This window comes from Melospiza georgiana, chromosome 6 (genome assembly GCF_028018845.1).
Source record: "Melospiza georgiana isolate bMelGeo1 chromosome 6, bMelGeo1.pri, whole genome shotgun sequence".
NCBI lineage: Eukaryota > Metazoa > Chordata > Aves > Passeriformes > Passerellidae > Melospiza > Melospiza georgiana.
The window spans coordinates 54,114,755-54,245,639 of record NC_080435.1 but is presented as its reverse complement, the minus strand read 5'-3'; the positions used below and the strand labels follow the sequence as shown (position 1 = coordinate 54,245,639).

The window sequence follows — 130,885 nt, the reverse complement described above, 5'->3', positions numbered from 1 at the left end:
GACTGGTATTCCCTATTCTGCAAGACTGGGACAAAAAGAGCATATGCAATGAAATGGATCCTTGGGTTTTGGATCTTGAGGTGACCTTGACTCCACAAATCTCCTGAACAATTAAACTACAGAACAGTTGATTGCTTCTTTGTTTGTGTGGCAATAGATTATGGAATAAGATAAAAGGAGCCTTCAGAACCTACCCTTACTGGCTTTTTTTTTTTCTTTTTGTGGAGAACACCACCACGAAAATATGCCATAATGTAAGAAAATGGTTTTAGTATATTTCTGACTTACTACTTGTCTAGCCATGCATTATTTGCAATTTACACTATTCTGAAGCATAAGCATTGTGTGGAACTATTGGTGTGTAGGGGAAGACTTTGTGAGGTTAAAAGTGCAGAGGAGACCAAGAGAGAGGATTTGTTCTTTGATCCGGAAGCCGAGACCGGACTTGCACAGATGCTGAGCCCTTGGCTTCTCCTGGAGATCTGTATACTCAGCATCTCAGTCTACCAGACCTGGAATAACTCGGAAATCTGGATGGCAGCCAAACACAGCACATTTTTATTTGAAGCAGTCTAGGCTTTTTATTTTGCAATGATTCCCTCTATATGTATATTATTATTTTTAAGTCCTAACAGTAAAGTGCTTATGCTTCTTGTTGTTAGGGTGAGGGTACTGGTCATGGTGCTGAAAGGATTGTGATAGGGAAAGTTTCAGGTGATGTCTCCTGACATTCACAGCTCATGTCAAGGAAAGCAACTCTGGAACTCAGATCTGCACTCTCATGGATAAATACACTCTGTTTGGACAGGAGGATAAACATGGGTTCTGCTGTGAGAAACACGTCAGAGAAAGATAAAGATACTATTATGTAAAGGTGAAAGTCAAATCAAGATACTCATTCACATTGTTAACATATTGCAATTTCTGCAAACAGCAGGATTCTTAGCTGCATCTTTGCTTTGGGACAAACCTGCTCATTCCTACAAACACCAGTGGAAGTCACTATTTTCGTGAATTTCAGGTGAGCTTTAGATGGGTCAGATCCCAGAGTTCCTGTGCCTGTCTTTAGCAGGAAATCACCCTCTCTCCAATCAAAGCTGAAGAATTTTATTTTTTTTTTTTGGCACATCACAAGAGCAGAGGATTCACTGCGATTTACACCATCACCCTACTTCCTTTCGAATGAAGCTGTAAAACGAGCCCACGGTTTCGCAGGTGCTGGAGGCGAGGTGCAGGTCCTCCCTCTGCAGAGCCGGGCTGCCGGGGGCTGGGCGCCACATCCGCAGCCGCCTCAGCGCTTTCTGCCAGCTCGGGGCACCCACCCGGCTCACAGCACGGCCAGTCCGCACACCACATAACCCTTCCTTTGGGGTGATGCATTATCAGAGCCGCGTTTGAACTCCCGACCAAGGTGTTGGCAAAGGTGTGAAGCCTCCAACCAGCCAAGTTGGTGTGCGATGGCACGCCCCGGCCGGTGGCACACGAGATGGATTCCCGCCCTCACGCCGGTGGTAACGGGACAGTGCCGGGGCCGCCTCAGCGCCGCGGGAGCGGCCCGCAGGGTCCGGCACCCACCACCGACCTCCCCGACGCCGAGCAAAATGGCGGCGAGCGCGGGCCCGGCCGGCGGCGCAGCACCCGCCCCGCCCGCGGCTGCGCGGCCCAATGGAATGAATGGGCTATAAATAACGGCCAATGGGGCTGCGGGCTGGCACTCTATATAAAAGACGCGCGGCGGGGCTGCTGGAGCTTCACTCGGACTCGGGCGGTGTAGTACGCGGAGCCCTGCGGAGGTTCTTGCTGTAGCTGCGAAGCCCGCGGTAAGTCCCGGGGCAGCCGAGCCATTCTGCAGCCTTTAAACAAAGGATTTTATTTTTTCCTTTTTTTTTTTTTTTTTTTCCCCCTGTTTTCTTTCTTTTTTTTTTTTTTTTTTTCCCTCCCCCGCTGTGTGGGGTGGAGCCGGTCCGGCTGAGGAGGAGCGCGAGGGGCGGCGCGGGGCAGGGGCGCAGCCGGGGCGGGGGGCGCGGGGAGCGGCGCAGGTGCTCGCCGGGCTGGTTGGGCTCTAAAACCAGATTAACCCGGTATTTAGCAGGGTAGTTACATACGCTCGCCCCGTCCAGGTCCCCTGAGGGAGCCGTCTGTTGTGTAAGGGCTTGTTGGATACTGCCCTCCCCTCCCCGGTCGGGTCGCAGCCGCCTGTCCGCGGACGCGGAGGGCGCCGTCGCTCCTCCTGCTCCCCTTGCCCTTCAGCGGCGAGAGGAGGCGCGGCCGCGCACCGAGGGTGCGGCGGTGCCGCCCCGCTCACCTGCCGGCCGGCCTGGGGTCCCGGCGGGGCCGAGCACCCCCGGCTGGGGCGGCCCGGCCGAGCCCCGGGGCCGCGCGGGGTCCGCCCGATGTGCTACGGCTGCTCCTTGCGACCTTGGGCGCGTCCCCGCAGTCGGGCGGCGCCCCGGAGCCGGGAGAACCTGTGCCCCCGCGGCCGGGATGGTGGGCACGGGGCAAGGCTGCTGGAGGTGAAGAACTTTCTTTGCTCCTCCTCGGCGCCTGTGGAAGGTGGTGTAGCCGCAGAGGTGTGAAGGGCGCGGGTGGAACGTGAGCCAAGGTGACCTTTTGGGTGCCTGGCGTTCCCCCGGGCGGTCCGGAGGCTGCCAAACCCCCAGTGAAAGGCTTCCCGTCTTTCTCCCCTAGTGACTGCGGTAGGGTCAGCCATGCCCTTCTCAAACAGCCACAACCTCCTGAAGATGAAGTACAAGCCTGAGGAGGAGTACCCTGACCTGAAAGCTCACAACAATCACATGGCTAAGGTGCTGACCCCGGACCTGTACCTGAAATTGAGGGATAAACAGACTCCCAGTGGATTTACCCTGGATGATTGTATCCAGACTGGGGTTGACAACCCAGGTAATGGGATCGTTAGGTCTGCATAATGATCTGTTCTCCCTCCTGACTGGAAGTGCTTCTTGACAATGCTTGAGAACCCAAAGTTCTCAAGCTACTGAGGGACAAATCTAAAGCATTGAGAGACTGCTCTAAAGGCATGGCTCTGTTGGGAGGCCATGTTTCCATCAAGCTATGTTTCATGCTGTGATCTGACACACCAATTCCCAGACACTTCAATTATGTAACTGCTCTGCTAAATACTTTCAATCTGGAGAGAAAAAAAAAAAAGTCAAACCAAATGCGTTCTAATTATAACTCATCTGAGGGGGGGGAAAAAAAGATTACCTGGCAGTCTTGGTCTCTTCCTATTCCAAACTGGTTACATTATGTTTTCTAGCACTTCTATGAAAAAGGGGGAGCAGATGTGTTTACATGTTAACATTACAGTATTTATTTTTACTCTAGCAATATCAAAATGGCCCAACTAAATAATCAGAGACTGCCTCCTGATGAGGAGTATCCGGACCTGAGCAGCCACAACAACCACATGGCCAAAGTTCTAACCCTGGAATTATACGAGAAACTGAGAGACAGAGTCACGCCCAGTGGCTTCACCCTGGATGATGTCATTCAGACTGGGGTTGATAATCCTGGTAAAATGCATTGAGAATATTCCGTGTGAACCAGCTGAAGTAACTGGTGCTTTTGAATATGGTGACTTAAAAGTAATCTTGTGGAGGTGGCATTTATGAGCAGACTACAGAAATGTAGCTCTGTAGCAGAAGGAGCAAAAAGCAAAGCATGCTTGCTTGTAGCAAAGCATGATTGTTTAGCCATAAAGTTCTATGCAGTGATCTAAATTAGCTAGTCAAATTAGATGTGCTGTGCAAATTTGTCCTAAACCAAGCTTGACAAATGAGCCTGGTTTAATGACAATAGCTATGGGTTTCCATAGCACTGCATTTGACAAACTGGATGAAGTGTGAAATGTAGGGTCTCTCCAAATGTTTCTATGTAAGAATGAACTTCTAAGTGACTAGACTTGCCACTAAAGAACTTGCCTGGTTAGTGCTGCACTGGAGTACAGCCAAATGTCACCCAGACTTAGCTCTTCTGACTTTATTACCACTCCAGGCCATCCCTTCATAATGACAGTAGGATGTGTGGCTGGTGATGAAGAATCCTATGAAGTGTTCAAGGAGCTCTTTGATCCAGTTATTGAAGACAGGCATGGTGGCTACAAACCAAGTGATCAGCACAAGACTGACCTGAATGCTGATAACCTGCAGGTATAAAGTTTTGATCAATTACAGATTATTGGTCTGAGGACTGTGAAGGTGTTGGCAGCTGCCTAAGCTGGTTGCTCAGGCTCTGTCCCCGTGCTTCCACTGAGCAGGGGCACTTGGGCTGTGAGTCTGGTGCAAGCAGCCTGAAGAGCTTGCTGCTGTGGGATGTCAGTGGCTGGGCAGCTTGTGTGCAGCAGGAGCTTTTCTCAGGTGCTGCTGCAGTGTGGGTTGTGCCAAACACCTTCAGTGTGTGTTTCTGTGAGCTGTGGGCTCTAACAGTCAACCTAAATACTGCCCTAGAAATCAAGGACTATCATAAAATTCAAACACTTTCTTCTGTCTGATCTTGGATCTTAATTACCAGCTGATGGTGTCATGCCAGTGAATAAATATTTTTACAGCTAGGAGTAAGGATTCTTAATTTTACAGATTTTAAAGGTTGCTGTTAGCTAAACTCTGGGAGTTTGTAACTCCATATTGATTCGCTAGCCATAAATCATATTGAAAATAAAGAGACTTGAGAGAACAGTAAAGAAAGAACAATTCTCATACCTAAAGAAGGTTTTTGCCTCATGTTGCTGTCTCTAGATTGTAAATCTGTAAGGGATAACAGAAGTCCAGACCACAGTCTGAAACGGACATGGAACTGATGTTCTGGTCATATCCATGTCTTCTAGGACTACATAGTATCTGTAGCCTTGACCTCAGAGCAGGAGTTGTGTTACACAGGTGCTTGATGTGATGCTGAAGAGAATTGCCCTGAAGTGAGGCACTGGCTCACAGGCCAGGGAGCCACTGCCTCAGGTGTAAAGTGCATTCTTAAATGCACGGAGGCTACGTGTGTTTAGGTATCTTGGTGACAGGGTTGTGCTTGCTGGTTTGCTCCCCTTGCAGGGAGGGGATGACCTGGATCCCAATTACGTGCTGAGTTCCCGTGTCAGAACTGGCAGGAGCATCCGTGGCTTCTGCCTTCCCCCGCACTGCAGTCGAGGAGAGCGGCGCGCCATCGAGAAGCTCTCTGTTGAAGGTAAGGTGAGAGCTGGGTGCACCAGGGACACTGTCCTGTCCTTTGTGCAAGAGGTGCTCTTTGCAGTTTGAAATAGAGGCAATTAGCCAAAGGCACCTCCCTGGAGATTTAGTCTGAGCTTGGAGCTTTCCCTGGAAAAGGCTCATTGCTTTAGAGCTGCCTCAGCATTGCAGCTTGTAGCTGAGAGCGAGAGCACATGGCAGAGGGAAGTTGGACTGCGTTAAAGTTGACCTGTGCTGATCTCAAAAGCTTCTGTCTGTGTGTGTGTGGAAAGAGGTTGGTTCATCAGGGCTCAAACCTGAAATGTAATAGGTATGTAGCAACTACAGGGCTTGAGTCATGGGGTGCAGTGTTTTGTGGCTGCATTTAATTGACTTTCATTAATGTTCAGCTTGCTTAGAGATGTAGTCTTGTTCCAAATCTGCAGCTGACTAGAATAAGCACTGGTTTTCATTGAAACTCTTCAGCTGTTTTTTTTTTTTTCTATTGCCTCCCAGTGCTCAAGGTGCAGTTCTGGAGGCTGAGAGTGTAGTTGTTTCAAAACCTCTCAAGGGCAGGGTAACAGTCCTTGACTAGAATAATACTGCTTGTTATAGTCATAACCTTGGCTCTCCTTGTAAGAAAAAGCAGTCTCCGTTTGTAGAGTTCAGCCAGCAGTAATGATTCTATACTGCATGTAAGGGAACAAAGGCTACTTGTACAAGCCTGGAAGGTGCAGACAAATCATCTGATATTGCCTGAGGTTGTGCCACAAGGGCATTGCTATTGGAGATGAAAGCAAGGGAGGAACCAGACCCAGCAGATCAAACATTGCCATACTTTGTGTGTGGTCTCCAACGTACTGGGAAAGTGTAGAACCTTTAGTCCCATTCTAAAAGAGTCTCTCTCTTTCAGCTCTGGGTAGTCTGGACGGTGATCTCAAGGGGAAGTACTATGCTCTGAGGAACATGACTGATGCAGAGCAGCAGCAGCTGATTGATGACCACTTCTTGTTTGACAAGCCAGTTTCTCCTCTTCTCTTGGCATCTGGGATGGCACGAGACTGGCCTGATGCCAGGGGTATCTGGTGAGTATGTCTGTGAGGAAGCAGTCATAGAAGTTAAAATCTTGCTGCTTCAGTGGTGACTTGTACTATTGGGCAAAGTAGTAACTTCTCACCTTATATTACTGTATTTGATGAGAAACTTCTACAGAGAACTTGCAGTTAACCAGCAAAATTTGGACAAGTGTTCTTATGCTGGTAAGAACAGCCAGCTTGGCTAGCCCAGAACCAGGGCCTGCATGGGTTAGTGAGCTACCATGCAAAAACTGAATCAGCCTGTGGAAGTGGATCACTTGTGAAGGAACAGATGTGCCACTACAGTCGGTTTTTCCCACAAGAGTTGAGAGTAACTTGTGGTACAAACCATAGCATTGTCTTAGCTCAGGGGTGATCCTGGATGCATGGTTACTCCCCTGTAGTCTCTTCATTTCTGCTTGCAGAAGCTCACTGGTGCTGGGCCGGTATGGCTTTATCTGTGCTAGTGATGAGCTCTCCCCCTGTCCCCAGAGACTCAGTGACAGGAATGGTCTGATGCAGAGGTGTGGAATAGAAGGGTTCTGCTTGTTTTAAATGTAGGTCACCTACATAAAACTGCATCTCAGGAGCTACTGCAGCATAATTAACTTGCTCCCTTGTAAGCTAAGGGCTAGGTTTTTATCAACAGGAATGCTCCAATCTTATTACTGCAGCTGTTTCAGTACAACCCAGAGGAAGCACACTTTGTTTCTGTAGGTCACCTTTAAGATTGCATCATCTACCTGCAGATTGCCAGCACCAGATAGTGCTGTCATCTGAGCATGACTAATCTACAGACTTGAAGTGTGTAATATCTTAGTGTTGTCTGCATAAATAACTTTCCTCGGGTACTAGCTAATTTTTGATCATAATCACGTTCAGAAATTACTAGCAAGATAAACAAGGATGATACTACTTGCTGTCAGCTGCAAGCTGGGGCAGGAGGAGCCCATTGTTCAGAGGATTTTTATATAGCATCTCTGAAGAACCCGGATCTAAAATTCATAGTGAAAGTAAGGTACAAAGTGCAGTTTGACATAATCTGACAAAATACTGCTAAAAAGGCTTGTTACACATGGTGTCATTATGAACATTGTTGTACAGGACTCCCTCAAAGTCTATTGATCACCTTTCTGCAAATTGCTGAGCAGAAATACCTTAATTTGTAAACTGGAGCCACATTGAGCTAGGGGGATGAGGGGGTTTTAGGTTTGATACTGTAAGACTAGGTAATGCCATGTTATTACTCTGTAAAGGCCAATTCAAATTACCTCTTGAAAAGAGCAGTAACAACTGCCAGCTTAACTCAGGTCCTGTGTGGGCAAAAGAAGGAAGATCTATCTTGTTGAAGCAGCTAAGTGAGTATCTTGAACTAAAAACTGCAGTGCTGAGCAATTTGGGATCATCTTCAAAATGTGAGGTGGGCAAGACAGCAAACTGATTGCTTTGTCTCCTAGGCACAATGATAACAAGACTTTCCTTGTTTGGATCAATGAGGAGGATCACCTTAGAGTTATTTCCATGCAGAAAGGTGGCAACATGAAGGAAGTATTCAGCCGCTTCTGTACTGGACTAACAAAGGTAAATCACCACTGTCTGTGGGTTCAAATGGCACATGGCTCTCTGGTTAGAGATGAGAATGCAGCTTTCAAGCCCCCTCTGGAGTCCTCCATGGTTGTGTTTCATAGCCTGGATCTCTGAGAACACCCTGATGAGATCCAGAGCTATGAGGGCTCCAAAAGAGGTGTTTTGGCAAAAAGCTTTGTAGCTGTGTAATCTAGGATGTTTGCTTGATGTGGTGGCACCCTTATCCAAATGTCTCAACTGTATTTTAAAGAAATTCTACATAGTTCTCTAAAGCTTTGAGACACCTTGGGGAGGAGGAGAGGTTGCTTGAATGTGCATGGGCAAAGCTGGGCTCAAGTTCTCTATTTCTAGTCTTGATAGAAGCTTGAGCTTTACCAGCCCCTGTCCTGATCCTAAGAGATGTGCCAGCTTGACATGTATTAAATCCAGCTTCCCAACAGATAGTGACATAAGGAGTGTAGCTTTTAAATGTAGCCAGTCTCACTGCTAGGAGCAAGATGAAGGCCTGAAAAGCCCCTTGTTGGTGGCCATTTTTTCCATAGGGAGGAGGCTTATGTAGCTGAAATAGCTGTTCTGAGTGTTCTGAGTGTTGTGGCTGTTGCTGAGTGACTGAAGCTGCAAGTGAACACTAATGGATGTTCTACAATCTTAAGGTAGATTAACATCTTAATGGATGTTCTACAATCTTAAGGTAGAGAACAATCTCTAAACATTCATTCCTTCTATTTATAGATAGAAAGTCTCTTCAAGGCCAAAAACTACGAGTTCATGTGGAATCCACACTTGGGCTACATCCTGACCTGCCCATCCAACCTGGGAACAGGGCTCCGTGCTGGTGTGCACATCAAGCTCCCACACCTTGGGAAACATGAGAAATTTGGAGAAGTCCTCAAGAAACTTAGGCTGCAGAAACGAGGCACAGGTGAGAGTTCATAATAACACTGATGGGCTGAGTCAGCCTGCCCTAGGACAGCAGCAAATGCCTGGTTGTGGCCAGAACCATCTCTTGGTTCACACTGTCAGTGCCTGTCACATCACCCAAGGGAAACCCTTGTAAAGCACGTGGAGAGAAAAAAAGTTTCCAAATTGTACAGTGGAGGAGTTGAGGATGCCAGCTCTCTACTTAGTATGTCCTTTGTCTGGCTGTCTTGTTAATGTCTTGTGTGTCATTTTGAGTGCCAGATTAGGTGGACCTGGGGACAGCTGTTCCTGTTCATGAGCAAGGGTGGGAATCCTGGTTTAATCCTGGTTTAAGCCCACTGGAGATGGCTCCAGTGGGTTCTTGTGACCTCAGGTTAGATTGCTCATGGGTCAGAAGAATAAAGAGCTTGCCTAATTGCATGTTCTGTGGTTCATGTTGGCAGTCACACAGGGCTTTATCTTCCTGCATGTAGGATGAGGCACCAGTGGCAGCTTGTAGAGAATGGTCCTGCTGTGTCCCTGCCTCAAGCTGGTGAGGGAGGAAAGGCAGACTCCCCTGCTGTGGCTGAGGTCAATGTTGTAACTGCATCTCTTGCTGCCTGCAGGTGGTGTGGACACAGCTGCTGTTGGAGGAGTGTTTGATGTCTCCAATGCTGATCGTCTTGGCTTCTCTGAGGTGGAGCTGGTGCAGATGGTGGTGGATGGAGTGAAGCTCCTCATTGAAATGGAGAAACGCCTTGAAAAAGGCCAGTCCATTGATGACCTCATGCCAGCTCAGAAATAAAGCACTTTATTCTCATGCTTCCTAACTTATTGGATGAATAATAAAATGTCACTCCAATTCAAACCCTTGGGGTCAGAGCCCACTTAGTTACACTGTAGAGAAGTCTTCCATCCATCTGTGTTAGAGTTTATTTTTTTGATGGTTGAGATGTTGCTGAAAATCAAATGAAATAAACTATTGTTTGGCCTGAGATGTCTTAGATATGTTAACTGAATGTCTTTGAGATTTAAGTGACTTGGTTTTCATAGTTATGCTAGGTGGTTTGGTTTTGTGTGCAAGCACATCTTCCTAGGTGTGCTGCTGCAGACCAGCTGAGTTGAAATGTTGTTAAAGCAGTTTCAGAAGTTGAACCTCTTAACTTGATTGTAGTTGCTGTAAATTTGAGAACTAATGTTAAACATGAGTCACTGCAAACATGCCCTACCTCCAAGGCTTTGACTTGTGCATCTGCTCATGCCAACTGTAAACTCTCATTATGCTGAGTACTGCAAGCCAGGCTGGTTCCTGTGAGGGAGGGGAGGCAGGGCTGGGGACAGAGGGCTGCTGCTGTCTCAGATGGGCCCTCAGGGCTGCAGGGCAAGGCTCTGAGGTCAGACTCCAGCCCATGGTATTAGTGACCCTGAGCTGCTTGTGGGGAGGAGCTTGTCTTCAACACAGCTAGTGTAAACAACAACACTTTAAGGGGTGAGGTGAAGCCTAGATTAATTCAGCCCATGGTTCTCAAGTGATTTCAGCTCAGCCAGGACAGAGATAGGGGCTGGAAGCTGCCACTTACAGGAAAATACCAGCTAATGAGCTTTAGTCAGCTGACTCTTGTTGGCCCCTGCACCAGTTGCCCCATGAACCTAAAACTGAGCAGTACAGTCAATTAAAACATGCTAAATAGTTTTTCCCAAACTGGGCCTGGCTTGCAAGCTCAGGTGGTTGTCTGGATATGAGCTCAAGATTGCATCAAGTAGGTCTGTTCTCCAGAATGGCTGTACATGTGTGCTTGCTGTGTGGAAGCATCACATTATTAACATACAGGAGCAGCATTTCCCACAGGTATTGCTAACTGGGAGCATCAGACCCTTGGGAAGAGCAGCCTTTGCAGCTCATGCAGATGCACCTGCTCAGCAGCTCTACCCACTGCTAAAACACAGCTTTGATGGAGGGAGCGTGATGAGGGGTTGATGCAGAGCTCCTTGGCGTGCAGCTTTATATAGGTTTGTGTAGATAACTGAAGCTTTCTTTTGTAAAGGCTGTGATATTTCTAAGGCTGTGATTGCAGGCTGTCATGTAGCTGAAGAGATGATTCCAGCTGGGGTAAGCTAATTTAATTTTGGTGAGAAAAGGCTGAGTGAACATTTCAGATAAGATTTTTTTTTTCTTTTAATACAGCTTTGTATGTGAAACTTTGTATTCAAAGTTAATTGGGTGGGGGAGAGGAGATCATATGTAAGAGTTTTGTTCTGTGCTGGGTGTTCCTGTATTTGAGTTAATCAGCACAGTTTTTTGTGTGAAGATTCTGAGAGCAGGGAAAAGAAAATGGTGCAAGAGACAACCGGTTGGTTCTGTATATTCTTTAGATCCCCCATGCTGTGCTTCATGTCACTGTTCACTGACGCTTGGCAAATAGCTGGTTCTGCTTCTTGTAATCAGAGAGTGTTCATTTAGTGGTGCCTCTCCTCAACACAGCGTCGTTACTGCGCTCACAGCAATTACCTAATGAAGGAGTTGCCTGAAAACTTGTCTATTTTTTTCTAGCTATATCAGCTGGACTAATAAAAACATTTCTCTCTCTATGCATCTTGTTTCTCCTATGTTCTTAACCCCTCAGAGCTGTTACATTTGTCTGCTTTCAGCCCCTGAGTCCCTAGAGTCTGAGACAGCACGTGTAGCTGGCTAAACAATTGTGCTCAAAGCAGCAAACCAGTCTTTAATGCCTGCATCCAGCTAGAAAATACTTCTTTTTAATTGGTTTTCTTTCCCACCCACTACCTTTGCTGTGTTCCCTCGTGTTGCTGCCATGCGACCGTGCTTTTGTTTCAGCCTGTACAAAGCAAAGCAATTGCAAGTGTTTCAGGGAAAGAATGTGTCCTGGCAAAAGGTGGATACTGTGACCAACCCCAGGTGGGTCTTTCTAAAAAACCTCTGATCAAGAGAGAGATTAAAGCTCCTGCCGCCTCACCTTAAAAGCTTTGGTTTGGTCTTTGGCATTACTCACCCTTGTACCCTGGGTGCCCATTATGGATTGTATGGAGCAGCCTTGTTTGTGCTCTGGGCACTGAGAATGGTGCCAGGTGCTGGCAGGCTGCCATGGGGCAGGAGAGGAGAGGAAGGTTATCAGTCAGTGCTGTGCTTTATCCAGGGAGCCTGCATTAACCACCTGTGTCCCATAGCTTTTGGAAAGGAGCCGTGTGGCTCCTGCTCTCATCACCCCCACAGTGATGGCAGTGTCCTCATCAGGCCTGGAACGGGGACTGCTCTGTTGGTCCCAGCAGTGCTGGGGGAGGAGAGGGGCCAGGAGCCCTTTGGGCCATCTTTGGGCTTTCCTGTGATGTTTCAGCTGAGCTTTTCTTCCCTATAGACAGGGGAGCAGGGATGGTTGCTGTCATCCTGCTGCGGCAAGGCAGCCCCTTGTGTTGTCCTGTTTCACTGCCCCTGCTCCCCCAGGCTGGCATATTGTCCCCTTGGGTGCTGTGAGACATGCACCACTTTTATAATGTTCTAAAGAGAAATTTCTGTTTGTCATTACATTTTCCTCCTGTTTCTGCTTCCCTCAGGGAGCAGCTGCCCAGCCCTGGCTGGTGGGGTGCCAAGCCTTGCCTCTGGACACGTGTGGCACAGGCAGCGCGCTGCCTGCTGGCACCCCAGAGCCCTTGCTCAAGAAATGAATCTCTTTGGGAAACCATTTGCCTCTCATGTTACACTCACTGGCAGCTTAAATGCTCCTTATCCCACTTCCGTGCTATCTACTGGAAAGTGATTCATGGTGTCTGACCCTGCTGTGGGCTCAGCACCACAGCCCTGGTGGGGGAGGCTCCCAGCCCTCAGAGCAGGGCTCAGGCTCTCCGCGCGCTCCCTTGTGCCTCTGGTCAGCCCAGGGACAGGGTGGTCGCTTCCCGAGCAGCTCCAGCTGCTCCAGAGTGGCTCCTGCTTCCCAGGACAAGGTGGCCAAACCCTCCTCTCTCACAAAAATAAGGGATGGAGCAAGGTGGTTTTACCTGCTGGATGCCTGGTGAGTGCTCTGCCTGGGGCACAGGAGGCTCCTGCTCCAGTCCGGCTCTCTGCAGAGGATTCTTGCTCAGCTCCAACCACAGCCTAGGGCAGGGCAATGCTTTCCCCCAGCTTTCCATTTTGCTCAGCATCCATTGCTAGGCCAAGAAGGAAAAGGAAGGTGCTATTGCCTAATGTCTCCAGCACTCACCTGGGAGGGTTTAGGCTCCAGCCTGTCCTCAGATGAGCATTACCATATTTTTACGCAACATGGAATAACTTGAGCAGAAGACTTTGAGTGATCTTTGTTCTTTTCTCCACCCACACACCCACACACAAAAAATGTGGTAGTGTGGTAGGCAAGGCACTCTTCTGAGGATGGAGATGGCATCACAAGCTTTTCATCTCCTGTTTGCTTTGCTTTTCCCCTGGGGAAGCAGCAGGCCAGCAGGCTCCTTTGGCTGCTCCACATTCCTCTGGCTAGTCTGCCTTCCCTCCTCCTAAAAAACATAGTTACAAAGCTGGAAATAGCCTGGTGATATTTTCTCCAGCTCTCCCCTAGTGGGGCAGGGCACTTCCCCACCATCACGGGGTTTTGTTGGGCTTTATTTGTCTGCAGTGGAGGGGAGCCCAGCTCAGCAATGGAGAGCACCCCACAGCACAACTGGGCCTCTTGCATTGCTTGACCCTCTTGCCCTGGCTATGACATTTTAGATTTATTTTCTTACACAGAAATCACACAAGCCCCTGACCAGCTGCTGTTCAAGGCCCATGTGGGACACTTGCCCTGGACTCCCAGTCCCTGAGCACCTCACCAGCCACGAGCCACTGGCCAGAGGTGAGGGCTGCCCAAGGTGTCAGTCCTGAACCACTGGGCTTCCCCCACCTTTTGGAACACCATCTGGGCAGGGTTTTTTTGCTCAAATGCTGCACAGAGCCAGGCTGAGTGTGCCAGGTGAGAAGTAGTACCTGCTACACCCACAGTGTGAGTCTAGTGATCAAATTGGCAGCATGAGCTCAGCCTGGGATTGACAATTAGCAGGGAAATTTGCAGTATCAGACAGGGTAAAAATAAACTCAGACGCATCCAGACCTACCAAACATTTTTGTTTTTCTCCTTCAGCTAGTGAGTAAGACTCTGAGAAAACATTTATATATATATGCACATACATATATATATATGAATTAAACTTTTAAAAGGGCAGAATGCCTCATGTTCAACACCCAGGAAAATGGGTAGAAAAATGTTAATGTTGAAGTTTTTAATGAATGTGAAAAGTTCAGCTAAAAATACACAAGAATGGGCAACCCTGAACTTTCTTCAATGCAATTTCAGAATAAAACCAAAAGTGAAGTTTAATTTACCATATGCATGCAAGCTCCAGATCTTTGCAACGACCTCAGCTTTTCCCTGTGTTTTGTGCAGGTGGGTGTGAGGTTTGGCTGACAGCTGCAGTCTGGTTGCTTTTTCCACATCCATTATTGATGACCAGGGAGTGAAACTGAGAATAACCTGGAAGACCTTGGAAGTGTCAGCAGCAGTGCCTTATTGTGATGGTGTTTGATGGTAGCACTCAAGCACAGCAAAGCTTTCCTGGATGACATGGGAAAGAGTGACTGGAAAATTACTGAATTAACTCACCTGAAACCCCATGCCTGGTCCAGCAGAGCAGTGAGCACATTCAGCAAGGGCAGGTTTGCTGGGGTGTGAACAGTGTTTGTCTCTGCAGTTCAGATGTGCTGCACCAAGGGCAGGTTTGCTGGGGTGTGAATAGTGTCTGTCTGTCTGCAGTTCATATGTGCTGCACATCCAAACTGCAGCGAAGCTGGAGGGTTCTCTCTAGTGCCAGCTCTGCCCATGGGAGCTGATGAAGGTTGAGCACTGTCTTTGGCACAGAGGTGACTCGTCCTGCTGCGCTGTGCCAGCTGGCCAGGGACAGGCTGGAGGCAGTGAGGTGCAAACCAGGTGGCTTTGGGGCACAGTTGGTGAAGCCATTTCAGGCAGGGAAGCTGGTGTTTCACTGAGGCCCTCAGGTTTGCCCACAGAAACTGGCCCTTCTCCCTGCAGGCTGTGGTGAAATCCCCTGAATCATCACTAATCCCTGCTGGGGCTGCCAGCGCTCCCAGGCTGCCATTATTGGGAGCTGGCACTGCCATCCTGTGCTGGCACTGCTGACCCAGAGCCCCTGCTGGAGCCAGGGACTGCACCTGTCCAGGTGAGCAGGAGAGGAAAGGGGGAATGGACACAGGAGGGCCATGGAACCCCTCTGCTCCATGAGGGAGTGGGCTGGGCTCAGCAGAGGACAATGAGATAGCTTTGTCTTGGATTGTTGCTGTAACAGCCTCCAAGCTGGAACTTGTCTGGGAGAGATGGCTCCAGAAATACTTGTGGGAATATGCATGACAAGGGGATTGCAATGGATGGTCCCAGAGTTTCAGCTCCTCTCCATGGGAGAGTCATGGCTGCCTTTTTTTTTTTTTTTTTTTTTTTTTTTTTTTTTTTTTATAAGCCATTATTTTAAGGAAAAAAGGCATTGAGCATCTTGAGGATGCTCTGGAATGTGGCTGGAATGGGTACCTACCTCCTTCCCTCTGACTCTGGCACGCCCCCTCTCTGTCCTTGTCAGTGCCCCTTCACCTCCTCCATCTGGTGGGTGGCACAGGGTGGTCTCTGATCCTGCCAAGGCTGGTGGGCCCCCCAAACTTTGCACTTGCCTAAAGGGTGGGAAGGGCCATGAGAAATCAAACAGCTCAGCTGTTTCCTACTGCTGAGAGCTTCAGGAGAGGCTTGAAGGTTTCTTGCTGTCCTGGAGGCCAAGGAGAGCTGAGGAGGTCTCAGGAGTGCATGGCCACATGTGCAGGGGCTGCAGAGTGCCCAGCTGCCCCAGTGCTTGGCCTCTGTGCCCACCAGGTGCTTGGGCAGCTCCCAAATCTGCCTGTGGCTCTCCAGGGGCTGATCTCAGCTCAGAGTACTGCTCACAGCACCCCTCAGTGTCCCTGCTTCCCACCTCCCAACTCTTTTTGAAGCCCTATCCCAGCAGCAGTAGGTATGTGCTGGGGATGAATGGATGGAAGGATGGATGGATGGATGGATGGATGGATGGATGGATGGATGGATGGATGGATGGATGATGGATGGATGGATGGATGGATGGATGGATGGATGGATGGATGGATGGATGGATGGATGTACCTCCCCACAGCCCCAGAAGCCCTGGCCAGGGTCCCCAGCCAGTGGTGACTGTACAGACTGCTGCTCACTGCAGCCAGCTCCTGACTGCATTAGGTGGAAGAGAGCCAGGTGGATGATCATCAGCAGGGCTGCTCCAGCCAGCCCTGGGTAGGCTGTGTGAGGGACACCTAATGCAGCAGTGCTGGCAATCACACCTTGCACCTGAGCAGCATCACCTTGTGCAGCAGCTGAGCTGCCCAGTGCCAGGTACTGCTGTGCTTGCTCCAGCCCATTCCCTGGGCTGCTGCAGTGGGGCAGGGCTCACCTGGGCACCAGGCTGAGCCAGCAAGCAGGGACTGGCCAGCCCAGCGCCTCAGGGTCTGTGTTTTCTGTTACTTGGTGGTTTGGCCTTTTTTTCTGTGTGGTTTTTCTTTTTGCAATGAACCCTGTGCTTTGCAGAGACTTGTCAGCAGGACAGAGACCTTGCAGCTTAGCGTGGGGGAAGCCTCAGATTGCAGGCAGCAGCCTGGGTCACTGCTGGGCTGAAACAGAGCTGAGGACAACCTCAGCATGGCATGGAGACATCCATCTCTGCCAGGCCTGTCCCTTCCAGCAGGGCAGCACCCCTGGCACAGGCTGGATCCTGAGTGTGTCAGTGGGGAAGGGTCCCTGTGGCAGCACGGGGCTCTGCCCTGGCTCATGTGCATCACCTGGCAGTGACCCAAATTTTGGACAGAACCAGGCCCCAGTTCCAGTGGGAATCATCAGTCTGGCTGCACCCGTGGAGCATCCAGCCTCTCTCCCTGCAGCAGCCACAGGTGCTTGGCAGCATTTCATGCTAGTGGTCACCTGTGTCCTCACATCAGCAGCAGGACTGCATGTTTTGGGATGCAGCCCACAGCTGCTACCCACTGTCAGAAAGAGACAGTGTCCCTCTCCTCTCCTGGGGTACCAGGATGTTTCCAGGGGCAGAGTTCCCCTCTGCAGCCCCCTCCTGCTCCCTGGAGATGCCTTGGGATCAGATGGCCCTGCTGCTTGGGTGTGACACGCCAGAACATATGTCTGGGAAAACCCTTGCATGTGGTATAAGATGGAGCTTTAAAAGCAGACTGAAACTGTATTTTGTTTTTCCTCACAAGGAATGAACGATTGTCCCTGTAACAGTATTTATGAGAAATTATACCAAGCAGTGGGTCAGCTGAAGTGGCAGATGGCCAGTGTATCTTTTCCAAATACTTTTATATAAATCATTGCCAAAACCAGCAATGACATGTTTTTGTGGTTGGTGCATGGTCTCCATCACTCATCATGGACTTTCCTGGGGTATCTGTACAACCTTCTTCTCTTTTAAGATAACTTCCACTGCCATTGACATGGCCACACGGAGATTATTTTCATGCTACTTAGTTCAAGAGTGAAGCTTCCACCAAGAGCAACTTCCCTGGAGAGCCACCATCTTCTGTAGGAGTTATTTAAGAGCTCACCTGACTTGCCTTTCAGCTCAGTTTCTTCACTTCCAGTTAAGGCCAGCCCTGAGCAAGGACCACCAAAACCAGAGATTAGATTACCTAAAAGGGATTTGGAATAAATGCATCAAAAAGATACAGAGAAACAATGAAGTACATTTAGAAACCCAAGAGCTGTCTGAGACTGAATGGGAATGGGAATGCTTATTAAAAAGATTCAGAAAACTAGCAAGTGAGCTGAAACAATTTTTAAGATACTAAGAAACATCTACCAGCAAGGGGGAAAACATTTTGTTGTTTGGCAGCACTTCTAGTCCCATGACACTTCCAAACACCAACCTCCACCATTAAACTTTACTAATCCTCCCTTCAGACTTCTGTGTGGGTCATTTAGAATTACTCAATACTGAGCTCAGGGGAAAACCTAATAAGCCAACCACTAATCTTTGAACTTGGCATAACAATTCTCTCCTTGCTATTTCTCAGCATGTTCTGTCTTGTCCTGCCACCCCACTGAGAAAGCCCTGGAGTGCTGGCAGAGGTGGCCAGTCCAGGCTCACACTGGCACCCAGGGCACGGTGGCCATGGCCAAGGGGCTGCAGTTTCCAAAGGAACTGTTCTGCGAGACATTTTGGGACTTGGAAATGAACCTCTCAGAGAGGGCAACCTGTGGTGAGAGACTATTGAGAAGCCACATTGACACTGGGATCTTTGGAAAGTAACATAAGGAAATTAGAGATGTATGTATTTGTTTTAAGCAATGGCACTGTACTCAGCATGAAGCATGAGGCTAAAACATGTTTTAGATGCAGATGAAAGCTTGACAGCACTTTCACTCCTTTCCAAAAAAGCCTCCTGACACACCCCCAGGTGCTGACCCAGGTGAAGGAAATCCTAAAGTCTATCTTGGAAAAGAAAACAAGATTGCTCCTTCAGCTTATGCCAGGCTTAGTGCTAACAGTACTTTGTGCTTCTGCAATCTTGCATTTAGCAAAGCATCATTCAGGCTTTTTACCAGCCCTTGGAAGGTTTCTTAGCCCCATTTCACAGCAGGGAGAAAGCTGCCTTGCTGAGGCTGGGGACAGGATGACAAAGGTGGCTCTTGGACATGATCCTCTGCTGTGCTGCTCACCCTCTTCAGAGGTGAAGGTTAACCTCGTCACTCTCCTTCTCCTCCAGATGCAACACAGAGAAAGATAAAAAATCCTGGTCTGAGATGCAGAATCCTCCTTTGGCTGAGTGTCTCTCTCATGTACAAACTCACCCACAGTGCTGGGCAAGGATTTCAACCAAGTATTTTTGTCCCAACTAGCTGGATTTTATTTATGCCTCTTTTAGCCTGTTCCTTCCTCAAGATTAAAATAAAAACAACAACAAAAGTAAAAATAAAGTACAAAGGTCTCGGGAGAGATCAACCTTTCAGCTCCCTACTGCCTTTCCTGCAGAAATAGAAAATTCCTGCAGAATTTCTCTTGGGAATTGAAAAGACTGTAAAAAGCACATAATCAAAGGTGAAAAGCTTTGTGGTCCACTTGCAGCTGGACACCTTGGTCTGTCCCACAGGTTACCACCACCAGCATGAGGAGAGCAACATAGGGGCCCCATCCTAGCCCAGCTCAGGACAGATCCCTGTGCCAGCCCAGGAGCTGGCAGCAATGTTGCCCTGCTAGAGATGTGGCTGAACCCTTGTCTGCAGCCCCCAGCCTCACTGTTTCGGACAGGGGGCTTTATCCTCCAGGCTGTGCCCGTTTGGGGGTGGGACCCTTTGTGGGACTCCTGCCTTTGGGTGCTGGTGGGGGCAGGACGGGGCTTTGCTACCCCAGGAGGGCTCAGAGGCCTTGGGAGGCAGCGGGAGAGGCTGCAGAGAGCAGGCCCACAGCAAGGGCCCTCCCAAAGGAGCCCCGAGAAGGAAAGGGGAGAAAAGCAGGGAAAAGCTGGGGAGAAAGCGAGCGGGGTCAGAAAGGCAAGGCCAGGGCTGAGCTGCCGCGGCAGGCTGCGTTCCCCGTGTTCTCATGGAAACGGGAGCGGTGCCCTCCCGCCCGGCTGCTTCCTCAGGTTATTTTTGAAGGCAGCTCCTGTGTACGCAGAGCAGCCCCTTCCCGGGGAGGAGCAGGGAGAGCCGGGGCTCAGGAGGGAGAGCATTATCTAATCTGTTCGGCGGGGGAGCCCCATAAATGGCAGCACCAGCACACCCGGGAGGCTCCTGGGCCTGCTCCAGCTCCAAGTCACAGCCGGCAGAGCCCAGGAGCAGAGCTGGTGCCTTTCGGCTTCCCCTCTACACTGAGCAGGCCAAGCATCCTCTAAATAAAAAGCCTCCCTTGGCCTGTGCGTCGGAAACAGCCGCATTTCGAGCAGCTGGGTCGAGCAAGAGACTTCCAAATGAGGGCATGGCAGCCCCGCCGCGGCCCAGCGCTGCCTGAGGAGGCTCCGCCGCTCCCCGCGCTGCGAACGGCGCTGCCTGCTCCTATTAAAGGATATTGTTTACTCTCCAGCCGGGTGATGCTCACGCAGGCTGGAAACTGCAGCCCAGGAGAAACCCTTGGCAAGTGTCATTAGGGTGTCAGGTCTGTTTTGGGATGCCAAACGGGCTGGGTGCTGCTGCTACAGCCGAGGTGCTGAGCCCTCACTCCACTGCCTGTGTGGGGCTGCCCTGCCCTGCCCTGGGACAGACCCACACTGGTGTGGGACTGTGAGTGCTGCGGCTCTGAGGGATGCCCTGTGAGCCTGGATGTCACTCTGCAGGTGACAAGACCACGTGTCAGGAGAGGGGGACGTGGCCCCCTGAGGTCTGGCAGGACAAGCTCCACCATGGGGGTGACAGGTCAGGGGAGCAGCCACCAGACACAGTGTACACTGAGGGGTCACAGCACGCAGGTGCACCAGGAACCCCAGCACCTGCCTGGATTGGGGCTGGGCTCAGCCTGGGCTGGCAGGTGAAAGCTGCCTGCACAAACAGTGCCAGCAGGAAGGACACAGTCCTTCACTGACCAGGGTTTGTGACCTCCAATTTCAGTGCTCTCAGCCCAGGCTGACCCCACAGCAGCAGGTTGTGGACAGGATTCCACTTCCCTTTGAGGCTCTGTTTCCAGGCATTCACCTGCAGGCCACACACCTGAGGCTACCATGAGTTACTGCAATTTGTGACCCGTTTTAAACCACAAATGGTCCCTACTGTCAACTCAGAGTCCACTAAGGTGAGTGGGGCCAAACCTGACACAAAAGCAAAGCATTATGGTTTCTGCTGATGTCTTCACCTCACTGAGGTGTAGCGTGGCTCAGAGGTTCACAAATGCCACAGCTGATGCTGTCCAGGAGCAGTGAAAGGGGCAAAGAGCTCCCTTGCTTTTTCCTACTCACACACCAAGGCATCGAACTTTGCCTTTAGTCCAGGCACAGCCAGGTCTGTGTGCACTGAGCCACCTCCATCCCTCCTGTCTCCTCCTCCTCCCAGCTCCTCAAAGGCAGGGAGGGGTGCTCATCACAGGAGCAGATGACTTTTTCCACAGAAACAGATGCCTGCTGCAGCCAACACACTGTCTTTGCATTGAGCACAATCCCACCTATTCTGATTGTCACTGTTGTTATTATTTCCATAACTGTTTTTCCTCCAGACTTCTGGCTCCAGGAACAAATTACTTCAGCCCTGCCCACTCCCAGGGCTGTGAGGCTTCAAAAGATGTCTGAAAGACCTGTCCTTCCTGGTGACAAGTGCTCCTTCCTTTGTATTCTCCGGGGGCAATGTCTGCAGCATGTCACAGGTAGGGAGGAGCTGCCCGAGAGAGCAGAACCATGGCAGGAGGGAGGGAGTTCTGGCAGCCAGCTCAGGATGGGGTAGGAGGGGAAGGGGTGATGCTCCTGGCTAGCACCAAACCAGAGGTGGCTTCACTTCTTTGCCAAAGGAGAAAGCTTCTCTTGAATTCAAGCATAAGACAGTCTGAGCAGGTGCCTGTGCTCGAGATTTTTATGGATCACTGCAGGCTGAGAGGTTCACAAAACAGCCTGCTGCTTCCTTCAGCAGTGGAAGTGAGGCAGTCACAGTTAGCCATCCAGGGAGTCTTCAGCATGGATCCCCAGCTCCCTCCCTCCCTGGGACATGCACAGGATCCCCCAGGTCCAGCTGACACATCCAGCCACGCCTCAGCCACAGGCTGTCAATGAGATGCACAGTCCTTTTCAGCAGCTTCAAACACACCAGCTCTGTACAGTGAAGATCCAAGGGACTTTCTGACTCCCCAGAGACATCACTGGCTGATCCTCAGAGCTGACTGACTGTTTATGACCTCCAGGAAGGACAGCAGCAGCTTGAGCACAGGACAAGTAACCACAGGGCTGTGGTATTGTGCTTCCTCCTAGTTCTTTGCTGAGCCTTGTGACTATAAAACAAACCTGAAGGTCCTCCTTGCATACTGTGAATCCCTTCTCCAGGAGAGAAAATTCCAGAAAGGTTCTCACAGCCCTGTGAAAACATATCACCTCACTTTGCCAGGAAGAAAATTTGGGACCTTCTCAAACGACTCCACTTCCATTTACCAACAGAGTGCTTTTGTTGTCCCTCACGTCAGCGCGGCGGCCAGACAGAGATCTAACTTGAGCCTTGGGAAAGTCTGACTCCTACTCTTCCTGCCTTGTGACAGACACTTGTACGAGCTGCACCACTCCCTCTGAGTGAGAGAGCAGGACCTTCCCTTCCTCTTTCACACAGGCTCCAGTCTTGGCCATGTGGAAGGGTAGCAGAAAAGCTTCCAGCCAGCCAAAGAAGAAGTTGGTTTAGCAACTAGACAAGAAACCAGGGCTCAGAAGTGTCCTGGCCCCAACCCAGTGTGGATTCAGACCAGAACAGAGAAATGAAACCAGCTGAGACAGGAAGAGACTTTTTGCTACCATCAGGCAGAGTTTTGTCCTTCACCCCCCAGCTGCCACCCCTGCCAGCCAGAGCTCTGGGATAGAGAGTAACACAGCAGCAGACCAGGCTGCTCTGCTGAGGAAATCCCCACCTGGAGAGGGATGTGCCAGTGGGGCTCTTGTTTCTTGTGCTGCTCCCAGGACTGCCAGGCTGGACCCTTGCTGCAGGCAGGGGTGACCACTGTGACCACGCACTGGTAGTGGCTCCCTGTTATATACAAGCACTGGGAGGAGGAACAAGTGGCTGTCCCAAAAACTGACCCAATCCTCCAGCAATGCCTGGGAGAGGTGTGCCAAGGGAAGGAGCTGCTGCTACTCTCTTTTGAAACCCATAGATCTATTCCACCTGCTTGAAAATAGAAGCCAAGATTAGATCACCCTAACCTTTCCTCTTCTAGATTTGCCTCCATTCCTGCTCAGTCTCCTGCCTCAGGACATGGCCTATTTAGGGACCCCCATCACCCACAGAGACAGATTTTAGTACCTTTCCCTAAATCTCAGCACACTCCAGGATTTTCCTCACGGCAGCTGGTGAGTGGGATTGCTGGCAGCCCTTTTTGTCTCCGGTGGCATCAAGGCTGAGCAGGGCTGTGTTCTAGCTCCTACTGGGTTTAACACCTCATTTCCTTTGCTGTCTGCCCCAGAAACATGAGGAAAGGAGGCTCTGTGCCCTTCAGGCTCAACAGCAAGTTGTACAGCACCACACAAGCACCAGCAGCTATGGGCTGAAGAACTGGTCTGGGAGCCCGGGTTTGCTGGTGACTGCAGACTCTTTGCACATGCACTGATTTCTAAATGAGCACAAGCAGCTCATTGGGTCCTCCCAAGCTGCATAAATTGGGCCTATGAGCTAAATAAGCTGCTCATAGAGTCACAGAATGATTTGGGTTGGAAGGGACCTTAAAGACCATTGAGTTCCACCTCCCCTGCCATGGGCATGGATACCCCCCATTAGACCAGGCTGCTCAAAGCCTCGTCCAAGCTGTCCTTGAACTATTCCAGAGACAGGGCATCCACAACTGGAGATGGCAACCTTTTCCATGGGCAACCTGTTTTTATGCCCCTTGCAGCAGAAGCCAGGCTGGAGGGTGCTCTGCAGCCAGGGGGGGTTCAGTCCCCTTTGAGAAGAGACTGAGGCTCAGTTCTCAGCTTGAATGTTGTGCCAGCCTTGGTTAGTCACCATCAGGACTGGGGGTGCCTCCTCTTCTTCATTGCACTTCCACACCTACAGCCTGGCAGTGAGGCATCCAGAAAATCCTCCAGCATAGCCAGTGTAACAGGTGCAATCAGCATAACCACAAATTTCAGTGCAGCACCGTGTTGATCCAGAGCTTTCCTTCCAGGCTTTTGGTTTTTCCTTTAGCAGCATGTCTATCTTTGGTTCAGTCCCAATTTAGGACTTGTTTTCATCCCCTGCCTTCCCTGAACTCTGCTGCTAGATCAATGAAACTCAGCTTTGCAATGAAATGTGGAATGCTACTGCTCCCAAGACAGAAAACTGGGAAAAGGCATCATCTGAGTGACAAAAAAAGGCAAGGATGAAGCATTCTTTATTCTTACATGTTGTTGGAGGACAGAAGGGGAGGGTAAGGTAGAAGCAATAGTAAGTTAATGAGAAGTGCTGGATGCTGGTTAGATAAACAGCATGTGTCTGTCCCTATAAACCTTGGCTCTCATCCCTCTGCTTTATTTTTAGCCTTGATGAATGTCTTTGTCACTGCCTTTACTTCTACTGCTTTGCAAAGGTGGTTCCACAATTCCCCATTCCTTCAGCAGCATTAGCCAGACATAAGACCATTTTTTTCCCCTGACTATTTTGCATCATGCAACGCCCACCCTGGCAGACCCAGCTCATAATGTCAGCAGTAGACAGAAAATTGGAGAAGCATCTTTGATATTTTAAACTACCCAAGTTATTTGGTGCACAAAGCAGAGCTCAGCTCCCCTCTGCACCCAGCAGAACTCTCCCCTGTTCCATCAGGATTCACCCTGAGTGCAGCTCTGACCTAAAAAGTGACCTTTAAAGATGAGATGCCTCTTGGCCAGCAGCTCTGGTCCCTGCTGTGAACTGTCACAGTTTTTGGGCTGGTTTCCCAGAGAAACCAGCCTCATGTGGCCACACACTGTGTGTGAGAGCTTGGGCTCAGTCTGTGCCCCCTGGAGCTGTGGCACCTGCAAGTGAGCAGGCAGAAGGGTCAGAGAGAAACCTTCCTGCTTGTGCCCTGAGAGGAATGAGCCCCTCCATGCAGCTCCTGTGGGCTTCAGCTTCACTCCAGGAGCTGTTTGTTCCAGCAGACTGTGAGACAATATGGGAAACAGTGCACTGAGCTCCAGACTCAAATCCACACAAGCAGGGGCCCTTTGAAGTGGTGCTCACTGAGCTCCTCTTCTGTCATAGTAAGCGCCCACCATGTCTCCCTTTTCACCCTGCAGTATTCATTCCCATGTCTGAGTGGAGCTGAAGGGCAACCAGGAAGAGAAATGGATGTGGTTTTCCACAGCAACATGGCCAGGACAAGCTTTTGCTCCTGCTCACGGCAGCCTTGCAGTGAGAGCAAGCTCCCTGGCAGCCCCAAGAGCAGGACAGCCCTGCCCTGTCCATGAGCACCCAGAGCCTCCCAGCCCCTCTGGGGTGCTCTGTGCTCCCTGCCCATCTCTGCCCCCTGCATTACAGAATACACCCAATAAGGAGTGTTCTGGTGAGGTGGCTGATTCCCTCATGAGAGGCCTGGAAAACACCCAGGAACTGAAGCCATCCAGAACTGATGTCCCTCTTTTCCCCTCTCCTAGGGACTGCTCTAAATGCTAGATTCATTACAGCCTTGACTTTAATTGAGCTAAGCCATGCTGCAGGTCTGGATTCACTTCACTGAGCACTGAGGAGATCCCATTGCTCTCGCCATGCTCTGCACCACGGGCCAGCAGGGAGATGCTTCAGGGACCCCAGAGCACTTGGACTCTTTCTCCAGCCAGAAAAGCACTCACAGATCTGGTCTGTAGAGACTCATGGAGCTCTGACACCACAGGAAACCTTAAAAAGGGACTGTCCCTTGAAGCAAGACTGAGCTCAGAAGGGTTCAGCCAAGGCTTGTCTCTGGAGATAAGGAGTAAGCAACAAGTTTTGAAAGCCAAGGATAAAGAGGTTCATCAAGGGGTCAGTTAGATAAAACCACTAAAATATATTTGACCTAACAAAGTTACTCTGGTGCTGCTCCCAGATCAGTGATGAGGAACAGAACTTCCAACAGCAGAACTCTGCTTTTGCTGCCCCCACTGCAGTCACACGCAGCGGGGTGAACCCTGTGCACGTCTCTCACCACAACCAACACTCCAGGAATTGCCTTGGGAGGCTCAGAAAAGGGCTCAGCTGCAACCCCTGGTTCTGGGACTGCAGGAAGGACGGGATGAGACACAGGACTCCTTCACAGAACAAGCACCAAGGAGCCTGAAATAAACAGCTTCTCCATTCCCACTTGCCAAGTCCAAACACCCCAGTGATAAATATTAGTACCAGTCTCTATTAATCCCACAACAGCAAAACTTGGATTACAGTACAAGTGAAAGCTGGAGCAAAATATGCAATTTGAAAAAAGGTCCTGAGCAAATAAGGAAGTTTCACTTCTTGCCTACTTGAAGCACATGTGACATGATTTGTTTGAAGAATAAAATAGACTGCAGGCATGGAAAATGCCAGGCATAAAGCTTTAGAGAGTTACTAATACTGTGGAATATAAATGGAAGCGATCCCAGATTATTTTAGAAAAGGCTGGCTGCAATTTACAGCCTTGATTAGACTGATTACTAAAGGATGAACAGTAAAATAACTTCAGTAATTAAATTTCCGAAGAGGAAACCGAAGGTTCTTACTCATAAAATGAGCTGGAAATGAATTTAAATATTCAATATGACTTTTGCCCTTCTCAGCAGAAGAGCATGCTGCCTGACATGGTCATTTTCTAGGAAAGGAGACTGAGCAAGGCTTAACAAAGAAATGAAAAAGGGATTTGTAGCCCTATAGGTTTTCCATGGGAAAGGTAAAGCCCATTGGAACCACACTTCAGCTCAGAAAGCAATACAACTTAATGGAAAAATAAACATGTAATTAGGGTGCATTTCAAGGTGAAAAATACAGTTCCCATCAATATCTTGTGGTCAGTTTCCCTCTGTAATTAAGTGAAAGGTGTCTGAGCAGATGGTAACACCGCTAACCGATGTGAAATTGCAGGGAGGGAGTGATCCATGTTCTTTTCTTAAAAAATTTCCAGGAGAGCCCCAACCAGAGCTGTTTCTGCGTTTGGGAGACATCCTGTGGCCACTGCAGACACTGCACGTCCCTCTGCAGCTCGCCTTGCCCTGCAGAGGGGACCCGCCATCCATCCATCCATCCATCCATCCATCCATCCATCCATCCATCCATCCATCCATCCATCCATCCATCCATCCATCCATCCATCCCTGACATTTCAGCAGGCACGTCCCACCACCAGCCCCTGCTCCTCTGGGCACCACAGACACAGGACCATTGTGACAATGCCTCCCAGCTCCTATCAGTGTGTTTTTCCCATCCATGTAGGAACACATGTGAAAACATTTCATTTCATGCCTTTTCACTGTGTGAGCCAGGGGAGGAAATTATCCCATGCTCAGAGACTTTGCTGTTTGTGGTGCTCAAGCTGAGGTCTTGGTAAGAGGCACCTCCAAGCAAACTGGATTTTACCTCAAGACAGGCAAAGGATTGAAAACCATATGATTGAAATGCCAGTAGAATTTTGCTTTCTGATTTTGCATCCCCATATGTTTTAACAGAATTATTTTCGTGGTGAGCTATTTTGTTATCTGATTTTATTCACCTAATACATTCAATGTGATCAGCAACTACAAGGAAACATGAACTGTACAAGTATGTTGGTTTTATGCCCTGAATTTTTAAAGGATGTTAAATGATAACATAAGGGTATAAATGGAATGACAACTGCAACATATCTATGCCTTGAAACTCCATGCTGTGGTTCCCACAGCAACCATAACCATGGCCACTGCTCATGGATTTTACATCCCAGTCTGATGCTGTTCCAAGTGCTCAGCACACATAAGGAAAAACCAAGCAAAAGCATTTTTTCCCCCTGCAATAAACATCTTACCTGCTAAGTCACAACCACTCCTAGGTGAAGGTGAACTCCCAACAGCTGACAATTAATGCCCTGAATGTGGCTTCTGTGCAGAGATACTTGCAGGATTCATAGCGTTGGTATTGACACCCTTCTGTTTTCTGTTAGTGCTGGAACAAGAGCCTGCTGTTTGTACCAAAGGTTAAAGCATTCTTAGAAGGCTAAAAGAGAACAGTTAAGGGTCTTTCAAATTCCTTTGTTTTGAATACCAAACTGTTCCAACTTCAGAAGCACTGAGTGGTTAAGAATCTGTTCCTCCATGGTTTTGCTCATTTTATCCAGCCCCTTTGCTGGTAGGCAGTACTTGGTAGTGCACTAAAAAGAGACTGGCAGAAACAGGAACATAAAAACCAGCAAGTTATCCAAGTTTACTGGTTTGCCTTTTTCTTAAAGACAGACATTTTTAAAATTTTAAAAATTAAACTTTTTCTTGCTCTTAAGTTTGCCAGAAGTAAGGAGCACGCACAGAGACAGCAATTCCAACATCCCCCTTGTTCTTGGTATTCTTTAAGCACTTACTGCTGTTGCAGTGCAGGACTCTGATTGGTCTTGGGTATGAAAAAGTTGAACTTCTAACAAATTATTCATTTCTCTGTATTGAGCTTTATCCAAAGCTCACGCCCCTTCCTGCTGGATAACAGTTTATTCTATGAAGTGATAGAGTAATTGTCAGTGTGAAATCAATGAAATGATTCACTGCTACTGGAGGGGAAAAACTCCAGTCAAAGGTGCAATTTTCAAAACTCCTCTTCTTCAGAATGTCAAATCAGGGGTTTAATTGGCAGCACCAGTGACCTGTAATAACATGAGCCTGTCTTTACTGGAAAGCTCCAGGACTTTTCTGTGAAAACTTACAGAAATGAGATAGTATAGACAGTTACATGCCTACATATTTAAAATTAAATGTTAATCCACAGTGGTACCAGCTTTCCAAAACTGTATTTATTCCTAAACATCTGCTGTAAATCAGAAACCAAAATGTTACATTAGTATGACCCCCCCACCCCCAGCCCAGATGGCAGAAATACCATCAACTACTGAAATTCTCTAAATATTTAACACTTTAGGTTACTAAGAAAAGATGTGGTCTTGGATAGCACAGCAAGAAACAGCCAACCAGCCCCTCCCTGAGATGCAGAGAGTGACACTGGCTTAAGGGGCCTCTGCCACACCCAGGGGTACCTGAGCCCTCTGGGGACAGTGGCCACTGTGACTGAGCAGGCTCCAGCCCAGGGGGCACACACTGCTGCTCCAAGGGAGAACAGCCCTCTGGGCCGGCTGCAGGCCTAATTAAATTGCAATCCACAACATGGTCTGTGACACAGCAGCTGTGGGAAATACTGATTAAAAGCATCTACACATTATCCCAACGGGCTCATGTATAGCTGAGCTTTTAACTGAATTGGAGACAGCTCTTATTTAAATTCCAGATATGCCACAGTCTTTCCATATGACTGGGAGGACTACTGAACCCTGCACTTCATTCCTACAACATAAACGTGTGGATATGAATTCCATATTTTTATAAATAATCTAATTTATCTTGGCAGAAACTTCTGTAATTAAAAAAAAAAATAGGATACAGTATCTTGCTATATTTGATCTTGAAGCCTCAGTGTAATGCAAGAAAAAAAGCTCAACCTTGCCCAAATCTGTACTATACATCTTTAAATCCCCAAAGATTGGATCAGAACAAAAGTAGTGTGCAAAACGTTTAGCCCAGCAGGACTAGCTGTTCCTCCAGCCTACCTCCCTCTACTTCTCAATATGGTCAAGGACCTCAGGTCCTGTAAAGAGGTCAAATAAACTGCTGAAGTGTTTTAAAAATTCTAAGTACAGGGAAGGTTTGCGTAAGAAAAAGTGTATGTGAATTTGTTCCTGCTCAGTGTTCATTGTTTTGTTTTATGTATGTATCTTTAAATGCTTTTAATTGGTAAAGTAAAACCCCACAACCCAAACTCTTAATACATTTTTCTCTGCCAGATCCAGCAATCAATAGACATTGTCAGTGCAGGCTGACACAGGTTTCAGTGATGCAAACCTTCAGCCATGAGCCCATTACAATCAGCCCCTAACACAGCACTTGGACCACACATTCCAGGACTCAGTCATGTCATGAAATAAAAACACTTCTTGGTTGCTGTTCAGGTGTCTCAAAACACAGAGACCTGCTGCTGATGCCTCCTCACCACACACTGACCTCTGATTATTTTTAAAACTTGCCCCTTAAGGTGAGAAAAACCAGGTGTGGTTCTGCGGAGTCCCATCAGCAGTGCTGCCTGCAAACCTACAGAGATTCCCAAGAAATATGAACAGGTAAAAAGCCTGTGCTGGGGAAGCAGTTCATCTTTGGTTTATGAGAGCTGAAGAAAGAATTTTCCTTCCCAGGCAGCTCCCAGAGGCTTGAACACCAAGCATGCAGGGTGCTAAATATTCTCACGCAAGGTAATTTTACAAGGCATTTGGGAAGGAAGCTGTTAAAAATATTTTTCTGATTATAATAAGTGATTTTTTTTTAATACCTCAAATAAAGATTTACTGAAAGAACCTTTTGAGAACACTTTAAGAAAAATACCAAAGTACAAACTTTAAATATCCAAAGTATGATACTGGTGCACTTTTTAGAAACACTTACATACTTAACAGGTGAAGTAGGAAGAGAGTATTTCAGAAAACATTTAATATGAAACCTTTTGGAACTTCCATCGAATACAGATTTACATAATTTATCAGAACACTTTTTCAGTTCAGACAACAAAGTGCACTGCCAGGTGAAAAAAAATACATTTGGAGGAGTGCTTAAAATGTAGGGAGTGAAAGGATAGGTGACCATTCACCTGAGAAAGTACAATGACTGCCCTGAAATGTCTTATTGCTATTACAAAATGGAGTTTTCATGGAAAAAACCCATACTGAGCAGCACAGGCATGGGCAGAGCACTGAAAGCCAACTGAACTCCGGTAGCACCTGGAGTTCTCAAGCCATGGCATGATACAGAATATACAGAGAATAAAATGCAAATTCAGGAATATTTACTACATTTAACAACTATGGTTACCCTTTAAACTAGCATAATCAATACCAATGCTTAGGGGGGAAAGAGAGGGGAAGTCTGCTGCCTTCACAGACTACAGATCACAAGAACTAACTTGCAAAATATTAAGGACTTTGCATTTTCACCTCGGGTCAAATCTGAACTGTGTACTATGAGTAACTATTAGCTCACTGCAAATTTAAAATGCAAATTTAGGCTCCAGTTTAAAGCACATGTTAAGTACATGCGTAAGTGCTTCACTGAAATATAACCACAAAACATTAATACAAAAAGTCAAGTAGATAATGCAGGGTATTATCTACACAAGTCCTCGATGAAATAAACCGAGTATCAGTAGGAAACAACACGTGAAGAAATCTCCTCGTGCTAGGTTGCAAAATCAAATCCCTTTCACCGCTGGGATGGTTAAAAAGTGGGGGCTGTCCCAGAGCAGCTCCACGTCCTACCCAAAGCCAGTTGGCCATCAGAGTTCATCGGGGCAGGTGCCACACTGCACGGGGACAGGGACAGGGGACTCCCTTGGCAGCATGGGGACACAGACACGCTGGCACAGAGCCATCCACAGCAGCACAGCCCCAGCCAAGGGCAGCACGCTGGGAGAGCTGCAAGGAAAAGCTTCCACTGCTCCTCCTATGGCTGTAGTTTGGCAAGCTGGAATTTGGACAGAGCAGATCAGGAGCCAATGTGATTCCCACTTTTGGGTTTCAATGCTGAGGGTGCCTGGAAGGCAAGGGACAGCACTGCCCCATGTGCAGCAAGGCCTCGGAGCTGGCAGAGAATGGCCATGATTTGGGAGTCCCTTTGTGCTTTGTATCTGACCTAGTCTAACGTGGCAAACTCGCTCTGAAAGAAAACCACTACTCAGCAATTAGCACCTCCTTTTACACCGCCTCGTTCCCTAGAGGAACAACAGAGAAACGTTCGTAGCTGCGATCAATACTCGTAAGCCAAAAGGACAAAGATACAGTTTTAGTAGTTTAGCAGAAGCAGAAGAATGGAAGCGTTTACCCAAATATTAAATGCACAAATTAACTACATTATTAAAATTTGCTTCAGACTTAAATAATAAATAGGTGGGCAAAATATAATGCAAGACTTACTCAGTAGAAGTGAATTTTTAATCATCTTATGAGATCTACTTAGAAAACAGGACTAATAATGTTCACAACCATAAATCCAAACCCTTCACACACTTTTTTCTTAACACAGCAGTGAACTGTAAACCTGCGTTTACTGGTTAATGCTTCAGTCATTTTAAATATTAACTCAAGTGTTTCCTCCTTGGCCATTTCAATTTTTAGCACCAAAATTAGCCCAAAAAGAGGTACTGGTACAGCTCGATGTTGTAAATGAATCGTTTACATATAATACTTTATATATTATACACACATACTGTACATTCACACATCCACACAAACAGGAGGCATATTTAAATGAATATATTCTGTGTTTCAATTTGTTGTCAAAGACTTAGGAGCAATGGAAATAAAGCAGAAGGGGTAATATTTTACATAGTAGGCAACTTTAATGCTGTAGTGCACTTATAAAAAAGTCCAACTCTCCCTCCCAGCTCAGCAGCTTTTTTTTTAATATCACTATTCAGAAGGATGCAGAAGTTATTGCCTAAATGTTATTCTATACATTTCCATCGGAATTCTCAAAAACACTTTAAATTGCTAACTAATTTACAACTTAACTATGTTTCTCTTGTTACAGCTTTAACTCATTGGCAATTTTGGAAGCAATGTTTTTGAAAGCTATGGATGTTCCCGATATCCGCTTAAAGCGAACTCCGTTCAGGGACAGTCTTGGCAGTTTACACACCTCCATCTCCCACTGGACGAGGTTTTCTGCGTGCCCATCTCCATGGACACAGAAAAGTAAGAAACGCTCTCTTTGTTCATAGTCACAATTATTGGCATCCAGGACCTTTCGGATTTCCCTCATCATGTCATTGGGATCCATGGAGCTGGTGGTTTTCATGCTCCAGGTAAAACGCAGCGACCGAGGCTTGGCTTCCTTGTTCTCGTCCTTCTGATCCACGGCTACATTGCGGCTGAAAGACAGGAATTCTGCAGTGAGCAGGGCCAGCCACCCTCCCCAGGGCCACCTCAGTGAAGCCACCACTCAACCCACACCAGAGCAGCACTGGAGGCTCTGGCTGTGGCCAAGCCCAGCTCCCCCAGCTGCTGTACACACACACAGGGAAAGCTGTAGCTGCTGGGGCTGGAACGAAGGAATGGCACTCACTGGGACACAACTGGCACTCACTGGGACACAACTGGCACTCACTGGATTCAGGAGCACGGGGGCAATGACCTTCTGGAGGCAGAACTACATGCAGCACCTACAACGCGATTTTAAGGCAGGTTCTGCTCAAAACTCTACTCTCGGGCCATGTGGACAGCTGAAACACCAGCTCCCTGCTAGAAGTTTCTGGAACATTGAAATAACAGCTCCCTGTGGCAGGATGTGCTCAGCCCAGGCCCTGGGAGGTGCCCACTTGCACAGAATGGGGTGAGCCCATGCACAAAGGTGCTGGTGTTCCTCTGCACCTCCTCCTGGGCAGCAGCCAGGAGACAGCCCTGGGAGGGCCCCTGGAGCCCCACAGCAGCTGAATGCAAGCAGAGGGAAGGACAGCAGGACCAGGGTCACCCTCCTGCTGCCCAGGGTCACCCTGAGCCCCAGACCTGGGCTGGCTCAGTTCCACTCTGGCCATCCTGATGGGGCGAGTTTGAGAGGATCCCTGGGGACACACCCTGGGGGCTGCCCAGAGAGGAGATGCCTCCTCCTGAGCTGGTCAGTAATTCATTAAATACCAACCACTGAGCTAAAGTGATGAAATCCTCTGCAGCTACAAGCTCTGCAGTTAAGTGCCTCTGATGGGGATGTGTATAGAGAGAGCTGGAAGTCACTATTAGACACCTCTTCAACACAGTTTGTAAAGATGGTGAGAGGGTACCATTATTGTCACACTTTTAAGAGATGAAGCACAAAATATCTAGGGTGTGTTCCCAAATCTGCAACTTTTTTTTTTTCTTTTGGTATGGGTAAGTGAAGTTAAACAGGACAAAGGAAAGAAATGTTCCAGAAATTTCTAGTTTGCAATCATTCTTCTACTTAAATTAAAATCAGTAGTCATGCAGCTAAAGAATAAGGAACTACATTTGGACCTCCAGGGACAAAACACAGATTTGTTTTATGAATATTTGTACACTGCCAGTCACCTCTTTAAATTTAATTAAATATATTGACTGTCATACTTAACTATTAGCTAACCTGACTGGCCCCCAACCATGCAGTTTAGGTCTCATGTTGAGCCTCCATATTAAGCCAAGCTGCTCTTTGAAATAGATGGCAATGGTTACACCACATTTTATTTCTACTATCATTAAGCAGGCAGTTATGAAAAAGTTAAATAAAAAGTGATAGCAAGGCCACAACTAAATAAATATATTTCTCAAATATAACCTATTTCATAATTCTTCTATTAAAAGATTTCTTGTGACTGTGAGAATCATAAGACTACGCAATGTGATTTGCCAGATGTTACAAAATTCATCACACAAATTAAACAGTGTTTTGTTTTAAGGTTTTAATTTAATAGGGCTGTAAAGGGCCAGGGAAAACCCCAATTTTTATTCAATACTCATTTTATTTTTGGAAGCTTTTTCTACTTGAAAACAGTCAGCAAGCCCAGCAGTTTAATAATTTCTAGTAGATTTTTTATATGCTGATTTTGCAAGAAGTATAACATGAAAAATATTTAACTACCTGTGATTTTGGAGATGAGAAATATCTTATCACCTTTCAGTGGTTATTCCACACATTTACAGCCTCACTAGAGACCACTCATCTACACATCTACACGACAACAGCAAATTACAATGACTAAAATGCAAAAAAAAAAAAGAAAAACCACACAAGGAAAAAGGCAACAGGAAAGATGAAAGTTTAGAACCAAGTCAGTCAGTGCTTTAATAGCTGTTTTGCAGACAGAAATGCTTCTTTGTTTAGTTCCAATGACTTACATGAAAAAAAAAAAGCTGCTGCCTGAAGCCACTATGCCACATAGTCAAGGGAAGAAAGGTTCAAACTCACCTAAGCAACGTTTTAAACAAAAATTTTACCCTCACCTTGAGCCCTCAAATCTCCCGTTCCTCTCATATTCAGTCGGGAGCCTCAATGAAAAGAATGCAGAAGCAAAAGGAAGTGGGAAAGAGAAGACAAATCTTACACTACAATATATAATATCTGAGTAGTTGCTAAAAGATACTGCAATCATACCAAAGGTGTGTTAAAATGCAAAACAACAAAGATGTAAAGAACTTGGTAGGTCAGGACAAACACAGAAAGTAACATATTGTCAAACCAAATGGAAGTCTATAAACTTCCATTTTTTAAGTTTTTAAACTGACCATAACTAATTTTAACAGTATTTTAACAGTATATGTTTATATATTAAATCTGCAGAACTCATGGAATAAATCTGAAGTTCTAAAAGCAGAAAATGTGAAAGTAAAGTTACAAAGCATATTGAAGTGACTGTATTATTTACTAAGTACCTCATAAAAGAGAAATAACTCCCAAATATTTTTAGGCTAATGTTATTTAGAAGTTTTATCTGGAATAAAGTATATATTTGAAAAAATCCCCATAACTATTTGCAGACAAGTCTGATCACCTTGTGTATTTGCATGTTCATCAGATCTGCATGTTCAAACAATACCAAAATACCTTAATGCAAAAGAAGAAGATGCATATACATTTTAACAGAACTTTAAGAGCCAAATCCAAGATTTCTCAAGCTGTGGTAACTCCATCCCAGTAATTCCACACTGTTGCATCTTCCCCACCCAAGAACAAGCTTAAGCTTTCTGTCTTCTTGCAGTGCTTAAGGCTACATTGCTGGTCACTACCATCTATTGAAAGCCCAGGGTCAAGAAGAATTAAGGGGAAATTATCTTTCTCTACCTTCCCACCATTGAAGGAGGATGGTTTACATATCAGCATTAACTCTACTCAGGGGGATGCTCCTGTACTCTGATTTCATCCAGACCAAGGCAGTACATGGCTTCCCTGAGTACCACAAACACTGCAGTTTGGGTGGCAGGTGTCTAGGGACAGCAATGTAAGACAGTAACCTGATTTCTGATGCAGAGAGATATTTATATCAGGGTGTGTGGGGTGTTACAAGGCGTGATTTCCTCCTTTCCTTCCTTTTGAGAGCTCTGCTGAGGGATCAGCCTTGCAAGGTGACTCTGGCAGTTTGTGTCACAGGGGACCAGGAGCAGTGCTGGCACTGTGAGGGGCAGGGTGGCAGCACTGGCTGCACAGAATCAGCTCAAATTCAGCTCAGGGGCTACTGCAAAGCAACTGCACTCAACAGGGTGCAAAATTGCTCAGCTGAGAGGTGCTGGTCATGGCAGCATCCAAGCAGGACCCTGCTCTCTGAGGTACCACACAGCTCGTGGTACAACAGGGACAATGCCACTGGCAAATGCACAGCTGTAAACAAAAAAGATACAGAAAAAATGAGAAGATGATAATTGGAAGTCCCAGAGCAAAGTGAGCAGTTATTGAATTTATTTTCATGAGATCTCGTGTTGCTAATCTATGGTGGGTATAAGAGAAGGTGGAAAAAGATTTTTCATGCCTGTATATACCAAAAGCATGAAGTCATCCCCTAGGAGAGCTCTACAGGACCAAAAAAGGGGTAGGTAGGAACTACCACATGGACCAGCTGAACAGATCTTCCCTTTTCAGATGATTATTTTACTGGGCAAAGCAACCAAAAAGTTAGAAAATACTCCTCAACTGAAATATTAAGAGTACTTAAACTTCAGAGATCCTTCTGTATTCCTAGGAAGTGGAAGATGGCAGCTTTAAGAGCCGCAAACATTTACAGATTTTTGTTGGGTTTTTGGTGTTTTGTTTTGAAGCCAAAGGTTGAAGAAAATGGGAGCACAAGCAGTTTCCCCAACAATGAACAGTCTTACTGTTGCTGGAATCTGTCCAGAAAAGTCTGTAAGGAAAAATCCCTAGTGATGGTCTCACACACTTTTCAGCTTGAAATTAAGCCAAAGTGTTCAGTTTGTAAACCACAGTACTCTAAATCTAAGAAAGGTCATTATTTAGAATATACCTGCCACTTTGAAATAATAAACATTCTCATGGAAGCCTCTCAGAAAACCCTCACTTTGCTCAGTTTTTCCATGATCAATGTTCCATTCATCGAGCAGGAGGAGCTGCATGAAGTGACACAGAACCTCAAGTGTGAGCCATCATGCCAAGCTTAGGAGAGCAGTGCCAGTGTCTCAAGGTGCTCCTTCCCTCATGGCAGACATGGTTGTGGTCCAGCCCTCTGCTCTGGGAACAGGCACTGCCTGTACTGCCAGGATTGCTCTGCTTGGGCTTTGTGAGTCAGAGGCAGCCCTGAGGCCTCCTCAATTGCCAATGCAATCTTCACTTCTGTGCTAGTTTATGCTCTAAATTTTCTGCTTTTGCTTGTGTTTTACATAAACTGATTTTATGGACCAAGATGCTTCTTGGTCTTGAGAATGGAACAAATACATAGACAAGTTCTGTTCTCATTTGTCATGCCTTGCTTACACATTATCTACCTTATGGTTTATGAAGGGCTTTCACAAATCTGATTGTTTCCACACATCTGTCCCAGATTATGCTGTGTTTCCTGTTCTTTACATCTTTGTATGCTGTTTTAAATATCCAAATAAACACAAAGAAAACTGTCTAAAAAGATACTGAAAATCAACAAAAAGTGCAAGATGATAAAATAAGATCAATTTATGGAAACAGAGAAATGATGCTGCAATAAAATCCAGAACATTGAGTCATTTTTGCTGTCAGAGAAAAAAAAAAAAAAGTTAAGACTTCCACAATATGCAGATTGGCAAAGACAGTGCATAGTACAAGATATATATATATATATATATATAGTCACACATATATATATATTTGATACCTCTGTGTACTGAGCACAGTATTAAAACTCAGCAGTTTAACAAGGAGTGACTGATCATCAACTTTCATTCAGCTCCCTAGCACTGATGTTGTGGCACTAGGTATACATGCCACTGGGCTACTGTAGTTCTTTCAGAACCACAAAGATAGTGAGCTCTGGTAGGATTCACAGCAAATATAGCCAGGAGAAACTGCCAAAAGTCCCAGCATTTTCAGTTTTTGTACTTACATACAGATCAGGTATGGAGGGACACATTCTTAAAATAGAATTTAAAAAGCACACTGCTCCTGTGCAGGTTGTGTAAGATTTAAAAAATTCTTATTCAAAAAGACACATTCATGGAAGCTGTAGCAGACATTTTCAACATGGTCTAAGACTCCTGGCCTCAAGTCAAAGGTAATTTTTTAAAAATTACCTAAAAATTACCTGAAATCTCAAGTTTAAACAATAACCTTTTAGCTTAAAACTGCACCCATATTAGGATTTTCCATCTTTCTTCAGAACAAATGTAGATGCACCCAGCTGTGGAGGGTTGCACAGATCAAAGTGCTTTGTTGTAGAAGTGGGCTGCAGCCCACAGCTGATGATGCACACTGGGTTAAAGCCACTGTCCCTGCTCAGTTCCAGCTCTAGGCTGAGTTGCATGGTTTCTTTCCTTTTCTCAAGTCAGCTGTGACAATGCCAGCCAAGCCAAGCAACACCAGTTCCAAACATGGACATGTTTGGAAGAGCACTGATTATCATCACCATGGCATGGGATTTACTCAGTTCACCAGGTAGGGTACTTTCAGCCTTGCACTGTACATAATAAATCCACATTCAGGCAGCAATTTACATATGTCAGGACTCCCTAATCTTTGTATTCAGCCTTGTATTCTGAAGGTTAAAGCAGATGCCTGGTTTCTGGCCCTATCTCCCTGGTTTTGATCAGTAGCAGGAAACTGGAAGTACCACCCTTTAAGAAGTTTCAAGATGTGGTACAACTAAACAGGCTATTACAAAACTCTACTGGAAAATTGACCTGCACATCAAAACTGTATAAGCCATTTTCATGAATCATAATGGATTAATGAGAAATATAGCAGCTTGATTCATTCCCAAATTGCAAAACTAAATTCATTCCTTTGGCTTGAAATGTGAATCAGACTTTTGAGCTTTTCCCTTTTGTTGATAAATTTGCATAAATGTTGTACTTTTTGTTTAGAACTAAAGAGCTCTATTTGCACTTCAGCTGCAACTCACTCCAACAAATGCACCCCATTTTAAAACAAATATACAGCTATTGAATCTTCATTCAATCTTCCACACAAAACTTCATCTCACAGCTATGCTCAGCTGCAGGCAATGTTTCAAACCTTTTATTCTCTTCAATATCATAAAACAGAGAGATAACATAAATTTAACAACACTTACCTTTATTTGCTTGTAACTTTATGTTTTGTTTATACTTTCATCATTGTTATCAAACACCTCATTCTTCAAACATAAGCATGCTAAGTGTATTAGTACAGAGAACAGAATTACTTTGGCACTACCAACTCTATCAAAGAAAGAAGAATTCACAAGGCATGCTTAGCATCTTGTTATACAACACAGATGGTGCCACAGATTCTTAGGTATCATCATGAGTTAATGGATTTATTCTATGCTTTCCTCTGAAGAAAGAAAGTATTTAGTTCTCAGCAGGAAGTTTAGTTTTCAGAAAACCAAGGCTAGAAAAGCCAAATCTTTTGTTAATTGCAGGAGCCACTTTTTTTTAAATATAAATAAATCCTACCTTTTGATAAACCTGAATGACATGTTTCTAAAAGAAATTAAGCCAAAATAATAATTAACAAAAAATTTTGTACAAAATAAATTGAAAAAGGCATTTAAAGCGAAACATGCAAAAATATCTCATTTTAAATGCACAATTAAATTACACTTCAATACATTCTCAGATTAGGCAGATGATTTAGGGGCTGAAGAGTCAAACTCCTGGCACTGTTACTTTCAATTTTTTCTGGGAAATATGTAACCAGTATTTATTATGAATTAAAACACATACTGGTATCAAAATACTTGAAAACTCAAAATCTGCAAGGTCAGGTAAAAATATGTTTGGATTTTCTTCATATATTTCCTATGGAAAGCAAAAATCAGTAACACTACCATAATTCTATCTTGAGTATCTTCAGAGTTAGGTTGCTTCCTTTCTTCATAACATCAGCCATGTTGTGCTAAAAACTGCCTTAAATATTTAGCTATTTTAGTGGCAGAAGCTGTAATAATTGTCTACACCAGAACATAAGTAGCTCATAACCAAAAGAATTCTGATTCCCCATAGAGAATGCTACAATAAATTAATGAGCAATAAGGTTTAAAAAAAATCAATTTAACAGGAAGAAGCATAACCATGTCCTTCAGTGGCACTATCCACCTCCTCAGTAGTTTGTACAGCACTGAATATAACAGCCCCAGCTGCAAGAGATCCTCCAAGAGCAAACTAATCATCTGTAACTGTGCTATTGTGTTACAACTGCATGTTATTTAATCAAGTCCAGATGGAATTTAAACTACTGTCAAAAGTCGTGGGGAAAGACTTCTTCAAGAAAACCACACTGCACTGCAAAAGATGAAACTCTGAGGTAATGATAGAAGTTTGAATGCTGCCTAAACAACTGAGTGAAAAGTTTGCATGTTCACAGTTTGACTGTCCACATTTGGAACGTCAAATGGAAAGTTAAGAAAGGATATTACAAACAAAAGTACAGAAAGAAAGACCTGCCAAAAGGATGTGGCTGATTAAGACTTCACTTGACATAAAGCAGATGGCTTAACACTTAAAAAATATTCAAATTAAACTTCTCTCTCTCTCAACATAAAAAGAAGGGGAAAAACCCAAACCAAATTTCCTACAGCACAGTTTTTCCCAGAGAAGTGTTACCTGGCAGAGAACTGAGCAAATTAAAACATTTATAAAAAGCTAGACTCTCATGTTCTTGTTTTGCAAAGAAGCAACTTCTAAATTTTTAAAGAAATTCACACTCTAAACTGAAATCAGCCATTTGTGAAAAACTGGAGTGTGGCTTAGCATTATTTTGTAGGAATGGGAGACTGCAAAGGTGATACTGAGAGGGAGGCATCCATAGCCATAATGCAGACAGGAAGGAAATGGCTTGCTGCTGACGTGGTATAAGCTTAAAACAAAAGCTAGCAGCCCAAGATCAGAATGATCTTGTCCAAAACACTTCACCTGATAAGGAGTGTACAAAAGCTTGATGATTATCTTACAGCAAAGACAAACAAGCCCTCAATTCTGCAAATGCAAGTTGTGGAGATCAATGTTCTGAAGTATGTGGTGTGGCAACTGACAGGTTTTAAATACAGAAGGAAAAATAAATCAATTTTAGGGTTTGTAATAACTAATCTAAATAATACATGGATTTGAAACTAGAAGTTCAGTTAGAATAAAATTGTTAGTGCAGGAGCAAGACCTGCTGAAGCTTGGCCTTGGCTGGACCACCACACCTTCACACCTAACACAGAATCTGCACATCAACTAAAGGCCAAAGTAGGAATAAATTTTTTTATGTTTGACCAGACTCCTGCCTAGACTGAAACACTAATCCTGCCATTATTTTAAGACGGCCTGTGTCAGCACTACTGCCAACAGAAGCTTTTGTCTCCTGCCCCTACCCTTTCACTTGGGATATTTCTGTGTTGCCAGCAATGTGATGCTGGAAACACTGATGGGAAACACAACCTGAGCTGTCAATGCTACATCAAATATCTAGACTGGACTCCTAGTTTATGCTGTCTACTGATGGACTATGAGCAGCTCTTCAACTGAGCTGAAATGTTTCATCTCTGCAGACATGAGGCTGAAGAGCACAAAAGAAACAGCACAGACCAAACTGTCTCCCATTTAATCCCATTTGACTCAACACCCAAAAACAAATGGGTGAAAAGTAGACCTATGAAAAAATCCCATGCAACTGCATTTTAAGCTGCAGAACTTCAGCCATTAATCAGCGAAGTATTCCTACTACAAAAAGGAGACAAAAGACACGCTGCAGCGGCACTTGCAGAGGCTTACCTTCTGGTCAGTTTGGAAGTGAGCTTGCTGAAGAGGTTGGTGGAGCCGCGGGCGCGGGTCTGCGAGAGCGGCGTGGCCTCGTGGGACAGGCTGGGCGAGGCGGGCGGGCCGTTGTAGGTGGCGGTGCGGCGCTCGCGCAGCTGCCCGTGGAACGTGCTGCGGCTGGCCGTCCCTCTGGGGAAACGAACACGGTCAGGGGTGCTCGCACTGCTAATGCTGTGGGTGGAAGCAACGGGAGTTCTCTGATCGGGAATAGCGCTAGGGCAGAAAACAAAACAAAGAAACCAACGCTAGAACGCCTTCGCACGGGCACTGCGGCTCAGCAGGAAACACAAAACGCTACGTTCTACGGTCAAGCATAAGCACACACTTTGGTATAGGCCCGGGTTGGAAATACCAACGTTATTACAGCGCCGTATGGAATCAAAACTCGTAAGAAGTTAGGAGTAAGAGGCTGCCGAAACAGAAACCTACATAGGCAGAAAAGTGCAACAGGAGTATCCTGGAAGAGACCAGATAAACCAGGCCTACAGTGTTTTGCTGAGAAGATTGATAAAAGAATAGATCGGTAAAGTTTCCTCCCAGGAAAGAGAATAGGTAACTTTAATGTCTCTCCCTCCACGTTCTGTACATACAACTTTGAAAGTCTTGCTAATTTGAAAGTATCCTACACAAAATTAATTTGAAAGTATCCTACAAAAAATTCTCTACAAGCAAACCGCTCCAAGTAGTGAAGTCCTTCGGGATACACAGTTAAAGTCTCCCACAAACTTTGACAATAGGGAATGTCCAATACTCCTAACAATAGGAAAAAATTAAGGTTCGCTATTGCAGGATTATGTCACAGACAGCCTGACACACCACAAGACAAATGTAAACGAGACTAAAAAAATGAGGAAACACACATCTTGTGGGCAAAATATACTAGAACAATCTAGGACTAAAATTCCACAGCACAAAGTTAAGAAGCAGTGGGTATAAGTTAGTGTCACAACGATTTCTGGTTCTTACATAGGCCTGAAGTTATCTGCGCCATTGTCTATTGGAGGCAACATCATCTTCGTGTGCACAGAGGCTGACATGGACATCGACTTCTGATGTCGCAGCCGAACACTGGAGAAGGATGTGGTACAAACTGAAGCAGGGCTAGCTGCGTAAGCGAACATTTCTGTCAGGCTGCGAGGGGGTTTGGGTTCAGGCAGAGGCAGAAAGAAGAGCATGATGGACCAACAACAAACTACTGCATAGAAAAAAAAAGCAAACTTTTCCTTCTATTAACTGGTTTATCAAAGAACACGAACTCTAACAGCCCTCCTCTTCTATGTAACAGCAGTAACTGCCCTACACTCCCCTTAAAAAGCATCCTTACTTGCATGGTACTGCACATCTCTAAAAGATCCCCTTAAAAAGCATCCTTACTTACATGGTACTGCACATCTCTAAAAGATCCCCTTAAAAAGCATCCTTACTTGCATGGTACTGCACATCTCTAAAAGATCCCCTTAAAAAGCATCCTTACTTACATGGTACTGCACATCTCTAAAAGATCCCCTTAAAAAGCATCCTTACTTGCATGGCACTGCATAACTGTAAGTGCCCATGCTCTTACCATTAGCATTAGTTTGCAGTGATTCCCTCCTCGATGTACAGAACCTGAGTAACTCAGAATTCTATGCCAAAGCTCTGTGATAAAGCACTGATATAACTTGTATTGCTCTTAACAGTAAACAATGCATTAAAACCCCCACCAAAGGCACTTTCTAAAGGACTCATGATAGCCAGCAAAATCCTTTGTTTTCAGAGTGTTAAAAGAAATCAGCGAAAGCTGGGCAAGCTGTTAAATCTGTATCAGATAACTGAGAGACTTCACAGGTACAATCAAAATCAAAAATACCATGATCTTTAACAACTCCAGAGAGGCCAAAAGAGAAAGGCTGCTAATAATCAACCTGTATGTGTAGCAGGCACTGAACATGCTTGCTGCTCCCTGAAGAAAGAAGAATGACTGTTGAAGAGTATCTCGTATTGCTTTGACCATGAACATTAAATTTTCCAAATTACCATTCAGGCTTTGAAGGAAAGTATAGAGCACTGTCTTAGCAGAACGGCCACTAAGCTGCCAGCTGCATGGTATGTTCAAATAGGAGCATTAAATTTAGTTATTTATTTAGGCCAAAATACTCTTTGCAGCCTTCACATTATCTAGTAATGATAAGGATAGGAGAAAAGTGAGAAGCCACAAGACATTTTGGGCCTTTCAGACTACACCACCACCTCATTCACATGAAGTTTGCTTTAAAAGAAAGACAGCTATAATTCAGAAATTTTGCTCAAGGTTAAGAAATCAATAATTCTCAGCGACAGTTTCATGACACTGCATGTTCACTTCCAAGTTACTTCTTGGTTACACACAAAACCTCAAGTCCTGTTACCGAATTCTGGTACATCAGACTCTGGAATGCTAGTGCAGCTACAAGTGTCAGCTCCCCCACTTCTCAGGCTTGGCTCCCAATCACCAGTGCAAAGCATCACACAGCTCAAACATCTGAACTGTTAGCTAAAATGCTTAGCAAAACATACTTGGTTTTGGTTTGGTTTTAACTTTTCAGGATCTGAAAAACTTCATCTGACTCATGCATGCATCTCAACAGTGTTGAATCCATCAGGATGACACCTACAAGCACTACTTACAATGAAGCCTTCAATACAGGCCCAGGATTTACATTACCCCAGGGTTTTAAGGAATATTCAGAAAATGAACATTCGTCTCAAAACTAATACCCTGAAGTCACAAAACTGGTCACTAGCCTCTCAAGCTCCTCCAGCTCATTTCCTCTATATTTACTGCAAAAGATAAAGACTCTAGTTTTACAACACAGGACCCAAGTCACCTGCCTCCAAAGATGTGACATTTAAAGGTATCAATAAAGGACCTTCTCCTCCTCTAATGCTTTGCTAGAAATCAGCTTCTTTGGATTACTAGCCTGGGAACACAGGAACAGTGAACTAACAATCACCAATTAGTGCCAAGGCTTATTAAAAATCTGAAGCTGTTGTAAATCATTTGTGTTACAAATGATTTAAAGCAATTGCCTATCATTATGAAGAGTGTTTCATGAGTCCCCAAGTGCGTTAATTAATGCTCAGGCTTTGGAGGAAAGCCAAAGGAGTTGTCTCCAGCAGAACGCCTGTGTCAGCCACACAATGTGTTAAAGAGAGATGGGAGACTCAGAACTCTGCTTCCACCAGTCTGGCATGGGTCTTCAAGACTATTGTCTCCAACATCAGATCTACTGACTAGTGATTCTTTAAAGGTTTCATACTTTCAGAAATAATGCCTTCTCAGAATTCAAGATAAAAGCAGAATAAGCAATATTTTAATGCTTTCTCTACAGAAAAATAGAGATTTTAAATGTGTGTATCTTGCCTTTTATGGTAAGTCTCCCAGCTTTTCACTGAGTCACAGTAAGTATCTGAGTAGCTATGGAAAATCTAAAATCTAATCTGTAATAAACCAATTACAGCAATTACTCTAGCCTGTAACATGTGCCACCAACAGACATTTCAAAAGCATAGAAGTAATTTTTAACTAAACCTTGGATATGTACAAAGCCCGGGTTCAACTTCAGATCTTGCTTTACAGAAGAAAAAAGAATAAGTTTCTAGAGTTACTTTCTGCCAAGCTGAGAGTACAGAAACATTAAAGATTAATTCAGAAGAGCCAGTTCCATCAATCACCATGTTGATTTTTCCTGCATTAAAGGTCCCTGCACTTTACGTGACCAGTCAATGCTTCACCCAGTTACAGCAACAAAATACATTCAGATGTAAATTCTGAAATCTGTGCCAAAATCACAGTAATTCTGAAACTGTGCCAAAATGAACATGCAGTTTAGTACTGAAGCATTTCAGACAATGAAAGGTCTCCAACTATAATACAATTAGCAATGCATTCTCATTACCTTCTCTGGTCTTAACCCTCTATAAAAAGTAATGAATGTAAAATCAAAAAATGCATTATAAAAGCTATGAAGACATTTTTTACCTGTGCAAATATAAATTCTCAGACATTTTAAATGACCCAAATAAGGCTAGTTTATCGAAAAACTAATGATGTTTAAATACCATTTTGACAATAAAAGGTAAATTACACAAGGATAACCAATTATGAATATAAACCATAACTAATATAGTTGTCAAGTGCTACTCAATCTTAACTTTGAGTTTAAGGTCTATATGTGACAAACCAGAAAACATCAGTTTCCTGAGAAACTGAAAATTGGGGAAACAAAATTACCTCATAAGACAGTTCTTCATGAGTATGAACTTACTCCTGAATTAAGGGAATATCTAAATCTCAAGCATTCCTAGTAAGCAATATCTAGTAGCTTTTAAAAATGCAATAAAGAAACTGTAGGCAAGATATTAGTTTAATTATGAACAGAAATGGTACTAAACCAAGTAATCAAGTAATAAAAAATTAGCAAAACTATTACGGACAGAAAGATTAATTTTTTCAAAGAGTGTTTGTAAAGAAAAAGCTATTAACACATCAAATCAGAGGAAGGATGGTGACCTTTACCCTAAACAACTTGGTACCATTAACAAGGAGTAACCAGTGAGGGCTGAGACAGGCACACTAAGGGACAGCACCAAAGAGCTGGGCTCTGCTTCACAGGACAGGTGACTGCAGGCCCAGCTGGCCAACTGCACTTCTGGCATTCTTCAAACTTATACCTGACTGCTCCCTTAATCACTTTCCACTTGCAGAGAGCTAGGAGGAAGAGACAGGGTCAAAATCATGCTCTCTATCCCTAGGCTCCAGGAATCAAACAGGGAATAGACAGGCTTTCCAGTCAACATCACAATTCCTCATCAACTCCCAAAAGGAGGGAAAAAAATTTTGTTCAAAAACACAAGTTAGAAAATAGGTATTTTCTTCCCAGCCTTTACAAAATATCATAATATCAGGAAGGGCTGGAAAAAATTGGGAAGCACAGTAGAGGGGTACACATTCTTTTAATTGTACCAGGTGAGTGCTCTCCTGGCAAGGGTTAACTACTTAATTGTTACCATCTTTTGACAGCAGTAAAATTCTGACAAGAAGGGCTGGAAATTAAAATACCTCAGGCAGGCAGGAAATTTGGTGGTGTTCCTCCCAGCTGCTACTCTATACCTGATATCTATGTTCACTATAATATTGTTTCTGACAGCTCTTCTCAGTCTTCACAGGCTGGCAGTAGATGTGACCACAGTGCCAACACATACAGTGGTTAGCTCCAGTTCCACTGCATGCTCTACTCAGGCTTTCATTCAGTAAATTAAAAAGAAATGTGTTATTTCTCTGACTGTTTTCACTCAGAATATGGAGATAGCCTGAGGAGGGAAGCAGCTGAGTTCTGTAAATCCTGGGAAACAATTAGACTGCCAGAGTATCAGCAAGGAACACTGTTAGTCCCATATAATGGTGGATCCCCATTTCATCTTTGCTCAGAAAAAATCACCTTCTCCCTGAGACTTTGCAGCAAAAATAATCCCAGTGAAGCAGAGTTTGGAGTGAAATATAAAAAGAATGTCTCAAGAGAGATGGACTTTGTAGTCTGACACTAAACAAGGCTCTTCTGCAAGCACATGCAGAAGAGTTTGGCCACAGGAGTTCACAAAAGATTTAAGATGAAGGCTGCTACAAATATTTCATGTATTTAACCAGAAATTAGAAACTTCCTTTTACATTCTAAATATAAAGACTATAAAATTAAATATAGAAAAAAAAAAAAGCCCCAACATACTTACAGGTGCTCCATAACCAAAGATGTGTACTTACCTTTCATTATGAATTACATTAGAATACCATTTATTTTTAAATTAGCCATTAGAGTTTTTTTGGAAAGGTGAAGACAAGTGACATACACCATAGGAAGACATTTCATATACCTGTTCTCCTTGCCATTTTGTATCACTGAATGCCTATCAGCAGTGGTTCTTTCACTACAAACATAAGTGTTGCGCCGTGTCATTGCTCCAGGGGTAGTATTATTCTACAATTAAAAAACACAGGTTTGTTATTCCCCACAGAAGGCTTTTCTGAGGTTAGTCTGCATATAACTGAAGGCTTTTTACTTAATGCTAGTTCTACACAGCTCTAAAACTTAAATAATGAAATAACTCATTATACAAACTCCATCTAGTATTTGTAAGGAATATTGCAATCAGAAAAAATAATTCTAACAAGTTGTTCTTGTATTTCATACTGATGGCTCAAAATTAATATTCCTTAAAGGTTTTATTTACAAATGTTCTGAATTATAAATTCTGAGTATATACAGCATTCTTCTACATCTGCATAACCTGTATCTTTATAACCTACTTTTGAAATACTTTACCACTTGTAGCTTGGAGAATTTTCCTTTAAGTTAAAATCATACCCTTAAACAAGATAGGAAAAGCAAAGGCTTAACAAACAAATGTGGTAAAATTCAGTGGGAAGGTAAACATGGACTTCTAAATATTAAGATACTATGAAACACTAGACAAGTTTTAAAAACAGGGAAGAATAAGAGACAAATTGCAGAGAATTTTAGTAAGACATTTTTTAAAATACACATTTCAATACAAGCATAATACATTGAGGACAAGAGAACCAGGGGGACTTAAACTACAGACCTTACTTTAGAGGGGAGAAAAGAAATAGAATTACTTTGCCTCTGTCTTTACAGAGAAAGAGGGTGGAGATATGCCCAAGTTGGCGGTCAATTTTCCAGGAACGACTGAGAAGCTATAGGTAATTCACAGATAACAGAATTATAGAGAGTTAGATGCAATTACTGTAGGAAAAGCAGGGTGGTCCAGACAAACATGCACCCCCAGGTTGTAGAGGAAGTAAAAGCTGGCAAGCCTTTGTACTTTTTTCTCCCCACCCCAAGAACAAAACACAGGAAACTGCAAATGGTTGAAAAAGTAGAAAAAAATCTTTAAAAGTTTTCTTTAAAGAAAAGGATCACGGGGCAAAGCGGGAAGCAGAAAAGGCTATAAACTTCAAACATCACTGCTGGGGAAAGTCTTGGAGGAGGTCAGCTTAAGGGAATGACTGGTCAGCACCTGGATAAGCACATGTTGAGTAAGGAGGGCCACTAAGAATCAGGCAGGGGACTTCATGCTCAACTAACCTTTTGGAGCTCTTTGAAGAATTATGCTATGACGGACAAGGGAAACTCAGTGGATTTTAAAAATAGCATTAAGAAAAGGTTTCGCATAAACGGTCACAGGAGAGAATCATGGCAAGAAGGATTAAAAAAAAAAAAGAAAGGAAAAGCTAGTTCAAGCACAAAAGCAGAGTAGCCAAACCTTTGTTGTTTCCCAACCTGAAATAAAACTGTTAAGTGGCGTATTCTCAATAAATACCAAAAGATCCTCCAGGGTCTTAAGGCAAAATATTTGCTATCTAGGGAGTCTCAAGCAACACATTCCCTGAGCTATTTAACCTTGAAGCCATCTTGTCTAAGGGACTGCTGACCTGTTTGTTACACATCTTTTACACAAATGTACAAATTAAAATGCAACAGTGAAGTGCACAACCTCCTAGTGTTAAAAAGTACAAAGACAAAGGATAATTTAGATTGGTAGAACAATTAATTAACATGTTAGATGCATGCAGCTGTCTAAAGGGTTCTCAAGTATTCTTCACTAGATATTCCTTAGGGATAAGCATGTGGCAAACATCACATGCCTTCCTGGCCCTTTCCTTGTACTTTATTCCTTAGACATCCCTTGTCTTCATATACATTTATTTATTTTAAAAATACTCCACCACCAATTCTTCCACTTTGACATTTATCAATGTATAAACTCCTCTCTCTTTACTAAGCATGCCAGCAATGAAAGCTGTGCACCTAAGGTGAGGTTTTGTTTATCTGCTCTTGGGAGGCCACACTGTGCAGGACTCTTCTTGGAGGCCTTACAAACCAATGGTACAGCAAAATATTGCTTATTAGCATTTGCAGATCATTTTGTTGTGTGTTCTGAACATACTAGAGGATGAAGCACCTAAAACATCCAACACTGGTCTTCTGGTGGGAAATAAGTACAATAATCAGTGGCTTCCTTCTTTCCACCTGCTCCCTTTGAACATGAAATGTTGGTTTCCCTTGAGATAACATTACAATGTATTGTCATGTGGCACATCTGGAAAGACAAGACTGCAATCTCTGTGCTGGACCAGACTTTTAAGACTATGCATTTTCAGGTTTGGGAGTTTTGGTATTCATATCTGAAATGAGAGGACTGCAAGGACATGTTCTCCCAGCTCATTCTGAAATGCTAAGATGGAAGCACCAGTATACATTTTTTCCTGTTTGACTCAGATTTCAGAGGTCAGAGGAAGAGATTTAAGCACTTCAAGGTTTCAAATTTCAGTTTTGGCAAGAATAGTCTTGGTATTGGGGCCTTTAGACTTTCTAGTGCATGACCTTTCACGATTCATCAAGGGAGCTCTTCAGCTGTGACTTTTTGTTCAGCCAATCTGCAGACTGTTAATCTCTGGACATGACTAAACAGCACAGGTGCACAGCCCTGGAAACTGGTGAGAGCAGCATTCCCTGATGGAATGACAACTCCCAGGGTCAGGGGTGGCTGCCTAAGTTCATCTTCACGGCACTGTGTGCCTTCTTTGCAGGAGGAACTGACACAGCCCAGCACAAGTTGAGACTTGTGAGCACATGCTCAAGGTCCAACACTGCACAGAGGATGAATTTCTGGTACAGAGTCCTCCTCTTTTCCTAGAGAGAGTCTTGTGTGCCCTGCTCAGGCAGGCTGCTTCCCATGAAGAGACACCAGGGGAAGGACTGACGAAAAACTTTCATAAAAAGCTTCTGACTAACAAGAGTGAACCAATCTGTTTATTTAAGAGCACTAGTATGGTATTTGGTCCTGGATAACTTTTCAAACCACCTATTCTCCTATTTCAGTTTTCTCAAAGCTATTCTAAGGGTTCTGGCACAGCTTTATTACAACATTGAGGAAAAAATCCAAAGCTCTAATAAACAATCAAGGAATTATTAAGACACAGATATATCAGTTCCTGCTAACTATCCAATGTCTGTAGCAGGTTTTCATTATTAATTTGGTATTTGCCCAAACAGCTTGAAGATTTTTGATCTGTACTTGTTCAGCTTGCAGAACAATTTTGTTTACAAGAGTTTAAACACTCTTATCAGCTTTAGAAGTACAGCTTGGAGCCCATCACTCCAGTCCCAGACTCAGCTATCTGCTCTCCAAGCACAACTCTTATCCTTAAGTGCAGGCTTTTGTGCTTTGTTACTCAATAACAGCAGCACACATCTGACTAAGGGTCTCCAGCAAGGAATTGGTTCTACTGCTTTTGCTGTTCTGTGAAAATACTAATTGTTTTTGTAAGATATTTTTACATCTCTTCATTGCTTTTCCGTCATATTACAAATTTCAGGACTTCAGTGCTTAGTAAAACAGAAACTCTCTTCACCTCAAACTTTTTTCAACCTCAGGACAATATGGTAACTCCTGTATTTTTTTCCTTCTGGATGCATGCCAACACTGTAAGAAACAGAATTCCCTACTCAGCTGCAGGAAATGACTAAAAACTCATTTTTTCAGTGCTTCCCTTCACTCCCAACAACCAGAAAGCCAAAGTGTCATTTTTGCAGGGGAGAGAAAAAGGAAAGGAAAAAAAAAAAGTTTGAACTGTCTGGTGTGAAGAGCTATATACAGAGACAATTTTAAACACTAATTATTGAGTGACAACATAAGTCTGATTTCCTGTTCACCACCTGGTATCACTGCTAGTAAAAGATAAGCTGGACCAGTTGCACACTGAGTCAGGGAAGTATCGAATGATTATGAGCTGAAATTTCATTTCAGGTACAGTAGTAAGAAATTTGAAATAAGCCTACTGGAATAAATCCCCAATATTTAGGAGTGGCACAGAACAGCAGATGAAAAGATACTGAATGTAAAGTATGTTGTAACTGTGACACAAATCTTTTCAACAAGGCACCATACAATACCAAGTGAAGGCCAAAGTAGGACAAAACTGATTTGATTATCCTACCATTTTGAGATTCCATAGCTAAGAACTGTCTTTTAAGAGAAAACCAAATCTGAATGGTTTCTGGACAGATCAAGAACAAAGGGAAACTGTGGAAGACCACAAAAACAAAATCCTGAATTCTTGTTCACATTTATGAATAACAGCTGCTACAGTAGAAGATGTGTTTTTCCAAGGAAACTCTTGGGCTGATATCCTAGAGCCAAGTCACTACTAGCCACTGAGTCAACTGACAATACAGGGCCAATGAAGTAAACCAAATTTCATTTCACTTCTTTTGCTTCAGACTGTCCTGCAGCTCAGGAAGTTTTGTTCATATTTGCTGTAAGTAATGGTGCTAATTATTGTGACCAAAGCAACTGTGACAGCTTTGTATGATGAGTTAAAAAAAATAAAAGTTCTGTTGCAAGTTGAACAAATTGAATAAAGAACTGAGAATTTTTTTCTTCTGGAAAGAAGGAAGTTTTTCAATACAAAATCCCAAAGTTTTAGAAATTAAATGTCACGTGACTGAAGCATTATGTGAAAACAGATTTCCAACTTTGCCTTTGAGGGAGGAACCACAGAGGACACAAGTTAAAGCCAAAATGAACAAAGGATTTTCTTTCTTTTGGCACACTGCCTGTTGCTAAACCATGAACATTTACTATTTTGCTCCTTTGTATGTTTTTATTGTTGTTGTTGTGGTTTAGAGGCAGGTGGGGGAAGCCCACAAGGACAAAAGCCAGGAACACTCCTTTTGAATACAGGCTGAAATACATCTTTAAAGGGTTTTTAGAACTACATTTCTTTGATATTCTTAACAACATAACTATGACTTAAAACAGTAATGTTTGAGGACAAAGATTAGGTGGCTCCTTATATACATGAAACTATAAAACAGGATAACAAAAATAGAGATTTCATTCTTCTGTACAGAGGCCACAGAGGAGTGGCTGGTATCAGGAGTAACACAACTACCTTTTTCTGTTTTACTTTTTCTTAATACCCAAATCATGTCTGTTTACCAAGAGCTACTTTATGCTAATTATGAATACTGACTACTTCAAGACTATTAAGAGGTAACTTGAATAGCTGACACTTCAAGGGAAAAAACACCTACATTTACTCTTGATAAATGAAAAGTAAAATCAGCACCACTGATAAATCACACATTTAACACTTTTTTACACCTCAAAAAATTCAAGGTTTTGATAAATAAACGTTTGTACTTACACTAGGGACAGCTGAACTTTTCTTACGTTCAGGAATATCAGCCTTGTTGGGATTGCTGGCATTCCCAAGCATTGGGCTAGCTGGTGCAATTCCTCTTCCTGCAACAGCACTACTGCTGGATTTTCTTGACTGAATTCCTTCCTCTTTGAGGTCACTGTCTGTGGTACTAGTCTGGCTTCTTTTAGGATATGCCACTACTGAGGGGATGGATGGTCCAGCTTCAAAAACAAACAAAAGAAACAGGAAAAGGATTTTTCTTCTCAGAAGTTCAGTGACTATTTTTTACCACAATGGAAATGTATTCACATGAGAACCAACACAGTTAACACTGGGAACCAGAGATGCAAAAAGATAATTAAATTATTGAAATAAATGTATTTCAGGAAACAGTAGAATATTGTGAAAAACAAAAACCTTTTAAGGTGAAGGTACAACTTGATTTCCATGAAAGTTCCAAGAATTTCATTAAGGTTTCTCATTTGGCTGCTAGAAAAACATTTTAGAGACACCTTAAAGACACTTAACAAGTAACTGACTCATTGAAACCAGAGCATCCCTCATTAGCACAGAGCTGCCATGTGCTGCTCAAGCCAATTTCCTGAGACAGGCAGGTGGTGACACAGCCCTGGGGCACAGCAGCACTGGCGCCTGCTGCTCTGTGCTCCTGCACCAGCGGCAGTGGCTCAGCCTCCCACGTGTGCCAGGAACACACAACTGCCCCACACCTGAGAATGAGGAAGCCTCTTCAACAGTGCCAGGCTCCCTCCTGCTTTAACAACCTTCTTCAGACTGGGAAAAGTCTGTGGGATGTGGCAGGATTGGGTTCTCTGACATCTCAGAACCTCTGATGTTACCTCTGTAACATCAAGTTACATTAACTTCTTAGTTTAATGTTTTAGTCAGAATTAATCAAAAAGTCTAAGTATGTATATACACACACAGAAAAAATACATATAGATGCATAAGCATATAAATATATAATATGTAGCTAAAATATGTTTTACAAGTATCAAAAACCCCAGTAACTGGCATCCCAGAAGACTCCCCAAGCAAAGCAACCTCTGAATGCAGAGAATGCCTAAACTGGGATTCCTTTCATGAGTTAAGTGTCTGAGCAGGAGGATGTTTAAGACATTTAGAAAATCCTAATCTACTACATTGCACTCTCATTAAGCAGAAAAGTTGTAAGTTTGTCAGAGTCATTGTTCTTCAGAAATGGAATTCCTGGGGGACAACCAAGTGACACTAGCCTCAGGAAACAGGAAACCAGAAATATTGGCAAACTGACATTTCTTCAAGTTTTAGACACAAGCTGACCTACTAGTGTCAAAAGAAAACAAAAGCTGAACAGACATACAAGAGGATGGGGGAGGAGTGCTGTGCTTTTCATGAAAAAGGGGGTTGCAACATTCTCTTCAATTTGTGTAACAAGATTCTGCCAGCACAGTCAGGAATTTATGGGACAACACAAGGCAGAAGAAGAGAATTAAGTTGGTGTATTCAGTGCTCCTCTAAAAGCTCTTTTGAAGGCTTTATAACAAAACCAATTTTAAAAAATCAATTATTCACTAAAATATTTAAACACCATGCTGTGAACTATGCTGTTGTCATCCTCCTTACACTTGGGGGATGGAGACAAACCCAGAAACTGAGCAGAACTGGCAGTCACTGTACTCTGCAAGATGGAAATGAGGAAAGCTCACCGTGATCACTGTACCGCCGCTGCTTCTGGCTGGAAGATATGCTTCTCTGAACTTTGTGATGAGGAGATTGTCCAGTGCTATTATTAAGATCACTACTGGGCCTAACTTTGGCAAGTGAAAGATTGCTGCTGGAGCTTGAATCACTTGCATCCAACTACGATAGAAATGAGAGTATGAAAATGAGAAGTTCAGACAAAACAAGTTAAAACATCCAGCACATTCTGGGAGCAGGAACAGGGGGGTGGAAGGTGGCTCTGCTATATGGGAAATTACTGATGGCATGGGCAGCTGCCTAGAGGTCCCACCTTCTTTAAGGTTGTTGTACAACTGTCTTAGATAAAACTCAGTGGAATTTTCAGCTCCTCAAAGGATAATCAGTAAAGAAAATCCATTTGTCCTTTCAGAACGGTCCCCTCAGAGGTCTCCAAGATTTTTACAGGAAGAGAGGATACACTTTGTAGAGGCCACCACACCAACTCCTCTAGCAGAGGAACCAAGAGCACCTTGCTGATACTGAGCCCTCTCAGCATTGCATGGAAAGGCAATGTACAATGAAAGAACTTCTTCAGGTGGGTCAGTCCTGCTCCTTGGTTCTCTTAAAATAGTTACAGCTGGCACATTCACACCTGAGCTCCTAGACTAGCCAGGACAGTAACTGCTGAGCAAACAGGGCAGTTCTGGAAAGCCTAAAAGCAAGAGTTCACTGGCTCAAAATCAGGTGAGAACAAATTTGCTTAATTTGGACTGCTGATGAATAGAACAACATGACTAAGTGCAAAGGATTTTTGTGCAGGAATGCAATGCCTACAGTAACTGACTTAATTTTTGCTTCTAACTCTGCTAAGGACACTTTCTGATTTGCTTCTTTGCAGTTTTAAGAATGGCACTTACCTCTGATGACTTCCTTCCTAGCAGTAAGTATGTAGCTGTGATTTCATCATACTTCATTTTACTAAGGGATTCTTGAATTTCTTCTTGAGAATATCCCATTCCTACCATAATATCTAAAACCAAGCAGACATTCTGTAAGTAATTGAAACTCTGATGTTCAGGCTGGCTGAGCGTTCAAAAAAAAGGATGGAACATTTAAAAAATTAAAACATAATTATTAATTTTGAGAACATAAACCTGATCAAGTATCAGTTTTAAAGGATTAGTTACTTTTCCCAAATGTCAAACAAATACAGAGTGGTGATAGAGGAAAAAAAAAAAACAACCCTCCCACATCATGCAAACAGTACTGTGGTTCTGGAAAGTAACCAATTACCTATTCTTTTCTGGTCCGAGATGTCTAGTTCTGGTTCAACAAAAGGTTTAAGTTCATCCTCCTCATGCCCTGCATTGATCCACCTGTCCTTCATAATTTGCTATGAGAAAAAAAGGTTTTGTTAGTACAATACACTTAGCAGCAAAGAAAACAAGCTGTGAGAAGAACAACTTCTTTATGCAACAAACACTAAGGTCTTTCCTAGTTTTTATTTTCCAGAACATTTCCAGCACCTCTTGCTTTGCTCCAGTGTGGAGAATCAGCTACACACATGAAGGCAAGCTTCTCCCCACAGTCAGCTGTACTCCAGCTCACAGCTGTGAGCCTGCAATGCAGACCAGGAGCAGCGTGACAACTTTGGTCTGACCAACTTTGTCTGTTGGTGGCTTGGAATTCCAAGCTCCACCAACAGAATTCCATGGAAGCCCTGTTTTGGTCTTGACTCCTCCATGAGGGTACAAAGGGCAACTACAACAGCCAATACCTCCAGCTCACACTGAAAATGTGGAAAACAATGTGGTGGATCATCCATTGATGCAGGAATCCACAAGCTAACCACCAAGAAAAGTTATATATGACATAGAAAGTGTCGTGACACATTGATTTTGAAAGTAACAAAACAGGTATATTACAACCCTAGTTAACAATATCTTTGAAGAGTCATGTGCTTTCATCAACAATCCCACCTCCACCCCCAATATGCATAAGAACAGCATGGAAATAATAAATTACAGCTCAAAAATGCACATTGCAGAATTTGATGCACCTCATTTGTGCAATTACCTCTAGAGTGCCTCTTTTTGTTGGGTTTAGCACCAGGAAACGTTTGAGGAGGTTTTCACAGTCTGTGGACATGTAGAAAGGAATCCTGTATTTTCCCCTTAGCACTCTTTCTCTAAGTTCCTTGGCAACAGAACAAGAACAGAAAGCAAGTTGTAAGCAGGAAGTTACTTAAAATATTAGATAAAATATTAGATAAACATGGCCAACATAGTCCCCAAAAATCTACCTTTAAGTTCTGTCCATCGAAGGGAAGAGATCCACTCACAAGAGTATAAAGAATAACACCTAAACTCCAAACATCTACTTCAGGTCCATCATATTTCTTCCCTTGAAAGAGCTCTGGAGCAGCATATGGTGGGCTGCCACAAAAGGTGTCCAGTTTATTTCCAACTGTAAACTCATTGCTAAAACCAAAGTCAGCTATTTTAATGTTCATATCTGCATCTAGCAATAGATTTTCAGCCTGGAAGAGAAAGAATGGTTTGCAGATGAATAAAATACTTGATTTAAAATGCTGTTGATTGCTTTTACTCATTCTTTAAAGGCAAGAAGCTGAAATACCCATGAACATTCCCTTCCTTGCAAGGTTTTTAGGTGTGCTTTAGTCAATCATTAGCATGTCCTGTTTTAAAAATCTCTGTACAATGGCTTCAGACTATGGGAGCTGTTTCACTGCCCAAAAACTTGTTACCATGTTTTTCTCCACAGAAATGTATCTTACATTTTGATCTATTCAGATGAAAATAAGATATAGTCTCACTACCCATACTTGATAGCATGTGGTATTCTTGCAGTAATTTGCTAATAAATGTAACATTTAAAGTGCTTTCAAGTCTTTTTTATTTTTAATGGTGGTATTGTTTTTTGCCGTTTTTAAGTTACAAAGCTATGACAAGCTGAACAAATTACGTGGCAGTACTATTAATATAAAAGGCACAGTTAAAAGAAGAGATATGCTGTTTCATGCCAAGCTACAAAGAAGCCGTATTTCAGTTTCATTATCACTACTGGTAATTCATTCTGTTCAACATCAATTCTTGTCATATCTCTATCAAACTATCACTTAAAAAAAAAAAAAAAAAAGATTTCTCATCTAACACTGACCTGCATCAGATCTGAATGCGACCACTGGGGGAGAGGTTATCTTTCAGCAGCCATTAAATGTTTGCATTTAAAAGCTTTATAAATCCTCTTCCTTTTATTTAAACTGGTTCTAAGCTGCAAATATTTCTCAAGACTCACTATAACATATGCAAATATATAAATAAATAAATCAGAAAGCTCAGTATAAACTGTATTTTATAAACAATACAGGTCACACCCACAGGTACATAAGCTGACACACAAACACTGCACACACTTTTTCCTACTCACCTTGAGATCTCTATGAACAATATGCTTTTGATGGCAATACTGCACTGCAGATACTATCTGGATAGAAAACAAGCCAAATTATGTAAGTGACATCTCAAAGAAGCAGGAGCTTTAATCAAAGATTTCAACATTTATTACTGAAGTTGACATGAAGTTATCCAGTCAGAGCTACATAACCAACTCCTACAGTGACCAGTATATTTGGGAAAAAGCTGCTGAATAACTTCAATGTTATTTGATCTATTTGCTTTCTCCTATACTTGAACCAGGATTTTGTTTTTCCTGTGGGGCTAATTATAGACCAGTAGAAGCAATGACTTTCAGAAAGGTTACTGAAGTATTTCCATTCCAATACTGTATACAGCTATAAAAGCTTTCCCCCTAGACTGAGGTTTTCCAGGCCCTCTGCAAAGGTGATTTTTCATGCCATGCCAGAGAGAAAAGGGTAAGAAATGGGCTTTGATTACTTGAGAAACTACTGGGAAACAGCCTGTTTGTCAAAATTTATGCAATGAGAAGCAACTAGGCATCTGACAGAGATCTGCTAAGTGCATATGGTTTAGTGTATTTTGTATACCATAGCAAGCTCAATGGAAAAACTCTCTTGTGTCTCTCAAATGCAATGGAATAATTTCTTCCACGATAATTTCCAAATATCATAAAGATTTTCCTGCAAACCATATAAGCTATTTACACAGTGCAGTGTCATAGTACATTGCTTCTCAGAGTCATAAGCATTGCTGCAGAAATTCACATGTATGGAAAAGCTGGATAAAGTATTATTCTTACATGACCACAAATGCAGTCAAATGCATTTTGTCATGCATGCATGGTCAGAATTGAGGCAGATGTTATGACCTGTTAAAATAAGTGGAAGTGCACATAAAAATAGTAATTATACTTAAATAAATATACTTTCAGTCTTCATTCAAGAGTAAGACCACCCCAGGAGACAGATGAGGTAGCATTACTGTTACAAGAAAATAACTTGTACCGGTGAAGGAGCAAAGGTTCTCTCCCTCAGCATTTACAGCACATGAAAGGGGTTGGTAGGTTCTTGGTAGGTCAAATAACTGATGCACCAGTAAGTTTTGTATTTGAAACTTAAGCACCAAAGTGATCTTTGTGCCCTGTAACATTGAATCACTCCCATGCAAAATGTCACCTTAGAAACCACGCAGACGGTGGAAAGCTGAAGTACTATTTCCATTCCCTACACCTTCATTCGGGTTTGGTTTTTTCCTTTATATGCTGGTTCCCTCTTTAGACTCCAAGTTCAGCTTTTTCCAGTTACTGAAACTGCCAAGGTGCTCCCGTGCCACCACTTGTCCCCTCTTTTGGTTTCCCTTCCTTTTCTCTCTGCTGCCATTACCTCAGCCCCAGCCACAAGCTCACCCTGCAGGGGCTTCCAGTGCTGACAGCATGACAAACACCTCAGGCTTTATTCAGGACTGCAGAGACACAGCACCAGCACCACTCACTCACTCCTGAGCTGCTTTATTGTGCCTGCCTAAGAGCAGAAGGCTGAGCAGATGATCAATCAGCAGCTTCCTTTGGAGATGCTTTTGAACTCCTCTGCACTGCAACAGGATGGCACAGAGACTGCAGAAGTGAGTCCCATCCATGTGAAGTGAAACCATCAAATGTGTAGGACATTAATAATTGAAGAACATAACTGAATGAAAAATAGCACAAAGCATGGCTGCTCCAGACTGAAACCTTTGTCTTCCAGCTTCCATCACTGTTTCCACTGACAGCTCCCTCACTTCCTAACCCTCTTGTGTGAGGAATTTTCTGACACTTGGCAGGTGAAGAGAAGGGGAGGAGAGGCATCTGAGCTCTTTGCTAGAAGTAACAATTGGAACATTGAAAAACTTTTCTAAAGAGTGATTTTAAAAATCTGGATAAATACAGGTTTTGAAGAAGTTCTCTCTAGGCAGAAGAACCATTCTTTAAAAGGATTAAATGACAAAAGGATGATTGACCTCTCAAGGCCCCTTCCACACTCCTAAGAGCATTCTGTTGCTTTATTGGAACACACCAATAAGATGTATTTTGTGGATTTTATAATTTTCTAAGATCTGTCCTAACATCTATCAGCATTAAGAATTCTAAACTGCTTCAGCAGGGAAACAGTGAGAACACTGAAAAAGGCCAGACCTTATTGCTTGCAGAAAAGAGAGGGAATTAATACACACAAATTTAACAAGACTTGCTGCTCTGCATCAGATTTTTTGTGGAAAAAGGATGAAACTGAACCAGAACTGCCTGGAAGTCTGTAATGGGGAAGAAGAATTAAGGTGACATTAAGAATGCAAAACATTCTCAATTTGAATTTCTCCCACATGGCTACACAAAAGGAGTTTGAAATGGAGAACTGTGTAGCATAGTTGTATTCTTAGACTTTGTACCTTCTCCTGTGTTCCTTGTCAAGTGCAACTGAAATAATATGATTACTGTCTTTTATATTCTCTTTTCCTGCTGAAAACCTTACATATGTTTAACAAAATGGACTAAAAACCATTTTTTAAAAATCTTTAAAAAACAAAGAAGGGAGAATTACCAAAACCTGCTCTTTGCCTGCTAGAGAGGAAGTGTCTCCTCAGACAAAACACAAGTGTTTGATCCAGAAATCACATCTACTGGAAGAAGAAACATGATCTGAAAACGAGATATAATACAACCTATTGTAAGAACTAATCTCAATACCATGGCACAACTGTTTCTTCAGTTTAGAAGGAGCCACTGTCTGCTAAAACAGTTAACAAATTAAAAAAAAAAAAAGACTATTATGTCACAAGTCTCCATCTAACAGAGAACAGCTGCACTGCATCAGATAAAAGGTCTGCAGAGTGCATTCTTCCTCCAACAATGACCAAAAGTGATACAAAGCTATTCCAGGGCTACAGTAAGGTGAAATGAATAGTTTCATGACCTGTGAACCCAGCAAGATCTAATTTCCTTGTTTCCTTTGACACTGTCCCTCAGGCTGAGCTTTAGCATCTAATAAAATGCCAAGCTCTGATCAAAGTTACCTGACTTTCATCCAGCATCAATGCTTTTCTCTCCTGCTCAGCCCAATCAGCTTGTGCTACAGTTTCTCTCCTCTGCTTATTTCCAGGCTTCTCTCTTTTTTCCCAGGAACTGAAGCTTTTGAAGCTTTAAAGAACCTCCCTTCTTTGAGATCAAGGTCCTCTAAAACTGGTTGAGCTCAGCAGCCAGGAAATCAGCTCTTGGGGGAGGACAGAGCACAGCTGGCTGCACCAGGAGACTTGCATGAAAAAACTGAGAAGTGTATTCCAGTGCAAACAAGTGAGCCCATCTATATATCTTTATAAACTGCAATTATTCTACTGAAATACAAAAAACTCTACAAACCAACTCAAAAAATCACCAGGCTGAGAGTACATAAACCCAATTCTTGATGGGTCAAACACTCAGCTCAGCAGGTAACTCCCTGTTAAATTCTTTTCCTCCACATTTCTTTTTGAAAATGAAGCTACATACATCCTGTACTACCCACATTATCCCATAAAATTAAGCACTAAGTGTACCTGTAAAACATGTTTGACCTGTTTGTAAGTATGTTTTTACTTAAAGGGGAGTAGAATCATTAGAAAAAAAATAGGTATTTATTGAAGAAACATGTAATTTTAATGTAATTACTGCAAGATCTTTTTTCCACATAGCTCCTGATGAAAGAAATTGAGGACCAAGAGCAAAGAGTCCATCAGCAGAACTTTCCAATATTCACATCTGAGAGAGAACAGTCAATCCTCTCAAGTTACTCTGAAGCTCTTCAAGTGACATTACAAAGGCAACAGGCAGGGATGTAGAAGAGATGGCTGAAGTGGGAATGGCTGTTGCACATCCCACCACTCCTACTGCCAACACAGCACAGAAGCACACACCAGAAACCTTCAATCACAAAGGAAAACCCTCTACCTACCAAAGTATGAAAGTGAAGGCAGCAGCTTTAAAAAGACACGTAAGACTGTTGAAGAGTGAGAAAAGTTTTCCTTACTGTCAAGCTGTATAACTCCAGTAATCACAAATGACTTCTGGGGAGATGAAGTCTACAGCTGCTTTTGGGTTGTTTTGTTTGTTTGGTGGTGGTGGTTTTGGTGTGGGTTTTTTTCCCACAAAAGATTAAAAAAGGTAAATACAAGATTTAATAAGATGAGAGAAAACAAAGCAAAATCAATTACTTGGTTCCTGGAAGTCTCATATCTTACATCAAATTTCTATTATGTATGGCTATGCTTAAGAAATGAAACCATCAGAGCCTCCCCTTTCAACAGGGCAACATCACTGCCCTGATCCAGCAGTTCCAAACCCCTACACACCATTCAAAAAACCACTCTTGTCCCTACTCATTATTTTCAAGTGCCATTAAGCTGGAGCATAATCTTGACATTTATTACTTGTCACAACATTACTGAATCTATCCAAGTGGCCAAAGGGAACAGGCATTTACAAATTTCAGCACAAGAGCAGAAAACAAGTGTGTAAGATTGGTCAGATCTGAAACTCCACACGCTACAAGAGCAGACATTTGGATTTAAATTAGCTATGCAAAAATATCTGGTTTTGTTCAGTACTGCTTGACTGTAGCATGGAAATGCTTTTTGCAGATCAATGAAATTCCAACACCTTGGCAGGGCTAGCTTATCCATCATAAAGAAAGCTAAACTAACAAGTCTAGACATTACTTTTCTGTGACTTTTTAGAACAACTATTAAACAGTATCTTCTCATGTAAGCAGATGAATGTGAATGGATCCCTACTACAAGCACTGTCTGCAGTTTGAAACTGGCCTGTTGGTAGCCTGCTACATTTGAACAACTTCCAAAATGTTACAGACCTGCTGAGCTAAGGACATATGAAATCAGCCCAGAGGAAATGCATTTTGGAATGGAATACACTTCCAAACCAAGCAGTCTCTGTGTTCTGGCACTCTTGGACACCCTGGCACTCAGCACTAAGGAAACAGCACCACTGAACAGACTCTGACTCCTTAAAGCACTGCTGTGACACAAGTTCTTTCTAACTCAGAGCTACAAGCCCACAGCATGCTGAACACTGCTCTAAGTCAAATGCAAAGGACAGCTGTTTTACTCATTTCACCAGTAAAAAACAGGGGTGAGGGGAAAGCTGACATATAGGAATGTTATACATACCTGTCTAAATTTAGCTCTAGCCTCCTTTTCCTTCATTCTTCCATGTGCAACCAGATAGTCAAACACCTCCCCTACAATCCAATAACAAGATACATTAATGCCAATTTCAGAATGCAGAGATTCTTCTCCAGCAGTTGCCCACAGCAGCTTCACTGGAATTACTGTATTTCAAGTTTATGATTACAGGACAGCTCAAGAGAACAAGGCACAACTGCTGTGCAATTTACTACACCATCCTCTCTTTTACAAGAAAATAATGAGTGACTGGATATACACAAAGGAAACCATTTCCTTCCAATTACTTAGGATAGAAACTGAGCAGCATACTTCTGTTTTGTAAACAAAGATGACATCTACCCCTTCACAGACTTTCTCACAAGAGTTTCTTTGGCTTCAGAAAAAAAAAAAAAAGTTTAATACATGAGAACAATTGATGATATTTGTAAATGCCATCATACCAGCACTAGAATTTTAATTTGTGCATGTGTATAAAATGGTTCTAAACAAAACCAAAAGCCTTAGCTTTAACCTAGGCTTGGAAGAGGTACCCACAAGGAGGGTCAAGAATAAGCACAGCAGGACACACTGATAAATCCCTCACACAACCATCATACCTGTAAAACACACAGAACAAGGCCGCTGTTGTACAGCTGTGCATGACCAAAGATTACTGAAAATCTGTGTTTCACTTTTCCCCTCTTTAACCAATGCAGTCATTTTAGAGCACATCAACACAGACTACAATGTTTGAGCTTTAGGTGCAGGCCACTGGCCCATGAAACACTGACATGTTTGTGAAAGCATGGGAGATTTTCTTTACTAAAAACCAACAGTCATGTAGGCAAGAACTACAAACACAGAATAATAACACAGCTTTTAAAAGTACTCACTTGTATGCAAAAACCATAAAATCTTCAGAAGTGGTTCAAATATTTAAACATTCCCTACTGAGCAAGGAAACATGGTTTTGTAGACAGCCACCTCACAAGGGAAGAGCTGAGTAATATCATATTTATTTTTTTAAAAGATGCAACTCCACCAGATTGCAATAAAAAAAAAAAGGAGTCACACTGCAGGAACAGCAAGCACTGAGCCATCTGAGGGAATGTCAGGATTTCCCATAAAATAGTTTTCTCTCTGCAGGGTATCCTTAAATACTCAACTCAGGTAACTCTCCCAAGCTGTATTTCACAGCTGTTTCTCAAAAAACCTTGAAGCAGCAAACCTGAACACTTCTTCATAATTCAGGGGAAGAGACATCAGGGAAAGAATTATCCCAAATTTATGTGAAGTGCTGCAGCTGTAGCAATCATGTCTTTCATCCTGCAGCCAGAGTTCATGTGCAACAAGATGACCTCTACCTTGATAAAGAGGAAACAGGGAAGGTGATGCCTGCTCTGTGCTTGCCAGCCATTCCTGTCTTGCACAGCATGGCACATCAAAGGCACAGCTCTTGGCCTTTTAGACCAGAACAGTGCTTACCTCTCCCTTATCACCCCAGGAAAGGTCCTCACTCCTTTAGAGAACCACTGGCCTTTCTTCCTCCTAGAAGCCAATCACTAGATGGCAATAAGACTTCACTTTTAAGTCTAAGACTATCAAACAACACAAAGATGTCTCCCCAAACACCTGTACTAGTCAATATTTTAATGGGACTATTCCCACTCTGTTCCTGTTTAGGCAAACCTTGGCTGAGCATTTAGGAAGCTGCTGGAAGAAAAGACAGGTGGGTAGAGAATCTTGCTTTATTTGCAGCAATTGATTAAACTTCACATGATGCAATGTAAGAGTCTGAATTCAACACTGATTTTCTCTGAAAAAAGTCTATCTCTTTCCTGCCCCTAAAGAAAAGCCTCAAGTGTTTGAGATTCCCAGATGCTGGTGCTCAAGGGTCACACTGACAAGCTGAGTGATATTAAGTTCTAGCCAGCAAGGAGTAACTTAAGCCTGAATACCTTAATTCTGGCTCTGGTGAAAATATCTGACACTGCACAATGTGCATTTTTCCATCCCCTGCAGAATGAGGAAGAGCATTTAAGCTCCTTCTAAAATGGCATAAGGCTAAGCCTAACAATTCATGACAGTAGAAGGCCTGTGATTAAGATATGTAAGATGTCATCAACATCTAAAAACAGAAGTTGCAGTGCTCATGCTTTTGAAAGCAACAATTAAAGAAACACAGAAATGTTTCATCTGAACATGATTTTGCCAAATATCTTATACAAAACAGGACACCAGAGGTAGGGAACTGAATACAGTAAATTGAGAACATTAGTATTTGTTATGGGCAGGAACAATCAGTGGCTGAGAAAAGATTCCCAGTTAATTAGAGTTGTGAAAAAAAAGCAAATGTTACTAAGTTGTAGTAAATTTAGAAGCTGGTTTTACAAGTTACATGAATTATTTATGTTGACCAAACAAGTCCCAGTGAATATTAAAGATTTTGCTTAATATTTTACACTACCTTGACATAAATATTTGCTGAAAAAGAAAGCAAAGCTTTCAAGAAAACAAGTGCTTTCTCTCACTTGGCAATCTGCTTAGAGTGTCACTGCAGCAAAGAGGTACTTACCCCCACTTGCATATTCCATTATTAAATAGAGAGTTTTTTCAGTTTCAATGACTTCAAATAGCTTCACTAAAAGAGAAAGACATTTAGACATCAGTTAACTAGCTGCAGAAGCATTATGTTAACACCCCACAGAATCCTGTGAGAGAAAAATGCCCAAACTGTTTGCCTGCCACTTGATAATATCAGACTATTTATTCTAAAGAAGCTTTCTGTCTAATGCTCCTAAGCAGAAAATACTCTAACACGTTTGGCCAACTCATACAGAACAACATATTCTCAAGAATCAATACTTTGCTTCATTTACATGGGAACATAACTGAACTAAGCAGAACATGCACAGATTTGAGCATCAGCAATAGCCACACACGTGCACTGAACTGACACACGTGGTGACAAATCAGTTACCAGCCTGCTGACACTCCCACAGGAGTACCACATCATTTAAATGTACAAACTTGAAAAAATTCTTGACCACTTCTTCGTTTTGATATGCTAGTTTTTAATGAGATTTCTTATTTTTTAAATTTTAAATGTTAATTTTTAATGAGAACCTGAATTCAGTCAAAAATCAATACTATATTCAAAAGGAGCAAATTTATCAGTTAGCTATGCAAATAACAGTTCTGTGCAATGGGATCCCAATGTTTATTTTATTTTTTTAAACACACAGTTCTGAAATACCAGTTATTACTGCTATCTTAGAGTAAATTCACACTCCAGTGCAAAATAATCTTTTAAACTCATGCCACAGCAATCTTAACAGTGAAAAAGCTAAAACTTCTCCAGAGACGGAAATTATGTGAAAGAAACACGATACCTATATTTGGATGATTTAAGATCTTCATTATTCTTACTTCTCTAAAGAGCTGAAATAAACATAAAACATGAAATAAGTTAATGAAATCACTAACAAGCAGCCATTCTCCTTAAAGATTAAAGACTTTGATACAGTCATTTAAACAGAAAGGGCAAACATTATTAAACATTATCAATGAAGTTCATTAAATAGGCACTTTTTGAAGGGAAGAGTTAAATGCCTGCCTAACACCCCTCCCAAACAAATCAACCCTCAAAAGCATGCAAACACCCAGGAAGAACTCTAAACAGCTCAGGAAAGAAGTGACCTTAGCCCTGTGGTTTGCAGACTTTTGGGGTCAGAAGAGTACTGTGAGCCCATGCAGCTTCCTGCTGACCAATACATCTCACACATCTTTCACTCCCTTCACAAAAAGTACAGCTCCAAATTCTTGTGAATCCCCACCAGAACACCTTCAGAAGACCACTGCAGTATGTTACTGGTACGAATTCAGCATTCTTCTGTACTTTGTTAAAGCCCAAGAATTCCTGTGCTACAGCAGCAGCTCACAGGTGAAACATCAGCTGTTTATATTGTGCAAAAACCACGTTATCCACCTACACCAGCAGGTTCTGCAGAGAGCAGGGAAGACAAGGGCAGCCCTGAGCCCTTCAGAAGCATTGCTGCAAGGCAACAGAGGCACAGCAGCCTGGTCTGCCAGCACAGCTCCCCTGATCAGCCCCAGACACTGCCCAGGTGCAGCACAATTAATGTACCGGCCAAAATTAACAGGGCACAACACAAATGGTGCTTTCCTGACCCCTTCTGCTGCTTCCCTTCCTGCAAGCACTGCTGCTAACCCTGACTGACACACAAGGTACAGGAATGATTTAACAGAAATACCTCACAAAACACACAACTTCCCCACATAAAAGCACTCCATCTCTAGCCCATCCCAGAAGGATGATGGTGAGGGACAACTGCCCATTTCAACCTGCAGGATGAGATTATATCCCCTGCCCTAAATCCAGAGATTGTGTACTGACTGTAAGGATATTGTCATGTTTCATGTCCTGTCTGTTCCTCCCCCACTGCCAATACTTGTGTGAAGAGCACTTTGCTTGAGTAACTATTTCTGAATATTTCAATTTTGCCTGTCACACAGAGCAAACTCCGTCCTTCTGCAGCTTCATGAAAATAGGGAGTGACATTTAACAAACTAGAAATGAAAGCAAAGTCATGACTGAACAGTTGTTAATTATTTTCACCTCTCTTCTGCGAAAGACTATTGTAAGATACACAGAAATTCATAACCATAATACTAAAAATGCCACAGGTGGTGTTTCTGCAATATGAAACATTGCTTTGAACAAAGCTGGTAAATAGCAGATAAATGAAAAGCAGTTCCAAGATAAAATATTATTACAAAAAAAGCATAAATACTTTTGTATTCAGAAAACCAAAGAATTCTCTTTTTATGCACAACACTGCATGGCAGCCAGGTGTGGAGCTGTTCTCCCTCTGCAGCTCACCAAGACTGCAGAGGGCTGATGTTCTTCAGTGTCAATTATTTTTCTAACAGCATGCTTCAAAAAGTGGGAGTAATCAAGAGGTTTTATGAGAAACCTAACACAAATTTCTACAGGAATATCAGTAACTTAACATCATATTGAACTTCATGTAAAGAGACTGAAGTAGAATAGAAGTCCACAGCTCCAGGTGAATGCAGACATAGGAAAAAAACCCAACAGTTTTGTAAATATAGAATAGGGAGAACAGCATAGTTAATTGCAGTAGGGAAAAAAAATGCTGCTGGAGGATTTGGCTCAGGTTAGACTTCAGATAAAGTGAAGAAATTTGGTATGTCTACACATATTAGTAACAACTCAAAAACTTGTAAGTGTATTTACTCAGTAATAGCAAAGAAAAGGTGAAACTTTGTAATAAAAAAAAGGTGAAACATTAGAAACAAACAGAAAACAACCAAAGAGTCAACAAAGCAAAATCCTTGTGCCTTTGTGATTTTTAATGAAAGAAAATGCAAGGGGTGGGTTTTAAATAAATCAATAGGACAAATTCACGATTTGGAGACCGGCTGTTCTAACCATGCTCTGCTTTCTGATATTTCAGAATCACAGAATTTCTGAAATGCCAACATCTGGGGAGCAATCCTCACTGCACTGCCCAGGAGACCATTTCTCTGCTACAGCACCAGCTGGGATTGGCACACTACCTGAACAGAGAAAAAACAAACAGTTTTCCAAATGCTTTTAATTATCTTGTTACCCAGGTCTGTGCCTGACACTTTGCTACATGACAAGCTGCTTAAATGAAATCACGATTGATTTATCAAGTAATTATTGGCCATGCAAAATAGTTTCAAAACCTCTGTGCACACGTTTGCTTTATCCTCTAGAGAGGTAAAATTGCCATCTTTTCTTTTTTAAACTATGTTATTTCTGGAGCTTTTTCATATGTAATCAGACAGGGTAGACTACATCATCTCTCTCTTGATCATCAGGAATTTAAAAGCAGTTGAATCTATAGCTATTTTTTCTTGCTTTTCATTCATTTCAGCTAAACTGGTGTATAATATATTCTGAGTGCTCCATTAATACTTTTAATCATAGCTTATATAACTGAAAGGCTCTTATCAGTTGTTACAATTTCAAAGAGAGTTGGATTAATTCACTCTCAATCGGTACCTGATATCTTCCACCCCCAATACCCAGATAAAGCCTACAGGGTCACACCCTCACCAAAACACTGGTCCACAAAATGACTGCTCTGCTTTACTAACCCAAATGAAGCATGTCAAAAAGCAGCTTCTCCTTCATGAGCCATTTGTTCAAGTGGGTGACTAGGAACAAGCTCTTGTAAAAAACAGACTATTTCTGCCTCAGAGGAAATTAAAAATAAAAATACTTGAGAATAGGATACAACCACCACCAAACTGTAATTTTAGTTAGATAAATGCACTTTAGATCATGCATCCTTAGTCAGTTTATCTGTTATATGTCACATTTTGACAAAGATGGGGATATCTGGGGAAATAGATATATTTATCTATAAATTCCTGACATTGTAATATGTGTTATAGTCTGTTTCTGACAGAGGAATAAAATATACATATCATAAAACTTTCTCAAAGTATGCTGGATAAAGGTTTTACAGATTTTATTATGTGCATCAGCTTCTAGGAAATGACCTGGTAACTATCATCACACAATAAAATTCATTGCAAACAGCCACGTATGATAAAACCTCACACCTCTGAGGTTCCCTGCTCACAGGAACACAGAACAAGGTGCAATATCAGAAAATGTAACACGAAGGTTCTCAATACAGAAACTTATTTTCTTAGTGTTAGGAAATTACTGGTCATAATGAAACCATAAAGGCACACAAACAACTGAAAACAGTTCTCATCAGTTTAATTTCTAATACTGAGATCCAAAACTACTCCCAGCTTGTTGAACAGCTCATTTTCCATCAACAGGAGCTCTACAAACGTTTCCAGGCAAAGACAAACATCCTTAGTCTGCCAAACAAATGGCTTTCAGCTTTGTTGTGGTCTGGTCCTTTGAGTGCAAGCCATGTCAGATACAGGAAAAGAATGCCATTTAATTAATGCTGTGAGCCAAAAAACTGAATAAAAAAACCCCAACGAACCAGCAATGGAAGCTGGTTCTTTTAGTTTAACTCTCTTTGAACGCAGCAAAAGACAGACTAGAAGTGCTCCCACAGTAGCTATCAAAAGACTGTAACAAATTATTTTAAAAATACTGAAAAAGTTTGCTAAAAAGTGAGTCAGTGCCAGCTGCAGAGCACCAACCTCTCCTGGTCACCTTGTCCCTTAAAGGAGGAGGCTTTTCACAGGATGTTGTCCCAAGCCAGCTCAAGCCTGACCTGTGTATTTGGCTTCTCCTGGTAACTGCTCACTGAAATATGCCCCACAACTAATAAAGAACCTCAAGCAAAAAGCCTTTACACAATACAAGTTTGCCTCAAACTAAGCACAACTTGGAAACAGAAAGGGATACTCATTACAAACAGAAGGGCCTGAGCATTTAAAATTCTCATACTTTTCTTGCAGTTCTTAAAACACTGATTGACCCATGGTCAGAAAGGACATGAACCATGTTACAATTGATGTTTAAGAACACTTAAATGCTTTAACAATAAATATTGCCCAAGTAAGTGGCAAAACATCTGCACATAATGAACAAAAATATTTGGCTGAGGAGCCAAGTTCTAAAACAGGAAAACGAGAAATGATTTAGTGCTATTACACGGGCTTGCTAAAAAAACTCTTGCATATAACGGCATTGGTAAATCAAAGGAAAAAAAAAACCCAAACTGTTTTATTTTTTGTTTAGGAGGAAGTGAACTCTGTAGCATCAGCACTTGCTCGCAGTGAGACCAATATCCACTGGAATTGCACACACGAGTCCATTTGTGAAGAACAGTGACTATGACTAACACCACCAGCATGGGAAAAAACCTCTAAGAATTCCCTTTTCTTTCAAAGCAGGGAAGTACCAGTTACAGCTTCCTCTTCACTAAGCAAGGGCAGCAGAGCAGTAATTGGCTCCTAAAACAACAGTACAGAGTAGCTGCATGTGGCTGCCACAGAACTTCCTCAGCAGCAGACAAGAAACCCGACCCTTCAGAGCCGCGCTGCTGAGTGTCAGCACAGAGCTGTCAGGGAGGGCATACCAGGAATGGCTGCTCCGGAAAGCAAAGCCTGTCCCTAACAAGGTTAACTTCTTCCTGGCAGCTGAAGTATCGATGTGCAAGACGGAGCACAAAGAAATCACAACTGGCAGCCTTTAATCACCATTTGTTTCCCCACCTAAGGATGACTCGGGCATGCAGCTACACCGCAGCTGAGACGCTGCACACCACACCCTCTTCTGGGCACAGCCCTTCCCTCCCCACCATACCTCAAATATTTTATCTCCCTCTGCAGAAGTGCAGGATCAGAAGCACTTCCCTCTGAGCTTCCCCCGCATCCACAGGTCCCGTGTGCAGCTGTGAGGCTGCGGCGCCGCCGGCAGCGCTGGGGAAAGGGGCAAAGGCTCGCAACACAAAAAGCCCTGGTCAGGCAAAGGTGGCAAGTTGTATGTTGGGCATTCCCTCTGCTTCCTATGGCAAGCAGGAATTTAATTTTATAAAGCTACTTTCAGTTTTTGAAGTGAAAACTGATACACCTCACTAAATTCTATTTGTGCTCGTATAACAAATGAGTTTAGAGATGAGAGCACATTTGCAATTTCACTCCACAAATTTGATCTGATATCTGCCCTGCTATTTGGTACTATTGATACCAAATAGATATTTGGTACTATTGATACCAAATATTGATAGATATTTGGTACTGCCCTGGAAGAATTCGGTACTACTCTTCCAGATTCCCAGTTAAGAAGTCCAGTGGTACACAAGATCACACTACAAATCACATTTCATAATCGAATTTTATAAACTGTAAATGAAAATTAAATTACAACAGAGATGGAGCCATTAGCGGACACTGAGCCAGCTGAAACCCAGTACTCAAAGGACCATCATGCACACTGCCAGGTTGTAGCTTTTCCAACTGAACATCTGTGATGTGTAAAAGGTTTGTGTTGTGTCCCCACATGAGCTCAAACTGGCATTAGAGCCCACTTTCAAGTAACACTATTCGAAGGACTATGATTTTACATTTTTAACTGAAAACATGGCCTCTTTACTTCCCTCTGACCATTCTTCCCATGCCCTGGTATTTCCCATTTTTATCACACAGCTTTTGTTTCACTTTCAAGCGCTTCAAGCATCCAACCATTTTTATTTAGGCGTTCCAAGTTGCAATCTGCCACAGAAATCAACTTTATCTGATCCATCATATTACCTAATTTGCACTTTATTTTCACCCTGCTTACCCAGAAACCACCAGTAACCTCAGGGACTAAACTGAGAAAAATTCTGAGAAAAATGGAATCAGATTATCAATTTTTACCCTGTCTACAGAGTCACAAAAAGCTGCCACCTGCTTGGATGACGGAGCCTTTCTTCTACTGGTTATTCTTTGCCTCTCAATGAAACCATAAAATGTAAGAACTTGTGTGTTTTTCCAATTTACTTTTGCACCATTAATCTTGATAAAAAGTCTAGTCAAGTGATCTTTTTAGTATTTGCATAAAATACAAATGTGTATATGCTCCAGTTTGCTCTAGTTATCCTCTTTCATTTTGTTTGCAGGTAAATTCTGCATATTCTCTTGTTCAAACAGAAATATTTCAAGGGGGTTTTTATCAAAGTACTCAAAAGTAAACAAAAAGCCTTTGACTGCAGAACTTAAAAGGACAGAGCTAGAGAAGTCCCAAGTAAAAGTAACATTTAAATGTACTTCCTGCACGGATTCCCAAACAGACTGGGTTGCCTAATGAAAGAGCAGGGTTTATCACTCTGTACTAAAAAGATAAGGTGATACAACTGTAACAGCACATTAAACATTCAGAGCTAGAGGGAAGAAACCAGAATAGACATGGCCCAATTTGTTTCACACAACTGCATCACCTCTCCTGCTGCAAGCTACATGAAAGGCACAGATACTGCCTGGCCTGCAGTCCACAGGCAGCATTTTCAAGGCCAGTTTAAGAGGACAGAACATAAGTTTTGCATTTCTAAGTTTAACAAAGCAACCGGCACAAAGGAGACATGGGGGCATGACACCAAACCACAGGTCCTCTCTACAGAGTCAGCTCTGCTTGGAAGACAAAGGAAGTGGCAAATACCACTGTTTTCTCAGTTTACAGCTCCACATGAGTTCAGCTTGAACAACTGCAGGGCTGTCAGAAATATCTGTCACAAAACCAGTTATTAAATACAGTAGTCAGATGTGTGCAAAGGTATGCAATGCTTCAGATTCTCCAGCACAGGCATTCAGGGTTAATGGAAGGAGGTGGGGAAGAAAACAAGTTATAATAAAGTTGAAAGATTAAATGTAAAAACATACCTTTTGTAGACTAGTTGGGTTCAGCTGTGTTTTGTCAATTATTTTTATGGCAACCTAAAGGAGGAGTTCATGATCAGTATTTTCCATAGGAACAATACACGTTATTACAACATGCTCAAATCCAGTAACAGACATGGAAAACATTAAAATTACACAAAAAACACTTAAGGTCCTTCTGCAAATTATACACTTGTATTTAAACTAGAAGCAGGAATGGAAAAAGCCTGGTATTTTAAGGATATTAAGATGAGAAGCTTGCTGAGTGTTTGACTTGACATTAAGACCATCACAGTCATGACAGTGGAAGCTCCAGCAGCAGGCAGTGCCCTGATAGAGAGCAGTGTGCCTACAGATAATATTTACACAGTCTAATTACACAACAGATTACACAGTAGTGACTGGGCATTGGCAGTTTCTAAAAGCAGAGATTTCAGAGCATATTGAAAGCATTTCCACACAAATTTGGCAAGAAGTAAGCTCATCTTTGGAAATTCACTAAATATTTGTGTCAATTTGCTCCCTGATGGGTATTAACAAAAGTATCACTTGGAAATCAACAAAAACACATTGGCTGTAGTACAACACTCTGGGTAAGTACATTCCTTGTTCTCCTCTTTTCAGTAAATGTTGCACAGAAATATTAAAGAACATAATAAAAAATTCACACAATAAACAGAAGATAATTCCATACCATGCTAACTAGTCAGAACCTGAAGATTTGAAGCAATGAATAGGCAACAGAAACTTCAGGGCAATGCAGTTTGGATACTGGACAAGGCAGAACAAGAAATGAGAATCTTTCTAGAATTACATGCCAATTGGTATTTTTTCTTTCTAAATTAGAGACTAAACACACCAGAAGAAGCTCTACAGAAGGAGATGGTGTCTCTCAAAGAGGCAAGATGCTGCAACTCAGCTGATTATAATACCTCACTGGTGCAAAGCAAAGGCTTTCAACTCCACTTCAGTTTTTGGCTCAAACAGTAGATGCTGCTCCTTCCCATGCCACAGCTCCCATTTCCCTGCATCACTCTGAGCTATCTTTGTCACCTCATTAACTTGGGGTTGGTGACATATGGAATAAAGAATATCTTACATCAAAGCCAATTTATATCCCTACATTCAAGTGCAAAAACACAGGGATGGATTGTCACGATGGAGAGGGTAAGAGGGGAGCGGTGTTCAACGCTTGGGTGCATCACAGAGTTATATAATGGATATGGTGCTTTCTGAAACTGATATTCAAGACTTATTTTGAGCTCTTCTAGCTGCAAGATACGATGAGACATGACTGAGAAGCCATCTAAGAATGTTTTTACTCTGGGGAGTGTTTTCTTCTAAGGCAAGCTACTGAAATTATAGATCACTGTTTCCCGAGGCAAAATTCCATTGCAAAACCTTGAGAAATCACTTCAAAATACAAACAAGAGAGAAAGGCATTAAGCAATAGGTATTTTTATATTAGCAGCTGTGTACAAAACCAAGAAAGATTTTTATCTCTACCTTTATGCCTCTTGTTAACTTTGTGACAATAGTTCAAAGTTACTCACTTCCTGCAATCTCTTATAACTCTGGATTATACTGCTGGACTCTTCTAATGCTGGATGTAGTGAGCACTGCCTTTGTCAACAGCAGATAATGTTATTTGAAAGTGACCTGGTGCCCCAAGACTACCCACAGCTGTTCACTTAGTAAGCACATTCCACTCAGAGAAGTTTGCATTTTAGTTCTTGGCTGCACCATTCTGGTGAATCTTTACAAGATGTAAACTTTTCTTAACCCACCAAGCCTTAAGGTGCCATGTTACTGCAAAACCAGCTCACCTCAGCACTGACAATGTCAAGCAAATTCAGCCCTGGAGATAAAGGGAAGGTAGAGACCTCAGTTTTCCAGAACACAGACTCTCAGGCGTGTTCAGTGCACTAATTATAGCCTTAAAGGCAGGGTGAATTTAGAGAATTCCTATCCACATGAACACTGAGAGTACAATGTGTTAACATGGGCTGTGAGAGCTTGAACCCATCATTAGAACAGGGAACAACTTCAGGTGCCTTGATAAGGTCTCCAAATCACAGGCAAAGGCAGCCTACCCTCAAGAGCAGTTCTGACAAAGTTAAATGGAGACTTTTCTAAGTACAGTTAATAAAACATTAAATTGCCTTTTAAAGCAGAAACTTTGCTCTCTTTACATAAAGTGCATTTGGAATGGTTTCATGCACTGTGAGCTGGGGCCAGTGCTGAAAAATGCACATCCACCTACACTATTACACCATTGCCATGATATTCTGTGTGAAATTGTTAATAGAATTAGAACTGAGTTTGCTTCCACCATTCACAATAATGTGACTTAAAACATCCCTCCTACATGATTTGAATAAGGGAGTGAAAGAAATCAGGAGTTGGAACACTGAGCAAATTGGCCAAACTGCTACTATTCAGAATGCTTTCTCCCTCTTAAATTTCACTTTTTCCAAGAGAAGAACAGAAAGAAGATGACAATAGATTCCTTGGAGTCAGACTTGAGTTCTGAAAGAATTCAGCTCACTGGGAAACTTCAGCTCCCTGGCTATTAACTGAACATGTCTTTAAAGAACAGAAGGGTCCAGAATAATTTTGGCCACCTCAGTAATAGCAAAAGGTAGTTTTATCTTTTAGATTCATTTTGGCAAGTACAGAAAACTTGTCAGAGGAAACACCTTTTGATAAAAGTACAACAGCAAATACATGGATTGCAGTCAAAGAATTAAGAAAAGCAGATTGACAATGAAGACTTGTGGCTTCAAAAGGGCAGACAGCCTACAAATAACACTCTCCCAGGCAGAGGACCAAGAAGGATGGTGTGCCCAAGCACCAGCCCTAATGCAGTGAAGCTGATCTCTGGCCTCACACTCCTTGCAAGACAATCCAACCCCCTCAAATTAGGCTGATGTTCTGATCATTTCTTCCTTTCAGTAATTTGAAGATGAGCACTCATTTAGACATACTAAAAATGGAAATGAAAAGGAGTCCTAGAACTTACTCCACTTGGAAACATGAAATCTTCATCTCAAGCAACAGGAAAACTCCCAGGGAAGGACTCCAGATGCAAGGAGATGAGCAGCTACCCTAAAAGAATGCTTAAACAAACATATCCTCCTCCCAGGAAGGGACAGAAAAGTGCTGATCTGCTTCAGGATTTGGAAACTACTCAGCACAGAGATATAAAGAAGCAATTGCCAAAAAGTGAACCTGACATGGTTGCTTAAAAGGACATTCAGAACAGAGACACAGATAACAAGGAAAAGATAAGTGGGGTTCAAATACAGCAAGAACACAGCAGAGATGAAAACTCATTTCACTGTAACTCCCAAAGCTAAGCATTTAGTTTAGGTTTTGGTACATAAGATGGAAAAAAGAACAGGAACAAAGACAGGACAGGCTGCAGGAGAAAGAGTGTAAAGCAGGAAATCACAAATTCAGAAAGCTAAGTGCCATCTGGCTGAGGCCAGGCTGAGAATATGACCCTGGAATTCTTACAAGAAACAGATTTTCAAAGGAGAAAGAAAAAAAACATTCTTGCAGCACAGGTTCCTAGCATCTACCAAGAACAGAAGAGCAGAGCTGGGTTTAGAAATGAGCAGACAATTTTTTTTTTTCCAATTCATCATAAAATTCCTGAACTTGAAACTGGCAGGGAAAACCAAGGAAAGAGAAGGTTTAAATGCAACATATTTTCCTACAGTTAACTGTACCCTATGGAAACACACAAGACATGACTACCTGGACTAATGAAAAGCCTCATCTAAGAGGCTGCATGGAAATTTTTCAACTAGATAAGCTGAAAAGTGCACGGAGTTGTTTTTATTTTTTCCTTTAAAAAGAGGCTAAAGAGGTATTAAGTTGGAAATAAATGAGTAAGAGTTTTTCAAGGACAAGATTTTGGGGCCAATCTTGTTTAATATCTGTATCAGTGGCCTTGGCAGAGGATGTCAAAGCATAATGATTAAATCTGTTGAAGGAGTTAAGAGGCACCATCAAACACAATGGAAAACCAATTTAAACAGCCTTGGAGATGAGTTAGCAATGAAACTGAGATTCAACATACAAGGTTGGTGCTGTTGCTGATCACAAGCAAAACACATCAATTTAACAGCCATGAGAAAGCCTAGCAATCTGAAGATTGATCAGATAAATACATATAAAAAGTAAGGGCAAGGGTGAAGTAATGACATTGGGGAAATTGCTCTCCAGAATATTGGAAACAATTCTGGTCACAGGCATATAAAATTATCAACATTGTACAGTTTATCCAGCAGGAAGAGAAATTTTACTCTTCTCCCTCTTAAAAAAAAGAAAAAAGCTTGAAATATCTTGAAGATATACCTATAAAATTAACTTAATTGTTCCCTTCTAAGGAATGACACTCATTCCAATGGCCACAACCCAGAAAGTATTTATGCTCTCAGTTGATCAAACTACATCAATTCCATGACAGTGGAAGAAGCTTAGTACTCAAATCTTTCCAAATTTAGCCAAAAATTTTACACTGTCCCCTTTATTTGTTGAAATTTCAAAGAAAAATAATGAACCAGAGGTCAACTGCAAGTAAAGAAAAATGTACTTTGCTTTTTGCAAAGAGTGACACATATCTATCTCCAAGTTCCATACCTATAGTAAGAGCAAAGAAATACCAACCAAGTACTTGCACATCCCATCTTAAGCATCAGTAAAAAGAGGAGGGAACTTAAGGGGAAAGGAATTAATCAAAAACTTTCTCTACAAATGAGAACTAACTTTAACATCAGAAGACAAAGGGAACTGTCAGCCAAAAAAAAAAAAAAATCTATCTCAATAGCTCTTGCAAAATGATGTCCCCTCTCTTCTTCCCTCTGTTCCTGCTACTGAGCCCTGTATTACCTCAGAAAAGAGAAATTCCCTCAAAGCACTGCAGTCAGCAGCAGAGTTTCTGTAAAAGTCCTTGCTGGTATCAGCAAACATTCACTTCATCAGACAGGTTTGGCAAGAAAAGGTTAGCAAGGTGCTTCTCCCTCTTTCAGTACTTCAAGGTTGCTTTTAATAAAACAGCACCAAGAAACACCTTCTAGTAACAAGCAGACAGGACTATAGATCACTAAATCAGAACCACCATTAAGTGCCAGTGATTAATTACTTGCAGTGGCATGTAGGAACTAAATATGGAGCTGAGTTTGACTCCAAGAAGAGATGCAAGAGGAAGCTTGTCTATACTGCACACATTGAGGAAACTGTCACTGGAACAGGACTATCCCTGAACAAACTGAAGCATCCTCCCAAAGCCACCCAGCACTAAACACACCCTAGGATGATCCACCCTAGGATTCCTGGGACAGACATGGCTCTGGCAAGAAAATACTGCATTTGGGCTACTTGGAACATAATTAAGACAACATTTAGTTCTCATGCCTGACTTTACCTCCTGAAGTATAAAGACACTAAGAGGCAGTCCTTCCAACAAGCTTATTTAATTGCTGTATATTGATCTGGTTTTTGAAAATGGAGGATTTATCCAAGAATATTAGAAGCAAATTTTAACATAATTCAGCAGGACAGAGACTCGCCAAAAATACAAGTTTAAGAAACCATTTCCAAGAGAAATTGTTTTGTAATCGTACTAAAAAAAAAGTTTTCAATTTCTGCTTTTTTCTGCATCAGTGGCAATATCTCTAGTAAAATGTGCTCTGTGTTCACCAACTTAGATGGTGCTATTCCAAGAGAACCTTCACACCTACAGCAACTCACTGCTGTTTACACCCATACCATGCTGTTTACCTCTCTGCCAGTTAGGATGTGCCTTGCCAGCTTCACTTTTGCAAAATTCCCCTTTCCAATGGTTTTAAGGAGTCTGTAATTTCCAATGTGTGGCTGCTCATCAGCACAGGAGGCTATGGAGTTCCTGCAGCGAGCTCCAGAGCGCCCAGTTCTGGAGGAAACCTCCTGCCGTCCGTCTCCATGGGACGTGTGCTGCAACAAAAACACACACAGGGTAAGGCTGAGCAACACACACAAAACACAGCAATGAGGACAAGCACACAGCATTCAAAAACATCAGCAATGCCTTTGAAGAAACCTTCAAAGGATCCAACTGAAACTTCACGCTCACACTGAACTTTGTTCTGATGGGGCAATAAAGTGGGGCCCAGTTCGTGACACAGAATTCACCTCGTCACCTGGTCAAGACAGTGGAACATCACCTGCACTGCAACAGCTGAGCATTTCTAAGTAACTTACTTGGACTGCCACATCAGGCACAAAATATAGAGGTGTTTAATGTTATTTCCCATTTGCATAACTAGTGCAGGAAAGCCTTTGGAAAGGAAACACGAATACAGATTTTCCAAGATCACAAATTGTTAACCCTTACTGGACAACTTACACTAATTTAAAAAAATGGTTTTTTTCTTTCCTGTGGTACTAAACTTGTGTTCCTACAGATCCATATGACTGCAAACACCCAGGATGACCTGGAGAACAAGGAAAGAAATCTTACCTAATATAACTGAAACCTTGAATATTGATAAGCTGAAAACCAGTTACAGAGATCTGAGACACTGTCTGCAATCTTTCAAGTTCCTTTCACTCTCGTTTCCCTGAATAGCTACTGATTGCAAAAAGGAATGGTTATATATTATCTGTAACAGTCCTTACTCATTAGATTACACGGTTAAGATTTAAGTATTTTTTCACTTCCTGACAGCCTGTTTATGTAAGAGCAGGCGCCCTCTTACATTCTTCACTCATGGTTAAGGCCCATACACCAACCACACTCATTAAAGTATTAGTTAAAAATGTTTAGGGGCCTTCAAAGGTGGAACAAATATCTGACTCCACCAAAGATGACACATTAAATTCATAGTCATCCCAGAAACCCCAGATCTTGCTCTTCTACTACTCCTCCTGTTGCTGAAACCCATTTGGGACAACCAAGAAACTGGCATAGAGGAACATTCAGTCTGCAAATCACTGTGTATGAGGATGAGATCATACCTCAAGAGCTAACAACCATGGTACAGGCACAAATGAACAAATCCGTGCTTGCATGACACTTGGCCAGTTTCACTTGCCTGATGTAACCTTGTGACCATACACTCTCCCATCTTGGGCTCCTTGATTTGTTCATTTGAGTGCAACAGTTGTGATCAAATTATTTTTAAAAATACTTTCATTTAAGAAATGCTACTGATAGAAGTCTATGGCAACTCCTGGAAAATTGTTTCAATAGTTACTATTTTAAAAAACACACAATGTTTTAGTATCAATATGGCTTTAGCTTCTCCTTACTGCCTGGCTACTGCATTGCCACAAGATTTGCACTTCCCATGGAGGTACTTCATTTCTCTGGTGACAACACCCTTCCATTTCAGTAAGTGATATGTACATGGAGCTCCCTGAACAGGCTGCTGTATCAATGATTAAAGACAAGGAAACATTTCTGTACTCCTGTTGAGAACCCTCCTCTATTCTTCCAACATCTTTTTGTGGGGCTCATGGTAGACATGGACCTACCATACCAAGAGTAGGTGCAGCAGGACTAACACAGAGGCTGCATCTTCTGTTCAACACCCCACTGATTTCACAGGGGCAGAACCAACCCTCTTTGCAGAAGGCCAGCTGTACCTGACCACTCAACATCAACCCTGATCTGCTGCTTCTTCTCATTCCTGGATCCCTACATGCATGACCACACTTGGCTGAAGTGAAATGCAAAGTTTCTTTTCATGCAGAATATCAAGTGCTCCTAATAAAAGACCCATCCTGCCCTATTTCATAGTCTAGCAACTTTATCACAGTTTTCAGGAGCAAGAGCACATGTTTTTTTCCAAACCACTAATAACTGGCACAAGAACAAGAAGCATATCCATAGCAATATCCAGTAAAAAGTCAAGGCTTGATAATAATTCAGTGTTCTCAATAATATCTTGAGACCTGCAACAACGGGGTGTTTATCAATCAGTAATTCTCAAGGAGAGGAAGGACAAGCAGTCAACAACTGAAGGACCTACTAAAGCCAGTGAAATCCTATATCAACAGTGTCAGTATTTTGCATGTCCTTAATGCCAGGCTGGTGCTGATTGTTCAGGCCACCTTAGCCACCCCTGTGTGTACTGGCATAGCAATGCCAATCCTCTGTATTTCCCTAAACTTTGACTTCTAACAAACCTTGCAACACACAGTGCAGAGAACTTCTCCGTCAGCTCCTTTCATACCTTTCAGTGTCAAATTATTCAGACCAGCTAGAAAAAAGCAGCAACTGCTGATTCTAGGTGCTAACATTCTCCTACATTGCCACCCCTGGTGATCAGGGACCAGGATGTTCTGTACAGGGCCATAAGGATATTTCTTGGATATATTAGAGGAAGGTTCATTTCAGTTCAAGTACAGCATCCCAGGAATACAGCTGTACTACTTACACTGCACTTCACTCAGCTGATAACCTTCCTCAAAAGAAGAAGTGTATCAGAACTATTTAAACTACAGCCCTTCCACACCTGGGCACTCAGCACAAGCTGCCTGCAGCAGGAGCCAGACTGCCTCCCAGCAGGGCTTGTTAGCTTAGGCTCTCCAGCAGACACATTCAACAACTTCAATTCAACAGCTTTTGAACCACACAGCTGACTCTGAAAACACAGTAGTTGTGCTGGAACAAAAACACTGTTAGCCCTGAGCTAGCCTAAGAAGCAGCTGAGATGTGGGCATCAGGCACGACACAGTCACAAGCCAGAGAACAGGTTAGCCAAAATTGATCTGACTCATACCCTACTTCACATAAGCACTATCAGGAAAAGGAAAGGTTCTGTTATACTAACAAACTCTATTCCACACAGCAAACCACACAGTAATTGTGTCTTGGGAGCTTCACTGTCCTCTTGTTGAGAAATGACTTCTTGTGTTCTATACTTTTTTCATGCTTCCTAGCTCTGCATTTAAAGGGCAGCATGAAAAGCTGTGAACTGATTTGGACTAGGGCTGATAAACTGAACACAATCTCCTTGTATGGAGGTTTGCATTTCCACTCCAACCCAGATTATTTCTTTTCAAGAATATGACCTTTTTCAGCTGTGGGTTTTAAGTATCAAGCTGTGTGTTCCTAAGCAGTTCAGTTCTCTCCAACTGATTTGCTCAAAGCCATGCTTCCCTCTATAGAAATCCAGCCATTTGCAACCATATCTAATTTGGACTATATTCCACTTCACATAAATAAATCTATCAGCAAGTCCTTCCTCTGTCAGTTACATTATTACACTGAACAGACAACAAGCTTTCTAAAAACCACAGAAAACAGATTGTCCATTTCAACATGGATTTTCTTTTGCATATGGAAATGAAGAGCACAAACTCAAAACTGAGCGAAAGTGTTTCTCCCAGCCTAGTCATTTTCAAGAAGCCGTGATAGGCAGATGGAAAGCTAAATGGTGTGGGCAAAAAGCAAAATATAGGTGGTCCAACAAAAGCTCAAATCATGCATTGGCTTGTTCAGCATCTGGCTGTGCTCAAGTACTTCCCAGGGCAGTTTCCTCAGCAAACACGTTAACAGTGCCAATCTCAGCCCAAAGAAATGGCAATAGCATCTTCTGCTCCCCAAATTGAGATGAATGTCATTTATCTTTTCCCTCCAATCTCCAGGTTTTGCCTTCCTCACTATACTGATCCTCCAAAACTCTCTTCAATTTCAGGCTTCTTTTCCAGGTCCACATTTATACGGTTTCAAGAAGATACAGGCTTTGTCTTAAAAACATAAAACTTAAAATCAGCATGTGCTCATTTCTAGTAAATTTCCATATATTGTGGTAGGTGAGTTGTATTTCCTGGAGGTGTTTTCTGTGTAAGAATAACACTTGCTAATGAACTCACCAGGGCTAAGTGATTCCCAAAATATCTGTCTTCATGTAAAGCAAGACCATTACACTGTAGAGGGAAACTAAGGCAAGGACATGAGGTACTTTGTGCAACTTCAGGTTTGCCAGTCACCACCTCTTTTAAAAGAAAAAATTCCTGAAATCCACTCATGACAATAAAGCACTTTTTTCCATGTCTTGGCATGCACCAGATTGCATTTAAAAATCTTTTAAATACTTTAAATGTTTGTTTCTTTTTTGCACCATCCATTTTCAAGCTAACAGGACAACCTTTGTCATTTAAAAAAACCCCAAAACAAAACATTCTCCTCCTCCCCTCAGCCCCACCCTATTATTACTCAACCCAGAAGGAAATGAAGTAAAACATGTCCATTTGTGAGAGACCTTACTGCAAGGGAGGGACTGCACCCAAGACCAGCTACATTTGGAACACAACACAAAACCCACCTTTTCGCAAAAGCCTTCCCCCAATGATGAGCCGACATCCTTTCATAGCCAGATAATGATTAGCATGAAGAGAAAGAAAAAAGAAAAGGAAAAAAAGTAAAAAGCAAATGAAGTATGAGGGTGTCAACAACTGAAATCTCTTTGGTAGATGTTAGTTTTATCCAGCATCTGTATGGTTTCAGATATCTTAACATTCAGAGAATTAGAAACACACAGGGCAGGGGATGACTAGTATCAAAGTTCTTGAACTGCTAAAGAAGGTGCCAAAATTGAGGAAAAAACCTGAAAGAAACAGAATCTGATATGCATTCAAAGAGCTGAAAAACAGTAAGAAATCAGAATGTCCAAGACCTGCAAAAATCCATGTTTAATTACAGTAAATAGGAAACTCTTTCTGAAATGTAGGGAACAAATGGCATTTTTAAAAAGTATTTATTTAATTAAATAGTGAGAACTAGCATATCATCAGCAAAAATGAACTAATAAAATTTAATTTTACTGAAGTCTCCAGGCATGTTTATTACCTTAGCTGTTACCTAACCTCTGCATGAAATACTACAAAGTGATATTACAGAATTTCTTGGAAATCTGTCAGACCAGTAACAATCATGACAGCCTCATTTCATTCAGCTTTTTTAATTGTAATAAGAAAAAACTGTACTTAAAGCCTATACCTTATAATGTTAATAATGTAAGCATTTCAGGACATGAATTTCTGAGACACTAAATTGCTTCATTACCTTAACCTGGGCACACAATATACAAATAAATGGTAATTTCTGCCTGTGCACTTTCCATTAGCACTGTATTTACAGAAAAACAGGAAACGTACAATAGTTTGGTTTTTTTAAAATCTCAAAAATATTTTAAATCAAACATGCAAAGACAAAACATCACCGCAGCCCTTCCCAACAATGTGATGTATTTTATTTCCCATTCTCATTAACATGTTTAGGAAGACTCAGACTGCTGAGTACTACCAGTGTAAGGGCAAAAATGCAGCCCTAAGGATATGCACAGGGGTAGTAGCATCTTACTGAGCACAGATATCCCTGAAACAGCACAGCAGGGCATCCTGCAACTGCTGACACAGGAATTCTGCTGGAAAGTCAAAACACAGACTTACGTTTCTGGCAGCCACCAAAGGGTGTCACGGCAAACACTCATCCACAATTGTTTATATACCAGTTACTGCTCTGGGATTCCCTAAATCATCATGGATTATAAGATATTATATTATTTTCCCAAATTATAAACAGGAATACATCAGGTGAAGATGCCCTTTACTCGTCCTGATTTTACTTCTCTCCTACCAGTGACCAAGGCACAAATCAGGATATGGAGTGAGGTGGGTTTTGTCAGATCCAGCATGCCTATGTTGATGCTTGCATAACCAATTATTTGGTTCCAACACATACAATTAAAAGGCAGTTTTTAGACTAGCTTGCTCCATAATCAATCTTAAAGGTAAACAGTCATGGCTTCCATCTCACAAAATTTTAAAGGGTCTGCTAAGAAGAAGAATGCTATCCACCTAAAGTGACACTGAAGCTATCAACCCATGAGGGCAGATTTATTCACTGATGTAGGCTACAGCCCAACCATTACGGACGTTGTGATAGAGAGGAACAACTGAAAGGGTCAGAATTCGCAAAGGGAGACAAGCAGACCTTCTAGAAATATAATATAGATGTTAAGGGAGAGAAAACACTAATTGGGATGCTTCCATTGTCAAAAGGGGAAGATTTCACTGTGCAGTCTCATCCTGTCACAGTGTTCATTCATGTAATTGGTATGACATTCATGAAAACGAGTGGCTCTTTTAATTAGGTCAGATCTGTCAAACCACTGGATTAAAGGGGGAACCTGGAGAGTAAACAGCCTTTAGCACATGGAAGCTATACCTCTGACACACATTCCTAATTCCTCCACACCTCAGTGGGGAAGGCAAAATAAAAGAAAAAAAACCAGGAGTAATGCTCAGGAAACAGCTCCAAGTGAGCATAGCAATGGAACAGCCTACACTGGGCAGTGTGATGGAGGGGGACAGTAGGGACACAGGACACTTTCACCTGGCAGAGGGAACACTGCCACAAAAGCAACCCCTAATTCTGGCTACTGACCAGCAGTGGGAATTGCAGGGGGAATTGCTAGTGACAAGTGCAGCAGTGCCCTGAAGACCAGAGTGGGGAAGTGCTGACAGCCAAGCACCAACATCCTCAGCAAAGGCAGGATGCTCCCCCCACAGACACACAGGCTCTGGCTCAAGAGCCCTCCCATGCAAAATCACTACAGCCTCTGAGATGGGTTTGGCAGTATTTGGTTCATGCTCTATACAGCATATGAAAGAGAGTGAATCTGTAATTCCATGATTAGCACTGAACAACAAAACAGTGAAGAAATCCTGCTTATATAATCAAAAAGATAAGTCTGGTGCCGGTTAGAAAAGCTCTTTAAAAGCTCTTTTGTTGCTTCACATTATCAAGATCTGACATTCATCATATCTTTCCAGCCAAAGTTCCTTTACTGCTGATTAAAATGGATATTTATTGACATCAGCCTGGGGAATAATAGCTAAAGAGCCAACCATATTCTATTCTTCATCAACAATACTGCCAACTAAGTTGTTTCCAGAATCATCACTGTCAGTAATTACATGCTAAACAAAAAAGAAAAAACCCAACCACCTCACAGTTGGTTTTCAAAAACCACATTGAGCTTGTAGATAGAAAGCTTTGCTTAGGCTTAAACCCTGCAGGAACAAATTTTATTTGAAAGTCAATTTCTGTTTATATGTATATATACACATATTGAGCTCAGCAACTCGCTGCTTTATGGGGCAAGAATTCCTCTTAACCCAAGGAGGGTTAGGGCTTCTTCCTCATCACAGGTGTTCTCAGTATCTTTCAGGTTTATGTTTTAAGAGCAGTATGCACCTATTTATCATATGTTCAAAAGAATTTTAGTGGCAGATGATCTCCACGCTAAGCAGAGCCAACCTTGATATGCCATGAGCCTAAAAAAAAAGTGACCTCCATTTTTGATCTGGCTGACACCCATGAGGCAGCATTACTTGACTGAGGAGAAGAGGAAGTTGCAGACACATGCTACTTATATATCATATGAAATGGAGACTGGGAGAGACAAATGCCTCCACTCTTTGAATTCCTTTGACTTGAGTCACCTGAGACATGTTGTCAACAGGAACTGTCCGCTTACATCAACATGAATATATCTTTTGGCTAGAACTAAAATGGAGAATCAAGCAGGTAAGGATACCAGGTGAGTGGGTAACAAAAGCTAGGAAGAAGGCTGTGAAGTTCAGCGTACTAAATACTGTATTTACTCTCATTGTCTTTCAGCAATTCCTGTAGCTGTGTTCTGTTTTTCAGACTGCTACTTCTAAGCCCACAATATAAGCCACATTTGGTGGTGCTAATGAATTAAGTCTAACTATGTAACATTTTCTGGAGTAAGGTCCTGCAACCTAGTTTTTCTGAGTTACTGAAAAAATGTAAGAAAGGAAGAAAATAAGATTCTTTCCAGGAATAAAACATCCAAATAACACTGTTGTAAATATGTATCTGTTTGTAGTCCCATCACTGTGAGCCAAGTGATTAAACACCACAGCACAGGCTGCTCAGCACAGCTGAGAATTAAATGTCTCACTGCAAAAACGTGAAAATACTAGCACTTGATGACTCGCAGTGTCATGCAGCTCACCAGGTATTTTCTGAGGACACAGTACCAGGCCTATTGAGCATCAGCATTTTTTTCTGCTCTGGGGAATTTTGGCACTATAAAATACATGCCAGGTGAATTCCTAAAATACTTTTTATTTCTAGTTATTTTGCCATCTTTGCCCAATTTAATTCAAACCAGAACATTTATTACAACTGGTGAAAAATATGGAATAGTGTAGATGGCCCTGTAGAAGAAAATCTGTCAGAAGTCTTGGCCACAGGAATGCTTCCCTCCTCAGTCCCTTCTTTAAAAACCCCACAGGATTTCATGCTACGGAAGAAAGCATTCAAATTACAGATCTATCTGTAATAGGAGAAGACTGATAAATAATATATAGAACAATGCAAGCTTGCATATTGTCTGCAAATGCTCTAATGCATTTCATAGTTAATTGGTAATAAACCAAGACATACTGCACTAACTTTCCCAGTAGCTCAAAATACATTTTTGTACCTAACTCTGCCTTTGCTAAATCTTTTTAAATAAAAGAAAAAAAATAAAAACCAAAAAGGGGTGGTACTACTGCCGCACAGAATCCTTTTGTGCAAGCACAGTTGCCATCATGCTGGCATTTTTCAATAGCAAATTTTTCACATTAGGCACAGTCATGGAGATAAGAGTATATTTTAGTCTTGCTTTCCCTCAAATTATTTAAATTTTTTATTCAGATTGGCCTGCAGAACCAACACATTCAAAAGAGTTACTCTTTCTTCCCCCCCCAAAAAACACAGCTGTGCAACGAACACAGAGGTTTTAATTAAACTCTTTAATGCAAGATTATTCTTTTCTGTTTCATGCTGTTAAAAAAAGTAATCTTCCAACCTCCATACCACCTGTATTTCCTTGTTTCTATCTATAGTTTGCTATCATCTTCCCACTCTTTGAATATTTTTTTTAATGAATAGTTGTCCTACTCCTCACAATCTTGTTCCTTCTGCTCCTATTTCTTTGTCACTGGCTGTCCTCCATCCTGCCATATGCACATTCCTCTGTGACTCCTCTCATCTTTTGTTTTCCACCTTCTATCTTCCTTTTCCACTGTGTTGCCACACTCTATTCTCCTCCATCTTCTCTCCCTTCTCATCACTAGTAAAACAGGTTTACTCATTCTTCTGTCATCTAAAGTCCTTCTTCTGTGTCTATCCTGTCTCAGATTCGCACGAAGGAGGTCTCTGCTGTCTCTGCTGCTTTCTTTCTCACATGCAGGACATATTTTTGCAAAAGACAGAGAAGATCTGATCCTGTCCTGCACTTCTGTCCCCTGAGCAGCCCCTGCTGCACAAGACATGGCCAGAGAGGAGCTGCTGTGTCTCTGCTCATGGCAGGCCACCAGCCAGCTTCCAACTGTCCAAGTGTGAAGTTCCTATGATCACAGATCATCTGGGATGCCTTTCCTCTCAAAACCAGGTGACTCGCAGCCAAATTCTTTAATCTCAAAGGCACCAAAGCCTTGGTAGCTCTGAGTAGCTTTTGGGGAAAGCCACTGTGACAGTCAGTATTTCCACTTCAGCATGTCTTGATAAGAAGCCTTAGGGAAAAAAAAATAAAAATCAAGTACTGGCAATTACACTTTTTTATTCAACAGGACCTGCCAACCACTAAACGTGGTTAAGTGCAAGCACAGACAATGATAATTTACACTCACTGTCATTCTGGAGGCTAACTTCATTTTCAAAACTGCAAGTATAGGCATGGATAAGCTGTGATCAGCACACTTCAACCAGATTCAACACCAGCCAAGCCTTTGTCAGCAGTGGTAGCCTTCCAAGCAGAGAGAAGGCATTAACAGGGTCCACAACCATGGCCCCAAAGGCTAGCTGAATACTTTGGCACCTCCTAAGCCTCTTCAAAGAGCCCTCTGAATATTAACTAATTAGACTTCTCTTATGTGAAAGAGAATGAATCAAGGTTCAATTTACCTGCCAACATAACACACCCAGATTTGGGGTAAAGAACAGTTAGCTGAAGAATCAAAATTATTGCATTTGGTATTAAAAAAAGAGATCTGGTGTTCTCAGCTGTAGGGGTAATTCAGATAGACTAAATGTCAGATTTAAATTTAGTTTTTAAGCAAGGCATAACAAAATAGAGTTTGGTAAATTTCTAGACAGCTGATGGCCAAAACATCAGAGAGCTTCCAGAGGAATATGCACTGTACTGGGGAGGGCTTGGCTGACTGGATCTGGCGAGTGTTTGCATTAATCACTCCCTGTCAATATCACTGCCTACAGGTATTTCTGTGGACACCAGCACAGAATACAGCAGCTTAAAAATATGCCTCATTCTAAACCTAAGGCGATTTTTCTGCAAGCAAGACAATCCATGTATGTCAGATTATGAAGATAACTAAACAGAAGTGTTAGACCAATATTTTGAAGTGAGAATAAGGTGCCTTAAGTGGAAGACATGTAAAAACCTAACTTCAAGTGCTAGAACACACAGCTTGTGAATAATTATGTTTCCTCAAGCACACATTAAGTCTTTCCACTGTTAAGTTATCCACAGTAGAGTTTGAATTAATTGGGGAATCTGATCTGAACATTTTCTAAAATGATTTACTATGTGGCCTCCATACATTCACATGGAGCTTGAAAAGTCCAGTCAGGTTTGGTATAGACCAAATTCATCCAAATAAACTCTGCACAGTATTTTGTAGAGTATGTTTCAACTTCAACTCTCCCCATGGCATAGGAAGGGCTGCATAATATTTTAATTATTTTCTTCCACAAGACAGGAAGCTCATTGAGATTTTACAACCAAATATGCTTAGTTGGCTTTTTGCTCAATACAGCCCTTAGCCTGCAGGTTGCATGTAGTGCTAAAGCAAATAAAGATCACAGAAGTTAGAAGTGCCTATTATGTCAATAAAATCTAAATCCCTGGTAATGCAGTAATTGTTCCATGCAGCATGTTTTCTAACGCTTTGTCTGGTCTTGTTTTAAACAATGGGGCTACCATCACTTTTCTCAGACTATTTATGGTCTGGAACAATCCAACAGTTTTTCCTGATCTTTAACCAAAGTTTCCACCTTTTATGCCAGTCCAAAACATAAGAAACCCTCACAAAAAAAAAAAAAAAAAAGAAAACGAAAAAACAAAAGCCTCTTCTGTCAAGCTTAGCATCTATCTTGATGCGTAAAGAATATCAGATAGCCTTCACAAAAAGCTGAATACAAAGTTCACCTATCAACTCATTTTAGACCACAGTGAGTGACAACTCCCTTCTGTTTATCATTCGGGGACATGTCAGAGCCTATGCAGAAAAATGGTCAGACAGGATACACCAGGATCAAGTAAGTTTTAACTCAGGAGAAACACAGTTTCTATCTGCAGAAAGGGAGTCTCCTACCGAGCTTCGTTTGTTGCTATATGCTCATGTGGTAGGTAGGACTAGCTTATTTTTTTGTTCTTTCTTCCTTTAGCATACGACCTTTGCGACTGACTTAATATTGTAAATAAAGTGTCAATTCCCAAACCTTGGCTTTGTCAAGGTAAAAAAAAAAAAAAAAGGAGGGGGTATTCGGTGTGAAGGGAACAGGCTCCCTTGCGCAAAGGGTAATTCCAATAAAGAAACCCTTTTAATGTCATCTGAACAGGTGACTAGCCTCACAGCGTCATTACCATCGAGAACCCTGCAAATTAAGCAGGGAAGAGGCCTATTATCTAGGTCACCTAGCCCACCCCTAGCCAAGCTGAATTATTCCCATCTGTTTACCAGAGGTTTGTTCGGGTGCTTTGGCAGTAAGTTGGCATATCAGGAGAAGGCAGCAGCCCCCCAGCGCTCCCCTCCCCACCCCGATCCCCGTTACCGACACGACCAACCCGATCCTCACACCACCCTGCGACACTCAAATAGAACCGGGGGAATTAAAGAGGGGACACCGGCTTTGGGAGGGGGGAGGGATGCCCGCAAACGCCACGGAGCCGGCGAACCGTGCTGCGGAGGGGTTAAAAAAACAATCAATTCAGCATAAATCGGCAATTTGGGCAGCGTACGGGCGGCTGCTGACAGCGCCCCGCGGGGCGATGCCCGCGCGGCGGGGCCGGGCGGCGCGGGCCGGGCGCGGTGCGGTGGCGCGGCGGGTCCCCCGCGGCCGCGGTACTCACGTTCTCGGTGTCGCGCTCGTTCACCGTGGGCAATGGAGTCCGAGTGGACATTTTCCCTCACTCGGGCGGCCGCGGCGGCGGCGCGCACAGACACACACACGGGCCCCGGGCTGCGCGTCTGCTCCGAGATGGTGGTCGCAGGGAGCCACCATGAAGGACGAGGTGCCTGGCGGGGGGCGGCGTCGCGTCGGTGCCCCCCCACTAGATCCTCCTCGGGGAGCGGAGCGGCCTCGCCCCCTCCGAGTCCTTCGGGCTCATCCTACAGCCGGGGTCCGCAGGGGTCAGCAGCGGGCAGGGGGCCGCCTCATCCAGCGGGGAGGGGATGGAGCCGAGGGAAGGGATGGAGCCGGGGAAAGGGAGGCGGCGAGGGAGCGGCTCCGGGGGGGAGGGGGTGAGCGCAGGGCGGGCGGGAGGAGGCGGCGGCAGGACGCCGCGCAGCCCGGCTTCTCTCCTCTGCCGCCGGGGCACGGCTAGCGCAGGCCCGCCGCCCGGGGGGCTGCCCTCTCCTTCCCCCGCCGCGGCCCCGCTTCACCGCGCCGCCGCTCGCATCGCGGCCCGCCCCAGGCTCCGAGAAGGCTGGCGCCCCGCGGGCTGCGGACGCTCGGTGGGTGCCCGCCCGCCGCTCCCTCCCTCCGTGCCTGCCCCCCGCCCGCCCCGCTGCCGCCGCCGCCGCCGCCGCCGCCGCCGCCGCTCCCGGACGAGGCAAGATGGCCGCGCTGCTCCTCCGCGCCAGCCCAGCGCCGACATGAACCGGAAGGTCCCGCCCCCCGCCCGGCGTGTGCGGGGGCCCCGGGGCCGGGACCGGCCCTGCCCTCCGTGCCGGCCCCGCTGGCCTCGGGGATCGGCCCCTGCCCTCTCGGGACCGGCCCTGCCCTCCGTGCCGGCCCCGCTGGCCTCGGGCATCGGACCCTGCCCTCTCGGGACCGGCCCTGCCCTCCGTGCCGGCCCCGCTGGCCTCGGGGATCGGACCCTGCCCTCTCGGGACCGGCCCTGCCCTCCGTGCCGGCCCCGCTGGCCTCGGGCATCGGACCCTGCCCTCTCGGGACCGGCCCTGCCCTCCGTGCCGGCCCCGCTGGCCTCGGGGGTCGGCCCCTGCCCTCCGGGGATCGGAGCAGCCCCGGGGGGCACGGCTTGGGGCGGGTTCGCTTTTGTGAGACCCCACCTGGAGCACTGCATACAGTTCTGGTGTCCCCAATACAAGGAGGGCATGGAGCAAGTCTAGAGGGGACCTTGAGGTTGTTAAGGGGTCTGGAGCATTTCCCTACAAAGATGGAGAAGGTTGGGGCTGTTCCGCCTGGAGAAGACAAGGTGGTGTGGGCACCTCAGCAACCTTCCAGTGTCTGAGAGGGTCTGCAGGGAAGCTAGAGAGGGACGTTCCATGAGCAGCTGTGGTGATGGGACAAACAGTAATGGATGCAGATTGAAAGATGGGAAAATTAGATTAGATATTAGCAAGAATTTTTTTACCGCGGGGGTGGTGAGGAACCAGAACAGGTGAAACTGTAGATGCCCCATCCCTGCACGTGTTGAAGCCCAGCCTGGACAGTGCCTTGGGGAACCTGGTCTGGTGGGAGATGTCCCTGCCCATGGAAGGGGGTTGGCACTGGGCTCTTCGAACCCCTTAAAAGCCTCTGATTCTGATTCTGTAAAGAGGCCCTCAGGGAGCTGTGGCTCCCCTGCCATGGGAAGAGATGTGGGGTGGGGAGCTCAGGTTTTGGGGAGCACCGTGGGGCAGAGGGGATGGTGCACAGAGTGGCTGGAGAAATGGCACATCTCCCTACAGAGCCAGCGCTTGGCTGGGGAAGGGGACAGACCCCACTGCCCGCTCACAGCCAGGGAAGGGACATGGACAAGTGTAGTCCGGGAGTGGTCATCCATGTTCAGGGCTCTGTCCTTGGGCCATCTGCCAAAGCATGTCCTTCCTTTCCTTGGGCTTTCCAGCCCAGAGGATGGTGTGTGTTACAGAAGGGAGCTCACACCTGGCGGGGGTCTGAGGCTGCTGCTGGCAGATCTCACCTGTGCCATCAGACACCCATACAGTGTTACAGCACTGTGTTTTCATACCAGCTTGATGCTTGGCTCATTTGTTTAAGGAGGGTGGAAGCCTGAGCTATCAAAACATTCTTTGTGTATCCAGTAGTTACTCTGCATAGTCCTTTTCAAGTCTATGAAGAAGATCTTGGTATTGTCATGAGTAGATCAAATTATGAATGAAAAACAAGGAAGAGAAATAACTTCTGTATATTCAGCATGTAGATGGTTTAAAACCAAAACTATTTCTGTTTGGTTTTGTCCTTTTTTTTAAACAGAAAAAATATGAACCTCTGTAGAAAAAAAAAATGTTGGGTCTGGTGGGATTTGTAGAGACTTGGCATATCTGTGGATCTGGCAGCCTAGCAGTAACATTTTGTCTTTCTAAAGTGGAAAGATTAGACTAGACTTCTAAACTTTATGGCTCTCATAAATATTTGCCAGCTCAGCCCTGAAATCCATCCTATGATGTAGATGATATTTCCCTTGCTTTTACAGACATGAACAAGGAAAGATGGCCTTTGAATGCCCCCCAATAATGTTGTATGTCTGTTACTTCATCATCAGGACTACAAAATGCTCCACAATGTCTGACCTGCAGATTTTCCTTCCAACCTCTCATTAAACTGAAGTCTTGCTCTGTGTCAGTGACAGGAATTTTGGATTTCAGGACTCACCCCTTGTGCAAATGTTTGTATTTCTGTGTGTACCTGCACATCCATGTGTGTCTTTGCTCAGGCAATACATGCTCATAGCAGAGCAACTGTCCCTGGGAAGCAGGCAGGACCCCTTGCACAGAGCAGGGAGTGGGATTTGTCTATATCTGACTCGTCAAGGTCAGTCACAAATCTAAAGCAAAGCCAGGAAAAGTATCCAGATCTCCTGACTCTGCTTTTGCCACAGGGCTGCTGCTTCATCTTTTTTCTTTTTGGTTGCCAGTAGAATATGTTCTTTATGATGTGTTTGTAAAAAACGGTAATTGAGTTATGACAGAGTCAGAAAAAGGGCAGCAATTGGGCAGAGGTTTCTTGGGGTGGTTACCCAGCCTGGAGCTCTCACCCTGCACTCGTGGGCACTGCAGCCAGCTTGGGAAGGCTGAGCTGCCCATGTTGGAGCTGTTGGCACAGCGTGGGAAGCACACGTAATGCTGTTTGCACCTAGGAGTGTGCCTGCCCTGATCTGTGCAAGTTCTGTGCACGGGCATGAAGAGGCATTCAAAGCAGCATTGTGTTTTACATACTTGCATTTCTGCTCTGTGGAAGCTGTAGTCACTCAGATAAAATCTGAGCTGTACAATGGTGGATAGTCAGATGGAATTCCTGGGCCTGTTGATACAGTAGGAGTTCCACTATTGCCCTTGATAAAGCCTACATTTAATACTTGCAGTCCAAATTTAAAGGGCAAAGGGAACAGGGGAGTTGTGGGGGATGACTATCTTTCAGAGTCACGTTTTTGATTGGCAAAGGGATTTTGAAGTAAGAAATTCAGAAGAAGTGCTTAAGACCACAAAAATAACAGTAGCTGATTTTGCTATTTTATTGCCATTAAATGACAACATTGATTAGAGCTGGTTTTACTGTGTAGCAAAACTTGCACAGGGAATGACAAACTGCATAGCAGGTGCTTTCTTCTGCATTTCATTGTTGCTATATTCTGCTTCTCCCATTTGAACAGAGAAGTTAATTTCAAAATGCATTCATATTCTTCTTAGAAATTGGGCCATAGAAAAAAGCTGATTGTATGGGTTTTGTCTTTCTTTGTTGTCCGTAAATATTCTGTGTATTATCAGGTACTGCTTAAGCCACATTCACAAATCACAAGGTGATTTCTTTTCCTATATAAAGGTTTTGAAAACTCAGAAAGCAGTCTGATAATCCTATCATGCTTTCTGGTTCTTGTGCTATCACTAGTAATAGTGGCAGTGATTTTGTAAGGGGGACTTCAGTGATAGTGTTTGTATCTTACCAGAATAGGCAGCAATTTGTGTTTTGAGCTGTACTGGCTGCAGTGCTAGCAGTTATGAAAACTTTTGGCAGTACAGCTGGAGAATATGACTCAAAAACATACAGGAAGCAGATTCTGCCAGTTAAGGTAATGTTTTTATGTCACTCATTTGGCTGCCACCTCACAGAAAAAACAATAAGATACAGAATGACATCACTGTGGGGAAAAATTTAGAATTTTTTCTTCTGGACATTAAAAGCCATGCTAAGATCCCCTTAACACTGCACTGCACAGAGTAGAGTCCAACAGCATTTGCAATCAGAGCAAAAAATGTTGGACTTGATTACAATTGCTGGGCAAAACATAAGGATTAAGTTTAATGTATTCATATGCACAGGTTTTGAGTCTTAATTCTGGAAGAAGGATTACAAATGCAGAACTGACTGAGGAATTTGTATTCCACTCACTGCTCTTTAAAGGCTGGGGACTGAAAGACATCAGTTGGTAGAGACAAGTAGAGAATCAGCCAATGTAATTGTTATAGGTGCTCTGTTGTGTTCTGCAGCTATGACAGTGCTTACCAGCTGGAAACCTGCCCAGGTATTAAATCATTTTAGTTTATACAAAATTCCAGTTTAGACTGATAGTCTTTAACCCTGATGAAACTTTTTGGTTTTTTCCTTAAGCCTTTGAAAAACACATTTTAAAATATGCTACATCCACTGGGATATAGATAATATTATTCATTCTTATTCCAATGCCTTTTTTTCTTGTAGAAATTCTAGGGTAATTCCATGCAGTGAAAGATTTCCATGATTGTTTTATCATTAGAGTTGTCTTTAGAACTGAAGTAATTCCTTGCATTTGAAATTGGCATTTGTATTTGGTTTTAAAATCTTAACTTCCAGGCAATACATAATTTTAACAGTGTGATTTTTAAAATGTCAGTGGCAAAGCTATTGATGGAAAAGGACTGGATGCTGTCTGCAACCTGAATCAATAGTCCACACTCAGTTATGATGAGACCTAAGTGCAACCTCCTGCAAGGCCAGAGCAAAATGTGGTGTGGACAGCAGAGAAAACACTGGAAAGGGAAAACATCTTCCTTCACTGAGATCTGAGAGGTGGGAGAAGACTTTGTGTGTGTCAGCTTCTCCCTCTGGTCCATGCCAGTGCCTGGGGACAGCAGAGTGGCCGTGGCACTGCGGCTGCTCTGCATTGCTCAGGTGGGGAGAGGTTCAGGGGCTGGGCTGCAGCCATGGGCAAGCAGGAGCAAACAGTGCTGGTTCCTGGACTGCATGCCTCATTTATTTCCCCTCCTGCAGGGCCAGGCATGCTGTGCTTGTCCTGCAGAGCCATGCAGTGTGGTGCAAGGCACGTGAACCTTCGTGGTGGGATCGCTACCAAGTGCCTGAACTGCACTAGTTCTGGTGCCATTTGACACAAATGCCTGTATGGATCATGGCTCCAGGACAGAATCACAGTGCTGCAGAGAGCTGCTGAGAGCACTGCTCCCATGGCTTGGCACAAGGTCACTGTTAGAGAAGCAGAGGATGGAAAATACCTCCTTGGCTTTCCATGACCCTGGCACCATGTGGGTTACGAAGGCAACGCAAAGGACAAGTAGCCAGTTGGTGGTGGTGCTAGCTCTGAATTTGACTCTGTGTGTTTGAAGCTAAAAGAGGTGTTTTATAGCAAGCCTCATCCATTCTTAGCACATGACCCCACCAAAGCAACATCCTAGATACTTTGCCATCTAAGTCAGGCACGTTACTGTGCCTCCTATGCCATTTCCTATGTGGTTGCTATTAAATCAATGACTCTATTCACAATGATGGGAAAAGAATAGATGACTCCTGAAAATGTCATGTTTTCAAGTGCTGGTTAAGAATTGGGGTGCCCAAGCAATCGTGGGAAGTAAGTGTTTTGTAGCAGTAAGATAAATTTCAGGGCTTTGGGGTACAGGTTGTATTAAAAATTGGTATTGCCCACAGTTGTTAAATTCACCTTCTTCATACTAGAGTGTGTGTCAAGGTCCAGACATAGGCTGAGCTTCAGCATTTTCTGAAGGCACTTTAGGTGAAGACCCAGGTTTCTGCTCATACAGTCTCCAAGTTTAGCAGAACCAGGCCCTGAAGTCCCTCTGTGTATTTCCCTGATGTAACTTGTGTTTGATTTGGGTTGTATCTTTTATTTAAATATTACCAGAGGCAAGGAATCAGTGAACAATTTAGGAAGACTGTCCATGTGATTTTTCCTCCTTGCTTTTAGAAACCTTTGCTTCTCTTCTGGGTATGCCTGCTAATGACATCTTCCAGCTGTGGGAACTTTCCTGTTTTTGTGTCATGGATGATCAGACTTTTACTCCAAATCAGGACCCAGCTCACCCCACATCTATCTCTTCAAGAGACTAAAGAGATTGAAGTCCCGGGGTCTGTTGTCAAAGGCATCCTATTCAAATTTGTAAGCAGTAGCATGCATGTTTCCTCTGATTCATTTCTGCCTTATCCATTGGTTTGTGCTATGGATACCAGATGTGAACATGGTTTTTCATCTGTAATAACATGAAACCCAAATACAGATATGACATAGGTTATTTAGCTGATGCCAAAGAACCCATTTAGCCCTCTCAGCTACTGTAACTGAACTCTGGAGACTCACATTCAGCTGTGTCTTATGTGCCCTTTTGGTATCTCCCATATTGAAACTACTCTTTATTATTATTATTCCTACGGGTGTGATTTTTACCTTTGGTCATACTCAAATGTCTATTGTTCATCTGAATGCAATTTTGTAAACTGGTTTGCTTGTATTGGTGACATATCTTTTATTTTTAGCCTTTTTTCTCTGTCTTGGTACCATCCACAAACCTTATCAACAATCCTTTTGTTTCTTTACAGTTCTTGATAAAATATCACCTGGTGAAGATGAAGAACTAATTGTGCAATGTTATGGGACCATATTGCATTTTTCTGATGTTTAAAAATTGTCAGTAAGTAATTACCATCTTGAAAATTCACACAATGCATGGGCCATCCAGGGTGGGAAAGGAAAAATAAACAGTTCTGAAAAAACACAGCTGATTAATGAGGTCTTCTGGCAAGCAAAGGGAAGGGGTGCAAGGACTGAGGACTGAATAAATGGTTGGGGTAGGACACTGAGCTGAAGGTCCCAGCAGTGCCTGCTGCTCACACTGCCCCAGGCTGGCACCCAGCAGTGCCTGCTGCTCACAATGCCCCAAGCACCCTTCCAGGAACCCATGGTGGTGTCTCAGGGATGATTAGTTAGACACCCAATTTGTATGTGTCACGTTGGCTTTGGATTGTTCCGGTTTCTTAATCACCATGTCTTGCTGCAACAAGTTGAAGGCCTCAAAGAAATCCAAGTGTTTTACATCAGCTTTGTTACATTTATCACTCACCTTTACAATCTCCTTGGTGAAAGATAACAAGTCACTTTGAAAGGGTCTCTTTCCATAAACCCCTGTTGATTGGCATTAATGATATTTTCCTCCTTTGATTCTTTGTTAATCTGGATCCATATGAGTCATTCCATTATACTGCTGGGACTCGTGTCAGGAGACAGGCCTGTAATTACTTAGATCCTTCTCTCTACCTTTCCCAAAATCTTTTCCAACATTTGCTTTCCTTTGGAGCTTCCCCACTGCCCAAAAAGTTACTGGATATCACAGGCATCTGTGTTGCTGTGCTTATGTGTTGATAATCACCCAGACAAAGTCAGCAACATTATATGTGCTACTGAAACAAGGGGGGTTTGAACAATATAGTATAATAACTCTATAATCATAAACAACCTTTGTAAAAGGAAAGAAGAAATATTTTATTTGCATGTTTATCCTGAGTTTCTGTATCACAACCTAGTGTTATGGCTACAAAGGGTAGAAGGTCAATAGCTTCTAACTGAATTGGAAAAATACCACATTAATGCTATTGCCCCAATCCTGATTATAATTCACATCACACAAGAACATAAAAACACTTTTGGAGGGAGAGGGGTTGTTTTATCATCTAAGCATGGGACAGTTTTCAAGATGCATAGAACAGCAAGATGAATTAGAAGGAATGCTTTATTATTATCATAATGAAAAACAAGTATTAAGACTATCATCATTTCAAACACACGCACAAAAAATAAACTCAAGTCCTTTATTCATCTGTATTTATGAGCAGGCATCTGAAGCTGCTGTAGAGGGCCAGGTTCCCCCTGGCTGCCCCTGCAGCCAGCCTGGCTGGTGCTTCCCAGTGGGAAAGATGTACTCCCAGCCCAGGCTACGGAGGAACAGGACGTCTTTGTCCCAAAATAGTCAGGGCACCAGCTCTGCTTCCTCCTGGCCAAGAGTGCCTGTCACAGCTTAGCCTTTTTTCACTGATGACAATAAACATTCTGGGATTAGGTCTGTGGTCTGTATGAATCACAGAGCTTTGTAGGACTTGCTTCAAGTGCCTGGCACTATATAACCGTAATAAATGAATAGTCCCTGTTGGCAGTGGAGTCCATGCCTGCTGCAGGTATTCTGAGCAGAGAAAATCAAGCCTGTGGTGCACAGCTGAAGAGTTTTCTCCATGTGTCATGGAGTTTCCCTTTGAATAACATGCTTCAATTTTCTTTTCACATTACACACCATCGCATGATTTATAGGCAAGCATCTACCTACAGCTACATAGCATTAATCACCTTTTACTGCTTTTATTCTCTTTTGCCCTTCTCTCTCTTAGCCCAGCACTTCTATGACTTGTTGGACCAAAATCTCCTTTCACCATTCATAAAAATACCACCAGAGCAGCCTCAGCTGTGAGCTGCTCTGAGCAGGGCAGGAGGGGAGCCCTGGGAACCCTCATGCCTGGGAAATGCTGCTTTCTGGGGGCTCTGTACCCCTCCCTTGCCCTCAGTGAGTGCCCACTTTGCCACCTACCTTCTCCTTGGCCCCTTAGCTTGTCTGTCAGCAGAGTGATAATTCTTGCTGGCTGGATTTACCCTTGCAAATATAGGATCCCGTTGAGCTAATAAATACTTCCTGTCATTGCCTGGGGTTGCCAACAGTAACATTCCCTTCCCCATTTATAGGAGATGCTGAATATGGCATTGGTACTATTAACACCTTTAACATTTCTCCCATTAACTTTTTCTGCCTGTAAAAGGATTTTCATATATTCTGTTGGTTCTGATTTTACTTTCTTTGGTGGCTACTGAAGCCTGGACGACCTGAGCTTCGAGGAATCAGACCTTTAAATTAGTTTTAAAACTTTTACAATAATTGTAGATTTTTCAGTCTAACTTTGCAAAGCAAGATAATATTGGAGAGAAATGTGGGTGTATGACTGAATGCTTTAGGAACCTTTTATATTTACCCTTTTTTTACAGCAGCAATATGGAATCAAATACCCATGAAAAGGAGACATCAATAATTATTAATATAAGATCTTTCTGTTGAAAAAAGGGGAATAAAAGAGGGAAGATTGAAAAAAAGGGAAGATAATGGAATGGAGATGAATTTGCAGGTTTTTAAAGGTTCAGTAAATGCTTGCTCCTGTTTTCCAAAGAGCTTTTCCTGAAAGCACTTGTGTGTGTCTACATTAGCAGATGAGGTGGTTTTAACCCCAGTAGGCAGGGACGTGGGAGCAGTGCTGGTTCCTGCTGCCTTGTCCCAGGAGGGGAAGTGGAGGATGGCATTGGAGGAGCTGGGTGGGCTGTGGGAGGCTGCCCAGTGGGAGAGCAGGAAGGGAACACACATGTGGACATGAATGAAGAACTGACAGACTGGGAAGGCACATGGGTCTGAGGGATGGGGAGAGAGCTAGCAGCTGGAAAAACATGCAGACACTAACCCTGGGAGTAAATCTCTTCTCACAAAGAGGAGTGAACTCAGAGCTGCATTAGGTCCCATGCTGGGTGTGGTCCTGGATGGTTTGAGGTCGTTTCCTCATCCTACTGGGCTTCAGTGAGTATTGCAGTTGGTTGTTATGGGGCTGAGCTTCTAGGACACCCTTTAAGAGGAAGAAAACCATTTTGCCTTCTTATGTGAGGGAGATGACCTGTGAGGGCACTTGTCTCCAGGTGCTGCTGAAGGTCAGACACATCCATCACCTTTAGTCACCTGAGACAGAGCCTGGGCTCACCTGGGGCCAAAGTCTGACTGCAGTGACTTGAGCAAGGATGTTTGGAGGACACTGGAGAGCTCCTTTAGTGGGGCTGTCCATTAGAGAAAAACCTGCTGTTTCCACTGGGCTGCATTTGCCATTCAGTGTCCTGCAGGCCTCTCCATGGCACTGTGCCACCGATTTCAGGACCTATGGAGAGACCCAGCACAGGCTGGGAGAGGACTCAGGAAATGCACTCTGTCCTCAGGAGACAGCAGTGTGGGGCAGGCACAGCCAATGCTCCTTGGCAGTGCTGACAAATGCTGTGTAAGCATACACACACACACACACACATGTATATTCCTCTATGTCTGCATGCATATAGCAGGAAATCTTTTGCTCCCCTTGTAAAAGACCCTCCTGGTATCTCTAAGCATGACACACACTCCCCTTGGGAGTCCATGGAGGCTGTAATGTCTCTCAGGGCAGGATTTATCTCCTTCTCTAACACCTAGGGAAAGCACTAATACAATTTTCTAAAGTTCTGCATTGTTTTTGGGTGCATCTATATTGCTTTTAATATTTTATGTATGTGAATATGATGTACTGCAATGAAAATGCCTTTCTATCTTTTTCTAGTAAGTGCGTCTTTCAGAGCTAGAAATGATGTCAAATGATGGAGAGGAGCTCTGGGTCTGGAAGGCACAAGGAAATGCATAAAAGATGAAGGCCTATTTATGTTTCTCACACGCACAAAAAACCCTCCAACCAAAAAAACAACCCACCTACATTAAAGGAACACTATTCAAGCTACAAAGAGAACCAGCCAGCATGTGGTCTCTCAGTACCTGCACATTAGGATCCAGGCTTTAATTACAGGAGTTCATGCTGCCTTCCCAGAGGCCCCTGCACACTCTCCCTGCACTGGGAGCAGAGCTGTGTGTGGGAGAGGAATTCCCTTTGCTGGGTTAGCTGGGTTACAGCAGGTACCTCTACCAGGAGCAGTATAAATGCAATATTAGCACAGCAGAATGGGCTGATTTCCTCTCTGCTCAGCAGTTACACTGCTTTAGGGCTCACACAGAGCTGCTTCAGGTATCTCTCAGAGCAGGATTGTGGCTCTGGTGTCGTTCTGCTGGTAGGAGCCATCCATGTTGTGCATGGAGATGAGCCTGGGTGGGGAGCCTTGGGGAAACAGTGAAAGAGGAAACCTGCAGAGGCAGCTTTGCTCGTGCCCCTGGAGTGGCTGTGTGACCTCAGCTCTCTGAAGGTCACTTGCACACATGCTCACATCTGTGGGGCTGCTCCTGGGTTCCAGCAGAGCACATGGCAGTCCCCAGCAGGCCCACCTGGGGGTGACAGGGCCAGCAGCACAGCCAGAGTAGAGAGGCCACAGGGAGAAGTGTTTTGGGATCTAGCCCAGTGAAAGGCTGCCAGCCACAAAGCATCAGCCAATGTGAGACATGGGGCCAGAAGGTTCCAGCTGATGAAGGAGGAGAAACACAGGTGGGAACATGTGATTCTCCCCAGACATTTATGAAGACACATCCTAATGGGGAGAAGGGACTCCTCTTTCCTGCTGTCCCATCTCCTCTGAGGTGCACTCCTTCCTTTCCCCCAGCTCTGTATCCTCATCAGCCATCCCACCCTATCTCAGACTTCCCCCTCTGTTCCCAGGATGCCCACATTTTTTCTCTTTACCTCTTCATCCCAAAAGGTGAGGGACAAAATGTGTCATCTCCCAGCCTCTCCCTTTCCAGACTACCTTGCCTGAGATCTGGTGTGGCAGCCAGCTGGCATCTGTTGGGCCAGCCCTGGTGGTTAGAGCCTAACAAAATGTGTCTGAAGCAGGTTTGAGAGAAAGCACCCGTGCCATGGTGACGGCAGCAGAGACACCCTGTGCCTGAGCAGCCTGGCAGGGGCAGGGCCTCTGTGTTCCTGCAGCCCTGGCTCCTGGTGCCCATGTGATAGTAGCCACTGGAGCATGGCTTGAGGATCATTCTGCCTTATTAATCAGGAAAAATAATTGGCTTGCTTCTCATGAATATCCCTCAGCTCCACCAGCTCTGGGCTTCATGGTGAGCCAGTTCTGGGAACCAATTCTGCAGTTAGGAGCAGACATTCCTGCTGAAGTCAGTGGCTTCTGCTTTCCATCAGGCAAGGTGCTGGCTCTGAAATTCCTTGCAGTTGCCCTTTCTCCTGAGGAAGCTCAGTCCATGCATGGTTTTGTGGGCCTGTAAGCATTTCATAACTTAATAATAGGTCATATAAATTCGTTTTTTTGCTCTGCCTTTACTCTTTAGAAAGATGGAAGTTGTTTTTTAAAAATAAAGCATTGCATATGCTGTATGTGGGAAGTGGTGATTTCTAGCTATGGACTGAGGGGGCAAAATTGTATAATTCATAACTGTATAAAAAATAATGAGTCTGATGCCTGTGTTACTGTGATTTTATACAAGTCTAAAAGTGGAGTCCTGAAGCCAAGACTCAGCCCTAATATGTTATCACTCCATTGCAGAGCTACAAAACAGTAGAAAACAGATCCTTAGTCAAACAAGAAAAGTTTCTTTAAACTTTATTTTTCAGTTCAGCCTATGAGCCAGGCAGTAAATCCATTGCATGATTCAAACCTCTGACTTTTGCACCAGAAGATTGGCTGGGGTAGGTGTGGAGTCCTGGACAGAAATCAAGGACTGGCAAGATGTCAGGAAAATACCTGCTCATCTGGGCTGCCTCAGGGCAGCTACCCTCACTTGTCCCAGCTGATGAGCTGGCCCTGGAGTCACAAGGCAGCACCAAACCTGCAGCATGCTGTTCTGTGCCTCTCATTTGTTTGACAGACACGAGTGCAAGGCAGGATGAAGTCTGAACTTTCTCAGCACTGTGAGCTCAGAGAAGCAGAGTTTGCTGCTGACTTGCCAAGTCTCAGCCTTCCTCAAACATACCCACATTACCGTAGCTCTGCTGCCTTGAGGGCTGAGGTGTTTGGGCTGGGTTCACAGCACATGCATTCAAACACAGAATAAGGGCAGGGTGAAAATCCAAACCAAACAACAGCCACACAAAATGCTGAGTGAGGTACAGCTGTCCAGTTGATAGCTGTGTCCAGCAAGTGCAGACTCCAGCAGAGTCAGAATAGGGGGAAAGCTGAAGCCCTCTGCCCTGTGCTGCTGGGGTGCTGTCCCAGGAGATGGCAGAACATGGCAGACTGGACCTGTGTGCAAGGAGCCCCAGGCAGGCTGCTCCTCATACACAGGCACAGTCCCTCTCCTTCACAGCCTCTCACGCCGAGACAGACACACATGTGATTTGTCCCCATGGGTTTATCCATCCTGACACCCTTGGGCTGTTCTGTCCCCACCCCACTGCTGGGAATATTGTCCCACTCCCAGTGCAGCTGCCCCTGGGTCCTTGCACCCCTCACTGCTCAAAGGCCTGGTCCTCCTTTTGTGCCAGAGAGACAGGCAGTATCTCCACTGCTGGCTGCAAAGTCTATGCTGATGCTTCCATGCTTAAACCAGAGAAAGCTCAGGCTCCTTCACTGTAGGAAGAAGGCTCCCTGGACAAGGGAAGAAGATATCCCTATTCCTGTTCTCCTACCAGTGAACCCTTTGATTACAAGTACTAGCAGACCTTTCAGTACGGCACACAACAGGGAAAACCATAGGTTTGGATGCCAACCAGAAATTTTCTAGTCTCACAAATTTCACACTTTTCATCTCCCTGACCATCAATCCAGTTGCAGGAGCAACGTTGCAGCAGGACTCCTTCATCTCCATGTGTGAGAGGGATGGGATGGTCCTTCAGTGGGTTTGCCTTTCCTGGGAAGGAGGATCTCTGGGGCCATGGCTCCCATCCCAGAGCAGCTCCCCATCCTGGGGCACAAAGGAAGATCTCTGGGGCCATGGCTCCCATCCCAGAGCAGCTCCCCATCCCGGGCTGGCCGCTGCGTGCTTTCCCAGTGAGGTTACACAATGGCTCTGGGGAACGGCGTGCTGGGACAAGGCTTGTGAGTCACCAAAGGTACCAGAGTGTTACATAACCCCAGCGTGCATTCTTGGAGTACACTTCATCTGAAGGGGTTGTCAGGAGCCCTGACTAAAGTGACAGCCTGGGAGGAGCAGGGAGGGCAGAAGAAAGCTAATACTTCTGTTCCTTTTCCTCCACTCTTTATATTTGATCCTGCTGGCAAGACCTTCTCCAGATCCAGGAGCCTTGGTCAGTCAGAGGACCAGGGCAGTCCTGGTGTGTGCCACAGTGTGTGACAGCATCTTCCCCAGGGTGGGCTTCACTGTGGTGATTTGGACAACCAAAACACCAATGAACATCAGATCTACATAAACAGAATTGGTTTACCTCTAACCCTCTGCCTTCTGATTCTGACTTTGCCATTTTCTCTATCAGCTCAGCCTGCACAACCCCATTTTCCCCTCTCTGCTCTTCTCTGAGCTGGTATCATGAGCCTTTCCTTGGATTTCTGCCATCCCATCTGTACAAGCTCTGGGTCTGCTGGAGTACAGCAATACTGACAGGGCTGACAAGACCTGTCTGAACCCCCCTGTACAGGACCCACGTTGGGATCCCAGCAGGGTCTGCTGGGCACAAGGACTTTGCTTGGCTCACAATCCATCCCCCTCACTGGCAAAGAGGGGCACAGCCCAGCATCCAGCCTGGGAGTGTGGCACACTCAGAGGTGTAGTTTGGGAGAGTGTAGGAGGGGATCAGAAGAATTTCCAAGTGCTGGGGTAAATTTCTGATTGCTTTAACTGTGAACTGAGTACATCTTCCAGTTCCCACATCAAGTGTCATGGTGCAGCCAATATTTCATGTTTCAGGTTCAACTGAAGTTTCATCAGACAGCTCTTCTGGCTCCAGGACAGACTCTTTAGGCAAATCCAGGACCAGAGGAGTGTGAAGGGTTATGGCATTGGCTTCTTGCGTAGGGGAGAAAGTGGCAAATGAAGGAATCTCTCGTTATGATTTGAATAATTTCTGCATAAACAAACCTTTAAGAAAGTCTTGGCTCCCTCCCAGCATGGAAGGGGAACACTGCCTGCAGCCTCTACATGATGGGCTCCCCTGATGGCTGAGGTTTCCTGCAGAGCAGCAGAGCAGGGCTGCTGTGGAGGCACCAGCAGGGCCAGGGGCTGACTCACCAGCAGCCAGGAATGATGACACATGGGCAGGGAAAAAACAGGCCCAGCTTGGAACTGGACTTTCCCCAGCAGTGTCCCCCATGCAGGGGCTGGCATCTTTGCAGGGAAGCAGGGGCTGGACCCTGGCACAGCTCCCTCTTGCCTTGCTGGGTTTTGCTCTCCGTGGAAAAGTGTTTCAGGGCTGAGTTTGGAGGCTGCATGTACCATGTAATGAATGGAACATGTTCCCAGCAGATTCCTCGTCCAGACACGTCCTAGCTCATTCTGGGACACCCTGTGCAGCACCTCTCCCCCACAAAGCTCAAAGGCAGTGAGGAGGCTGAGAGCTGCCTCTCTCGGGTGAAAAGCCCCTCTGCATCCAGTCATAAGGACCCAGAGGTCTCCCACACACTTGAATGCCATGAACTCCAGTTCCATGCCTGCATATCTCCATATTTCCCAAACACAGGCCAGCCCTGCAGGCATTACACATCCTGGTGAGCCTGGAGGGGTCGGAGGGGTCGTGTGAAAGAGCCCTCAGCTTCCACAGCTGGAGGGAAATGATGCACTTGGCAGTGCACCCCATGGCTGCAGAATGAAGTGTGAGTGTGCACACCAGCCCTGAGCACCCCTGCTTCCCCAGCCAGCCTGGGCTTGGGAAGGAGCAGGGCTGAGCACTGGCAACCTCCTCACCCTGATGGGGCTGCCTGGATGGAGCCTGAGGCTGCCTGGGGCTCAGATGGCAAAGTGCCACCACACCACATGGGGCTGGTTCCTGTGGCTCTTGCCCAACACCACTGCTGGCCCAAGCAAACCCATCAGGGGAGTTGGTCATTTGGGATTTTGCAGATTTTGCCAGCCCAAGGCGTGTCCCCAAACAGGACAGCCAGGTGCTGCTGTGCAGAGCAGGGAGGGATGGCTGCAGAGCCAGGGCTCCCCTTCCCTGTGCAGCAGCTAATCTTAACTGGGTACACGAGTGTCAACAGGTGCCATGGAGAGCAGAGGGACGAGGGGATATTGGTGCAGCTGGAGGAAGTATTTATAGCTGCTTTTTAAAAAACCCTGTATAGATCACATCTCTGTTAACGTATGTAACACAATCGGGAACCTGAGCTTTTCATGATCCCATGGCTGCAGGATTTCCTGTGGAATCCTCTATGGGCCACAAAAACAAGCTAAAAATAAATGCATTAAAAAGAGACTCATACTGAAACATGTGCGTGCCCGTGCCTCCTCTCTGGCCAATGAGTTGGATAGTGGCAAGCAGAGCAGGGAAGGGGACAGTGCCTGGAAAACCCCAGGTAGTACTCCTCTGGTGAGACACAGACCCCAAAGGGCTCCAGGCATGCAAAGGTGAGAGAACACACTGTTGGCAGAGTTTTCAGGAGTCCTAAACACAAGCAGAAATTATAGAAAAGTTATCTATCAGAAGAGAGCAGAAACAGGTCAGGATTCCCCCAGCTGGGAAGCAAACCTGGAGAGTCTGTCTGTCTGTCTGTCTGTCTCCTGTGCAGGCTGGTCCCCAGCTCCTTCCAGCAGCCACACAGCAGAGCCAACAGTACACAGCCCCAGGCTCTGGAGGAGCAGACCTGCACATTTGGCACTCCCATGTACTTTAGGAAAAGGTGCAGGAGTTATATTTTCTTATGCACTGAGAGATGGAAAAGGCCACCGGTTCATCCTTCACAGCTACTCAGCTCCTGTCAGGCTGACCAGCAGAAGGCAAGAAGGGGGTTTTGGCACTCTTGTGATGCTCATGGGCCAAACCCCACAGGTAACCCCATCACTGCTCTGCAGGATCTCTCTCCCAAGCCCCCGCTGGCACCACACCTTGTCACTGCCACATCCCCAGAGCCAGGCCCCGGGCACCAGCTCCATGAAACCGTGGCTGAGGCAGGATGCAGCTGAGCTCAGGAGGGAGCAGACAGGCCTGGAGATGGTGACAGCATCACCTGCAGCTCGGATTCTCCCCCTCCCTTGGGCTCCCCAGGGTACCAGGACACCTCCTCCCCTCCCCCGGTGCAAACCATGGCCTTGCTGCTGCTGGTGCCGCCTGAATCCCGCATTCCTGACACCTGCATCACCGTGTACCATCAGCCATTGGCGGGATACATCGGTAACAGCTTATCGAGCTACAAAAGGTGTTTGCAAGGGGGGCAGTGAGATTCCCTGCAGCTGAGCGAGATTCCTTGAGCTGAGCCCAAGGTTCATGCCCTCTCATTGCCCCAGGCTGTCCTGGCAGCAGTGCCCTGCAGGCAGCAGCGGTGGTGGGCGGCTTTTCCTGCAGGTCTATTGAGCCCTGCGGTGCTGCACAGCAGCTGCAACCCCGCACACTCCCGGGGCACTCCTGTCAGGAACATGAGCTCCTGGCTGTGTCCAGCCTCTGCTTTTTGTGGGATCCCTCCACTCAGGGCTGCTCCATTCCCTGCCCCTCTCGGAGCTGCCTCCTGCAGCCCACACAGAGGCAAAAGCATCCCCTACAGCAAGGGGAGATATTCTGGAACCTCCCTGGCCGCTCTCTCCTGCTAGGGGGGCAGGTAATGGGATTAGTGAGAAGGCACCTCAGCTGAGCTGCTTTGGCATATGTTCCCTTCCCCCAGCACTCTGCTATTAGCTGCCAGGGATGAAAAGCTGCAGTGTGCAGGAAGACAGCTGGAGGTGTCAAAGATGTCACCTGCAAGCTGCTCTTTGTGGGGATGGGGACAGGATGGGGATGGAGATGGGTGAGAGCAACCAGCTGGAGGGACCAGAGCAGCCCCATACCCCAGGGGAATGTGGTCAGGGTTGGGGCTGCTCAGCCTGCTCCCACCCTGCCCCACTCTGCATCCCCAGCTCCTGCCTCGCTCCTGCCTGCATCCCAACCTCCTGCCCCACTCCTGCATCCTCATCTGCAGCCCCACTCTGCATCCCCACCTCTGGTCCCACTCCTGTCTGCATCCCCATCTCCAGCCCCACTCTGCATCCCCACTGCAGCCCCACTCCTCCTGCATCCCCACGGCTGCAGGGGAGCCTCTGGCACTGTGGGGGTGCCTCTGTGGGCAGGAGCAGTGGGAGGGAAAGGGGCTGCTGCAGCACAAGTGCTCTGGGCTCTAAATGGGTTTCCTGCCATCACCAGTAAAACTCCCTTCCCAATGGGGTGTCTTGTGCAGAACGAGCTAATGATGTAAGAGCTGACCTTTTTGGGGTGATTTTAAAGCAGCACCCAGGGAAAGGAGGCAGCCCATTGAGAGAGAAATAGTTTTCACTATTCTGTGTTGGGGGAAAGAAGCATAGGGATAAAGGCTGTTGGTATCTACCTCTGTTCTCAGTGTTTGGAAGTCAGACCCTGTGTGCTTGGTTATTTCTGGATATACAAACCAGAGAAGAGCAGGAGAAGGCCCTTCATGTCCAGGCCAGCATCATCTCTCATCTTACATGCTTTAGCCTCTCTGGCTCTGATACATCCCCTGCCACAGCATGTGCAGCCCTTCAAAGCCCTTCTGCAAAGCTGCTTTTCCTGCTTCTTGCTTTGACAGGTTTCCTTTGTATCGCTCCCCTGGCTCTTCTTTCCTCCTTGCATTCAGGAAAAGGTGATCTGCCTTTTACAGGAAGGCCCTTTATAACATTTTCACAACAAACCAGAACTGCCAGCCAGGGGCTGAGCGCTCCTTTGTGTCCCAGCAAACAACCTTCTTCCTGCAGAGGTATTTCTTACTCACAAAAAGGTTCTTCCAAATACCTCATCTTCTTTTCAGGCCTTCTTAAACAGCCTCCCATTAAACATTAAGCAAATTTAGATACTTGCAAAGTCCCACTTGCTGCTGCAGCTGTGACCCTCCAGTGGGTCTGAACCGGCCCTCAGCCCCACACATGGCTGCCCCACACAGGCATGGCCTTTTTTGGTTTTTTGCCTTTGTGAGTCTTGAGAAGCCTCAGGAGCTCCTTGAACCCACTTTGAAACCAAATCAGCCCAGCCTCTGCCATCAGCCTTGTTGAATGTCCTGCTTTCTCAGCAACAAAATTGAGGTGAATCAGCCCCAAAACACCCTCCCACCCTGGGCTGATATGCCCAGAATAGCACAGCACTATAATATATAATATACTCAAAAAAGCACAGTGCTATTAATACACAAGGGAAGGGGAAAGGATTGTTTTTTCAGAGATGGATTTGGGGTTATTTGAATAAGAAAGGCTTGCTTGGAGTGAGTGTGTGGCAGACAGATCAGTCAGAGCTGTCCCTGTCCCAGCTGGATGGACTGGACAGAATCCAGTCCTCACAGGACTGCAAGGCTGGGGCTGTTGTTCTGTAGAATTAGCCATGAAGGCCCACAGCTTCTCTCTGTCCCCCAATAAAACCAAATTCCTATGAAGCTGGAAACCTTGGTTAGCAGCCTGCTAGGAGAAACAAACCCCTGGGGTCTTACTGTGCATCCAGAAGACACAGCTCCAGGGTAAATCTGTGCTTCATTTTGCACTGCAAAAGGGAGAAAGAACTGAGCTGAGCTGTCTTCAAGGAAGCTGCAGATTCACAGGAAAAACTGGGGAAAAAAAGGTAGATTCTTTGGAAGTCATTTTCTCTTAAGAAGTTCTGTCTGCATTTTTTATTAATGATACAACACCCTGGATGTGTCAAAAAAATATGAGAATACATTTCCTGGTGGGGAGCTCCAACCTTGCAGAGTCAGGCAGTGCAGCTGGGCTGTCATTTGCTTCTTGGAATTTCATTTCCTAATCAACACATCCATGAAATGACTGCATTTTCAAAGCCTAGTTTCCAGAGCTGCTGTGATCAAAGCCTGGGGAGGTGGGGGGAAGCAGGGAGGGGGAACCTGCCATCCCCATCAGCACCCCAGCACTGAGGATTTACCTGCCTGAGAGAGCCTAAACAAAGGATGGTTTGAGGCCCTGACCAGGCTTTAATGTTTCAGAGCCAAACAAGAAAATTGGGATGCAGAGACACAACTTTCATCATATTCCTGCTTTGGTGAAAAAAAAAAAATAAAATCAAAAAATCTACTTAGGAATGTGGGGACCACCTTGAGATTTGCAGGACCTGTCTGTCCCCTCCTGGGCCAGGGGAGTGATGGAGAGCCCTGGAGCAGGGGCCTGCAGGGACCCTCTGAGCCCCCCTGTGCTGCTCAGGGTGACACCAGCCCATCTTCACCTGTCCCTGCAGCAGATCCATCACCCAGGCCCAGGATCGTCCCTCACCTCCCTTTTTGCCTTTGGTGTCCAGCTGGTCCATGGAGAGACCTGTGCCCACCCAGCCTTTCTGTGAGCATCTGACATTGCAATTGTCAAGCCAGAGGAGCTCACACACATTAAAACTGCCCCAGTCTGACCCAGACAATCAGGTTTTTGCTTGTCTGACACCTGCAAGGCCGTAAATTCACTTGGCTGGCAGTCACCTTAAGGCCCTCCCACAAGGAGCCTATGCTTGTCTTTGAGGAATTTAGGAATACTGGGAAAAAATAATTCTGTAAAAACACCCAGACCCCTCTGGTGTCTTCATTTACCAGGAAAAGTGGGTGTGCACTCACTGATGATTTGCAGCTGATTTTTGGATAGTGGCTGTGTCTGTCCTTTCACCTGCCTGGCAGAGCTACAGGGATGCAGCCAGATGCCAGCAGCTGATTTTGGGCAGCTCAGACTCCACCAACCCATCCCAGCACGCTGCACCAGCTCCCTCACTGCCCAAACAAAGCCAAGGTGCTCAGCACTGCTCCCCAGCACCAGCCTGAGGCGGGATCTTGTGGGGAACTCTCTCCTCCTGCACTGCTGATACTCTTGGCTGTTGTGCTTTTCATTTCAGTTTTGCTGTGAGCAATATGATCACAGAAAAATAACATCAGAGCAAAATGAAGAAAAATAAATGGATTCTCAGATTCCCCCACTGCACTGCTGAGCAGGAGCTGGATGGTGTTTGCCATCAGTTTTATTTTCTCTGTGGCTCCCTGCAGCTCTGGGTATGTCCATGCTAACACAGCTCTTCAGAGGTGTTTAATTACAGCAATGCAGATGGAGGGGAGGCCCTGGAGCTCCACGGGGAGTCACTGCTGTGTGAGAGAGGGCACCATCTTCTTCCCAGCACAATCCCCTGCTGGAGGAGGAAATCTGAACAGCCAAGATCATCAGCAGGGCAGGGCAGGGCAGGCATCCATGCAGGCAAAGCAGCCACTGGCTGTGAGTGCAGGATCTCCTCACATGACATTGGGTGAGTGCAGCTGGTGAAATGGCTCATTGCAAGACGTGCTACTGGGAATGAGTCAGGTAGCACACAGATGTGGAGGTGAGGAGGTTTGTTCCTGCAGGTAAAAGTGCTGCTGAGGGGCAGCAGGCTGTGTATGACCTGAATATTTCCCCCAGTGATGCCAAAGGCATCACTTGGCTCTCAAAGCATGTGCACTGAGGTTACATGGACCAGGGTTTTAAGAACATCCTGATGACACAGGTTGGAGAATGCAAAAAAACAATCACTCCCTGAGTGTGACATGGATGTACCCATGGACTGTGTGTGATGGAGAGACAGCTGCAGCTCTCCCTCTCTCTCTCTCTCCCTGTCTCAAGTATTTTCTTGACAGTGCTTTCAATAAAGCATTATTTTCACTACCCTCATGCCCTTCCCCATCACACAGCTCCCCACTGTTCCCTTCCAGAGAGAGAGAGAGACATCTCCCTCTGCAATGACAGAGCCACCCTAGGGCAGAGGTGACAAGCCAGCCACTGAGCCACCTCCCTGTGCCCAGGCTGTGCCGAGGCTGTGCCAAGGCTGTGCCAAGGCTGTGCCGAGGCTGTGCCGAGGCTGTGCCAAGGCTGTGCCAAGGCTGTGCACACCTCTTGGGCCCTGCAGCAGCTGTGACCCAGCAGGGGCAGCTGTGAGGTGGGAACCCCTCACACCCCAACACGAGAGTTTTGCAATTATTGACCAAAAACGAACATCAGACAACGTGACCTCAGAGGGAGAAGTGCAGCCCTGGCAGATCTGTAGCCAGACAATATTCAGGAGGGTGAAAATTGGAAGGAGGAAGATTTTTGGGGTGGTTTTCTTTTTTTTTTTTCCTCGTGCTTTTATTTTTTAAATTACTTTCCCCCCCCTGTTTTTATTTTTGAGGTTTGTTTGGTTTTTTTTGTTTTGTTTTTCCTTTGGTTTATATTTTTATTCTCTTTTCTCTCTGCCGTTCCCCCGGGTCCGTCCCCGCCTCGGGGCCGCGCTGGGCTGGGGCGGCGCCGCCGGCGCGCGGGCGCCCCCTGGCGGCCACTGCGCTTCGGGCGGGGCGGGGCCGAGGGGTCCCTGGTGTGAGGGAGCCGGACCGGGACCCCGCAATCCCGGCATCCTGGGATCCCGCAGTCCCGGGATCCAGCGCTACCGGCACCCCGCAGTCCCGGCATCCTGGGACCCCGCAATCCCGGGATCCTGCACTACCGGGATCCTGCACTACCGGCACCCCGCACTCCCGGCATCCCGCATTCTCGGCCCCGGGATCCCGCACTACAGGGACCCCGCTCTCCCGGGATCCCGCACTCCTGGCACACCACTCTTCCGGCACCCCACAGTCCGGCATCCTACATCCCTGGCACCCAGCAATCCCAGGACTCCTCTCTCCCGGCACCCCGCATTACCGGCACCCGGCAAACCCGGCACCTCGCACTCCCGGCACCCCGCAATCCCGGGACCCCGTTATCCCGGGATCCCGCACTACCGGCCCCCGCATTCCCGGTACCCCGCATTGCCTCGGCCCTCCCCGCAGGCGTTCCAGTGCCTGGCCCCAGCTCCCCCCGATCCCGCATTCCCCGCCACAATTCCCCAGCCCGATCTCAGCCACGATCCGCGATCCCTGCGCCCCCACGCAGCCCTGCCCCGCCGGGAGCGGCGGATGCTCGGGGTCGCAGGTGGCACCCAGGCCTCGTGGCAGGACAAAATGTGCCCCTGTGCCCTCCCCTGTGTCCTGCCTGCCTGGGCTGTGTCCGCGCGTGTGTCACGGTGATGGGAGGAGCAAGGTCAGACCCGGCTGGGATCCCTCCTGCAGCCTGGGGGACGTTCCTGGGGATGTTCCTGAGGAAAGGGTCTTTGCCAGTGTCACGAAACAGAATTTCAGGAAGAAAAGTAGGCCACAGAAAATTGCCAGCACTGGTAGCTTCTGTGACACCTGGGTGCCTTCTCAGGGCATGGCCCAGGATGTCAGCTCTCTGACAGCTACAGGCATCTCCCTTATAAACTCCAAATCCACCATTACTGACCAGCCCGGACCAAGGCACAGGCTGTGTGACACACAGCAGAGCAAGGCCCATGGAGCAGGAAAGGCAGGAGACCTTCCTTCCCCTTGCTCCTTGAGGGTTATCAGGTCAGGCCCTGAGCAGCACGTGGCCTCTTTGCCCAGAGCTGACAATGTGTTCATGGGAAATGGGAAAGGCAGGAAGGAGCCTGTCGTCCCCCAGCACCCTCTGGCCTTCCCGTGTGCAGGGCAGGGCAGGTTGGGTCATGAGTGCTCCTTCCCCATCCTGCACACATCTGCAGGTTTTCCTGCAGAACAGGTTTTCTGGTATTAGCGATACCACTGCTTCTTTCTGTTTCCCAGTCCCACCCCACAGGGCTGAGGTGAAAAAAAAAGGAACAAAGGCAGAGACAGTATCATAAAAGAGTGTAAAAATAAAAAGAAGAAACTGCAGCAGTCAGTGCCTTGCGTTAGTGAAGCTCCGCAGCTCCTCAGCGCACATCCCTGAACGCCCCCAGAAAGGCTCTCACAACAGACAGGTACCTGCTCTCCCACTTTTCCTCCCACCAGGAACACTCAGTTCCCCTTCAGTGATTCAGATAAAACCACCCCCTTGCCCAGGAAAAGCCTTTTGGTGTTATAAACAGGAAGGCCTCACCGCTCACCTCTCAATCCTCACCACCCACACACCACAGCCACCTTCCCTTCCTGGCTTCCCTCTCGGTGACCCGGAGCAGGATGCAGCCAGCCATGCCTGTGCTGCTCAGCCTGGCTGCCCTGAGTCTCTCCCCAGCCCACACACTCCTGGCCTCTCCCAGGGACAGGTCTGGAGCAGGTGTTTCACCCAGGCACACAAACCTGGCCATGCAGAACTGAGAGCACCCCCAGGTCCCCACAGGAGAGGAGGGTCACAGAGGCTGGTTGCCCACTGCACAGCTCTGGGGACTCCAGGAGCACCTCTTGCTTCCTACAGCACTTTTTCCCCAAGCCAAATGCATTGTTCCCATCTTCTGGTATCAGGATTGACCAGGAGCTGGTTAGCAGGACTCATCACCCCTCCATCTCCTTGATTTTTAGTCAGCATGAGGAGGGCACAGCTGATTATTTCTCTCTATATGTTACTGCTTTTTTATGGTGGGGTTTTTTCATCCCTGGACTCCCCTTCAGCAAGCTGTGCTACTTCATAAAAGTTTGGCTCCTTCATTGACTGCAAGGTGAAGGTGCTGTTCTTCTGTGACCTCTATTGAGTAGGCTCCAGCCTGCTTTCCTCAGAGAGGTTTCCCCCTCCCTGTTTCTGTACTGCTCCCCTAAGCAGGAGTTTTGCTCTTTGGAGATGGTGTGCTCCTGACAGCATGCAGCTACCACATCATTCACCCTGTCTAAACTGTTTCTTGCGATTTTGATGAAGTCCACCAACAGCCAAGGGTTTTTTTTTTAAAGTTTCTTTAAAATTTCCCCTTCTGCATTCTGAACCATTTATAGGCATCTTTCAGCAGAATAAATCAAAACTACAATCTAGCCAATCCTGTTCATGGAGAATGCAAACTCCTGTATTAAATGTCAGCTGATAAATAAGAATCTAAAAGATGTTATTTAAAATCTCATTACTTCCACACAGCAAAGTGTTTTTCTGTCATTGGAGCTGTGCTCCTCTTTGCAATTTTGCCTGAGTGTGTTTGCCCATCATCCAAAACCACCCTGAGTTCCACAGCACATCCAGCTGGAACCACCAGCTCCTCTGGCTTGTGATACAGAATGTGAGCACAGGCTGGAGGAAGAAAGGAGGCAGGAGATGGAAGCTTTTAAATCCAGTTTTCCCAACCCCAGAGACCACCCTTAGTCTTTTCATTTAGCATTTTATTTCTTTATAGTATTTTACTTCTTTATTTAGTGTCTTTTTACTTCTTTATTTAGTATTTTCCTATGTGAACTACTCTGTTCACAATTTGTATACCTGTGACTTTGTCTGTAAGAGTGATAATTGATTAATAAATAATTTATTAACAACTCCCTGACAAGACAGGGATAGGATTCTCCTGGGGAAGTTTACTTTCCTCATGTTTCTTTTCAAGATGTCAGATGTCTACCTTAATTGCACAGAATCAAAGCCAAACTCCATTGACGTCAATGCAGTTACTTGGTTTTATTAATATCAGATAAATATAAAAAACAGTATCAAGCACAAATTCACAGAGAATAATAAAACACCCACACAAACCTCCAGTTGAGTTGTTCCTGGTGCTGATACTTCCCTCATTTGCAATGTGGGGCTGTAGTGCCTGTGACTCTGTGCTCAGAGCACTCCTTTGAATCGTCTCTTTTCCCCTTGAGAAAATAATGTGCAGAAAATGCCTCTAACACCACAGTAACGGGGTGAGAGCAGCACCAGAAAATCCCCTCCAGACTCAGAAAATGTCAAGGACCTGGGAGCAGGAGTGGGGGCTGCAACCCCTTTCCCCTCCTGGCAGGTGCAGGACTGCCAGTGTTCAAGCTCAAATGTGGAGCAGCTGAGTAACCTTGGAGCTGAGTGATGTGGAAGGAGCGGTGGGAGAAAGTCCCAAGAGAAAACACCGGGGGCCAAGGCACCTCGGCACTTGGGCAGGGCCCGTGTAAAGCCTGGTCACCCCCGTGGGCAGGGCTGTGCCAGCCCTGAGCCTTGCTGGTCCCAGCCCTGCCTCGCTGACCCTGCTGCCTGGCTTCACTCCAAACCTGCCCTGTCACAGCTGATTCCTGAGGCCAGCACTGGAAGCTGATGCCATCTCACCCACAGGACACCCAGGATTGGTAATTTGGCCACAACAAATGAGCCTAAAGAGCCCCAGTTATTGAGTAAGCAATGACTTGGAAGCACATGCAAATAGAAAAACTGATGTGCAGAAAAGATGGGTTAGCACTCATCTGGTTTCCCTGACACAAATAACAATAGGAAGAAGAGTTCCCTCTGAGGGAATCTGTTTCTTAGGTTCCTAACCCAAACTATCAAGACGATTTTTGATTTTGCTCTGAAAAAAATGGAAGAGTTTTAGAATTTTACTGAATAAAAGCAGCACCACCTGGGCACTGGGGCCATGCCCTTGATGGAGGTCAGCTGCAGTAGCTGTAAGGGAGCTGTGGAGATCCCCTGGTCTGCACTAAGAAAGGAAGGGACATCCTGGGAAAGCTGCTTGCCAGTGGCTCCAGAACATCTCCCCAGCAATTCCAGGGCAAGAGACAGATTCTGACACCTCTGTGGCAGCAAGATGATCATTTACAAAATGAAAATGCCCGGAGCCTGTCAAGCATGTAAGTAACCCCAACAGCTCTATAAACCTTAAGCTGGAATTTTGCCATGCAGCATTTCACAGATAAAGCTTAAAAGAGCATTGTTTAATTGTTTTCAAGTTTTGTTTTTTTTTTTTTGGTTGTTGTTGTTTTTTTTTTTGTTTGTTTGTTTGGTTTTGGGGTTTTTTTGTTTTTTTTCTTTTTTTTTTTCCCTTTACTTCTGGGTTTTCTGTTCCAGAACTTCATGGTTCCTTGGTGTTACTGAATGCCAAGGAGTCAATCCTCAGTAACAGGCCTCAGAGGCTCTTTGGGACTAATTAGTTTGAGGAGAAAACAGCTGCCAGTTTGGAAAGACTAATTGGGGGTCAGCTACTTTTGTTCCATCTCTCCCTGCCATTTCCAGTCCCTGCTTTCACTGGAGCCCAGAGGTCCTGTGATCTTTATTGCAACTTCGTAGCAGCTCTCAGATGAAAGGGCAGTTTATTACAGATCACTACATTATATACTTTTCAGAGGTGCCTCTCCTTTTCAAACAGCAAGGTTCAGAACTTTCACAACTGGAAGACACCCACATAAGCATTATTTATCATCAACTTTTTAAACTCCGTGGTACATCTGGACAGCAACAAATCAACCAAGCTATTTGACTTGGGTGGAGATCAGGATTTTTCCACAACCTCCTACCCCAAGGAACAGGGCAGGTCTTAGTGGGGAGGAACAACAGCCTTGTGGTGATGCCTCCGACCAGTGGCTCAGCAGAGGTGGGAGAGCACCACATCACAGGAACACTGGCAAGGGAAGCCACTACCACAGCAAGGTAAAACAAAAGCATTGAGCACATTTCTGTCCCTACTGCAATCCCTTCAAATCACTTTTCCCATCTTTACTCCTCACCTCACTACAAGCCCAAGCTGTGCACGCTCAGGAGCAAAAAGCACATTTTCATCTAACAGGTGTCCAACCAGATCCAACCAGGCAATTTTACATGCTCCACAACAGTCAGGATTTCAAACCCTGGTTGAAGCTGCTGAGCCCTCAGCAGAGCTGGCAGCTGAGCAGCTCCTTGTCATCCTTGCTGGATGAAGAGGAACCGCTGCCAGAGGCTGCCAAGCTGCAGCAAAGCTCCAGCTTGGGGGTTTGAAAAGCTGAGGCTGATGGAGCTGCCATGAGCCCCTGCAGCTGCCCAAGGGCAGTGCTCACACTGGGGCTTCAGCAGAGACACGGTACAGCCCCAAGTGAGGGGAATCACCCCATGCTGCTCCTTCCCGGGTGCCAGAATCTAACTTGGAAGCCTGCAGCAGGCTTTATCTGAACTCCAAGTTGCCTTTTGAAGATGTACTTGTTATTTTCAATCAGATAGCCGAGGCAATCCATTCAAAGACTCATGAATCTTTTAAGTCAGACTTCCTTCCCTAAAGAAATAGTCACACAACCAACACTCAATTTTTATGAGCTGGTGGAATCAGTGGTTAATAATCTGAGACAGAAACAGCAACATGAATGTGAAAATGGGGTCAGAAGTGTAACTCAGCACCAGGAATTTCACAGTGGCAGCCTCAGCACTTCTAGAAGCCTGCACCATGACTGGATTAGGGTACCACTTTGTGATACACTCCAATCCACCTGTGGGTTACTACAGACAAGAACACCTCTCCTCCCTGCGTACCCCCACCATGTTTTACAGCAAATCTACCATCCTAGAGCTTTGGTATGGCATCATCACTTCACTGACCCTATAAAAGACTTTTTTGGGTAATTTATTTGCTAGTTTTCCTGCAGGAAGGAACAGGTATGTCTTGCTATTTACATCCTGGGGGGAAAAAACAAACAGCCAGAGATTATCCCTATTGGTGGCAGCCAGCAATTGCCACCAAGTCTGCTCTGAAATGGGACCTCCCTGGTGTCACCAGTCACTGCAGCCAACATCACAAAGAACCCACTTCAGGAAGAAACCTTCTGGTCATGAGTGACACTTATCAGGGTGTGCTCACAACAGTTACACAAAGGAGGCATGTGCCTGCACCAGGAGGAACAGATGTCTTCCTGAGAGGGTAAACAGGGATCAGTAATTAATCCTCCAGGTTCCCAAACATGCATTCCCAATGGGCATTTTGGAAATACAAACCTGGTTTAAACCCAATGGAGAACAGATTTTCTTTCAGACAAAAGAAACCAGGAACGAACCTGTCTCTGAATTAAAAACGGTGGGTTTGTATTACAGCAATAAAAACCCACATAAAAGGGCACTTTGAAATGCTCCATGGCTCTACCCCATTGTTCCAGGGCTGTTTGCCACAGCTGCCAGTGCCCATGATGACTCACATGCAACACAAGACACTGCAGAACAGAACTGCAGCTCAAGGCACCCCTGCTGCAATTACCCAAACACAATCTTTGCTTTTGTCCAATTCCAAGTTTTGCCAGAACAATCTGAATAGAAAAAGCAGCTCACTGTGCACAGCCTTGATCTCTCAAAACTTCTCATACTGAATCCAAAAAAAACAAAACTCAAACCCAATCTCGATTTTCCTGGCAGGCAGCTGTGAAGGGCAACAAAACCCCCACCCTTAACTTGTGCCTGGCCAAAACCTGTCACACACGTCATACCAGGTTCCTGCCTTTGATGGACCAAGTTTTAGTTTATCCTGCTTCTAAAGGAATCTGATTCCTCCTCAACATTGGTATTAAAGACATTCACTTTCAGAGACAAGCAGGTGAACTTTGGGTACCTCTGCACTCAGGGTGGCAGATCTCCTCTGCCTCTCCCTCCCCAAATGAGGGTGGAGCTGGACACTGCTGGGCCTGTGCACAGCTGGACCCCTGCTAACAGCCAGCTCCTCAGGGCAGCACACACCAACTGCAGCAGGACCAGCTCCTGCTGCTTTAATCCTGGACTTGGAGCTGTTGAAAACCACAGGAAAGGAAAAAACCCAAGCCAAAACCCAACTCATGTATGATTACAACTGAAGTTTGTTTAAAAAAACCAAACCTCTAAAGATTAGAATTCAGACACAGCTGTCCTGCTTTAACAAGCTGGCAGCTGCACACTGTTGATTATCCAACACCTGCTTCTTGCCCAGATTTCAAATCTCCACTGTTGGAACAGTGGAGTCCAGGGTTAAGGTGGCTTTTTTTGTCTCATTACAGAGATTGTCACTGTGTGATCAGCTTCACAAATTTCATTGAGCTGTGTCAATACTTACTTGAAATACAATAAGGGGGTTGAATCACAAATGAAGATTGACCAAAACCAAATCCTTTATTTCCACAACTGTATAAATGTGCTCCAAGTATGTGTCCAACACAAGTTAGAAAAACAAAATTGAACATGCCAGTTGCAAACTAGATCAGTTCACCGACGTGCTGACTCCTTGTATTAGGCTTAGTTACACAAGACCAGTCACAGTAAAAAGATACATTTTAGAGTACAAAGTAGCAGGATGTTAAGCCATTTCAGCTTGTGCACATACAAGTCACACTTCTGGCAGAAAACGCAGAGAAGTTTGCATTATTATGCTGGAAGCTATGTTGCATCACTTTAAATGGCATCGATATCGATATCATCATCTTTATTGTTTGCAGGCTTCACAGTTTCAACTTTAGGTACACTGGCAGTTGTGGAGTACACCACCTGTGGAGACAAGACACTCCCTTCAATTACAGCACCCACTACTATTAAGCACTGGAGTAATTCCAACACCCGAGCACCCAACCACCCTCCTGACCACGGCCACGAACCCCTCCTTTGTAAGGCAGAGCTGTGCATGTACATCTGGAAGAAGCAGCATCTCCTACTCAGGAGCAGAATAATACAATGCTGGGAGGAGAACAACCAAGCAATCCCTGTGTAAAAACACTTCCAGCCACAGCCAGCTGGAGGGTAACCAACAGATTTTACCTAGGCCTAAACTGTGAGGAAGATGGTGGTCAGTTATTCTTCCATCAGCTTATCTAACAAACACATCCCCACTAACTCATCTACAACATAAGACATGATGCTTGGTACCTCCTGTCAACCTTACACTACATGACTGCTACTGTCACAGCAGAATGGTAAAATCTTGGGCTACACCCAGGTGCAATTGCATTACAGTGATCTCATGCAGACACCTGACAATTAACAACACTTACAGCGTAAATGGAGTGTTAACACCCCAAGTAATCCATTTCAGAGTGCACAGGACAAGCTTTCAAAACTCAAGCATGCAGGAACAGCACAGCCTTGGAGCTGCTGACAGGAAATGAGCCTTTCCTACCTCTATGTTTTCATCTTCATCCTCTTCTTCATTACCGGAAGATTCTTCTTCAGCTTCCTTCAGCCATTTAATAAATGGTTCTGCTTTGACACGGATTTCTTTGGCAAGCTCCTTTGAGACATATTTCTTTGAGGCCTGAAAGACAGATACTTTGTGTGAACACTGAAGGTGTTTAGACCAGATTGTACCCAAACACTGCCTAAACTGGAACTCTAATCTCACCACTGCCTTCCACAGCCCATTTTTGTGAAGGAGGCTTCTTGCTGCAGAAGCTACAGCAGAATGGAGAAGCCACATGCAACTGGCTGCCTTCAGGTATTTAATTGCTGCAGTACATTACATACTGCCCCTTACCTTTTCTGCCCAGCCAAGGATGACTTCTTCTTCCAGAAGATCTGCATCATACATTTCCTTCAAAATATGTGGTATTTTTGAAATAAGCTGAGACTGATGCATAGCTACCACACACTCGAAGCCATGGAGAAGGTACCTCTGAGCTTTCTTGTTGTTGTGGCAGAACTAGAATCGTGATAAAAGCAAAACTGATTGAGTAAATTTTTTTACTCTCTCTCCAGACTGAACAGAGAGCAGAAGCAGCTCTATGAGATTGCAGAATTTACAATAATTCATACTATCCCTTCCCATCAGCTCCCCCTAGCTAAGGAAAAGTTTAAAAATAGAACACTACAAAAAGTCCTTCCCCATAGTACCAAGCAACTGCTACAAAAAGCTCTGACCAGCTGTCACAATGAGTGCACAAGAGATGGCTTACACGAAGGAAGTGACGTCTGTATTTCCTGATTTGTTCACGAATCTTTTCATCAAAAAGGACTTCAGTGAGAACAAGTGGGCCCATGGCCTTTACATCCAGTCTCTCTGCTTCTGCTACAATGTCTTTGTCAGAAGTATCGATGACACCTTCTTCCTTCTTTTTCTACAGGGAACCAGGCACAGGGAGAAACATTTTAATGCCACTTGAGGTCTGCTCCTTGCAATCATCCCTTCCCACTGCTGACAGAGCCAGCACTTTGCAGAGGCTTGAGCAAAGTGCTTTTGCTTTCCTTACAAACATTTTGTACAATTACAGCTGAGTGATTGCATCAAGCCAACAACCAGAGCATAGTTACCTTTACAAAATCAAATAGCAAGTTGACTCTCTCTTCTATGGTTCTTTCCAGGTCTTCACTTAGTGTGAGGTTCTTTGCATGGTCACTGATTTCATCCATTCTACGCCTCTGGGCTTCTTCTGTTGTGTCCTCACCCCAGTCATCATCATCCTCCTCCTCCTACAATACCAAACCAAAACAAGAGATCCACACAATATTACTGCAGGCTTAGTATTATGTGAGGATAGAAACGATATGGACTCGATAGCACCATAAAACTGAAGAAATGCTTGTAGTACAACTTGCAAGTCAAAGATCATGGAGAAAGTGCAAAAATAGGAAGTAAGTAATGCAAGCTAAAGCTAATTCTATAGCCATCTGCAGGGCTCCCTGAACTGCAGTTCAATCATTCTACCCAGTACACAGGAGACAACCCAGGTGCCTGAAAAGGAGTGACAAAGGACAGGCAGCTTTCACTTAGCAAGGAGCACAAATGCTGGCACTGATGAGCTGATAAAGCTGCTACAGAGGACAATGAGGGACCCTTCTATTCCTGCACTAAGTTCTGGACACAGTAAGACTTTCAGGTGCAATGCTGACCAGCAAGGAATGCCAGTGACTTCAGAGGTTTAAATCTGAGCGACACACCACACACCCTTATCTCCCCACTTTCCCTTCTACTTACCACAACCTGTGGAGGAGTAATCTCCTCTGGTGGTGGGGGTGGAAGTGTCTCATTGCTGGACACAGAACCATTCTCTTTGTCCTTGCCTTTTCTGTTCTTCTTCTCCTTTTCTTTCTTTCCTGTACCAGTGTCACCACTTTCTGCAAGTGAATTTTAATGTTTTGTTCTATGAACTAGAGCAAACTAGAAAGTCCCTGCACCTCTGCCAAATCCCCAAGGGGGTTTGGATGCTTTCATTAGCTGCAACTCATGGGCAGTACCCATCCCCAAACACATTCAAGGAAGCTGTACAATTGGTGGGGAAACCCCCAGCTGCAGTCAATGTCTTGCTTGTCACCAAAATTGTCCAAGTCTATATAACAGGTGACCTCACAAAGCAGAGACCCCTGGAATAGGTTAGACTTTTCTATTCTAGCAAGCTTAAATTGCAGCAGGCAACTAGATGCTTACTACAGAGTGTTGCTTGCACAGATTACAGTTCATGTTTACTACAGTTTTTACTTCCTACTCTCACATTTCTTGCTGACCTAAAGGAACAACTGCCATGAGCTACTGCTAACTACCTCCCTTCCTTTTAAGTTTTGTCCTGCACAGGCAAATCCAGCTTTTAACAAATAGCTCTACTTGGGAGGGACACATTGTAACGAGGAAAGACATTACCAGCACAGCTCCTTCATCTGGGTCCCCAAACACACTCTAGGAGTATGCTGGTGCCTGTTTACATTTCAATTACATGTGAGCTGTTTATTTTCCTACTTCCATAACACCACTAATACAGAAGTTCTCTTTATCCCCAGAAGTAAGGAAAGGCACTTACCAGGTGGGTTTTTGAGAATGAACGTGCAGAGTTTATGGTTTGTGTCAAGCATGCCTCGATAGCCACAGGCTTTGCAAGAGTTACCTATAGTTTGTTTCTTAGGATTGACATGCTGTAAAGAGAACAACCACAAGTTAATTTACTACTTACAGAACAACTGCATCAAAACCTGGCATCTATGTTTTAAGCCAGAGGTTTAAATACTTTGTATCACCCTCTAAAGACAAAGTTTAGAAGTAGCAATTTATCTCAGAAGTTATGAACTGTTAGAGATGTAAAACCTTCCCAAAGGGTGCAAGAATGTGTATTTGATTTTCTGTTCATAGATACTGAAGTCTTTAAACTTTGCACAGCTTTCACAAATGTCTAACACAGTGTTTCCACAGTGTTACTGTTAATGCAGACAGGGCACTCACCAGATCAGTTTCAGGATTCTCACACTCAGGACAGAGAACAAATTTTTTAATGAATCCATCCAACATGTCTTGCAGCTTATTCGCCTCATGAGATCCATTGACAATGTAACGGTCATTCTTAACATCAAACTGGGTCTGTGCTCCCAGCTCACAACCAAAAAATTTGGTAGGATCTGCAAAGGAAGAATTACAGTCACTGCCACATTCATATCTTTGTTGTGATTCTTAAACAGCAAGTAAACAGGCTACTGTTTCTTTCTGTCCATTATTTAATCCTGAGACAATCACATTTTTTTCTTACAAATCCTTAAAGAAGAGCATTAACGCTTTGCTAGCCAAATTAACACCACCACTTCAAACAGAAAAGCATTACAAAGTGCTGTGTCATTCCACAACACTACTTACACGTTGGAGGCCGATTAAGCGCCTTTGCAACGTCAACCATGTTGACTATAACCGTCTTTATTCCATTTCCTTTGCCCTCCACCTAAAGAAAACAAACAATATTTCAAGGTTAAATGCTTGCAACATCCAAACCCAACGTGCATTTCCCATTTAACTACACCAAAATTGTGCTCAGAAGGGCATCTCCTCCCAAGACCTAACGTGCACTTAGTGTGACTGAAGGAGCAGAGCCCTCCCTGCCCTGAGTGGCCAAGCACCACCATGACCTCTCTTTCCCCTCCTGGGAGAAGCAGCTATGGGAGAACACTCCCTGCTCCCAGCTGCTGCTTAGGAAGTTACCTTGGCAATCAGACGGGGCATTTTGTAGCGATAGAACTGATCTGAAACACTGCGGTTGACGTTGACAGACATTTTGCCTTATTAGTAGCTTTATCAATAAGATGAAGAGATCTTTGATTGCAGTTTTTTGGTATCTTCTGTCTGGAGAAGACGGGATGACATAAACGACTGCAAGAGTTCTCGGTCTCTGACATGAAAAAATTTTCGCCACTGAGGCTGTAAGGTTCTTGCTTGCACGCTATGTTTCCCCAATACAGGTACCAGTGGCTGCGCAACAGCTCTGCAAGGGTTAACACACAAAAAAATTGAGTTTAGCTCAATGTATATCAACCCACTCTTGCTACAAAGCTATAGAAGGGATGAAATCTAGGCTGAGAAAAAGGGAAAAGTGTATTTTTTAAGCTATGGCTTTCTTCAACCTATGGAACTGAAATCCATCACTGCACCACAAAGCTTTCCACCCTCTCCTACCACCCTAGAACCACTGAACAGCCTACAACTACTTCTTTATACAATCAACTCCAGCAGTTCTGGGATCACTAAGGGAGGGCACACTCCTCAATTTATTATGCAGACCAGTGACTTGCACCATAAGGGTCACATGGTGTGGTTTCAGGCTGAAGGGCACAGGAAATCAGGAGAAAGATTTGGAAATCCATTTCAAATTCCACATCATATCATGAACCTATCACAAACCAAAGTCTGCCAAAATGTTGTGAAATATAAGATGAAGCAGCAGCAATCTGTAGCCCAACATAGTTTCTACATGGCTTACCAGTTTTTGGATCGGAGTGGAAAAGAGTTGAAAATTACGTAATTCTCCCTCTCAATTATGGATTCTCATAGCAGCTTCTGTTGAGTTCTGACTTAACAATAAGCCTGATAAAGTCTGACAGAAGTTGCTTCACTGTAGAAAGCCTAGCAATGCAGAGGTACAGAGCAGTGCGGCAGCTTTTCCAGTTGATTTTTTTCTTGGGGGAAAGGGAGGAGGGGGAGGAAGGGGAAGGAGGATGAATCCTATTATTAAAGTTGCCTTAAGCAGTATTTACATATTTAAATTAACACGTGCCTCTATAATCAGATCTAAGAGCACTTAAGCCACAATTGGTTGAGTACACAGGCAACCCTGACTACAGAGCATGGCTATTCTGACACGTCATCATGTTGTTATCGTTAATGACAGAAGCGTTGACGCATTAAAAAAGCTTTCTTAGAATTTATGTGGAAGAGCGTGCCTATGGTGCAACACGATCCGAGTTCCTCTGGTCAGGTTTACAACTTTTTTACCCAATAAGAACCCAGATCTCTACATGCCTTGTGTTCTACACTAGCCCCGATACAGTTTTACCCTTCCTCAGCAAAAAGTACAACGCGCACTCCGTTTAAAACACACAATCTCCTTCCCCAGGATGTCTAAAAAGAACCACCGCGTAACCTGACCACCACGTGTTTGCAGAAACGCTGAGGAAGCGGCTCTCTCGGCGGCCGAGTTCCCAGAAGGAGCGAACCGCTTTTCCCTCCTTCCAGAGCGCAGCACTTAGTCTGCTGCAGGCTGAAGCTCCCTCTCCTGGTCCTTACGCCACCTCATCCCAAGCACCACCCCGCCATATGCCGTGCACGGAGGAAAGAGCGGGAAGGCACACACCGACTCCGTGCCGCACAGCGCCGCGTCCCCGCCCCGCTCGCGGTGACTCAGAAATGCAGCAATTAAAGCACTGAGTCAGCGCCGGGAGCCACGGGGGAGTCACCGCCGGCCGCGCATGCGCCGCGCGCCGTTCGGGGCAGCTCCGCCGCCCCCCCCAGGCCGGGCCGCCCCCCAGCGTCCCCCGGGGCCGCCCCTCGGGAGCGCGGCCGAGCGCCCCCCCCCGCGGCCGGGGGGAACTGCGCCACCGCCCCCCCCCCCTACGGCCACAGCGCGGGAGGCGCGGCCCCGCCGCCGCCATCTTGTCTCGTCGCATGGCGGCGGCGAAATGAACATAAGTAAATAATTAAAAAATAATAGGAAAGCCTCGGCCCCCCCAAAAAACGAACAATAACCTCACAGCGGAAGGTCTGCTGCTTTAAGAGTTGAATTTTGCTGCGCGTTTTTATGTTGTTTGCTCCCCCGCCCCCCCTCCATGCCCCGCATTGCTTCTCTTCCCCCTCCCGTCAGTCCCGGACGCTTCGTTACACAAAACCTCCGCAAATATCCACCGTTCACCGACCGCCCGAGGCCTCAGCCCAGCGCAAACCGCCCGCCCGTCACGCCCCCCCCCCCTCCAACGCCCTAGTCCACTATTAGCACTCACCGTTTTCGTCCAATAAAGACATAAACCCAACGCTGCTCGCCCCGGGCTGCGACGAAGCCGATTGTGAGAGGAGAACAGGGCCGAGGGGGCGCTTATATCCAGACGGAGAGGGAGGCGGAGGCGGACGCCGCAGCCTCCGGGTCCCGGCGTCCTGGGGCGGGCGGTATCACCAGGGAGAGCGGTGCCGGGATATCTGCGGGCAAGACACAATCAGGAGCATCGTTAGCGGCGGCACCTAGGGAGAGGGAGGAGGAGGGGGAAGAAGAGGGAAGGGGGGAGGGAGAGGCGGCGAGAGGCGCGCAGCTGAGGCAGGAGGGGCCGGCGGACGGGACCCGGCAATGGCTGCCCCGTACTCACCTCTAGAATGTTCTCGCTCCGACTGAACAACGCCAGAGCTGGGATCAATCAGCCAGCGGTGCGCCCCGCCCCCCACCGTCACCATTGGCTCACCGCTCGCCCCGCAGCAAAGCTATTGGCTAAAACCTCGCCGCTCCCCTCATCTATTGGTCAAAGCTGCTATCAATCAAGGCTTTGCCTCCCTCCCCCGTGCCCTCCCCCCGCGTGTGCCCCAAAGGACATCGCGTCTAACAGCGACCGAGTCTCGCGAGAGAGTGCGGGGCCGGGGGGGGCGAGACCGGGCCGGTGCGGCGGGGACGGGGCTGAGGGGCCGGCCGGGACTGACGGGGCTCCCGGGGGCTGAGGGGCCGGCCGGGGCTGAGGGGCCTCCCACCTTCTCCCGGCCCCTCCGTCCTGCCCGGTGTGCCCAGATTCTGCCTCTGGGGTGAGGGGGGGGGCGAGCTACTCCCTGGAGGGCAGTGACCCAGTGCTTGACATCTCAGCAACTATGTTACAAGTAATAATACAAAGAATTTAAAGCAATTAAGTTGCTGAATAAGTTGTGTTTTTCCTGCGCAGCCGGCTTTCGGGGTGTGGGGAAGAGCCTGTTATTTAACTCCGGTGTCATAAAGGCTCAGCGTCGGGTGGCTCTGGGTGCCTTACAAAGGATGACACAAGTGTCATATGCGTGTGCTCTGTTCTTAGTGGAAAATGCTGCCAGCCCTTTGGAGCTGAATTGGAGCCCTGAATGAAATGCACGTCTCGATTTATTTTCACGGAAAAAGCGGAAAATTTGCATCCTTTCTTCCCTGTTTCTTGTTCTTTCCCATCTTCTCCCATCTACACTCCCACAGTATTACAGGAGTTAAATGCTTTGGATATTTTAGAGTGTCAATAATGTTCAAGTGGCAGAGAATTTTTTCCTCACATGGTGAATTGAGTGGGCAACCAGCTCTGTTACCCCTATAAAGATTCCCCAGCAGAGCAATGCTCCTCAGTTCCTGTCACTGCCTTACTCAGTAATGTTGTAAAGCTTCTTGATGGCTCTGTGGGAGTATAGAGGAAAAGAGAGGGAGTGACAATAAAACTAGTAGTGACATTAAATGATGTTATATACTCTAAATCTCTTCCTGCCTAAAGTTAGTTTTGACATGTAGTTTTCCTGCCTGACTTTGATATCACATTGGTGTGGTCAAAGGAGACATCCCTCCTGTTGAACCTTGAAGTACATGTTGAACATTTTTGGTCTGATATGCAGAAGAACTGCACTCAAGAAGGTGGCTGATAAATGATATTTTCTTAGAAGTCAGGAAAGCAGGGCTACTGCCACTTCCAGTAGCACACAGTGACAATAAACAAGCTTGTTTCCTCAGCTGGAGCAACCAGAGAAAAATGTGCACATGTTGGTGCTTTCCATCAAAACCCTCATTGTGGCAGCTGCCCTTGCTGCATGTCTCCTTTCAGTATGTGGAATAGCTGGTTGTTCTGGCCAGGACACTGTCCTTTAAAGCATCATGGAATGGTTTGGGTAGGAAGGGACCTTAAAGATCATCTGGTTCTAACCCCTCACCATGGGCAGGGACACCTTCCACCAGATCAGCCACATCCAATCTGGCCTTGGACACTTCCAGGGATGGAGGGTCCATCATGTAAGTTTGTCTTCGACTTCACTGTCAGCATTTGACAAAAGTAAAAATTCTCCAGGATATGTTAAATGTCTCCTCGAGAAATGCGCAGCAACACTTTCTGAAATGAGAGAGTGTGCTAGGGCAGAATAAGGAAGCATCTCCAAGGAATGTGAGGCTTGGCAGCTACCACGAGGGGAAAAAAGTCATAAAAAAGTGTGAGGCAAGAAAAGCACAGCAGCAAATC

General features: G+C 44.7%; 3 protein-coding genes, 1 long non-coding RNA gene and 1 other non-coding gene across 20 annotated transcripts; 2 read left to right on the top strand and 3 right to left on the bottom strand.

Moving 5' to 3' along the window:
* Window positions 1–1,736: 1,736 nt before the first annotated feature.
* CKB (creatine kinase B) lies at window positions 1,737–11,326 on the top strand. 2 transcript variants are annotated; one of them, XM_058025849.1, is made up of 8 exons: window positions 1,737–1,820; window positions 3,346–3,533; window positions 4,015–4,169; window positions 5,061–5,193; window positions 6,088–6,259; window positions 7,708–7,831; window positions 8,570–8,759; window positions 9,364–11,326. In XM_058025849.1, the coding sequence occupies exons 2-8, from the start codon at window positions 3,356–3,358 to the stop codon at window positions 9,540–9,542; spliced, it is 1,131 nt and encodes a 376-aa protein (XP_057881832.1). In that variant the 5' UTR covers window positions 1,737–1,820; window positions 3,346–3,355; the 3' UTR covers window positions 9,543–11,326. The 2 variants fall into 2 exon arrangements, with proteins under 2 accessions (XP_057881832.1, XP_057881831.1); XM_058025848.1 differs by lacking the exon at window positions 3,346–3,533 and adding an exon at window positions 2,689–2,901.
* An 18,774-nt stretch (window positions 11,327–30,100) lies between these two features.
* On the bottom strand, window positions 30,101–92,172 carry MARK3 (microtubule affinity regulating kinase 3). Of its 15 annotated transcripts, none has more exons than XM_058026534.1 (20): window positions 91,705–92,172; window positions 83,854–83,892; window positions 79,322–79,513; window positions 73,535–73,588; window positions 66,556–66,604; window positions 65,739–65,804; window positions 63,167–63,237; window positions 57,987–58,043; window positions 56,839–57,075; window positions 56,613–56,732; window positions 55,830–55,929; window positions 55,454–55,566; window positions 54,563–54,716; window positions 52,860–53,077; window positions 47,501–47,604; window positions 42,578–42,742; window positions 41,567–41,824; window positions 39,266–39,292; window positions 34,640–34,684; window positions 30,101–32,559 (listed from the first exon to the last, which is right to left on the bottom strand). In XM_058026534.1, the coding sequence occupies exons 1-20, from the start codon at window positions 91,753–91,755 to the stop codon at window positions 32,214–32,216; spliced, it is 2,466 nt and encodes an 821-aa protein (XP_057882517.1). In that variant the 5' UTR covers window positions 91,756–92,172; the 3' UTR covers window positions 30,101–32,213. The 15 variants fall into 15 exon arrangements, with proteins under 15 accessions (XP_057882517.1, XP_057882520.1, XP_057882523.1 ...); XM_058026537.1 differs by having other exon boundaries at window positions 41,567–41,782; XM_058026540.1 differs by having other exon boundaries at window positions 41,567–41,740.
* Window positions 92,173–97,956: 5,784 nt separating this feature from the next.
* LOC131085006 (uncharacterized) lies at window positions 97,957–104,126 on the top strand. Its single transcript, XR_009114604.1, has 3 exons — window positions 97,957–98,142; window positions 98,580–98,671; window positions 102,417–104,126. It is a non-coding gene; the product is annotated as an uncharacterized LOC131085006 (long non-coding RNA).
* A 17,473-nt stretch (window positions 104,127–121,599) lies between these two features.
* EIF5 (eukaryotic translation initiation factor 5) lies at window positions 121,600–129,103 on the bottom strand. Its single transcript, XM_058026021.1, has 12 exons — window positions 129,035–129,103; window positions 128,678–128,870; window positions 126,390–126,669; window positions 126,051–126,132; window positions 125,646–125,818; window positions 125,230–125,341; window positions 124,413–124,552; window positions 123,749–123,907; window positions 123,394–123,555; window positions 122,976–123,140; window positions 122,622–122,756; window positions 121,600–121,996 (listed from the first exon to the last, which is right to left on the bottom strand). The coding sequence occupies exons 3-12, from the start codon at window positions 126,459–126,461 to the stop codon at window positions 121,904–121,906; spliced, it is 1,293 nt and encodes a 430-aa protein (XP_057882004.1). The 5' UTR covers window positions 126,462–126,669; window positions 128,678–128,870; window positions 129,035–129,103; the 3' UTR covers window positions 121,600–121,903.
* Window positions 124,754–124,877, bottom strand: LOC131085371 (small nucleolar RNA SNORA28). Its single transcript, XR_009114634.1, has one exon. It is a non-coding gene; the product is annotated as a small nucleolar RNA SNORA28 (small nucleolar RNA).
* Window positions 129,104–130,885: the final 1,782 nt, after the last annotated feature.

Bases quoted from the DNA above. Each gene is read 5' to 3' on its own strand.
- CKB (XM_058025848.1), top strand. From the start codon at position 2,709: ATGCCCTTCTCAAACAGCCACAACCTCCTGAAGATGAAGTACAAGCCT. The intron at 5,194-6,087 runs GTAAGGTGAGAG...TCTCTCTTTCAG, and splicing joins CGAGAAGCTCTCTGTTGAAG to CTCTGGGTAGTCTGGACGGT. The intron at 7,832-8,569 runs GTAAATCACCAC...TTCTATTTATAG, and splicing joins TCTGTACTGGACTAACAAAG to ATAGAAAGTCTCTTCAAGGC.
- MARK3 (XM_058026534.1), bottom strand. From the start codon at position 91,755: ATGTCCACTCGGACTCCATTGCCCACGGTGAACGAGCGCGACACCGAG. The intron at 73,589-79,321 runs GTAAACAGCATG...CTCCTCCTTTAG, and splicing joins ACATCCTAACTGGCAGAGAG to GTTGCCATAAAAATAATTGA. The intron at 56,733-56,838 runs GTAGATTTTTGG...TCTGTTGCCAAG, and splicing joins TCGATGGACAGAACTTAAAG to GAACTTAGAGAAAGAGTGCT.
- EIF5 (XM_058026021.1), bottom strand. From the start codon at position 126,461: ATGTCTGTCAACGTCAACCGCAGTGTTTCAGATCAGTTCTATCGCTAC. The intron at 123,908-124,412 runs GTAAGTAGAAGG...TTGGTATTGTAG, and splicing joins TTACTCCTCCACAGGTTGTG to GAGGAGGAGGATGATGATGA. The intron at 123,556-123,748 runs GTAACTATGCTC...GGTTCCCTGTAG, and splicing joins TGCTATTTGATTTTGTAAAG to AAAAAGAAGGAAGAAGGTGT.